At 49.0% G+C, this 121,896-nt stretch overlaps 4 protein-coding genes and 1 long non-coding RNA gene across 13 annotated transcripts; 3 read left to right on the top strand and 2 right to left on the bottom strand.

The window, feature by feature from the left end:
• Positions 1 to 2,373: 2,373 nt before the first annotated feature.
• EMC8 (ER membrane protein complex subunit 8) lies at positions 2,374 to 10,108 on the bottom strand. The gene is made up of 5 exons (XM_014874506.2): positions 9,829 to 10,108; positions 5,995 to 6,071; positions 4,510 to 4,579; positions 3,947 to 4,041; positions 2,374 to 3,210 (listed from the first exon to the last, which is right to left on the bottom strand). The coding sequence occupies exons 1-5, from the start codon at positions 10,024 to 10,026 to the stop codon at positions 3,051 to 3,053; spliced, it is 600 nt and encodes a 199-aa protein (XP_014729992.1). The 5' UTR covers positions 10,027 to 10,108; the 3' UTR covers positions 2,374 to 3,050.
• Positions 10,109 to 11,304: 1,196 nt separating this feature from the next.
• On the top strand, positions 11,305 to 15,579 carry COX4I1 (cytochrome c oxidase subunit 4I1). Of its 2 annotated transcripts, none has more exons than XM_014874507.2 (5): positions 11,305 to 11,382; positions 12,116 to 12,195; positions 12,973 to 13,140; positions 14,358 to 14,489; positions 15,313 to 15,579. In XM_014874507.2, the coding sequence occupies exons 2-5, from the start codon at positions 12,117 to 12,119 to the stop codon at positions 15,447 to 15,449; spliced, it is 516 nt and encodes a 171-aa protein (XP_014729993.1). In that variant the 5' UTR covers positions 11,305 to 11,382; position 12,116; the 3' UTR covers positions 15,450 to 15,579. The 2 variants fall into 2 exon arrangements, with proteins under 2 accessions (XP_014729993.1, XP_088028234.1); XM_088172108.1 differs by having other exon boundaries at positions 11,323 to 11,382; positions 12,103 to 12,195.
• A 1,110-nt stretch (positions 15,580 to 16,689) lies between these two features.
• On the top strand, positions 16,690 to 30,223 carry LOC106852019 (dual specificity protein phosphatase 22-A-like). 2 transcript variants are annotated; one of them, XM_014874414.2, is made up of 7 exons: positions 16,690 to 16,710; positions 18,033 to 18,066; positions 18,577 to 18,659; positions 21,695 to 21,744; positions 24,517 to 24,591; positions 25,214 to 25,385; positions 28,948 to 30,223. In XM_014874414.2, the coding sequence occupies exons 1-7, from the start codon at positions 16,690 to 16,692 to the stop codon at positions 29,134 to 29,136; spliced, it is 624 nt and encodes a 207-aa protein (XP_014729900.1). In that variant the 3' UTR covers positions 29,137 to 30,223. The 2 variants fall into 2 exon arrangements, with proteins under 2 accessions (XP_014729900.1, XP_088028233.1); XM_088172107.1 differs by lacking the exons at positions 16,690 to 16,710; positions 18,033 to 18,066; positions 18,577 to 18,659 and adding an exon at positions 19,057 to 19,199.
• A 2,643-nt stretch (positions 30,224 to 32,866) lies between these two features.
• On the top strand, positions 32,867 to 41,734 carry IRF8 (interferon regulatory factor 8). Of its 7 annotated transcripts, none has more exons than XM_088172101.1 (9): positions 32,867 to 32,980; positions 34,605 to 34,779; positions 35,822 to 36,050; positions 36,979 to 37,067; positions 37,486 to 37,597; positions 37,838 to 37,885; positions 38,585 to 38,971; positions 39,565 to 39,680; positions 40,581 to 41,734. In XM_088172101.1, the coding sequence occupies exons 2-9, from the start codon at positions 34,606 to 34,608 to the stop codon at positions 40,752 to 40,754; spliced, it is 1,329 nt and encodes a 442-aa protein (XP_088028227.1). In that variant the 5' UTR covers positions 32,867 to 32,980; position 34,605; the 3' UTR covers positions 40,755 to 41,734. The 7 variants fall into 7 exon arrangements, with proteins under 7 accessions (XP_088028227.1, XP_088028230.1, XP_088028226.1 ...); XM_088172104.1 differs by having other exon boundaries at positions 32,910 to 32,980; positions 34,396 to 34,779; positions 35,822 to 36,005; XM_088172100.1 differs by having other exon boundaries at positions 32,910 to 32,980; positions 34,396 to 34,779.
• Positions 41,735 to 52,646: 10,912 nt separating this feature from the next.
• LOC148222421 (uncharacterized) lies at positions 52,647 to 60,176 on the bottom strand. Its single transcript, XR_015806363.1, has 3 exons — positions 60,097 to 60,176; positions 58,411 to 58,502; positions 52,647 to 55,374 (listed from the first exon to the last, which is right to left on the bottom strand). It is a non-coding gene; the product is annotated as an uncharacterized LOC148222421 (long non-coding RNA).
• Between the last annotated feature and the right edge of the window lie 61,720 nt (positions 60,177 to 121,896).

Raw genomic sequence — 121,896 nt, 5'->3', positions numbered from 1 at the left:
AGATGGGGCCTGGCATTCCCTGGGAACGGGGACCACACTTGTGAGTGCCCCAGGAACAGCTGAGCAGGGATTCCATGGCTCCTGTCATCCATCTGCTTGTAGGGATGTTAGCCACAGTTCTGAAAAACTGAGTGGGGAAAAGAGAATCCCACAGGCTGGGAGAGCTGGGAGTGCTCACATGGGGAAGAGAAGGATCCAGGGAGAGCTCAGAGTCCCTTGCAGGGCCTAAAGGGGCTCCGGGAGAGCTGGAGAGGGACTGGGGACAACGGATGGACGGACAGGACACAGGAATGGCATCCCACTGCCAGAGGGCAGGATTGGATGGGATTTTGGGCAGGAATTGTTCCCTGTGAGGGAGGCCCTGGCACAGGGTGCCCAGAGAAGCTGTGGCTGCCCCTGGATCCCTGGGAGTGTCCAAGGCCAGGCTGGACACTGGGGCTTGGAGCACCCTGGGACAGTGGAAGGTGACCTTGGCCATGGCAGGGTGGAATGGGACGATTTTAAGATCCCTTCCCACTCAAACCAGGGATTCCTTTTTCCAAGTGCTTCAGGTCATGTGGATGAGGTAAAAAGTTGTGAGTTAAAACATCTGAGCAGGCAAATGCCAAATCTCCAAATTTTGGTGGATAGGGAGGAAAAAAGTTCATCCTGAAAGTAATTGGTTGCTAACAAACCAAAAAAGAGTAGGACACACATTCCCAGTGCTGCCTTCCCAGCTCTCACCAGGGCTCCAGCAAGAGATGCCTTCCCCAAGATTTCCTCCCTCTGAAGTTTTAAAAGGAATTACCTTGATTTCCTGCGCTGGATCAGTGGATCAAACAGCCAGGAAAGCAGCATTTGCTCCGGGCACATCAGCAGGAAAGGGGAACACAGCCATGCCCGAGCCCTGCAGCTTCCTCATTCTTTCAGGAGAGCCAGGCGGCTGCTGCCTGGATTTATGGAATTGCTGCTTTTGTCCAGCCTTCAATGCAAATAGGCCAGGGGAGATAAGATCTGCAGGTTTGTCCTCTTTGCTTAAAGCCAGCCTGGGCTTCTGCTGGTGGCAAAAAATCCTCATTTGAAAGCAAAGGGAAGATTAAAGAAAAGGGGAAGACAAAGCACTAAAAGCTGCTCCCCTGCCAGCACCGTGCCCAGGTTAGTCACAGGGAATATTCCAGCCGGTTACACTGAGGAGACAAACTCTGCCTCACAGGGGAAGCAGGATTAGCCTGAATTTGCATATTTATGATCAAAGCTTGATTAGCAGAAGCTATTACAAAGAACAAGAAACACATTTCCCATTTCCCGCGGCTCAGGAGACACAGCAGCTCCTTGTGACAACCCCACACGAGGAATCTGGCTGAGATAACGATCTGCCTCTGGAACAATGCCTTGGATTTCCCTGGTGTTTGTACAAAAGTCCTCTTCCTGCAGCCCGGGTGCTTTGCATTCTGCTCCCAGGGTATCTTTTCCTACAGATGTAGAGTGGAGCAGCCACTGGAATGTGTTATCTCGCTGCTTTTGGGAGCTAAATACATGTTTTCAGTCAACAAGTGAAAACATTTCCCTCTCCTGCAAGCCTGACTCAGCCTAGGGAAGGTTCTTGACTCGGTGCCAATCTCTTTGGTAATCACACCTCACCCATGCACAGCAGGGAGATAAAAACCAAAGTGTCCACAGCTTCCTCTCCTCCCTCCACCTCACCTCATGGCCCTGTGGAATCTCACCTGGAGGGAACTCCACAGCCTGGGGGCATCCAGGGTCTATTCCCTGCTGCAAGGAGGATTTTAGCCTTGCCCCATCCCTCTCCAAGACCAGGAGTAAAACTTGGGCTTATCGACCCAAAATTTTAAAGGTGCTGATATGTCCATTTTGAAATAAGCCCAGGTTGGATGGGGCTTGGAGCAACCTGCTCATGGGGAAGGTGTCCCTGCCCATGGAACGAGATGATCTTTAAGTCCCTTCTGACCCAAACTTTGCTGTGACTTTAACACTAAGATTGGAGACAGGCAGACAGACATTTTGTGAATATTTTGATCTTCCTTGTAACAACATTTCTGGGCAGGAAAAGAAGGAAATACGGAGGAATTGTTGCAGGCTGGGCTTGTGTTTAACTACAGCTGGGCAAACAACCACGAGGAGTGAGGCAACAAAGGCTTACAAAGAGCTCTTCTAGGCTGGTATAAAGCTGCATTGTCCAGGAAACTTCTCCTTGGAAATAAATATTAATGGGGAAGACAAGGCAAGCTGAACTAGGCTGTATCCAGGTTCCTTGATTCCATGGACTTGGATCATGTGGAAAATGAGATCTGCTGATTAACCCCCCCCAAAATGCACAAAATTAATAAAGTGTTTCACTACTGTAAACTCCAACTGCGGATTCAAGCTCAGCAGTGTGCTTCCAGTCCTTTTTATAAATCATTTACTTTGGGTTTAACACATTCAAGCAGTAACTGTGCTTTCCAAGCCCACAGAGAGCAGGAATCACCAGATTATTTGGGAATACTCCTTTAAAGGTCTGTCATGCTAAAGCACTGCAAAACAGGTGACACATGAGCATGGAACATCCTCAGCAGATTGCATTTTACTGTGCCAAGAGAGTTACAATTCCAACCCAGGCCAGAAGAAACCCTTCACCTCCCATTTGATCTATTTGCCCTTAAAATCTCTCATCTGAGGACAGGATTGATTTTTTTTTTTTTTTGGAAAGGTATTTCCAGAAATCGTTAAAAAGTAACCTCTCTAAAGATTAGAAAAGCTGAAGTCAAAACTTTGGAATAGGAACAGTGGGGGCCAAGCAGAAGCAGTTCTGGTTTCCAAGGAATAGCAACATTCACTACAAGTGGGATGGTGTCCACGAGGACAGCTGGCAGCTCTTCCAGGGAATGTCACCACCAACATTCCATGGCTTTAGGGACACAGCACCCTGCCACGGGACAGGCCACTCCTCTTTAATCAGTCAGCTTTCCACACAAGGTACTGAATATTAATTCTATTTACATTCAAAAATAGCATTTTTCTCTCTTCAGTACAGAGTGGGAATGCCCATGGATTAGTCAGGAGGATCTCTCCTAGCACAGGTGCAGCACAGCTTTGTTGATCTCTGGGTTTGTCCAGTCGTTGCGGATGTCATCCAGGTGATTATCAAAATCCACCAGTGTCTCGTAGGATTTGCTGTCCAGGAGGGATGCAGCGATTCGCTGGGCTTCAGTCCAATCTTCACAGAAGTCACTGGGATGGAAAAGAAGCAGGCATCAATTGGAATCATCACAAAAAAACTCTGGAAAATTAAGCCCTGCTGCAGTGTCCTCATACGGACGAGCTGGTTTTCCCTAAATCCCCTAAAACTCCCAGTTCACTTGTTGGATCCCACAAACCTGGGATTTTTGAGCTTTTTGTGCTTTCTGGCTCTGACCCCTTGGAGAACACTGCTTTTGACCTGAGGCCTTGGAGAAGGTTTCCAAATTTGAGTGATGGAGTTAAAATAATGGGTGTGTAGTTAAATAGAAGTGTGTGCTCTCAGAAGGGTTTTAAATTTTAAGTTTTTATAATATAGTAATAGGCATGGGACAAGATGGAGAATTTGGGGTGGTGTCTGCTTTTCAGTGTTCTTCCTTCTTCTTCATAATTTCAGGCAGTAATTTTTGGTTGGACAGTTAGTGCTGCACTAAGAGTCATGGAAGTTTGGTTATTGGGTCAAAAGCATAAATAATACAGGTGTTAGTTCTTATTGTACAGTTTAAGAGCCCTTGTAACCAGCTCGATTCAGCTCCATTTTGTTCACTTTCAGCTAGAAGTGTTGCAGAACTCTCTGTACTTTAAATAAGATTTCATAAACAACCAAGTCCAAACACAAGAAAATTAATTTCCTTCGTGTTTTTTAATCCTGACTCTGAGTGCAAACAGAAGAAACTTCAGACAAACCAGTAATGAAGTGGTGCAAACACCCCCTGTTCCTGTCACTCACACGTGTGGGTCCTTGCACCTCCACTTGTTCTCGTGCAGCTCGTACACGTGGATGGCAGGCTCCACACACTCCATGGTGAACTTGGTGTTGTCAACCTGGGGTAGAACACACAAACACCACCTCAGTCTTCTCCTCAGCATCCCAAGAGATGAAATAAACCTGAAATCAGTTTGTAAACACAGGGCGTTTTACACTCATCCACTGTTTTACCCTCAGACCGTCAAATTTAAGGTGCCAATGTCCTTTGTCACAGCAGTGAGGAGGCAAAGCCCTGTTTGTGACATTAAATATAAGAATTTAAGTTGCATGAGGAGGGCTGGAGCCAGAAATTGCTGCCTGAACATGTAGAGAAGGCCTCCAGTTCCTCTGAGGTGGCAGACAGCTCACCACTGTCTTTCTGTGAATTTACTTTGCAATTCACTGCTCGCTGCATCTCCTCCCTGGAGCATTTTGGAGGGGAAGAGAAACTGAATTCCTCATGAAAGGAGCCAGAGAACAGCATTTCCCTGGTCCACCAGCACGGTCAGAACACACAGGGGGGTGAGGGGAAGGAAGTTCTTTACCATGATGAGCGCAGTGTCCGTGAAACCCTCGGCAATCCGGGAGGCCACTTTCTCTGCAACCTGGTTTGGGCTGGAGCAGAAAGGAAAAGGAACTGAGTGATGGGAGGCACGAGTTTCAGCTGAAAGCAGCAGGAAATGAGCTCAGAGAGATGTGAGAGTGACTCTGGGTGCTTGCAAACAGGAACAAGATAAAGGAGCTGATGCCACAGCTGATAGAAGGCTCTACAGCAGAGAACTGGAGCTCAGCTGGGTTTGGGAGTGGCTTTGGAATGACATGGAATCAACATTTTGTGACCTCCTATCTTCTTCCCCCAGACCAAAGACTGCCCTGGCAGGCATTTAAAAAAGAATCTGAGTTTTGTCCCCAGTCTGCACTGAAAACTCGTCCAAAATCAGATAACCTTTGAAAACCTTTCCCACCTTTCAAAGGTGACAATCTCTGTGCAGTGCCACTTAATGTGGTGCCAATCACAATCTCTGTGTGGTGCCAGTTATCTTCAGAATTCAAACTGAAGCTCTAAAAAAACCAGGAAGCCTGTGATATTCTTTCAAACCTTAAAGAGAATAAACTGTAACTTCTCCTTAAAAATGTAGATTTATAAGGAAAGGACAAATGATTCTTTTATCCCTGCTAGATACCTTAGAAGTCATAAGAACTCCTTAAAAAACATAATTGAGTCTGAATATACATTAACAAATAACTGGAATCAGATCACCATGGAGTGGTTTGGGTTGGGAGAGACCTCTCATTCCATCCCCTTCCACTATCCCAGGTTGCCCCAAACCCCATGAAACCTTGGACACTTCCAGGAATGGGGTATAACATTTTAATAAGTTGCTGTTATTCTAATTAGTCCAAATCCTGGATTTATCCAATAGATAGAGGGAAAAACACAGAATCCACAGATCTAAAATTAAACTGTGGCTCCACAGGAAGGTTCCTCATTGTTTAGTGAGTAATCTGAGTCAGCCAGCAGGGAAAAAATATGACTAATCCTGAGGAAAAGAAATGATAAATAAGAGATATCACTGCCTGAGTGACATAATCTTCCATCTCTTTACCACGTAAAAAACTGCTTTGACAAAACTCAGTGATGATCGATTAAGAAATTTCAAAAGAATCACGTCACTCCTGACTTTCCATAAGATCCTGGGAGTCGCCAGACTTTCCAAGATCCATACTGCACGAGCAAACACTCTGCAGATTTTGGCTTTTTCCCTGACAACTGCAATTCAAGATGCTGGCACTCGTTCAAAGAGTGGCCTTTTATAGCAGGCACGGGAGGAGAGCGGGGATTCTGCAAAGCCTGGACTTTCTGCACCTGACCAAAGGCCACATCCCGCAGCCCCACGGAGACAATGTGGAAGCAGCTGACAGTTGTCAGAGTGAATCACACACGCCTGATTTATGGGGATGATTGCTGCTGGCAGAGTCCAAGGTACGAGCTAAAAGAGCAAACAGAAGGAAATATTGGCCCAACACACCTGGCATCTTTCACGCGTTCGTTCGCCTGGTAATATCCAGCTATCACGTAGCTGTTCTCCTTGCACCAGGAATCAATCTGGAAAAGCAATGGAAACAATAAATCCTAGGGGAAAAAAAAACCCTCCAGGATTTTTTCAATCCAAACTAACCCAGGAGGAAGGAAATCTCATGGTTGAACTGTAAATAAACTAGTGTTGTTCCATCTCTGCCACGGGGTTCTTGAAATAAATCTGAAAGAAATCTTGAAATGTTTCTGTCTTGGTCTGGGTGTGCTCACAGTTGGGTTGATTTAGCTGGGATGGAGAAATGCAACAGAGCATTTGGAGAATGATGGGAAGAATTAACCAAATGGAGCAAAAGAACAAGGAATTGTCTCAGTCAAAGCCTGGCCTAAATCCGAGTGACAGGACAATTAAACTCGGCCTGGAGAAGGTTTGGGTCTCACCCACCAAAGGCTGGGACAATTTTCTGTCAGTGCTCACCTGCCAAGGGACTTCAGAGAATGCTGCCCTCGTGGATGTGTGGCTGCCCTGTCCTTGCAGAAAGGTTTTATTTCTAATGTCACATTTCTAGAGGAAAAAGCAACCCTTTATAGGGCCCTCATTAGAAAAGAAAATTTTGAGGTGAAAGGTAAATGTGAGGCAGAAGTTTGTCCCATTTAGCAGCTTTTCAACTGAGATAAAACTGTTTTCTTTGAGAGCTCTTCCTGATTTAACATCTCTATGTAAATGCTTAAACTGATGTATTTTTGGCATATAATTTACACAATTTTTGATTTACACAAGTACAAAACTTAGGTCGTTTTGTTGGTTGCTGCTTTTTAATTGAATGAGTTTAAACACTGCTGTTCTTGCTGCTTTAAACTGGAGCTGAATTCCTCCTGCTGAGTGTGACTTTGAAAATATCTCTCTATCTATATATATGATATCTATATATATATATGATGTTTTTTATTAGAATTGAGGATATCAAGTCAGCAAAACACAAAGACAGAAGGGGAGGAAGCAGCTCGAATTTTCCTTTGCAGTCCCTAGAGAGCATGGCCTCAAAAAACCCTCCCCAGCTCTATTAAAAAGGACTCCAAAAATACATCTGGTGCTGACCTGTCTCATCCTGGGAGTCAAATCAATCTCATTTTCAGCAATAATTATTGTATTAGACTGCAGAACCAACCAAACAACACAGCCATGTGAATAATCCAAGGATGACATGGATTTAAGTGATTAAAAAAAAAAAAAAAAAGGCTGTGCAGCCCTGCAAGAGTTGTTGTTTCAAGTCTAAACTCATTTTGAGGGCTTAGGACTGGTTTTAATTGTTGTGGTTTGAAAGCTTGGCATTAGAGCCAGCAGCCCAGACAGTAAAATTAATAATAATAATTATTATTATAATTATAATTTTAAAAGCCCTTCCATCCATCTAAAAATTAAAAACCATTGTCCTAAATTAGTTTTTATTCTGTACCAAAAATTATCTGGAAAAGAAAGAAGAGAATGATTTTAAGTTCTCACTTTCCTAGCTGGTAATTAAAAATTTCTTCTGCATAAAGCAAAGGGAAAAAAATCTAATTTTGGAATGAAAGCTGTTTCCAGCTGTAATTTCCAAGCCCAGCACTGTCCCCACAGGTATCCTATAGCAATTAGCTCCTATTAGAAATATTAGAAATATTTTTAATATTAGAAATATTTTTAGTCATGTCCAGCCCTGACAAGGAAAAATCCAACTGGAAAACTCTGGAAGAAGGAGGAGGAGGAGAAGGAGAAGGAGAAGGAGGAGGAGGAAAAGGAAGAACAGGAGGAGGAGGAAAAAAAGGAGGAGGAGGAAGAGAAGGAGGAGGAGCTGAGCGCTGTTCCAGGAGAGGGAAGTGCTCCCTGGTTTCTCCTTTTTGGAGCCGTGGTTGTAAAACCACATCAATTAGCTGAGAAATTCAGAGGCTCGAGTGCAACTTAATTCACTTTTTCTTAATGACTGTGGCTTGGAAAAGGATTTCAAAGTGCAAATTAAACACGGGAGGTTCTGCTCCGCCCTCCGGAGCTCCGAATCTCGGGAAATCAGAGGATCCTGGAATATCCTGAGCTGGGAAGGGACCCTCAAGGATGATCAAAACAAGTCCTGGCCCTGCACAGACACCCCAAAATCCCTCCCTGTGCCTGGGAGCGCTGCTGGAAACCTTGGGAATGTGAACATTCCCTGGGGAATTCAGTGCCCGACCTCCCTCTGGAGGTGTTTGGGGTTTTTTGATTCCTTGTACCCCCTGAAAGGTTTAGCAGTCAAAGCCCAAAAGTTTGGAAGTCCCTCCTCTATTTCCAGATGAAATCTGGAGATTTTTTTGCTTCCATCATATTCTGGGATGGCTCAGGGCAGGGAAGAGGAGGTGAAACTTGTGGGGTTGGTTCTAAAAACCCTCCCATAGAGCCGCCCTCGACCAAGAATCAGCAATAATCGAACTTACAAAGACGCAGATCTCAATAAATTCGTTAGAATTGAAGCTGCTTTGCTGCAAAAGTTGAGTTTAAGCACCCTGATCTCCCTGATTTATTCTGGATCCACATGCCAGGTTGTACAGAAGATGTGGAATCAGCTCCTTCCAACCTTTTTCATGAGGAAATCCAATTTTCACCGCTGCTCTGACAGGAGTTATTGACACTTTTACCTTTGTTTAAACCCATAACAGCAGTAAAAAGCCCCAGGCTCTTGTAAAATTCTGTGTTATAGAGTGGCTGTGAACCACACAGAGCTATAGCAAACCCTAGTTATTGTGGGAAACAACAAGAGTTTCCAATCCTTACCTTTTTGTACCAAAAATTCTGTCATTGCTTTGGCTCCAGGATAATTTTCTTCCTACAGCTGTTGCAAGAAACTGGATTTATTTCCTAATAATCTCATCCTCATCCTACTGCAAGATCTTCACTCAAAAGCTGCATTGAAAACCTATAGTTTACGAAAATTCACTGCCACAAAGCCAGTGGAAAGACATTTAATCCTGATTTAATGAAAACATTCTGTGTTCTGCTACGCCTACACTGCTCTAGACAGATTTTAAATTATGAATTTTGTGTTTTTCATAGCAAAAGTAACTGGTCAGGGCTCAGGCTCAGCTCCTGTCCTGTGCCTCTGGCTGCATTTCATCATTTTCAGGCTTCACAAAGACGTCAATACTCCCATGGCATCATCTCAGCTGGAGGAAACTGGAATTTATTTATGAGTAACTGGAAGCTGCTTCCAAATAAAATCTTTATTGGGGTGAAAAAGACTGAGGGAAACATTAAAGACGAGTCTGGAGGAACCAGAAATTTGTTCTTTTTAATGATACCAAAAAGGGATGGATCTTCTTTAGCTCACAATCACATAATCATGGAACGGTTTGGGATGGAGGGGGCCTTAAAGTTCATCTCATTCCACTTTCCACCATCCCAGGGCCTGTCCAGCCTGGCCTTGGGCACTTCCAGGGATCCAGGGGCAGCCACAGCTTCTCTGGGAATCTGTGCCAGGGTCTCAGCACCCTCACAGGGAACAATTCCTGCCCAATATCCCATCTAAGGGCAGTGGAAGCCATTCCCTGTGTCGTTTCCCTCCATGCCTTGTCCCCAGTCCCTCTCCAGCTCTCCCGGAGCCCCTTTAGCCCCTGGAAAGGGCTCTGAGCTCTTCCTGGATCCTTCTCTTCCCCATGTGAGCACTCCCAGCTCTCCCAGCAGAGTTTTCCCAACCTTTGGAGCATCTCCACGGGCGCTCCACACCCTTCGCTCCCCGCAGGCCGTGCCAGCACCTCCCTCCACCCCCTCAAAACTCTGCCACGACCCCTCCCCATGTCCCACATCCCTACGGGAACACCTCACCAGGGTCAAGGCCACCTCCAGCATGGGGGCGAGCGCCAGCGTGCCGTGGAAGAGCGGGATGCAATCCACGAACAGCGCGGGCTGCGGCGGCCGCGGGGCGGGCGGGCGCTCGGCCACCAGCAGCCCGTTAACGGCGCAGTGCGGGTACTTGGCGCCGTGCAGAACCATCTTGCAGTAAGCCTGGGTTGTCAGCTTCATGGTGCCGCTGCCCGGCCCGGTGCGGCCCGGTCCCGCTGCCGGTCCCGGCCCGGTGCGGCCCCGCAGCCGCTTCACGCCGCTCCCCGCCCGCCGCCAAGCGCCGCCGGCTGTCGCCAAGCGCCGTCAAGCGCGGCCGCTTTTGCGACAGCGGTTTGAGGTGGATTTGGGGTGTGGGGAGGATGCAAAAAATGCGCGGAGGGTCTGAAAATTCCGCGGAGGATCCCAAAAAACCGTGGGATGAGGGGTGCAGGGTCAGGGGACTGAGCAGTGCGGGCTGGGTGCTGTGGGTGCCAGCGGTGCGGTGGAATCGGAATGGGAAAAACCTCTGGGATCATTGGGTAGGGATAAGATCTCGGAAAAGATCTCTGGGATCACCCAGCCCAACCTGTGGCCGATCACCTCCATGTCATCGTGAATCATGGAATGGTTTGGGTTGGAAAGGCCTTAAAGCCCATCCAGTTCCAGCCCTGACACTTCCAACCTTCCACCATCCCGTCTCCCAGCCCCATCCACCCTGGCCTTGGACAACGCCAGGGATGCGGCATCACAAATAATAAAGGAAAAAGGGTTTGTATATAAGAGGTAACACCCCAAATTACTTCAGTGATGCCTCAGCCACATTTATCCCTAGCTGTCACACTGATCTCTCCCTATCCAACGCCTGGAAGCTCTCGGTGCTTTTTCCGTCCTGGTATTTGGCTGGTTCTAGGCTCCAAACCTTGAACTCTGTGTCCACTTCTGGGCTCCTCACAGCAAGATCTTGAGAGGCTGGAGCGTGTCCAGGGAAGGGAATGGAGCTGGGAAGGGGCTGGAGAATCCTGAGGGAGCTGGGAAAGGGGCTCAGCCTGGAGAAAAGGAGGCTCAGGGGGAATTTCTGGCTCTGCACAACTCCCTGACAGGAGGGGACAGCCCCAGGTCAGGCTCTGCTCCCAGGGAACAGGGACAGGAGCAGAGGGAACGGCCTCAGGCTGGGCCAGGTGAGGCTCAGGATGGACATCAGCAGGAATTTCCCCATGGAAAGGGTGCTCAGGAATTGGAAGTGCTCAGGGAGGTTTGGAGTGCCCATCCCTGGAGGTGTCCCAGCAATTCCTGGATGTAGCAGTCAGTGCTCTGGACTGGTGACAAGGTGATGATCGATCACAGGTGGGACTCGCTGACCTTGGAACTCTTTTCCACCCTCAAACATCCCGGGATTTTGGAAATCCGGATAAACCTCCAGGGGAGTTCGCCCGCATCCCGTCAACCCCCGCGCGGGGCCGCTCCGGCCCGGCCCGCTCGTTGCCCCGCGCTCCCGGCGTGCCTGGCGCTTCCGGCCCGGCTCCTTCCGGTCCCGCCGCCGTAGAGGACGGTCGCCAGGTCGTGAGGCCGGGACGGGTCGGGGGGAGCCCGGCGGCGGGCTGGCAGCGGGCTGGGAGGGAGAACGGAGCCTCCCCGCCATCCCCATCCGCGCCCGGCATGGCGGGGCAGCGCGGGCTGGGGGCTTGCGGGGAGGGCGGTGAAGGGGGAGCGCTGCGACCCCTCCCGCGGGTTCCAGCTTGTACATGCGGGGCTATGTCCCCAGTGTCGCGACATGTCGGGCGGGACTGAGGTGACAGTCAGGGAGGGCAAGGTCAGGGGCAGATAGCGGCTCCTTGCGGGAGCTTGGGCGGCTCTGGGCTAAGATGGGGTCAGCGGAGGAGCTCGGATCCCGTGTGGGTGGGAATCCATTCCCTGGGACGTGCCCTTGCTGAGGGGTCGCTGCAGTGGCTGTGGGATGTGCTCGGGATGTGCTCGCTTGGGGCTCCTGGAATCTGCCCAGGAATGGTTTATTTTGGAATTACCGCATTCTAGAAGAGTGACTTAAATAATAGAATGTCCTTTGCTTCGGATGCAGGAGGCTCGAGTTAAAAACAGGGAGAGAAAAGCTCATCCAAGTCAGTTCAGTGGGAGAATATCCCAATAAATATCTTATTCAGCATGGAGTGATGTGCTGCCCTTTGGAGAAAGAGCAGCAAATCTTTAGACTGTATCTTTTTATATATATATATAAACTCGTGGAAAGTGTTCTTATTTCACCTTGGGCACTGACTGTTGCAGTCTGCCCCTGCAGGATGTTGGCTTCCAGAGTGTTCAGTCTGGTCGGGAGGAGATCCATCTCCACCTCCCTGTGCCTCAGGGCACACGGACACGGTGAGTCCCAGCTGCTGGGGAGGCAAGGAGGAAATAAAACAGGGCCTGGAGGGGAGGAACACAAAAAGCTGCTCTAGGTGGGGTGTGGGTGAGGGGAGGGTTGGGATGGAGGGAGCTTGGGGAGGTGGCAGGAATCACAATCATGGAATCATTCAGGTGGGAGAAGAACTCCAAGGTCACCAAGTCCAACCTGTACCAAATCCCCACCTTGTCCCCAGCCCAGAGCACTCAGTGCCACATCCAGGAATTGCTGGGACACCTCCAGGGATGGGCACTCCAAACCTCCCTGGGCACTTCCAATTCCTGAGCACCCTTTCCATGAGGAAATTCCTGCTGATGTCCACCCTGAGCCTCCCCTGGCCCAGCCTGAGGCCGTTCCCTCTGCTCCTGTCCCTGTTCCCTGGGAGCAGAGCCCGACCTGGGGCTGTCCCCTCCTGTCAGGGAGTTGTGCAGAGCCAGAAATTCCCCCTGAGCCTCCTTTTCTCCAGCTGAGCTCCCTCAACAGCCCCTGGATCCCTGGCAGTGTCCTAGGCCAGGCTGGACAAGGCTTGGAGTGCTGGGATAGTGGGAGCTGTCCCTGGGAACGGGATGAGCTTTAAGGTCTTTCCCAATCCATCCCAAACCGTTCTGTAATTCCATTTTTCTGCCATTAGAACAGGATTTATTCTGAAATCCTCACCCCCTGCATTCCTGCACTTTTGCACTGTCGGGTTTTGTGCTGTCAGCAGCCAGAGCTGTTTGTGCAGGCCCTTGACCAGTGTCCCTGTGTCCCCTCAGCTGGCGTGGTCAAGGCTGAGGATTACACCCTGCCAGCCTACGTGGACCGGCGGGACGTGCCCCTGCCCGAGGTGGCCTTTGTGAGGGACCTCTCTGCACAGCAGAAGGCGCTCAAGGAGAAGGAGAAGGCATCATGGAGCGCCCTGTCCGTGGATGAGAAAGTGGAATGTAGGTTTTGGGGGCTCTGAGGGACCTCCCAGGGTCCAGCAACAGCACGGTTTCCATGTTCAGTGGTGTGAAATGGGTTGGGTGGGAAGGGAAGATCATCTGTCCAACCTGGTCTTGGGCACTTCCAGGGATCCAGGAGCAGTCACAGCTTCTCTGAGCACCCTGTGCCAGGGTCTCCCCACCCTCACAGGGAACAATTCTTCCCAATATCCCATCTAAACCCACTCAGCTCAAAGCCATTCCCCTTGTCCTGTCACTCCAGCTTTTTGTTCCATGGCCATGCTTAGAACAGCTCTAAATCCTTTTTTTACCCAGTGTCTGTGAGCAGAGCTGATCCATGAAGGATTTTTCTTAATTATGATGGAGCTCCTTGTGTGCTCCATGATTTTTATTCCCAAGATCTTTGGTGTTGTTACAGAACATGAAGTGGCCCTGCTGTGGCTTCTGTTCTATATCTGAGGTCACATTCAGCCATTCCTTCCTCTTCCACAAACCAAATAATAATAATTAGATTTATTTCTTGATTCCCATCTGCTTTCAACAAGCCAGAAAAAAAAATCTGTTCAATACAACAACATACCATTGTTAGTCCAGCTGAGTGAAGCGAGCCCCAAACACAAACGTGGATTTGAATGTTAATAACCACTGACCTTGGCATGAACCAAATTCCAGCTAATGAAAGCTCCTCGTGGGTGTTTTGACTTGCAAATAAATGTGCCACATCTTTTCTAATTCCTCTTGTGATATGAAGGGAGAACCTGGTCTGGGGAAGGTTTAAAACTTTGTGGGGAGTTGCTCAGAAGTTCCTGAGCACTCCAGATTTTCTGTTGCTTTGGATTTTAAATTCCTGTGGATTTCAGTGTCAGCTGAGAAGCCTTTTGAGCTCAAAGCATTCCTGCTGGAATTATTTGTGCTAGGAATCTTTGGGGTCAATAACAACACTGGGAATTGGAGGGGAGGAAGGAGAACTCCCAGCTTTTCTTCTTTCAGGTCCATACCATAACTTGTGCCCAACTCTAGGATAATCTGTAAAATGGAGACTAAAATTGATGTGGAGGTGAAACAACTGATTGGCTTTGGTGTGTGCCAAACCTCATTTAACATCTATCCCCTTTTGGGCAGCCTCAGGCTTTGTTCACCTTCCTCTGCAGAGTTCTGGTCACCTGCAAATCCCAGGAAAAGTTAAAAGAGAGGATTTGATGCTTTTTTTCCCCCAGTATATCGCATGAAATTCAACGAGACCTACGCAGAGATGAACAAAGGGACAAACGAGTGGAAAACCGTCCTGGGGGGAGTTTTGTTCTTCCTTGGTTTCACTGGACTCATCCTTATCTGGCAGAAGCACTTCAGTAAGTAACTGTTCCGTGGAGAGTGGGATCAGGAGATGCCTGATGGGAATTCTGTGGGGTGGAGTGGTTTATGGAACAACCAGAACAGGGACTTCCAGCAGGAGCTGTCTGTCAGTCCCTGAAAACTCCATCGTGGACTTGTAGCTTGTGGGGATGTAGCAGAAATATTCAGGAAGCTGACTCACAGAAAGGGAGTGGAGCTTTGGGAGGACAGGAAATGGAAGGGAATGAGTGGTGAGATTCCTGATCCCAGAGCTTCCCCTCTTTCTGCTGCCTTGGTAGTGAACATTTGGGTTGCTGCCATGTTTGGCTGCATTCCCAGCTAAGGATCTGAGCTCCAGGGAGCCTCCAGCTGCCGAGAGGCAGAGCAGCAGTTAAAGGAGCTGCTCCCTGCCTTGAGGCTCCCAAAAATAGGAAAGCAGGAAGCTGTTATCTTGGTGATGAAGGAAACCACTGGAAAATCCATGTGGGAGTGTGGTCTGAGCTGGATGCTGCAGAAGCTGAAGGCAGGGAGTGGAGATTGGAACAGATCACAGAATCACAGGCTGATTTGGGTTGGAAGGGATCTTGAAGATTATCCCATTTCACCTCCATCCATGGACAGGGGCACTTCCCACTATCCCAGGTTTCTCCAAGCCCTGTCCAACCTGGCCTTGGACACTCCCAGGGATAGGGCAGCCACAGCTTCTCTGGGCAACCTGCTCCAATGGGATGACTTCAGGGGGGGTAAAAAACCCTTTTATTAGTGAACCTTAGCCCAAAATTCCCACCTTGCTGACGTGGCATGAGGACAGAATTGCATCATTGCCTTCCCATCCTGCAGTGTACGGCCCCATCCCTCACACCTTCTCCGATGAGTGGGTGTCAGCTCAGACCAAGAGGATGTTGGACATGAGGGTTAACCCCGTGGAGGGCATCTCAGCCCAGTGGGATTTTGACAAGAACGAATGGAAGAAATAAAGCAACTCAGTGGAAACCTGCTCTGCTTGAATATGAAATGATTCCATCACCTGTGTGTGACCTCGTTGCTTGTTGTACTGGAACACCCTCTCCACCTCCAGAAATGCTAATAAATGTCTGGTTAACTTGAGAGGTGCCTGTTGCTGGTGTCTGGATTGGTTTTTTGGGGTGGGACATAGGGTTCCTGAACAGGATTTGCTTCCTGGCTTAATATTTTCAGGGCTAAGAAAGCTGCTGCCAGATTCCTCCCTTCAGCTGAGCTGGTGTCTCCTGGACTCTGCAGGTGTTTGTTCCATGCCTAGAACAGCTCTAAATCCCTGTTTTTCCCAGTGTCTCTGTGAACAGAGCTGATCCATAAAGGACTTTTCTTAATTATGATGGAGCTCCTTGTGTGCCCACATGTGGACATCCATGGCTTTTATTCCCAAGATCTTTGGTCCCTCTGATCCTTGCCCCTCTGAAGATTAAACCAAGCTTGGTCTTAAGTTTACTGTTTTCCTGATGGGACAGGAAACCATCAGGAAACTTGATGTTGTGGTTTAGGAGCTGCCCTGGGGTCTCAGCCAATTGCTGGCCCCTCTTTCCCTTCCACTCAGAAATTTGGGAAGGTTTTTAAGATGAGGTAATTTGGTGGGAATTAAGCAATGAGCTCCCCTTCCTACACGTGAAAAATCCCTTAAGTGATAAATTTATCTCTGGGGTGCTGAGAGGGATAAGGGTGGCAATCCCAGGCTGCTGATGGCTGGAATTCTGCTTTTCCCTGCTCTTTGCACACTTCCTGGTGACACCGACCTGGGTGAGGGACATGGAGCTGCCAGGGGTTTGTTCCTGGAAAATTGGTGTTTTGGAGCAAATGCTGGAGTTCCAGTGCTGCTGGGATAAGGGAGTTGTTCCTCCCAGGACTGTCCTTCCCAAAAGGCTGTGGAACCCCAGGGAGGCCAGGAGAGAAACCTGAGCCTTGCTATGATCCCAGATCCTTATTTCATCCTCCCCTTCCTGGCACCAGCCACTCTCTGCTCCCTTTCCCTCCCGAGCAGCAGCAGGACCCTCCAGAACAGCCTGCAGGTGAGCTGAGTTTGCCAGGGCTCTGCTTGCTCCCCTCCTGGCAGATTTCCCTTCCTCCTGCTCTTGGAGGGGGTCAGATCTCACCACCCTCCCTGGGAATTTTGGGTGTTTGTTTGCAGGTAGCTTTGGAGACTGATCAACCATTCGAATCCTGATCCTGGGGAGAGAAAAATCCATGGGGAGTGGAATGAGCAAGGTACAGGGGGACAGTGGGATGGTGGCCAGCATGGCCTCTTCTTCTGGAGCTCATGGATGCACTTCCCAGGTCCCTAAAAACAACCATCTGCATTCCCCTTTCCCACACCCCTTTGGAATCCCAAGCACTTCAAGAGAATTAAGAAAACAAACAGGGATTTATTTAAATCCGAGGTTTAGCTCCGAGGTGAAGAGCTCAGTGTCTGCAGGTGTCAGAAAAGTGACAGCTGGCATTAAATGCTCATCCCTGGGGTGGTAAAATCTTGGCATTTTCATCCTCAGGGATAACAGGGGTTCCTGCACACCCCCTTTCCACCCTCGGGATGTGCCCCAGCAATGGGGGAAGTGTGATTTCAGTGCTGCTCTTTCCTCCAGGGCTGGAGGAGGGGATCAATTTCTGTTGGTGTCCTTAAATAACCACTTGGAATCTGAGTTCTCCAGTTTAAAATTAGACTCTGGGACAACAACAGAGAGATTAGATCAGGGCAAACTCCCTCTGCATGGCTCTGATGTGGTTTAACACCGAGGATTCACCCCCTGTGAACTCAGCCTGACAGGCAAAGTGACTTTTACAGCCCCACAGTGCCCCCAAACCCTTTTGGGGAGCCCAGGCTATTGTTGCCAAGGGCTGGATTGGTGCAGACACTTTTGTAGGATCCAGTTTTGGACTCCATAAGATGCAGGGCTCTGCATTCCCCTTCACAGTGTGTGCTGTGCTGAATCCAGGTGTTTGCACCCAGGAACAGGCTGGGGTTCAGCTGGATGTCACCCAGTGCTGTTGAATAGCCTAAAACTCCTCCAAGCAGGGCTCTTCTGCCAGATGGGCACCAGCAAGTCCAGCTGATAATCAGCTCTCTTTCTGTGCCTCTGGAAATGCTCTAGTGGGTCCTTACACCCCTTAAACACTCTGAGCTGTCCCTTTTCTCCTTCATAACCCTGCAGCAGCGAGTTGGAGACCGAATTTGCAGCCCTGACGTCTCTTAACTGCAATAAACATAAATCCTGCTATAAATAGTGTCCATCCATCCATCCCCAGCTGGTAGAGCCAACCTTTGAAACTCCAGAGGATCACATCCAAACTCCTCCCATTTCTGTGCTGAGTTTTTCTGAGCTCTGCTCTCCCGAGGGATTTGGGCTCAGCTTTTCCTGGTTGTTTATGAAGGTGATCCATGGATTTGGGTGCTTGGTTTGGCATGGACTGGGGAGTTGGGTGCCAGGTGTCCTGGTCCTGCTGGAGCCAGACCTGGAGCTCAGGCCCACCACATCAGGTGTACCTTGTTCCTCGTGCCATCTGAATTCCCTCTCCTTTTTGTCACCTCCCAGATTGTCACCGGCCTCTACCTCGGGAATATTCGTGGTAAGTGTTTTCCCTGCCCCTCCGTGGTGCTGTGGGATCCTTGGGCAGCTGGCAGGGTTGGAGGATTCCTCTCCTTGGCAGCTCCATATGCTCCCAATTGGGAATCTCAGCATCTTCTAGAGCTGTCCAAAATCCCCATCCCAATTGCCAGTGATCCCAGTCTAGCCCAGGTAAGGGATGTCCACTGGGAGCTGTGGTCAGCAGCCATGCTGGAACACCAGGAAATTCATGGCATATCTGGAAACCTCCTCAACAGCAAGGACACAACAGCCTTTTCTGAGTTATCAGGGTAATTTCTGATTTGGGGGATGGCTTTAGGAACCTGCTGAGTACTCAATGCATCCAAGAGAGATTTTGCTTGGAAGGAGGTGTCCTATCTCCTTCCCTGCACCCTGTGGGATGAGAGGCAGAGGGAAAGGCTGGAATGGGGTCGGGCTGGGGGGTGATGGGTGTCGGGGGACCAGTGGGTGCCAGCAGGGCATGTAATTCCCACTTGGCTCCCATTTCCAGACTCTGAGGATCATGAGAACCTGCTGAGGAAAGGGGTGACCCACATCCTGTCTGTCCACAACCATGCCAAACCTGTGCTGGAGGTGCGTGCCTGGGTGGGGGGCCTGGAGACCACCCAGGGCAGCAGGAGCTGGGAAGGGACACCCAGGAGCTTCTCCTGACCTGGGGAGAAGCCATGCTGGATTTACACCGAATTACCCCAATTTACACCGATTTGCACCAATTTACACTGACTTGCACCAATTTACACCAGGCAATGCTGCCCAAAGGGGCTCAGCCATGGATTTGGGGAGGGGGCAGCGGGGTGTTTGGGGCATCACTCGGTGGTTTTTGGGGGGCAGGCGCTGCGGGGCCGGTGCCCGGTGCTGCCGGGGGGTCCCCACGAGAGGGCGGCGGCGCCCCGCGAATGGAGCCCCGGCTGGGAGGGGACACAGCGGGACCCGCTGCCGGAGCTGGCACTGCCTGCTCGGTGTCCCCGCTTCTCCGGCCTCGCTGATCCCCGGAGCGCTGCGGGATCCTGCGTGGGGAAACTGAGGCAGGAGGGAGCTGGCCCCGGGATGATGGCAGAGTCGCTGGTGCACAAATCCTGCCCGGATGGTTCCAAGCGCCAGGAGCAGCTGCAGGTTCGGCTCCCGGGATGTGCGAGGAGTGAGGGGCATGGCCGTGGGGTGCTGGATACCTGATGGGAGCAGGGACACCTCCCACTGTCCCAGGGTGCCCCGAGCCCCAGTGTCCAGCCTGGCGTTGGAAATTTCCAGGAATCCAGGGGCAGCCACAGCTTCTCTGGGCAATATCCCATCCAATCTTCTCTTGCCAATATCCCGTCCATCCCTGCCCTCTGGCACTGGGAAGACATTCCCTATATCTTGTCCCTCCATCCCTTGTCCCCAGCCCCTCTCCAGCTCTCCTGGAGCCCCTTTAGGCTCTGGAAGGGGCTCTGAGCTCTCCCTGGATCCTTCTCCTCTCTAGCTCTCCCAGCCTGGCTCCAGAGCAGAGGGGCTCCAGCCTTTGGAGCATTTCCCTGGCTCCTCTGGACTCTCTCCACATCCTTCTTGTGCTGAGGGTCCTTCACCCCAATCTTGGGGTGCTGCAGAAAGGGAAGGGGACCACCAGGACCCCTCATCCTTTTTGAGGCCACCATGGGGAGGGAACCCCAACAAAAGCCCAGGAGAAGCCTTTCCCCTGCTGAGGCGTTGAGTAACGGGAATGGGACAGAGCCACAGGGAAGGACAAAGGGACAGAGCCACAGGGAAGGACAAACTGCTCGGGGCTGGGGTCGAGGCAGCAGCTGGGCTGGCGAGCACGGGGCTGGGCCAGGGGAGCAAAGCGCACGGAGCGCTCAAGTCAGGGAGCAAAGCACACGGAGCACTTACAACCGGGAGCAGAGCGTGTGGAGCGATTCCAACACGGAGCAAAGCGTGCAGAGCGCTTACAATGGGGAGCAAAGCGCACGGAGTGTTTCCAACACAGAGCAAAGCACACAGAGTGCTTCCAACAGGGAGCAAAGCACATGGAGCGCTTACAACGTGGAGTAAAGCACACGGAGAGCTTACAACAGGGAGCAGAGCGCATGGAGCATTTACAATGGAGAGCAGAATGTGCAGAGCGCTTCCAACAGGGAGCAAAGTGTACAGGGTGCCTACAATGGGGAGCAGAACACACATAGTGCTTCCAACATGGAGCAAAGCACATGGAGCGCTTCCAACATGGAGCAAAGCACACGGGGTGCTTACAACGGGGAGCAAAGCGCATGGAACGCTTACAAGGTGGAACAGAGCCCTTACAACTCGGAGCAAAGCACACGGAGCACTTCCAATGGGGACTGAAGCTCATGGAGCCCTTACAACATGTTGTAAAGCGCATGGAACGCTTACAATGGGGAGCAACGCACACAGAGAGCTTACAACAGGGAGCAGAGCGCATGGAGCACTTACAATGGAGAGCAGAATGTGCAGAGCGCTTCCAACAGGGAGCAAAACACACAGAGCACTTATGACATGGAGCAAAGCGCATGGAACGCTTACAACGTGGAACAGAGCCCTTACGACACGGAGCAAAGCTCACAGAGCATTTCCAATGGGGACTGGAGCTCATGGAGCCCTTACAACACGGAGCAAAGCCACGCAAAGGGGAAGTGGGAAGGCGCAGGGGGGGTTGAGCAATGTGTCAATCACGGCCCCCAGCCGTGACCGCAAACCCCGGCACCGCTCCCATGCGTGGCCCTGGGATGGGGACACCCGGCCCCATGGGGAGCCACGGGGTGAATCCGAGGCTGGGAGGTGTGGGTTGGGTTTTGGGGTGAGTTGAGGTCGTTTTGGCTTCTCCAGCGTGGATTTGATGGCCTGGTGGCTCTTGCCAGTGTGGGGAGATATTGGGATGGCAGCAGGCGTGGTGCCGTGGGTGAGGTGATGTGTGGAAAGCCTGCCCGTGCTCATCCTTCCAACATGGGGCATTCCAGCATGGAATTATCCCTGTTTCCATCCTGCCCTGCCCTTTCCTTCTTTAAATAATCCACTTTTTCCAGCCTCCTGGGCTGGAGGGTGGTCCAGGGGGTTGGGCTGCCTGAGCCAGGAGGGACCTGATGGAGATGGGGCAATCCCTGGAGCTCTGGCTGCAGGATGTCCCCCCCCCGTTTTGCTAAGAAAGGATTAAAAAATAAAACCCAACCCCCAGATAAAAAGGATCTAAATTTAGCTCTGAACAGGGAGGATCGAGGAAGCGATGTTTTAAGGAGAGGAAAGTAATCTGACCTAGGCCAGCAGGCAGCAGATGATTTATGGGGTATTAAAAGGATGAGGAGGAAATAACTCATTGATGAGAGTGGCTTTGTCAGTGCACATCTTCCTGGTGGAGTCTGGGGCTCCCTGGCTCTGTTTTGGAGGCTCCTGAATATTTCAGTTGTCCCCATAGCCTGTCCTGTCCTGTGGGATTGAGAGGAAATCGCCTGGGGTGGGATGGATGCACCCCTCCATTGCAGCGGGGCAAAGCCCAAAGTGGTTCTCAGCTTTCTGCTCCCCTTGAGATCAACCGAGAAAGGAAAAAAAAAAAAAAAAAGAGAAAAATGGAGGATTTTGTGATTCTTGGAGGTATTTCAAGACTATTTTATTTTGTATTGCAGGACATGACCTATCTGTGTATCTCGGCCTCAGATTCATCCAGTCAAAACCTGTAAGTGATTTCCCATCCTTTTTCCTGTTGGCAGCTGTTGGTCCATAAAAGCTCAGGTTCTGTGGGTTGAAGGTTCAGTCCACTCATTCTGTGAAATTTCACATAATCCCTGAGCTTCCCAGAAGCTGAAGTTCATTTTTTGTGTGCTAAATAACATTTTAGGGCTTAACATCTATTTTTAATGTGTATTTGCAGTCAAAAAATGTAATTCTTCATCAAGTTTCAGAATTATTCCATTGGGCAGGACTGAAAATTGGAGTGTTAGAAAGATGATTTGTGTTGGTCTTCCAGGCTTTTTTTTTTTTTTTTAAAAGAGAAATTTGTTAAAATACAAAATTTTTTCCCCATAAATTTATTAAAATACATTTTTTTTTCACCATATAAAACACAGATGCTCATAAGTCTTGGAATGCTGTTTTGGAGATGAAGCTGCTGAGGGGAGCTGGGAGGAATTCCCAGGATTTTGTGAGATACTGCTGCTTTGGGTGATGGGCACCTATAAATCATCCATTTGCACCAGCAAATTGGCAAATCCACGGGATTTTTCTCTCCAATCAAACCCTAAAAATGCATCAAAATCTAATTTCCATGGCCCTTCCTGTGGAGGTGCTGGTTTTTCCAGCATCCTTGGGAGCAGCCGTGCCCGGGGGTGGAATTCTGCTTGCTCATGCTCCCACTGAGCGGAAAGAGAAGCTTTACAAGAAAACCCTGCCTCAGCAAGAACTGGGATTTTTGGTTGCTATTTTTTTCCCTTTCGCTCATTTCTTTGCTTTTGTGGCGTGTTTACGAAAGGGGAAAAAAAAAAAAAAAGAGAGAGAGAGAGAGAAAAAAATAAGATAAGGCTGCCTGCAGGAAGGAAGAGTTATTCAAGAAACTATTTTCTGCTTGTCAGTTTATGCCTCGTATTTCACAATCCTGGTGAACTTTGTGTCCTGCTTGTGATTCGGGAGCTGAGTGGCTCTCAGCACTGCAATCCCACTCCCTGATCCCACGCTTTGAGGCTGGAAAAGCACAGGCAGAGCTTTCCCTCTGGGAAAAACACCCGTGGAGTGGGTGAGGATGGATGGGGGAACCAAATTCCTTCGGGATGGGTTGGGACAGGGATGCAGGCTGGAGGCACGAGCACCGTGTCTTTGCAAGCAAAGAACGTTCCTGCTGGTCCTGCCGAGGGGCTGGAGGGGAGCACTGGGATCTGCAGGGTTTGGAGCTGTGTGGGCAGCACCTGCGGGCCCTGGGGGATGTTTCTGCTCTGTGAATATCAACAGGACAAGCAGGGAAATTCCCTGGGACAAGATAAGGGCGGGGGAAATCCTCCCAAATGGTGATGCTCTGTTTGCTGGTGGATCCTTGGACTGACATCTCCTTCCAGGAATGAGAAGCTCAGCATTTTTAGCCTGATCACGACATCAGAGATTCCCTCACCTCTCCTCCTGCTGCTGCTCAGCAGAACCCCCTGCTATTCCTGAATAAATTCACCTTTCTCAGGCTCCTCAGAAGGTGCTGAGCCCAGCGCTCCCAGGGCAGGGTGAAGAACACCCTTTTCCATGGGTTAGCAAGGGATGGAGGAGATTTTGGAGAATTCCCCGAGAGAAGCCAGCTCCTTTGGCAAGGGACACAGTGGGAATAACTGTGGGAGGTCATGCCTTGGCTTCTGAGAAATCAGGAAGGCTGCGTGGGCTCACGCCCACCCCATCACGCGGAGCAGAGGAAGTCCGGGGCCGGAGCAGAGGTGCTGCCAAAGGGACCCTCTTCTCCTCCTGGAAAACCCAGGACTGGGTGGCCAGGGAGCCCACCAGCAGCACAAATTACCAGAAGCAGGTTTTCTGCCTCAAAACTGCCCCAGGGCTCAGCGTGGTTGAAGGGGGGGGTAGGGATGGGCAGGTTTGATTGGGAAGGAGAGGAATATCTGGCTCAGTGTGGGATCTCAGCAGCCCAACAGCTCCTGGAATCCCATCCAGGGGGATGTGTCTCACCAGAGCCTGCCATGAACACCCAGCTCTGTCCACTCAGTACGCGTGGAATCAGTTATCCTGTGTTCCAGGTTTCCATCAGGAAGCCCTGGCTCCCTGTTTTGCTGTGAAATGCCCTGGTTTAGGGAGCTGTGCTCCCTCTGCTTTGCCAGCAGCTCCTGGTTGTGCTTTTGGCAATGCAGCAGCAATCCATGGACATGCCTGTGCTGTGCACACCTCTCTGTGCCTTCCCGTGGTGGGGGCAAAATGTCTCCTCCTCCCTTTCCCTCTCTCCCTTTCCCTTCCTCTCTTTCCCTCCCTCCCTCCTTTTCCCTTTCTCCCTTTCTTCTTCCCTGCTGGCATCTCTCCATCTCTCCTCCCTTTCCCTCCCTCCTTTTCCCTTCTCCCTTTCCCTCCCTCCTTTCCCTTCCTCCCTTTCCTTTTCTCCCTTTCCTTTTCTCCCTTCCTTCTTCCCTGCTGGCATCTCTCCATCTTTCCCTAGGAGGGAGGCAGGTGTTTTTGCAGGATAACTGGGAGAGTTTGTGTCCCTTTCCCTGCAGGCTGTTCCCTTAGGGCTGAGCTGATTTGTCTGATGGCATCACCCTCACTCTTTGATCCCTCAGGAAGCAGAAAACCCGTGGGATGTCTCCCAGGTCATTTCCTTCACCTGGCACAGGAAGGATCTCTGCTCCCACACCACGCTGGTGGCCCCAGGGTGGTGGGAAACGCTTGGGAGTGACACTGCTGCTGTTTGCAGGGTGTCCTGGTGCCCTGCAGGGACAGCCAGCCCTTCCCTCCTCACCTGCTGCCTCTGTCCCTGCAGGCTGCAGCATTTCAAGGAGTGCATCCAGTTCATCCACGAGTGCCGGCTCGGAGGGGGAGGATGCCTGGTGCACTGGTGAGAGCTGCTGTGACCCCCTCACACCCCATCCGTCCTCTGGGAGCTGGGGATGGGCTCCCAAAAATTATCCTTGGTGTTGAACATCACTGGGGAGGGGCAGGAAGGCACAGAACAGCAAGGAGGGCCATGGGAAGGTCTTCACCTTTGGAGTCATCCTTATTTTTGGGAAGCTAAATAACAATTCTCACCTTTTGGTGATTTTCTGTCCTTCCCCATGTGAGAGCTCTTTGCCTCGGGTTGGAATGAGCAACCCTGGTCCAAGTAACAAGGAATTGATGCCAACCTTCCTCTGCAAAAACTGAATCAAAACTCATCTGAAAACCCCACGTTTCCAATATCCAGGTGCTCATTTAAGAGCAAGCTTTGCTTTTGGGATGGAGTGGGATGAAAGAAGGGGAAGAGAAGGAGGAACAATCATTTTGGGAAAGATTTCATCACTTTCAAGGAACATTCCCACGGATGGGTGGTCCTGACCACCTGAGCATCCAAAATGTGAGACAGGCTTGAGGATTAGGGTTAACCCCTCCCACCCCAGCGAGGGAATGGAGGGAATCTGCATCCTATGGGTGATTCCTGTGGGATTCTCCTCTCCCTGACGTGGCTCCTGGGGCCATCCCAGCCTGGCTGGGGTGTCCCGCAGCACCACCATCCTGGTGGCCTACCTGATGACAGTGACAGAGCTGGGCTGGGAGAGCTGCCTGGCTGCCACCAAGGCTGCACGCTCCTACGTCAGCCCCAACTTCGGATTCCAGCAGCAGCTGCAGGAATACGAGAGCACCCTGCTCCAGGAGGTGAGATCCCCTTGGATATATTTTAGAGGGGTTTTCAAGCAGGCAAAGCTCCTTTGCATGCAGCTGTTTGCCCCAGCTGGATTTTGGGGATGTCATTTATCATCTGGGGATTTGGGGGTTTGCTTGCAAAGACAAAAAAAAAGAAAATTTAAAAAATAAGAAGTGCCTCGATATTATGCGAGTGCACTTTAAAAAGCTCTTAAAACCCCCTGGACTTGAAAACCCTAAACTTGTTTTCTTGAGTGCACTTGTTTTCTTGAGTTGGGACACAGCATGAGGGATGGGAGAGCAGTTTGTCCCTTGGGAACCTCGGGAAGGAGCTGGGCCAATTCCCAGAAATGCAGCACGGAGAGGGAGGAAGGCTCTGGTGAGGAGTTTGGGGATGTCTGGGCACGCTGGGATCTGCCAGGGCTCCCTCTGCCAGCGAGTCCCCTGCTCTCAGAGGCAGGTGACAGGCAGGAGCAAGTGTGGGTGCAGAAATCTCCTGTTTCCTCCCCAGAACGAGGTGGAGCAGCAGGTTTTGGGAGAGCAGAAGCTCAGGCTGGATAAGTTCCCATCCCGTGCAGGGGAGGGAGGATGGAGCAGAGCCGAGCTGGATTCCAGCAGCTGGGAGAGCACTTAGTGCCGAGATCAGAGCTGCACTTTTGACCTGGAAAGCCTTCGAAAGCAGAGGGAAAGGCCTTGAAAGGCAAAGGGAAAGACCTGAAAAAGCAAAGGAAAAGGCTTTTAAAATCACAGCTCCCACCTGGCTCTCCAGCTGCCTCCAGCCTCCCACTCTGGATTGTGCTCCTTCACCCATCCCTGGGGTTCCAAACTTCCCGTGGGACACAGACACCTCTGCAAGGAAAGGGTAACCCTGGCCAAGATGTGAACAAGGGATGTCACAGCTCATGTCACCCCTAAGCTCGGTGCCATCCCTGGAGCCCCCCACCCACTGCAGCCATGGAGCAGTGGCCCCGTGGCAAGCAGGACCCTGTGGCCCCTCTGGCCCTGCAGAGCTCTTGGAGGGGATTCCTCTCCTCTTGGAGGGAGCAGGGACAGCACGTGACACTGGCCCAAAGGCCAGCCCCAAGTTCCCTTCCCTGGGTGCTGTCACATGAGGGATGTGGCTCTGCCCCATTATCACTAGCTTGCAGAAACGCAAGGAGGAGGGTGGAAAATGCTCCAAGAGGTTACAAAACACCCTCAGTGCTGGAGATTCCCTGTGGGGCTTCCCCTGGCTGGGCCAGCTCTCCCCAGCCTTTCCCAGGCTCTGGCCACAGCCCAGCACAGCCCCTGGTGTGGGGTTTGTTGTGCCTTCCCTCCATCCCAGTTATTCCTCCTGCTCCCAAAATCCAGACTGGGCTCAATGGACACCACAATTTTCTCCCTTTCCCTTTGAAGCCGCTTTTCCATCACCTCACAGTTTTGCCAGTGGCTTTGCAACCCTTTCCCTGAAACACCCAAGGCACAGCCAAGTGTGGAGGTGCTTGGTTGTGTTTTCCTGTCCATGGGATTTAGCAAGAGCTGCCTTTTCCTTGAAACTCCCACTCGTGTTCCCTGTGATGTCAGCACTGGGCAGGGAATGGCCCTCGTGGGTGGAAAGCCTCAATCCTTGGTGGTTAAAACCTGTGAGGAACAGCTTGGACTTTCTGGGGACCTCCTGGGGTTGTGGTGCCTCAGTTTCCTTCATCTCAGGGAGCTCAGATGGGAGGAAGGAATGGGGAAGATGCTCCAGGCTCACTGCTGGAGCGTGCAGCTGTGGTTTCAAGCTGGCAAATGGGGTTTCTCAGGGCTGGAGGGATAAAGAAGGAAGGAAGGAACCAAGAGCAGCAGCAGGATGGTGGGTAAGGTTAGAAAAGGAAGTCAGTGGGCATAGACAGGACAGTGTGGATGTGATAGAGGGCACAGATGGGCATTCTGGTGACAGACCTGTCCCCTGTGGTGCTGGCACACCATGGCCACGCTGCGTTTTCCCCCTGCTGCCATCCCAGATGGGCTGTGTGCTCCTGGCCTGGGAGAGAGGAGGAAGAGGAGGGCACTGGTTTGGGGGTCAGCACTGGAGGAAATGGGCTGGAACCACTTCTTGCTCTGGCTCTAAGAGGAAATGTCTGGCAGCTTCCCCCATCTCCCACCCTCTCCTTCCCTCCTCCCTGGATGGTGGGAGCCAGCTCTCAGCCTGGGTGGTGGGTGCTGAGCCTTGGTGGGTGCCAGGCAGTGCTTCCCATGGAGCTTCATCCCTCTGGATGGTTTGCATGTTCCCTCCATGAGACCCTGCCATGGATTTAGCCCAAATCCTATCCCAAACCCTTTGGGTCTCACTTCCCAGGTTTTTTTTTTTTTTTTTTTAGCAAGGAATGACACTCCCTGAACAGGGATCTCCCTGCTTGCTGGTGGCATTGTGTAACAGCCCTGGCGAGTCCTGCTGTGGGAGAGTGGATTTGGGAAATCCAGACATTCCCAGTGGAAATCCCCCCTGCCCCAGCTGATTTTCCCTGGCTGCAGGAGAGGGGGATACCACCAGGGTCAGTCTAAAACTTTTTTCCCTTGCAGCTCGTCCAGTGCTGGCAGGATGTGCTGAGCTGCCAATCCTGCTGTTTTGCATCCCAAACTTTTACTGGGAACTCAGTGGCTCCTGCCCATTCAGGAGGCCAAATCCTCAGTGAGAGCACCTCACTCTGGAGGTGCCAAGGCCGGGCAGTTCATGGGAGCTGCTTCTCTCTCCCCCTGGATCCCCTGGCTGCATCCTATCCCTGTCCAGGGCTCCAAACCATTTTCACCCCCAAGTGCCCTCCATCCTTTCCTCGAGGTGTTTGATGTTGCTGGCTCTGCTCCTACCACTCATCCCAGTAATTCCTTGCTGGAGTAGCTGGTTCCCAGCTCCTCAGGGAGTTCTGGCTGTTCCCTGTGAGCCCTGGGCAGCCGGGATGGTGAATCCTGGCAGAGCTGCCCTTTCCTGCCCACATTCCTGGGCGCTGCAATTTGGGAGTGGCTGTTTCCTCATCCCAGCAGTAACGGGAACAGTTTCTCTGGATCATCCCTTGCTCCCGGGCCTCAGCCTGATGCCAGCTGGCCCCTGGCCACCAGGATGCTCCTGCCTCCGGAATAATGGGGATAAGTGGGAGGAGAGGTTCCCCACAGCCTCCCAGTGGTGAGAGAGGTGCTCTGACTACAAACCCCACCTTGCACGGACCAACTCGGCCTTGCTACCTGTGGGGAAAAAATAAACACTTTGGGAAGTATTCCTCACGGGAATTCAGGCACATGAGGAGCAGCAGCAGCTTCTTGGCAAGGAGAAATAAATAAAGGTGTTGTCCCTGCTGCAGCCAGGGACTGTGGGGAGTGCTGGGATGGGGGAACCACTGCATCTGTGGTGTGCTGAGTGTGAGCTCCTGTGGGATTGGGACTTTCCTGCATGCTGGATGTGCCTGGGGATCCCCCAGCCTTGCTGGGGATGCAGCAAGAATTGCTTTGCTCGCTGCTTTCCACCAGAGCTGTTGCATCCCTGCTCTCTCTCTCTCTCTTTGGGGTTTCTCAGTTTTTCAGGTCACCCTGACAACCTTTTCTGGCTTTTTCCTGGCAGTACCGTGCCTGGATCCGCCGGGATTACGGCAGGAACCCCTTCCAGGACCAGGAGGAGCTGCTGCACTTGCTGGGCCAGCAGCAGCTGGGGAGCAGGGATTGCTCCTGGCTCCGCTCCCCTGCTCCCACCTTCCCTCCTCCCTGCCACGCAGGTGGCACCGGTGGTGGCAGCAGATGGATGAACAGATAAGCAGCCAGGCTGTTCCCAGGCAGGCCCTGGGGCTTGGAAAACTCAGTTTTCCCTTTGCCAAGCACCTCCAGGGATTCATGTCTAGGGCAGAAATCTGCCAGCACCAGGGTTGGAGTGGGGGGACAGGACTCACAGACCCCTCTGTCAGCTGCCAGCTCCAGTGAATGGGTGACAGCATCCTGCTCTGTCCCATTCCCCCATTCCCAAAGGATTACAGCCACTTTTCCACCCTCAGAGCAGCAGCCAGCCCCGTCCCTCTCTCCTCATGACAATATCTGGGCTGGCAGGGCACACACAAAAGCTGATGCAGACCTTGGAAAAGCAAGGTGGGATGAGATGGAGAGAGGCCACCTTGTCCTCTGCTTCCCTGAGGAAGGAGGGGGTGAATCCTGGGATGTGGGGGTGCTGCTGAGCCTCGGCTGGCACCCAGTGGGATGGGGAGAGGGGCTGGAGGTGTTCTGGGGCTGCCCCTCGCTGTGCATGGAGTTTCCCAGTGCAGCCTGTCCTTGGCAGGTGAATATCTGGCATTTTCCTTATCCCAAGCCCAGGGAGGGGGAAAATCCAGCAGTGCCATCCATCCTGTCCCACTGCCTCCATCCCTGGAGCCAGAGTGGGTTTGGGTTTTTCCTGAGCCCCATCTGAATGTCCCTGCTTGCCAAAGAAGCCAAAAGCTTGGTTGGATTCACTCAACTCATGGACCAATTTAACTCTGTCTCTCTCCAAAAGCTTTTTTAATACCTAAAACCCGTGGCCATGTCCAGTTTTTCATCCCAAACTTGGATTGTGCTTTTCCAGAGCGTTCTTTGGCAGGAATCCCCCTCATCTGCCTTACAAGGAGGGTCCTATCCCATGGATTCAGCCCTTCTGCATGGAAGCCTTCAACCCTTCCGTGCCATCTCGGCCTTTTACTATAAATACCTTGTTTGTCCACTCAAAAATGTCTGTTCTGCAATTCTTTCTAAGAAGAAAGGGATTAAAAACACTTCTAGGAATTCTCTTGATGAAGATTTCTGGGTACTCATCGTGTGACAGCACCAGGGGTGACTCGCTCAGCTTCTAATAAAGAAGAGAGTGATTAAAATCACAAGGGTGCCTGGACTTGATTTGTGGTGTTCCTGATGGGAATACAGAGATGGACTGAAATGAGTGCCCTGCTTCCCATTTTCTTGATGACAACCACCAGCAAAACAAAAAGTTTTAAATATTCAGTGTTTAGCCATGATGTATAGAATTCCAGGGCAGAAAAAGTGCAGTTTTTTCCCATTTTTTTAGATGGAGAAAAGGGTCCCTGTGGCTGTTGTTCCACATGGAGTTAATGGGAAAGCAATTAATGAGATCGAGGCTGTTGATGGAGTGGGCTGAGCAAACGGGATCAATATTGGATTTAAAGCCTCTCTTTTCATTTTAGGAAGCAGAAAAATGGAACTTGCACGCAGGAAGAGAAAAGAGAAGAAAGTGGGAGTTAATAGGAAGTCATTGGAGATGGGTGATAAGCAGAGATTAGATTTGCAGGAGGTGTGATAACCTCCACAGCCCCGCCCCTCCCGGCCATCCAGGGCTTCAAACATTCCCCAGGGAACCACAGCACCAAAGCAAAACCCGAGAAAACCCCCAGCTTTGGGGAATCACAGGGAATGCTCCCCCGGAGCAGCAGCACCCTCCATGCCTGACATCACAGTGCTCAAAAAGCTCCTCCTAACCCAAATCTCCCTGGATTTGAGGGCTATCCCGGGTGGATATATCTATTTTTCCACTCTGGTCTCCACCAGTGGGACCTGAGGTGGCTTTAGGAATTCTGGGGCCTGGGAGGCAAACCCTGAACAGGTAAACTGGGCTGATTTGCACTTTTTTGGACATTGCCAAGAGCACCTCATGCTTGGCTGCTTGGTTCTGCTGTTCCACATCAGCCTTCCCGAAATTCTGGTGCCTCTGGCACAGGGAAAACGGCTCTGCTGAAGCATGGCTGAGCTTCCCCAGGGTGCTGCTAACACGGGAAAATTGTTCCCCAAACATTCCTGGTGTTCTTATCTTCCCTTCCCAGGAGTAAACAGGACCGTGGGGCATCTCCCAGCCTATTTCAAACCTGAAACCCCATTTTAGTGGGTTTAATTTTTATCCTCCCCACAGGGATCCTCTTCGCCCCAGGGAATTTGGATTTACCTTTCCAGGCTGTAGAGCCAAAATGAAGCTGGGAATGATAAAGTCACCTCACTCCATTGCAGTGAATCTCCAGGTCTTTGGTCTCCAGAGGGGATGGAGAGTTTGGTTTTGTGCAGACCCTTTAAAATATCACAATTTCCAGAATTTTAACAAAATAAAGAGTTTTTGACAGGAGGGTCTCTGTCTAGCAGGAGGAGGTAATGATGCAAAGCCCCTGCAAAGCTTAAAATTGTGTTTTTGGTCAAAAAAGAGAATAAATCCTCCTGGCTGTATCTGATTGCAGGAGGTGTTTTTGGCTCACCCCAAATCTCCTGGGGGGGATCCAATGAGGATCAGTGGGGTGTTTAAAAACAAGGACCATTCCAGCCATTCTTTATTAGAAATGACAGGCAAGGTTGTGCACCTCAGAGCGTTATTTTTATTAAACCATCTGTGCAGCTCCATACATTTCCCATTTCTCTGTATTACCCACGTGGGAGTAATTATGGTTTTCTTCCAAGAAATGTGTGTGTAATCTGGTAATCCCAAAAAAAAACCCCTCTGAAGTCAGGCTGCAGATGGTCCTTTATGCTCTGGTGGCCCTGGCTGGGTTTGGCTGGTCTGGGGTACAGTCAGGACACCAAATGTGGACTGGGAACAGTGGGAGTTGCTGGGGCAGGAGAGAGGGAATGATCCAGGGCTGGGGTTGATCCAGAAAGGAGCTGGGAACTGCCCGGAAAGCGACTAAACTGGGACTGGAGATTAACTAATCTGGGACTGGGGAAAGTGGCCTGAGCTGGGACTGGGGACACTGGCCTGAGACTGGGAATGGACTGAGCTGGGACTGGGGACTCTGGCCTGAGACTGGGAATGGACTGAGCTGGGACTGGGAACACTGGCCTGAGACTGGGAAGGCTGATTTGGGATTGGGGATAGAATGACCTGGGTCTGGAGAGTGACCAGTCTCAGACTGGGGAAACTGATCTGGAATTGGGGAAACTGACCTGGGACTGGGGAAACTGATCTGGGACTGGGAAGACTGGGATGGGACTGGATTGATCTGGAACTGAGGAGACTGGTCTGCAACTGGGAAGGTTTATTTGGGAATATACTGACCATGGGCTGAGGATGGATTGATCTGGGACTGGGAATATTGGTCTGAGACTGGGAATGGATTGAGCTGGGACTGGGGACACTAGTCTGAGACTGGGAAGGCAGATTTGGGATTGGGGATTGAATGACCTGGGACTGGAGAGTGACCAGTCTGGCCTGGGCAGATTGCTCGGGTACTGGGGAAATTGGGTTAGAACCGGGAATGGATTCATTTGGGACTGGGAACGACGGGACCGCAACGGCCCGGGGCAGACCCGGGACAGACCCGGGACAGGGGCGAGTTAACCACGCCCCCCTCCCGCCCAGGCCCCGCCCCTCCCGGTCAGCTGATTTCGGGGAAAACCGTGCTTTAAGAGAAACTGCGGCTCGCGCCCCGCCGGGACGCCTCTCATTGGTCGGCTCCGCACGGCCCCGCCTCCTCATTGGGTAGGGCGGGAGAGGGGAGGAGCCGCTGATGGGTGAAGCGGGGAGGGGCGTGGCGGTGGGCGTGGCATCATAATCGCGCTGGCATAAAAGATGAGCGCGGAGAAATCGCGGGCGCGGCACCGGGAGCGCGGACACGGAGTCTGTACCGGGACCGGCCGGGAAACAGGTACCGGCACCGGCATCCCCCGTGGGAGGGCAGGGACCGGCTGGGGGACAGATAGTGACACCGGCATCCCCCGTGGGAGGGCAGGGACCGGCTGGGGGACAGATGGTGACACCGGCATCCCCCGTAGGAGGGCAGGGACCGGCTGGGGGACAGATAGTGACACCGGCATCCCCTGTAGGAGGGCAGGGACCGGCTGGGGAACAGGTACCGGCATCTCTCGTGGGTGGGCAGGCATCGGCTGGGGGACAGATACCGGCATCCCCCGTGGGATGGACAGGGACCTGCGGCAGCATAGCGTCCTGTACCGGGCATCCTCTGTGAGAGCACAGCGGGAAGGCACCGGCACCGAGCGGCGGAAAGGCAGGGGCAGGTCCCGAGCCCTACCCCGATTATCCGCACGGCTGCGGAGAAGGGCAGGGAGTTTGCGGGATCGCACGGATGTGGGAAGTCCCCATTGCGGTCCCCTGCGCAGGGACCGAGCCCGCTGCGGGTCGCAGTGATGGGAAGAAGCTTTCTAGAAAACGGGGTAATTTAGGAGTGTCCCATTTCTGCGGGATTTCCCAGGTTCTTTCCTTTTGGCATCACTCAGGCTGGGTGCTGGAGCCCCCAGAGAGGCTCCGTGTGCCCCCACTCCTCCTGGATGTCCTCTGGGGCATCCAGAGCTGTGCCCTCCGTGATGTTCTGGCTGGTGGTGTTGGTGCTCATCATCTCTAAAAAACTGAGTAGCCAGGGCCATCTCTGTATCCTGCTGGGCAGTGGAAAAGGGATGGAATTTGGTGGTGGGAGCCCATGGCAAAACAGGGACCATTGGTTCTCAGGCTGTGCTGGCAGCATCCTTGTTTTCTCCCCAAAAATCTTCCAATGGGGCAGTAAATACGAACGAGAGAGAGGCAGTCCAGTAAAATGTAGAGCCCAAAATGCCTGGAAAGTTGATTTAGGAGCTGCTGATCATTTCTGCCAGGCCACCAGCTCCTGTCATGCCGTGGAGGTGACAGGGAGGGTTGAGCCTGGCACTTTGCTTCCAGCAGTTGTGTGTTCCTTGTCCCTGTGAGGATTTGGGATGCAGTTTGGAGCTGGCATCTGCTCCCCAAATAGTGCCTGGTGAGAGGAGCTGCTGCCCCCTCCGGGACAAATCCTTGTGCCAAGACCAGCCAGGGACAGCTCTGGCACCCCAGGATGGCCTGCCCAATGTCACTTGCTCAGGTGACAGCACAGCTGGGGGCTTTAATCCCCATCCATCTGCTTCCTCTGTGATTTATCCCACGGCAAAATAGGAATAAGCAGAGCACTGAGTCAGCTGCTTCTGGCAGCGGAACTTTGGTAGAGCTGGAGGAAGAATTTGTAGTAACTCAGAAGGAAATTGTCTCATTTTTGTTTTTTTTTTTTTTTTTTTTTTTTCATTTTAAAATAAGCAGGGGTGGGGCGAGGATATTTGAATCCTAGAATTACAGAACCGATCCCATAAAGGTTTAGGTTGGAAGGGACCTTCAAGATCATCCCATTCCACGGGCATGCAGGGTTACCAAAAGCTGCAGGTGGTGGCACCGCCAGCTGAGCACGGGGCAGAGCAGCCCAATCCCTGCAAACGGGAGAGCTGACGGGGCTGGTCCCCGTGTCCCTGCAGGATGTGTGACCGGAACGGCGGCCGGCGGCTGCGGCAGTGGCTGATCGAGCAAATCGACAGCGAGCTCTACCCGGGGCTCATCTGGGAGAACGAGCACAAATCCATGTTCCGCATCCCCTGGAAGCACGCCGGGAAGCAGGACTACAACCAGGAGGTGGATGCTTCTATTTTCAAGGTAGGGACAGGTGGTTGATGCCTTTTCTTGCTGCTCTGTGGTGCTGGTTTTGTGCCTTGGTGGGACATGGCCAGGCTGTCTCTTTTTTTTTTTTACATCTTTAACCCTTGCCGTTGCTCTCCGAGGCTTTTTGTTTGGGATAATTTATTCCCTTTTGTCAAAAGTTAGGACCGGTTTTAGGTTTGTTTTCAGCGTGTTTGACATAAGAAGCAGCTTTTTACCTGCTCTAAACTTCTCATCAGCTTCTCTTGATAAAATACTGGATTTATATTTTAAAAAAACCTAAAAAGACTTTGCAGATGGGAAAGAAGGGTTTCACTTAAAGGGGGGTTTCCAGTTTTGGAAAAAAAATGGGAAAATTCCATCCTGAAGTAAAAAGGTCAGGTCTTCCCCAGGAATTCCCTTCCCTCTGACTCCACTTCCAAGCATTTGTACTGGTGAAGAGTTTAATTTCAGCAACAACTGAGTTATGGGGATAGCCTTGAACTCAGCCCTCTGAAAATATAGAAATATCTATAAAAGAAATCGGTATATATATATTTAAAAGATATGTAGTATTTTTCATTCTTTCTTCAGTGCTAAAATATGTTTTCCTACTAAAAGCACAAATTATGTTCTGATCTTAGAGAAACCAGTTAATGTATTTATTAATTTATTAGTCAGGAGCTGGAAAATGAGGTTTCTTTTGATTTTTAATTGAGCAGCAATTCCTTGACCTGACCCGTAGGTGCAGAAGTGAACCCACACGTGATTTTTGACCTCTGCTTTTTGAAAAACCTGAGTTTTAAAAGACTTTCCTGCATTTCTGAGGCAGGTAGTGCTGCTCTGCACCCCAAACCCCCCCCCAGGTGTGGTGGCTGTGCAGGTGGCCGCAGTCTAGGAGCGAAACAGCAAATCCCCAAGAGATGCTTGAGAGGGTGCAAGATGCAAAATGCTCTCTGCAACCTCAGCTCTTCCTCCCTGGGAGGCTTTGTAGAGCTCACAGAGAGGATTTTCTTAGGGTTTGGGTTTTTTTTGTTTTTTTTTTCATTCTTTGCTTTAGGCCTGGGCTGTTTTCAAAGGCAAGTTCAAGGAAGGTGACAAAGCAGAGCCGGCCACGTGGAAGACGCGGCTTCGCTGCGCCCTGAACAAGAGCCCTGACTTTGAGGAGGTGACAGACAGGTCCCAGCTGGACATCTCCGAGCCCTACAAAGTTTATAGGATCGTGCCAGAGGAGGAGCAGAAGTGTGAGTTCCCCAGGACAGGACTGAGCCCTGCTCTGGCTCCATCCTGTGAGCACAGCCCTGCACCTGAGCTGGGCTTGCTGGCCAGCCCCTGCTCTGTGCTTGTCCTGCTTTGCAGGTGTCCCCTTGGGGTGACAGGGAGGGGAGGAGAAAGGCCAGGCTTGGTTTTTTTTTAACCCCTTAAATCCCTAGGAAATAGGGGACAGCTGCAGCCTTGTGGAAGCTCCCATCCCCTAAGGATGCTGTAGGGGCAAATTCCACCTTCCCTGCCTGGGGGAGGGACATGAGCCTCAACGTTTTTTTTCCTCCCAACCCCTGCCCTGTGAGGATGGTAGGGAGCTGCAATAAATCCCTTTTCTTGCTGGAGGAGCAATAATTTTGCAGAGAGCTGCTCTGATGTCTGGCGTGACTCAGATCACGCTAACTATAACTCAGTTTGTGGTTAGGGGAGCCTGTGTGCTTTGTCCTTTTTTTTTTTTTAAGTTAAAAACTTGCAAAAAAAGAATGATTTTGCAGTCAGGAAATCTGCCTTTAGCATCTCTGTCCCCTCCAGCCTGTTCACACAGGGACTGGGCTGCCTCTATGCAAATGGCACTGCAGGTTCCCACCAGCAGCACCACTGCACTGGGGTGACTGGTGGAAAAAGGAGAAGCAGCAGCCCCAGCCCCAGTCTCTGGGGTGCTCAAAAAAAACCCTAAACCCTCTCCTTTGCTCCAACTCTCTCTGTCACCAGCCAGGCTTTTGATTTTTCTTGCTGCTGGCCCTTGTGCAGGGGGGAAATGAGCTGTAAAATGATTTTTGGCCCCAAAAAGCAGCTCTGGAGGGGCTGTGAGCCTGTCCAAGGTGCTGTTACATGTGTCTGCTGTGGTTCCTGGTTTCATAACTTTCACTGAGTGAGAGGTTTCTAAAACCCTTCAAGATGAGCTGTGCTTGGCAAGTGTGGGTGTTCTCACTGTGCCCTCACCTCTCCTTCCAGGCAAGGCAGGGATTGCCAACGGGAGCAGCCTGAATGATGTCACGGAGATGGACTGCAGCTCCTCTGCCATCGATGACCTCATCAAAGAGGTGAGGCCTCACCTTGGCTGCAGGTGGACTGCTTGGCTCAAGCTGCCTGCCAAAGCAGTGCCTTCCCCAAAATTCCATCTGCAAAGCTGCAGTGTTGCATTTGCAGCTCATGCAGCTGAGCCAGCACCAGGACACGGTTCTGATGTTGGCTCCTGCTTTCCTTGTGCATCCAGCTGGGAGGGACCTTCACTGGGGATGGAGTCTGTCACAGCTGTGTCCCTCCTTGCCCTTCTCACACCTGGCTGCTTCCCCTCAGTAGCTCCTGAGGGTTTTATTCAAATGTCCAACCAATGCCAGACTTGATCTTTCCCACCCCCAAAAATTGGTTGGCATTGCCATTTGGACCTTCCCTGAGTGTTTCAAGTGCTTTTCTGGAGGCATCAAACCTGCTCTGATCCTGGTGTCTGCTGTCCCACAGCCCTCCTGTGTGGATGAATACCTGGGAATCATCAAGAGGAGCCCCTCACCCCCCCAGGAGAACTGTAGGAACCCCCCAATACCCGACTGGTGGGTGCAGCAGCCCAGTCCTGGTAAGTAGCCAGCAGCTTGTGTGGTATTTGGGAGGTTTTTTGGGGAAGGAAACAGGGGAACAGTTATTTTATCTTCCTTCTTAAGACTGTTTGAAGTTCTCATTAGGAAATCCAGTTGGGAGCTTTTGCTGGCATGTCCTATGTTGGAGCTGGGAAACTTGGGACAGATAATGGGGGGAGCTGGGGATTGGGATTTGGGAGCTGGGAATGCAGGCTCAGCTTGGCTTTCTGTGCCCACAGCACTACCCCTGATGAATGGATACTCCAGCTATGAGCAGTATCACTCAGGTAAGGCATCTCACCTGGCCAGCAGGTGCCCCTCTCTGTTTGTGGTGGCAGGAGGTGGCTCTGACTCTGTCCCCCACCTTGAGGGAGGCTTTGCTTTGGGTTTAGGAGGTGCTGCACGCTCCTGATTATCCACATTTCCATGCTGGGATGAATCCTAGATGGTGGCATGGGGGCAGAGAGCAGCTGCTTGGGATGCTGGGATCAGCCAGCCTTTGGAATGGGGAGATCTGCCCATGGCATGGGGGGAGTGTGGAGCAAAGGCAGGAGGAAGAGCTTCAATATTTTTCATGGCCATAAACCAAACCACCAGAAGTTCCACCTCAACATGAGGAAAAACTTCCCATGGAGGGTGTCAGAGCTTTGGAACAGCTGCCCAGGGTGTTGTGGGATTTCCCTCTCTGGAGACATTCCAACCCCACCTGGATTTGTTCCTGTGTCACCTGCTCCAGGTGACCTGCCTGGGCAGGGGGCTTAGTCTGGGTGATCTCTAGAGGTCCCTTCCAACCCCAACCATTCCATGATCCAGTAATACTGGGAGCTCTCACTTGCTGGTCAGCCCTGGACCAGGCTGGGGGAGATGTCCCTCTACCAAAAGAGAAATTTCCTGGCAAATTTCACTGCCAGGACATTTGGGATTTGGGCACGGCAGTGAGGAACAGGTTTACCCTTACCTGACGAGACACATCCATCACCCCCCAGGCTATTCCCAGATGGTGATCAGCTTCTACTACAGCGGGAGGCTGGTGGGCCACGTCAGCACCTCGTGTTCTGAGGGCTGCAGGATCTCCCTGGGCCAGCCCTCGGGCCATGGGGAGAAGCTCTACGCCCCCGATGCCCTGGAGCACGTCCGGTTCCCCTCGGCCGACGCCATCCAGAACGATCGCCAGAAGCAGATCACCAGGAAGCTCTTTGGCCACCTGGAGAAGGGTGTCCTCCTGCACAGCAACAAGCAGGGCATCTTCATCAAGAGGCTGTGCCAGGGCAGGGTCTTCTGGAGTGGCAACACCATGGCCTACAAGGACAGGCCCAACAAATTGGACCGGGAGGATGTGGTGAAGATTTTTGACACCAATTTGTTCTTCCGAGGTTTGTAGGAGCCTCTTGATTTTTTTATTTTTTTTTTTTTAGGTGTTAGGGCTTCTGCTCTTTCCTGTGGGAAATAAATCTCTGTGTTGGTTGATTTAAGATCAGCCAGCAGATGTGGGGATCAAACCTGGATGGCAGCAGTTTGGAGTTGGGAAACCTTCAGGAGGGTGGAGGAGGGGATGGAATAACAGGGATAACAGGGATAGTCCCCATGGCTCTGGCTAGAAACAACCTGGAACAGCTGAGGCAATTCTGGGATCCCAAAGCCTTGGACAGTGCACAAAGGGTTTCTGGAGCTGGAACCCAGTGTGAGGCTCCCTTGGGCCCTGTGGTGGGGTTGAAAAGGTGGAGCCCTTTTTCCTTGCATTGCTTAGAATCCATCACTGCTGGGTTCCCAAGTGCTCTGGGTGAGCAGGTGACACTACCAGACCTGGGAAGGAATAATCTGATGTTTTGGGTCACGTGGCAAATTCCAAAGTTGGAGGCTTTGCTTGAACCCACAGCTTCCTTGCGGGGCGTTTGATCCCAGGGATGTGTAACAAAGGCTGGCACCTTCTGGAGGGCAAATTCCAAGTTTTCCTCTGTCCTTGCAGAACTGCAGCAGTTCTACAACAACCAGGGCCGTTTCCCAGACAGCAGAGTCATGCTGTGCTTCGGCGAGGAGTTCCCAGATGCGGTGCCACTGAGGTGTAAACTCATCCTTGTCCAGGTATGGGGGGCTGGGAGCAAAAGGGACCCAGACAAGGTGGGAATTCTGCCAGCAGAGCTCCATCCCCTGGAGCATTTGGGTGCCTGGATTGGGGGTGGAAGTGTGGTGCTTTCCCACAGCCTCCTGAGAGGTGCTTGGGCTGCTCATTGTCAAATTCCTGGAGCTGGGTTTCCAAATGAAACTCCCTCATTAGTTTCGTGAACTGTAGAGAAATCTTTCCTTTTCCTCCTGATCCTGCATTGGCACTGAGACTTCTGCCTTTTCCTGTGGGAAATGGGGAAGTAAATCCCCATTTAGGGATTTAAGATCAGTCAGTGATGTGGTCAGCAGCTGTGATTGGCGGCAGTGGGGTTGGGAAACCTGAGGAGGGTGAAGAAGGAGATGGGAGGATGTGGGGTCAGTCCTCACGGCTCTGCTCAGAAACTTCTCCTTGGAGAAGCTGCAGCAGTTCTAGGATTGAAAAAGCTCAGGACAGGGAGTTTCCGGAGCCTCTTGGGCCACCCAGGCTGTGGCAGCAGGGACATGACAGGGAGGGCCCAGGGGGAGGGTGTGGCATCCCCTCTTGAGCAAGCAGAGATCTGTGAGGATTTTACAAGATCAGAGACTGGTCCTGTGCCTCCTGCACGACTTCTGACCTTGTCACCTCTTGATGTCTTGAGTGTCAGCCCCAGTGGATCCCTCTGGGTGTGCTGGCACATTCCCCAGCCTGTCCTTGCACCTCAGTATCCCTGGGGCTGCTCCTTTATTCCTGGAGGTGCTTGTGGAGTCAGACGTGCTGTCCTGGCAGGACCTGGCCACCACCTGTGCTCTGCTGTGTGTCCCCCATCCCCATGGGATGGAGCAGCAGGAGGTGCCCAATTTCTCACTCAATTCCTGACCTTTTTTTTTCCTTTGTCCCAGGTGGAGCAGCTGTACGTGAGGCAGGTGGTGGATGAGGCAGGGAAGAGCTGCAGCTCCAGCCCCATGCTGCCCATGGCTGAGGAGCCCCAGCACGAGCAGGGCTATCGGATCTTCCAGGACATCTGCACCACGACACGGCCGCTCTTCCGAGAGAGCCAGCAGATTGCAGTCTGAGCCCTGCTAGTCTGGGCTTAGCCAGACCCAGACTAGTCCCATGAATGCCTAAAAATCCCTTCTTTTTCCATTTTTTTTTTTTTTTAAATTTTTTTTTTGTTTGGTTTGGTTTTGTTTGTTCTTTGCTGTTTCCAGTGCAGAGTGTAAATCCAGTGGTTGGATGCTCAGGGTTTGTCCTCTAAACAATTTATGATAAAAGTGACTTTTCTAGTGCCAGGGCTGTCTATAGCTCATGGCTGGGGGACAAAGGAGCATCCAAGCCGTGCAGGAAGGTCAGGGCTGGCTTTGCTTTGTGTTGCCTTTGTTAATGGCCAGTCAAGCAGAACCAAAAATCAACAGCTGTAACCACCTGCCCCAACAATCTGCAACTCAGACCTTGCTGAGAGCAGCAATTTGATAAGAGGTGACTCTTGGAAAAGCCTTAGAATGCTCAAATTTAGGAAATTGTATCCAGGAATCAGCTTTCCCCCTTCAAAGAACCCTGCTGATGGAAGGCAGGGTGTGCCTCCCAAAGAGAACTCCCGAAATTCCTCTTTATTTTTGCTGTGAGATTTATGTGTTTCTCTTTCATGCCAAAGTGGATTGAAATTTGCAAACCAATGCAGAGATTCTATATGTAAATACTGAACATGAAAACTTAGGAATCTTAATTTTTCCTGACCAGAGCCAGAGTTTATATAAATATATAGAATTTTAATTTTTCAAGATTGCAGCACAGTGTGAATAGCTTGGCTTCACCCTCCCAAACACACGTGTGGGGCTCTCCCAAGCGTGTCCAGGCAGCGTCATCCATGTGTAAATCCTCATTTTCACAGCCTCTGTGTGTGCCCCCAGCTCTGGGGAGCTGCTGGTGCCTCCCAAAGCAGGACTGCACATGTGTGCGTGCCACCAAAGCTGCCTATTTATTGTATTACCTGAGGTTTATTAATTTTTGGGGTAAATTTTTATATCTGCCTGCAATTAAAGTGCTATGTTTTGTATTTCTCTTGCAATGTGGTTTTTTTGGGTGGAATGGGTGGGGTCTCAGAGCTTATAGGGGGAGTCTGGGACCTCTGACTTGCCCCTAATTTGGTTTTACCTGTGGTGGGGTCTGTGGTAAGCCTCTGTCACCTCCTTCCTCTTCCAGAACTTCCTGGATTCATCTCCAGGCAGGAAAGAAATGAGTCAAAAATGCTGCAATGCAATGGAGGGAGGGAAATGGGGTCGCTTGGAGAGCCCTCATTCCAGGGAGGAGGAAGATGTGTCCCTGCTCATCTGCCACAGCCCTGAGCTGGGTGTGGTGCTGGGGTGGGGGCAGTTTTTTATGGTTGTGTCCAAAACCTTCCTCTTTTCCTTTTCCTGTGGGAAATGGGAACGTTTCCCTACTGTCCTCTGGTGGTGTAATCCCAGCTGAGAGCCAGGTGCCTCCCTCATTCCTTGCTACCCCTTCAGGAGGTGGGGAATTGGAAAGAAAAACCTCGTGGATTGAGAACAGTTTGATATTTGGGAGAAATTCTTTGCTTTGGGAAGAAATTCTTCCCTGGGAAGGAGGTGAGGCCCTGGCAGGGGCTGCCCAGAGAAGCTGTGGCTGCCCCATCCCTGGAAATAATCAAGGCAAGGTTTGATGGTGCTTGGAGCAATCTGGGATAGTGGAAGGTGTCCTTGCCTGTTGCAGGAGGTGGAATGAGATGAACTTTAAGGTCCTTTTCACAGCAAACCATTCAGGGATTCCAATTATAAAAATATAAAGTATAGCAATTGTAATGGAAAGGAAAGAGAAATAAAAGGAAAGGGAAGCAAAGGATGCACAATACAATTGCTCATCCCTACTGAGAAGAAAATGAACTTTATCCCAGCAGAAACCAGGACCCTTCTCCAGGGTCTGGTCTAAGGGGGATGCCCTGAGATGAAGGAACCAGCTTGAACTTTGTGATCAAACATGAGGATTAAGGGAATTCCTCCATCCTTGCCCCTACCCTGCTGCTGGGCTGCTCCTGGTCCTGCCTGTGCCCTTGTGCCCATCCTCTGCAGGCATTGCAGCACTTGGATTTGGTGCTTGTGAGAAGAGCTGGCTGCACAGCAAGACTTTTTAGGATTCATCAGGATCCTAAAGGCAAAGGAAACCCCAGCTCCTGTGGGATGCTGTGCCACTGAGGTGGGCATGGCACCTGTAGGTGCAGTGTGAGCACTGCTCAGCCTTTCTCTGCTTTAATCCTGCTTCTTTAATCCAGATTTTTTAAATCCAGCCCTCACCGCCCACCCAGAGGGTGAGGAAGCCCCAGCTCCTGTGGGGTCTGGCAGGGTGGAGGTGGGAGTGAGGTACCCACTGTGGGCTGTGCTGGAGCAGCACGTGGAGCACACGATGGAGCCTGGGACACCAGAAACCCCACTCGTGGTTTGCCCAGATGTGCAGGGCCAGGTCCTTCCTCAGAAACCAACACCTTGTGCTTGCCTGGAGCCACCTGCTCCCACCCAGGGCTCTTTCAATTTCCACCCCAGACCGCGGAAGAGCCGTGGGGAGCTGAGGTGCCTTTTATTGCTCTGGTTATTTTTAGGGTTGTCAGCCTGTCTCAGAGCCCAGAGCTCTCTCTGGGACCTTCACCAGCACCACGGCTTCCATCCCAGAGAAATTCCAAGAGGGAATACCTGGCAGGTGAGGAGGGACTGGGAAGGAGCCAGTGGGATGCAAGAAGGATAATGGGGTGGGTGGGTGATTGTGGGCAGGGGTCCCCTTTTAGCTCAGGGAGGGCTTGCAGAAGTGCTGGGTTTAGGTTTAACGCCTGGATTAGGTTTGGGTTTAGGATTTCCCATCCTGCAATCCATCACGAGGAAGCCTCCAAGGCTGATGTCCCAGATTTCAAGGTCAGTTCATTGATTTCACACAGGGGTGCTCTGGCCCCAGAGTCACCGTGGCTTTTGTGAAATTCCAGAAGGAGCTCCTGCACATCTCTCACTTTCCCTGCAAGCCAGGCAGGGATGGCACTGCCATCCCCATCTGGGATGCTGGTGGGGTCTGGAAGCACCCCAATCCAGTGCCTGCATCCCTGGCACCCATCCCTGCATCCCTGGCACCCATCCCTGCACCTTGGGCAGCTCCAGGAGCTGCTGGTGCAGCTGTGCCCTGTCTTGGTGGTTTGGGGTGACTGGTGACTCAAATACTTTCGTTGGTTTCTGTTCATTTGGGTTCCTCTCTGTCACCTCCCTGAAGTGAAACCTCAGTGCCAGTGTCAGCTCCTCTCTGTCAGTGGCTTGTCTGCTGGCAAGTCCCAAAGGTGGCCCAAGTTTTTGGCTGAGGACCCTGTCCCCAAACCCTGGGGGTGATTTATCCCCTGCATGCCCTCCATTGAATGATCCTCCTGGTGTAGCAGGACAGTGGAGCATCAATGAGAAGCCCAGACCACCCTCCCCAAAATTCTTGCTGTTTTTTTCGGTGGTTTCCCACACTTGGAATCAGAGCTTGATGTCAAGACATCTCCTTGCTTCCCAGGAAGGCCTGTGGGAATGGGAAGGGAATTTCTGGGAGTTGCCAAGGCTGATCTCCTGCCTTCAGGAGCAGAAGATTCCACATGGGAAGGAGAGTGGAGCTTGGTTTCCATGAAGGAAACCTTAACTTGCAGGACATACAGGGCTCCCTCAAGAATATTTGGGAAGGAGCCATGTGCTTACCAAATCTTCCTGACATCTGTCACAGAAAAGTGGACCAGGGCAGGAAATTTGGGGGAATTTTCTAAAATTTTCCAACCTAAAGACATCTGTTCCATGGTGGACACAGGAACATTTTGATTTCTGGGTGCTGCTAAAGATGTGATCAACACTGCAGCCCTTTGATGCTTTGTTCAGTGACTCAGGGATGTAATTTGGATTCAAAGCCAACCTTTCTCCTGGGATTTGTGGCTGGAAGGCAATTGGACCTCTGGGAAACATTTTCCTTGAGAGAAAATGAGCTGGGTTATATCCTAGGTTGTATTAATTTTGTTCATCACATGTTTCTGGAGTTTCCCAGGACATTCCCCTCACCATATGCCAAAACCACCACTGAAGGTGGCTTCAGGAGGAGCATTCAATGTCCATGAGGACAACAAGCATCTACCCTCATATGCCTTAAAACCCAGTGTGAGGAATTACTTAGTGCCAAATCTGTGTGAAGAACAAGTTTGATGGGCTGGGGAGGAGGAAGGTGAGGTTTGTCCCAGCTAAACCCCGAGATTTACCCCAACCCAAGCTGGAGAAAGAGGAAAAGCTCTGCAGGCAGCTCCATCCAGCGCTCTGCAACCACAAATGAGTGGCAGGTCCCAGCTCACAGTTGAACTGCTCGGGAATCTCAGACCCACCAGCTCCAGCTGCTTCCTCCATCCTGCCCCTGCTTGGCACCGGCCCCCCCAGGCGCCTCTCGAGGCGTTAGAAAACAAACAGTCACTTTTTATTTCTAGACACCGGCCTCTCCAACTGGTTTGATTGCTCAATGCCCCCCGTTTCAGCACAGCAGCCTGTCCAGCGTGTTGTAATATGGGAGCAGCCCCCTCCACGTGGGCTCTCTGCTCCTTGGGAAGGCAGGAAAGCTGCATGGAGGCTCCTACCTCCTTTCCCAAAGGGATTGATACCCCCTTGGGTGGTTTTATGGCCAAGGATGATGATTTGTGATGGAAATCTGGCAGGAAAACCCATCCAGAATTGACTTTGGTGGATCTCGAGAGCCTTGCCTCATTTTGTGACTGTTTTTTTTGGTGTGACACTTTTCAATTGTCTTTTGGTTTGGGTGGATAGTGGGACTTGGTTCAAGGGCCAAACCATGAGGTCAGACCTGTGGAGGCAACAGCAGGATCAGCCAAAGGCACCTCCTCAGCTCTGAGCATCTCAGCTCCACCAGAAGGAGGAAGAGGAGGTGCTGGGAAGAGCTGAGGGTGAGGATCCTGAGGCTGCAGGGTTTCCTCAAGCTGGGCAAGGTCTCATGCAGAGGAGAGGAGATCCCAAACACAAGAAAAAGTGACAGCCACTTAATTTTCAGAATCAACTTTTGACAGATGGCCTCTCCCTCTGCAGGTCTGTGCCTGAACACCAGACACCAGGCTGCTCAAAACAGGCTCCACCCAAGCCACAGCAGCAAAGATAACACAGGGATGAGGAGAAACACGGCAATATTTGTTCAGAACTTTGGGTTTGTTATGAGACCAAGTCTGAAACCAAGTCCAGGCTGAAATCCCCTCCCTTCCCCCTCAGTTTGCATGTGCTTAGGGGCTGTGTCCTGCTCTGACATGTTTTTATTGCAGGTGATTTGTTTGCAGTAATGAAACACCCGGATGCACCGAGGAGCCATAAAAGCCAGTCAGAGCTTTTTGTGTAGGTCTGGATGTCCCAGAGCCACCAGGTAACCTGGGCTCTGCTGCTCTTCCTTGGTCTCAGCCCTAAAATGGAAATGGGAAGAAGCAAAAGGGCATTTTTAGGCCATTGCACAAGGAGGACTTTGCAATGTGATGGTTAAAAAAGCACTCCAAGCTGGAGAAATATTCCTTTTCCTTCTTTTTCACCCCAATGTGTGAATGGAATTGAGTGCTCAAAAGAGTTGCTCCAGCTCTTGCTGAGAGAATAATTCACATGGGTTATGTAAAACCTCCTTGTTCTGTGCTGGGTGTTTTTCAGAGAAATGCAAATCATAGAAACATAGAAGGATTTGGGTTGGAAGGGACCTTAAAGCTCAGCTCATCCCATCCTCTCCCTAGAGGGTGGAATAACTTCCACTGGACCAGGCTGCTCAAAACCCCAAAAGAATAACAAGATTTTTAGTCTTTGGAGCAATTAATTCCAATAATATTAATTTCCAGCATCCCATGGTTCCTGCTTTTTCATTTGTTGGGCTTCAGAGGGAGGACTGAGGGATGTGGAAGCAACAGTGGTTTGAAACAAGTGATTCCCTGCCTGTGCCTTTCTGTTCTGTATTTGAGAAGTAACCACTTCTCCCTGAGAGAAACCTGGCTCTTGGACAGGTCTGCAGGGTGCAAAAGGCAGGTTGGTCTTCCCAGGGATCATGGCTAGAAAACAGCAAGAGGGATCATTTTGGGGAATGTTTTTTACACCTCTGCCCCAGAAATACAGCGTGGTTTTGTTTTGGAGGAGGAGAGTCTGGACGACTCTTTTGTAAAAAATATAAAATATTTTAAATTTGCTGATTTGCTCTGCTGCTTCAACCTGAGTTTTCTCTGTTTGCTCCTAAATGCTCATGTCCAATGTGATCTCCAGCCCCTCCTCGGGCGGATGGTGAGGTCTGAAGGAGACTTGATCCAAGGAAAGATGGGAAGAACCTCTCAGCTCTGTCTTCAGGTGGAGAAAGGAAGGGACCACCTGCATGCATTTAAGGCAAGGAAGGGAAAATCAGCAGGAAATGTTCACTGGTGGTGTCAGCAGCAAGGGCAGGGAGAGCCTGGAGGAAGGAGGGTGGTGGTGGGGAAGGTGGGGAAGGTGGTCTGTGGTGTTCACCACCGAGCAGGAGATGGAGAATGTGGGGGAAAGTGAGAGATGGTGATGGTTGGAGGGAGGTTCATTGCTGCTGCAGCTCAGGAAGTCGACAGAGAAGGGTGAACATCTGCCAAAGATCACAACATCATCCAACAATCCCTGGGAGATGGGATCCCCTGGGAGGGGAAGGAGCAAGCGTGGCTGAGCTGAACCCCAAAAGCAGCAGCTGAGGGAATCCTGGACCATGGGTTGTGGCTGCAGCATGGAGGGACAGAGCCCCCAGCACAGCCCCCCTCCCTTTTAATGCCCTTAACCTGCTCATGGCTGTGGGGACCAACCCCTAAGGAGTGACAGCCAAGAGCTGGATTATGCAGGGATGGGCAGGACACAGCACCAGCCTCTCCTGGGAGAGGAGGAGTCCCCTGGGTTCCTCCTGAGGAGCATCTCTGGTGCATGGTGTCTGCTCAATTCCTCTTTCCTGCCCACAGCCACTGGCAGTGCTGGGTCTCCTTTTGTGGGGCTGAGATCAGGCAGGAGAACAGCACCAGGCTGCATGGTGGGGAAACATCCCCCCTGTGCCCACCCTGTGTGCCTCTGCCCTCGGGGTGGATGTGGGAAACTCTCGGTCTCGACAAGAGTCTGGAAATTCTGGGGTAATTTTAACCTTGCTGTGGGTTGTGAGAAACTGAGGGGTTTTTACAGCTTTGCTGGGCTGGGCACTCAAAGTCATGAGGTGCAACTCCCCCAGGAGAAACATCGAGTCCCAGCTGGAGCAGGGCAGGATTGGTGTGAGCCCTCAGGATTGTGATCCCCTGAAATTTCCCATCTTCTCAGGCTGAGGGCTGTGCCCTCTGATGAAATATTGAGCAGTGATGGCTCACTTGGTTTTCGAGGAGGGCTATGGTTTGGAGTGTTTAGAAAAATCACAACCTCTTAATTTTCCCCCCATCAGATTTTCTAGGTGAAGCTTCTTGCTGCAAGGATGAGTCATGAAGCCAAGAGATGTCATTGCAGGAGGGTTTTGAGTACCAGGGAGGATTTTGTGTCACAGGCAGGTGTCTGGCCAGGCTGCTTGGCCAGCACCCGTCCCATCTGGATGTCCTTTGGGCCACCTGGTTTGGACTAGATGACCTTTAATAATCCCTTCCATCCCAAATTATTTTACCTGGCCTGGAACTCTTTCTGCTGTGAGTTTGATACTGCAGAGGTCTCAGTTTGAAAGCAAAACCTGGCCTTGGTTTAGCCTCGTTGAGAAATTATTCCGTATTTCTGGTAAAGTGACATCACCTTTCCGAGCTGCTGCCGGAAAAGGGGTCACTGTGTCATTTCTGGTCCTCTCTCCTAATTTTGGTTCTTCACTGAATCCCAGAAGCAACCCCAGGTGCAGAAAAATCTTTGCCTGTCCACGAAGGCTCGTTTCCCAAAGGGTGAATACGCTGGGGCTGGTTCTCTCCTTGCCCCACGAGGAATTTGTTCATCTCCAAACAACCTGGAGCTGTTCAGGAGGAGCTGATTCATCAGAACCCAGTCCTTGGGACATCCTGCTCCTTATCATCCCCGCAGGGCTATGGGCAGAGGTGAGGCTGGAAAGGAGCCCGGTGAATTTAATAATTCACTCTTGATTTGTGTCACCGATGGACGCTGAGGTGCTGCCAGAGATGGGATCTGATTTCAGGGCAGGGCCAGATCTGAAAATAGGAGGATGGGAATGAATGGTAACGTTTGTTTTCCCTTTTATTGGCGTGCTGTAAAGGTTCACCACCAGCCTGAGCTGTCAGTTGGGCATGGTGTGGTAACCCTGGAGTTCCAGGAATTGTGCCTGAGGTGGCCCATGGACCTGTGACCCCAATCAGAGCTGACTTTAGCACACCTCTGTTTTTTCTTGAGATAAGAATTAGTGGTGAGTTGATCATCTCTCTCCTGTTCCTTACTTTTCTGCCGTCTTAGCTATTTTATTTGGGTTTTTTTTAGTCACAAGTGGCAGAGTCAGAGCTGCTGTCCTGTGCATTCAATCAGATTTTCTCAGGCTGGATTTGGGGCAGAGCCAATTCTCCCCAAAACCAGCGTCTTTCCATCACATGCTTCAGCCTCGGAGTCTGCAGGTGTGATCATCTCATCTGGTTCTGGGGTAGCTCCACTGCCTACAAAAGGCAAGAGCTTAAGCTTTGAAAATTCACAGAGCTGCAAAAAAAGTTCCCCAGCTCCTTTCCCCCAACACCAAGAGCTGCTCTCAGTTTTGTACAGGCGAAACCTGGAGTTTCACTGAAACGAGCTGAAAAAAGTCCTCCCCGTCCTGTAACTCCTCTCCTTTTCCAGACATTTATTGTGTGCTTGTGTTACAGCCTCTTGCTGAATCTGGAATTTAAGAAGAATTCTCTCTTGAGACCAAAATTTTAAAAGGAAGTAGAAAAAAAATATTAAACCTAAATGAGCTGCAGTGCACAAAACCCATGTGCGGAGAAAAACAAAAATTCACTAAATAAATATTTATTTTATTCTACTGAAGCTTCCTGAATAGTCAAGGAGGACTTTTCCTGCTGGGATGAGCCAGGATGAGATCCATTCCCTGTGACAAACAAGCCTTGAGTTTGAACTTTGGCCTCTGCTGAGAATTAATTCATTTACAGTGCTCTGCTCTTATGAGATCTCATCTCCTGGGTTTCCCACCGTGGGACGCTGAGCTCGGGGGTGCCCCTGCTTTTAGAATCAGAATTTCCTTGCAGAAATTCTGTCAGAAAAAGTGATGAGTGCCGGAGTGGGTGCAGGAGGGACCTCGGGGCTCATTTACATCTTGGCGGGTGAGAAGTGGGGCGTGAGCTGCTTTCCTGTCAGCACCGGGCTTGGCCCTAAAACCCGCTGTTGGTTTTGTGTCTCTCAGGGCTGGAACAAGATCTTGAAGAGGGAAAAGCCCTGAGAGCTGTCAAACCTCTTTTCCTTGTGGGTGGATTCGCTGGTGTCCCGTAATGGGGTTGAGCTCTGTCACCTCTATTCATGGTGACCTCATTAAACATCTGGACTTGATGATCTTAGAGATCTTTTCTGACCTAAATGACTTCATTGTCGTATTTTCTCCTCCCAGGAGGTTTGCTCCATTTTTGGAAGTGTTGGATGGGGCTTGGAGCAAACAGAATTCTCCAAGAAAAATTCCCCAAGGTATTTTGTCCAAGTGTTCATCTTTGGACCTGAAGGAAATAAAAGTGCTTTGTGGAGGGGAGGTGGTGCTCCAGCCATGCTGGGACATGGATTCCCTTGGTCTGACCCTGAATGCTACAGAATCCCATGTTCCTGAAGCTCCAGCTTGAGCTGGGGGACATTCATGTGGAAAGGGACACGTTTAATAGAGTCCTTAATGAAGGAGCTCTTTTTGGCATCCCAAACTTTCCTTAACCAATAAATGCTGTGTCAGACAAGCTGCAGGACTGGGGAGGGGGGTTTATTCTCTCATATATTGAGCATGCCAGGGAATGAGAGAAATCTATTTTTCCTGCTTTATTTCCTTTTTCCTGGTGTTGTTGATGGACTCTTTGTCCTTTTTTTTTTTTTTAATTCCCCCCACTGTTTTTGGTGCAGGAGGTTGCAGGGTGGAAAGGGACATTAATCCTTGGACTCCCTGTATCTACACCGAGGCGGAAGACAAAACTGAGCATCCCTTTAGGGCAAAAGGGTATTTTGTAGGAATAAACAACAAAAAGGGAGAGCAAACCAGGTCAGAGATGAATCCAGGCCTCAGGGGGGTGGTTTGCAAAAGAGCTGGAAATCTCACAAGGCCGAGTCGCGCCTCATGAGATTTCTGATACTTCCCACTTCTGGCTGGGCCAGAAATACCACAAGAACAACGCTGCATCATCATTCTCAGCCCTGGCTCTGCTCTTCCCACACTCCCAGCAGGGATCAGCCTCCCAAACCTCCTCCAGGATCCGCTGGCTGCGGCACCGCCGCGCGGCGCCGACGGCATCCGCCTTTTCCTTTCAGCCCCGTGTGTCGAGCAGGGAGATATTTTTGGTCGAGAAATCAAGTGACTCATTTTGTGGATCCCAAGAACTATTTTGGGCCGGGGCGTGCGCCTCCGCCGCCGCTCTCCCCTGTCGATGCTGCCCCGGGGCATCTTCATCCGAGCGAAGGGATGCTGCACCCTCAGCCTCCAGATCCAGCTGGATCACAGAGCCTGGAGGCTGCCAGGGATGTTGTGCAATCCCACTGTTCACATTTCAGCTCGGTCCTTACCCTTTTCCGCCCTCCAGCCGGGTTTGTTGTGCAGAGGAAGCTTCTAAGGAGCCCCGACAAACAGACAGGAAACCGAGTCTTTCACTGCGCGGACACATTGTCTGCCCGGGGCTAAATTTGAACATTAAAAGACCTTATTTATTTCTTTTATTTATAAATCCTGAGCCTTGTGCTTTGAAGACATGCCCCGGTTGGGAAGGGTGCAGGAGAGGGTGAGGGGAAGGGCAGCCAGCATGGTGTGAACCAGAGTTCATCTCTGGTGTGTGGAGTGGGATCAGGGCAGGCTTGGATGCTCCATGCCATGACCTGGAGTGATGTCCAGGTGGAAATGGTGGGTCCTGAATGGGACAGCTCTGGGTGACCAGTTTTGGGGTGGAGACTCCGCTCAGGAGCTCGTGGGCCTCCCCTGTGTGGATGATGGTGAAGGTGGGGCTGGGATCCAACCTACATTGCCTGGCTGAGGCTGAAATCCTGGGTGGCTCCGTGTCCCCATGGAGGTTGGGTGATGAGGGATTAAAATCCAGGATTGGATTCCTGGAAGTGTTTAAAGCCAGGTTGGACAGGGCTTGGAGCCATCTTGGGTAGTGGAAGCTGTTCCTGCCTGTGGCAGGGGTTGGAATGAGGTGATCTTTAGGGTCCCTCCCAATCCAAACCATTCCAAGACTCCATGATCAGCAAGGTCAGGTGGCCACTCCATGTCCCCACCAGGAGTCACCACCACTGGCCTTGGCCACCACCTCTGGAGAAGCTGCTCATGTCCCCAACAGCATCAGAGCTGCCTCCCACCAGCCCATGGGCTCCTGGTCCCACCAGTCCCCAGGGACCCTGCTGAGACCATCAGAGAAACCAGAGGCTCCCTTGGAGATGTTTTGTTTTTATTATTTTCCATGTACCAGTGGGTATTTCCAGGCAAAGGTAGTGTGGGAGAGGCAGGCAGATCTCGGTCACCGCAGCCGACTTTAAAAAGTGAAAACACGAAGTCGAAAGCTGCCAAACCTGCAGCAACTTCCCAAATCCCACCTGAAATTTAGCAAAAGGCACAAGGAAAGTAAAAGTTCCAGCATTGCTTTTTTGGGGGTGGTGTTTTTTTGGTGGTTTTTTTTTTTGTTTTTTTTTTTTTGTTTTTTTTTTTTTTTTTGTTTTGTTTTGTTTTGTTTTTTTTAATGTTGTTGTTCTTGGAGAAACATCACCCTTTATTCTGAGAAAAGGGAAGCGCTGGGACCGTGGCTTTTGGGGAGTTGTGAATCTGCCCCTCAGGAGAGCAAAATTGGGGTCAACTCCAGCACCCAAGGTTGCACCAGGGCAATGCAACAGTGATGCTGAGCCAGGAGCTGCAGGAGGAGATACAGGGGTGGCACAGAAGAGGAGAAACCTCTTATCCTCCCTCTCTGCCCCGTTAGCAGCAGATGGGTTTGGGCACCGAGCTGCTCCATCTCTCCCCTCCTGCTGGTGAGGTCGGGCTCAGCTGCACCAAAACCCACCCTGGTCACAGCCACCCTTTTCTTTATTTAACCCTCCCCGACCCCAGAATTGAGGAGCTACTTCCACATTTGCTGCTGGCCACGGCCAAAAAGCCCTTGGAGCCGTTTCTGCTCCTCCTGCCCGGCCTGTCTCGCTCACAGATGCTCAAACCACACTTTCCTTTGCCCAGCCTGGCCCATCACAGATGGACACAGCTAAAAATACCCCAAAATAACGCCTGGCCACAGGAGTCCTGCAAGGGTCTCCCAGCCACAGCAGCTGGGGAGAGGACAGGCTAAAAATAGGGGTGTGGTGCAAGTTTCTGAAGATCCCAAAGCATGAGGTGAAACTCAGTCTGGGTTAACTGAAAAGCTGAGGGTATCTTTGGGGTTATTTCTGCTTGGGGGGGGATCAGCAGGTGAAATGGGGGAGCCCTCTTGGGCTTGGGTTTAGTGGGATCTCCCCATCACCCGTGTTTGCTTTGTGGGGTCACCACCCTCGCAGGGAGCTGGGGCTCAAAGGTGCTAAAGCTGTGCTGTACCCACGGATTTCAGTTTTTTTGGGAGAAATCTGCAGATTTAGCATCATACAGAGGGTCCAGCCCATCATCCCAGTGTAGCTGCACACTCCAGCTGAGCCCCATCCTGCCCAAGAGGAGCCCAAACCCTCCATCCTCACACAAGGCCAGCAGCTGCAGCATGAAAAATCTCTCTCTGATATTTCCACCCGTGACCCACTGAGCTGAGGACACGCCTGGGATTGTGTCTGGTTCTATTTGGGACCCCTCTATTCCCCACCAAGCCCAGGGGAATCCATCCCATCCTCGTCCCCCCCACCTTGCACAACCCCCCGGGTCCTTCTCCTTCCTCAGCCTGGGTGAAATCAGAGCTGTTATTTCAAAGAGGAGCTTGTGATTTATCGCTGTAATCTCAACCACAAGTTGAGCTGGCAGGAGTTAGGGGAGCCACGAGGAATAAAAGAGAGGTTGGCCATTCATTTCAGCATCCTCTGTGCTCTTGAGGCTTTTATTTCTTCAGTACAGCAGCAGGGAAATACGAGTTTCTCACAGAAAGAGGAGAAAATGAAAAGGAAAAAAAAAATTACCCGGGATTTGTGGCAAAGTAGCTCAAAATGGGGCTGTTCCTTTGCATTCTGGTTTGTAAAAAATCAGCTTTTTTGAGCTTTAAAACCTGAGATCATTGCAGCAACCAGAGGAACCAGCCCTGCCTGGTGAAGGGGGACATCCTGGGATGGTGCTGCTGGTCCAAGGGCAGAGCTGAGTGAGGCTTTCTCCTTAATTTTCCCATTTTTCCCCCTTCTCCATAAGTCACTTTTACAGCTCCCAGCAGCCAGCCTGGCAAGCACAGCTTTGCAGGGATGTTAATGAGTCTTTAAATCAAAGGTTCGTGGTGGCCAAAGCAAACCTGGTGTCTCCTTCCAGAAAGGGGCTGCACAGAGAAATCCCAAACCCTGCCTACCTGGGAAGGAACAGCATTTTCATCTCGGTTATTTCATTTTTTCCTAATTTATATCTGGTTTTACACTTGATTTAAGGCTTTCAATCCTATTTCCCTCACTTTTGAATGGACCTGGAAGCTGATTTTTTTGCTAAATATCAGTGAGATGCACATCATCTTATGAAATTTCAAACCCTGGAGTGTCACTACACCTGCCAAATTTCCCAATTTTCTCAACACTTGAGATCTTTGCATCCAATATTCCAAGCTCCCAGTGTGCTCAGGAGAAATCCATCAATTTTTTATGCCTTTCCCTTGTTTTACAGAAGAAAAAGCTGTTTTTTCCAGGCTGGCTGCAGACTGTGGGGGAGTCAGATAGATTTTAACCCACTCTGAGGAAATGACAAAGCATTAACTCCCCTGCAAGGCACTGAAATAGTTTTCATTAAAGCCAATCTTTGCAAGGAGTTGTATTCCAAGCCCCAAAAAAAAAAAAAAAAAAAAAGAGAGAGAAAGAAAAAGAAAAAAAACATTTGCTCTTTCTTGGCCTTTCTGCTTTGCTAATCCATTTTGACATTTATTAGTAATTATTTATTTCCTTCCCTGTTGGCTGTTCATGGTGCAATTTTTCAACCAAATAGGCATTACTCAATAATAACCCCTGCAGAAAGGCAATTAGGAAACGTGAAGGGCATGGTCACAGAGATTGTGTGGCTTTTCCCAGCCCCAAAATCTCATTTTTTGGCCCAAAATGGAGCTGGAGATGCTGCTCAGGGCAGCAGGCTCTGGGATTGGAGCATCACAACCTCATCCCATCCTCATCCAGGGGTTTGTCCCTGCTCTTTGCAGCTTTTGCAAAGAGCCACGAGCTGCAAAGCCCAGATTTAGGAAGGCCCCACTTTCGTTGTCTCCTGGGTAATAATCTTAATTCTTCCCTTTGGGTTTGGGTGATGAGGAAGGGCTGTAAAAAAAAACAGGATTCTTGTTCCTTAATGAAAATGCTGGGTGCCCAAAGACGAGTTCCCATGAAGCCGCAAGGTAGAGCAAAACTGAAAAGAAAATTAAAAAAATATTTCAAAAAAACGGCTCAACCTTTGGGTGCAGCATCTCAGGAGCGTTTCCCCATTCCACCCCTTTGTGGGGACAGCTCAGGGCAGCTCACCCACCCTCCAAAATCCCCCCTGAGCCACGGCTTTCTCAAGAAAAAGCTCCTTGCATGCGAGAAGCCACAGTGGGACGAAAAAAAACAAACCAGATTTGAGTCGAAATCATGGAGCTTACAAGGAAATAAAGAATTTTTCTGGCTGTGCCTTGCACTGATCACCCCTTGATCTTCCTGGGGGTGCTGAGGGGAGTCAGGGCATGGTGCTGGCAGCTCCCTGATGCCACCCAGCTGGGGATGAGTGACAAAATCCCCCCTGGCACCGCCGGGTGCTGGCAGGAACCACGCTAGAGAGGGGTGAGAGCACAGCGGGCTCTGCTCGAAGGTGGGGACAGCCCAGTCCTGGTTCTGCTTGGCTGGAGCTGCCACCCAAAATAATCAAACCTCACCCCAGCGTTTCTGCTGCTGAGGGAAACTTCATTTTCATTTTCCGACCGCTCTCCTGGCCGGGAGGCAGGCGAGGGCTGGGGAGGGTGGGGGGTGTTTGGCACCAAGTGCCACTGAAATGCCACTTGGGGTGGCTCTGGGGTGGCTTTGGGCCAGGGAGGGTGGCCTGAGAGTGAGGTGGGGAGGGGATACAGAACAGCACTGGGAGTGGGATCATAAATAGTTTTGGGACGGAAGGGATTTTAAATCTCATTTTGTTCCACCCCTACCATGGCCAGGGACGCTTTCCACTGTCCCAGGGTGATCCAAGCTCTGTCCAGCCTGGCCTTGGACACTTCCAGGGATCCAGGGACAGCCGCAGCTTCTCTGGGCATCCTGTGCCTCCCCACCCTCCCAGGGAACAATTCCTTGCAATATCCCAGCCCTGCCCCTCAGTGTGAAGCCATTCCCCCTTTCCTGTCACTGCAGCTCTTGCCCAAAGTCTCTCTCCATCTTCCCTGTGGGTTCCCTTCAGGTCACAATTAAATCACCCTGAATCTTCTCTTTTCCAGGGTGAGCAATCCCATTTCTCCCTCTTTTCCTCACTGCTCCATCCCTCTGATCTCCCTGGTGCCTCTGGACTCGCCCCTGCAGGCTGGGTGGAACATTGTGCTGTGGGATCACAGATCCATTGGGAAGCTGTCCTTGCCCATTTCCAACCTGAACCATTCCATAAATTACACACTACCCCCCCTCCAGGCTGTGATAATTGTTAAATCATCCCCCCTCTAATCCATAAACCCTCCACAGACACCAACCACTCCTCCAGACAAGATTAATCTCACCAACAACAAATCCAGAGGGTTTTCCCCTCTGTTTTTATGGATCATCAAGGCTTATGGACAACCCCTCGTGCATTCCTTGATGTCTGCCATGAATCCCAAATTCCCTGGAGTCGTGCACTTCCCCTCCCTCCACGTATATTGAATATTTCCTCGGTGCTTCCAGGGGCTAAAAACATCTCTCCGTGTAGATTCCTTGACATTCCACCCCCAAAGCAACCCCCTGGATCATTGAAAGTGGGAATGTTTGTACTGAGGGTTTTATAGGGAGCCTAGGAATTATTTTGCTGCTAACAAACTTTGCTCACGCCTTAACAAAATGTAAATATCCCAATTCCAGTGTTGCTAAAAAGCAGAGCTGAGATCACGGGGACTTGTTCAGGATGTTGATTTGGTTTTTAGCTGCTTATTCTTGGTATTTGCTTGGAAAAAGATGCGGTTTTCTGTTTGTAATAAATAGAACAGCATGAAAAACATGAATTCTAAGCAAATCTCAGAAATTAGGAGCTTTAAATCCTTCTGGATTTCCCCCTTCATGGGGGAAAAGATCTCGCTAGAAATAACAAGCACAGCCTGGGAAGTGAACAGTGGGAATATTCTGTCTGAACGGGAAGAATCCACAGCCATGGAGAACCATCAGTCAGTGTTAATTAGGGCTGATTGACTGAGAACAGTCTGACCCGAGCCTGGCAGAGCGGCTGGGAGCCTGTGTTGAGTCACTGGGAAAACCACAGGGCTGTTGTCAGAAGGAAAAAAAAATAAGAAAAATTGCAAATACACGAGCAGGTGCGATTTTCCATGGTTCTGAGTGATGGAGGAACCTGGAATTGGGCATCAACCCCAATTCCTGGAAATGCCCAATTAAATGTATTTGTTTTGGTTTAGGGTAAATTTGTGAGAAATTTTTTAAAGTTTTTTTTGTTTTGTTTTTGTTTTTTTTTTTTTAGGAAGTAAATTTGTTTTTGTTTTTTAATTGGTTTGGGAAGAAAGTTTTTTAGAGAGAAAGTGGAAAAAATTTCTGCTCTGCAGATCCCTTTTGCACGCTCAGAGGGTGATGGGGAATCCTGTCCTGGGAGATCCCATGTCTCTGCCAGGGATGTGCATCCCAGGAATGTGGCTCCAAGTCCTCAAAAGGTGGGAAAGAGGGAATGGAAAAATCCTGGCTGGATCCAGCCCTGCCTTAGAGAGCTCTTCTTCCCAGAAAAAGCTTTAGGGCTGTGGAAAATAATTTCTCCAAATCCTCACTGCTCTTTCACCACTGGAAGGTCCTGCAAAAACCAGATGGGCAATGTGAGAATCCCTTATTTCATCAGGGGTTAACAGGACCAGAGGGAAAGCACAGGTGATTGTTCACCCTTTTAGGATGAGTAACTGAAGGAAAATGTGGGGAAAGCAGAGAAAATCCCAGCGAGGGAAGGTTCTGGAGCTTTCCCTGTGGGAAGCAGCTCCCCAGGGCCTTTGGGATGAGCTTCCTGCAGCTCAGAGGATGGAAAGGGGCTCATTGGAGATGCAATCCCACTGGGAACCATCTGCCTGCCCCTCCCTCCAAACCCTGAAATGTCTGATTTAAATTTTTTTTTTTTTTCGCATGGTTTGGGGCTGGTTTGGCTCAGTCTCTCCTCCCTGCACACCTTGATCCCCTTGCCCCACGTGTTCCAGCCATAAATGTAACGGCACGGTCAGAGTCTCACCATTAATGTTCATCCTGTTCTTACCTAATAACCAAAGCTGCTCTTTTGAGTCGCCGACCGCTCCCTCCAGCAGGAATTGTGCTGTCAATCGATCCAGTTAGTGCAGGAAGTAGTCACTGGAATGGAAAATTTCAAATATTCAGTGGGATGGGCTGGTTGGCACCTGCTGGTTTGCAGGCATGGATTTGGGTGGGATGCTCCACTGCCAAGTGTCTGCTCTGCTCTTTGGGTTTTTTTCCCCCTAGGAAAATAGATTTTTGTGCTAAAATCCACTCGGTGTTCCTGGGAGCTGGCGGGAGGCAAAGGGAATGGGATTCACCGCTGGCCACCAGCACTGGAAACCTTGGAAAAGATCCCTGAGTGCCCATCCAAACCCAGCAGCTGCAAATGGAGCTCTGGGGGGAATTTCTGCTCCGGAGCCATCCCAAGGAACTGCTTCATTGGCTGCTTAATCACCTGTTAATCACCTGTTAATCACCTGTTTCACAGCAAAGTTCTTAAAAAACCCCAGAGCTCTGTTCTTCCTCTGGGTTTTAAAGCTCTCCCTGTCTGCCTGGTTCCCTGGGAGCAGGGACATGGCTTTGGAAAATGCTCTCAACAACCTGAAGTGATTCCTGGGGTTGTGCTGTGCAGAGCTAAAGCTCGCTGGTCCCTGTGGGTCCCTTTGAACTCAGTTTATTCCACGAATTTATTCGCTTCTGCTCCCAGTTTGGTGTCCCCTGCAGCCACCCTGCAATCCCTGGGACCAAGAGGACTGACTTTTGGCCCAGGTGTGCATCAAAGCAGGGCTGCTGCTCAGCTTCTTGGCTGAGCCTTCAAGCAAACCCGATCCCACAAATAAATCACGGTTTATTGCACCCAAACAACCGGGAATTTGAACCCAGCCACGACACAACAGATAAAATCTGAAAGATATCCAGCAATGTGAGGGAAAGTTTTTCCTTTAACCATGACTCTGCCAAGCGTGTTCAGGGGATGCTCCCCAAAACCAAAATCCCTTCTCTCTGCTTGGGCACAGCTTTTTGGGGTGCTGGAAGCCCGAGTTTCTCCCTGGCACAGCTGCCAAGGTAGAGGTGGGAGAGGAACAGACAGAGCTTCACATTTAGGAAGTTACAGCGAGTTCCCTAAAGGGATGAACTGAGGGTGAGGAGATGGTGAAGAGGAAAAACAGGTGGCTGTGGAGCCACAGGGACCTCTGTCCCCGGTGTCCCCAGCGTCCCCAGCACGGGCAGGCACCAGGAGCTCCCAGCCACGGGCTCGGCTGCGCCCAGGTCACCCCGAGCCACATGATCTGCGAGGTCGGAGCAGCGACAACAACAGGAACAATCTGTGGGAGAGGAACTTAGGGATGAACCCAACTTCTCTAAAGTATAAAAAGAGCCTGGGGGGGGCCACCAAAGGCTTTGCACGTCCTCCCTCCTCCCCCCCCCCTCCCCTCCCCTCCCCACCGCCGGCTCTGCCGCCTCCGAGCGCTGACGGTTGGGAGCCGGCGCTGGCCTGGGGTTGTGCAACCCCAGTTTTGAGCTCTTGGCATCGCCTCCACTGCCCTCCCAGGAAAGGAAACACAGCCCCAGCCAGCCATGAAGGGCCTTTGCAAAGGCTCAAACAGCTCTGCTTGGCCTCTGCCTGCTGGGTGGCTTCACCAGGGTGGTGATGCCCCAGAAACGTTGAGCAAACCTGGTGGTGGTGCCATAGAAGGGGTGAGCAAACCTGGTGGTGGTGCCCCAGAAAGGTTGAGCAAACCTGCAGAAAAGCAGAAAAACACATCAAACCCTGCTGAAGAGCAGAAGGGGTGGGAATTGTGAGGAGTGGCTGTGTTTCCTGTCGAAGGATGCTCATGCAGCTCAAAAAATTCCATTCAAAGTCAAACAGACTTCCAGCATCTCGTATGCACAGCTACACCATGGGGAGTGAGAGTTTTTTGGGTTCTATTCCAATCAATTTTTCCTTTTTCCTTTGATTTATTGGTGTTTCCACTTGCTGGCCCAAACCAGTGGGGGAAAGATTTGTCCCTGGTGCACCATGGCTTTCACAGCAGCTCGCTCTCTCTGCAGGCACCCTGAAAATAATAACCCATTTGAAAACTTATTTTTGGCTCGGGGAAACACTATTTCTGCCTGAAACCTTCCAAAGAACAGAAAAACCCCACAGAAGATGAAGGCAAAACTGGTGAGGTGGCCACACTCCAGACCAGGCACATGCCACAAAATGCCAGTGTCCAAGGCAGACCTGGTGGCACTTCCAGGAGATGGGGCAGATGCTGGGATGTCATCAGGCATATCTACAGATGTTTGTGATTTTTTTACCATGGGTTATGAGCTAAAAAAAGTGCCACTCCACGTTAAAAAAACCTGTTTCAGGTGTCCTTTGACCCCCCAGGATGTGATAGAAGCCCTGCACGGTGTGACATTTTCTCCTCATCTAAAGGAAAATGTTTTGCTGATTGGAGAGAGGGGAATAAGAGAGGAGAAAATGAGATCCTAAATTCCAGCTACTTGTGGTAGCTGGAAAATTGGCCTTTAGTGTTAAAGCAAACTGATGGGATCAGAAGGAGAGAACTCAAAACGTGATGAGATTTTAAAACTGTAGCTCACTTAAATGAACGAGGGGCTGAGATTCCAGGAATTTTGGTTTTATTTAACTTATAGGAAAGGAGGAAGAAACAGATGGAGCTGCTACTCCTGAACTAAAAATACTGTTTAGAGAAGGACATCTGCAATGCAGCTTTGAATGTCAAGGTCCTCAGTGTTTGGGTTGTTCTCCTTCAAATGTCACCTCCTGATGTTTGGAGAGGTAGAGGCTGGAAATGCAGAGATTGCAGCCATTCCCTTCTTCCCTCAGAAATACTTTTTCACTTGGAAGTTTTGCAATGAAATGGAGAGGAAATCACATTTTCAACCTGTGGTGCAGGGCTGGGGATGCCCCTGCCCTGTCTGTCCCACTTTGGGATCCCTGAGTGCTGGATTTGGACTGGTCCCAGCTGCTGGAGGCTGTTTGGGGACGTGAGACTCACCAAGAGATCTGACAAGTCATTCATAAAACTTCTGGGAGAGTATTTCTGACAGCCAAGCAAATTCTGCCCCTCCCAGCATGGAATAAGTGACCTTTGTCCTGGCTTTTATTTTCACTTTCGAGCTCTTGCCTGCTGAGGTTAAGCTGTTTATTAAGTGTGGCAGAATTAAAGAGGCAGCATTAATCACCTCTGATATTTTATCTTGCTGGCCACTATCTCACTATTCTTTTGCCAAGGTCAGGAATTGCGCAAAAAAAAAAAAAATCAAGATGTCCCAGAGTGCCACAAGTCAGCCCCGAGAGAACCCAGAAAATTTGGCTTAAAAGGCACAATCTTTGCCAAAAATACCCGTTTGTGTCTTGTCCCTCCATTTAGGGAGCCTGGGCAGTTCTTGTTTCTCAAAAAAAGGAAGAGTGATATTCTCATGTAATGACAGGACACTGTGAGCTGGAGATTTACAGTGAAAAAAAAAAAAAGTATCGTACAACTCATCCTAAAAGGGTGAATAATCACCTGTGCTTCCCTCTGGTCCTGTTAACCACTGCTGCAATAAGGGACTCTCACTTTTCTTCTTGTATATGCTTTGGTTTATAGGCTTATATCAATGTGGGGCAAAGAGTGAGCAAATCAGGCCATAAACTCCATCAGCTCCGGTGTCTTATTTAACCCCTGCTTATTTAATCCCTGATTATTTAACTCCTGGAGTTGCATGTGCTATCTTTTATCGAGGCTCAGGGGAATATTGCCTCTCCTGTGCTCTGATAGCAGCAACCCCCTAATCTGGAGTTAAATATTAATGAGCTGTGACAGTGCTGGATTCCCAGAAATCTGCTGAGTTATGGTCATCCCTAGGGATGAATAATGAGGACGATCTGAAATATCTCCAGGACAGAGTGGGTCAAGGCTGTGGGGGAAGACTCCCGTGGGTGTCAGCAGTCCCTGCTGTGGCTGAGATCTCTCTTGGCCCATGCCAAGGCTTCATCAGGCCCTTGCTTCAGTCTTGTGGTCCAGCAGCTGCTTCCCTGCAGATGTTGAAAGGAAAAGAGGAGAGAGGAGGGGGCCAGGCTGGGTTTCTGAAAGCTCTTTCAGAGCTGCTTTTGTTGCTCTTAATGGCAGAGCACACTCAGTGAAGCTCTTCAGATGGTGGCTTCAGCCTGAACTCCCTGCTCTAATTACCTTTGCCAAGTGCAAGTGCTGCCCTTTGGGGGGGTTTGATTTCCCATCTATTCCTTTCATCTAATGGTTCCTTGTGCTCGGGGTCCAAGCCATGAAAACAGCTCTTAATCTACCTCCTGCCTCCCACCAATTATTTAATACCTGGGTTTTATTCCTTCTCATTTGTCTTTCTAACTACCCTAATTTCTCCGGTTTCCCTCATCAGCGTTTTCCCAAGCTCTTTATTGTTTTCTGATTGCTGTAATTCTGCAATATCTTTTGGCACTAAAGCCCGGCTCCCCAGAGGAATGGGCTCATGAATTTATACAGTGACATTACCCAGGCTTTGCAGACGAGTCTTGGGGCTGATTTGGCTGCCCAGAAATTCTCCTTCTGTTCCTGCCTCTCCTCTCGCTGCATCCCTTTAACGAGCAGGAATTGGCAAAGCAGGAGCTGCACTCTTGGTATGAAGAGCCATGAAAGTGTGAGACAAGAATTTTGGAGATTAAAAGCAGATTAAATATTTGGCCTCCTCTACCCTTCCCCACTCTCCGTGCCCATGACTCGGCAGAGCATTTCACTCTTCATTTGTCAAGGCAAGAGTTTCAGCCTGGGAGGAAATTTTCCCCATGGTATTAATTTCTTCTACTTCTTGCAACTGAAGCACATTTGAGAATTTGTTCCTGAAACTTCCCATGTTCTAATTTTACATGATGGGACTGTCAGAAGCAGCACATGAGAGAAATGAGATTTGCTCTGCAGCTCTGGGGTGCCTGTGCTGCCCTAGAAGGGCTGTTGAAACTCAAAGCTGCTCCCCTCCTCATTAATACCAAATTTCCTGCCTTGGTTACAGAGTTTTTAAGTGACAAAAACTCAGCCTGGGCCCAGCACGACTTCCATTAAATCCTCTTTAAGCAATGCCACCTTTTTTTCTTTCCTTCTTGGCAGATGAATCCACCTTCTAACCAAATACTCAAATGCACTCATGCCAGGAGAGGAGATTTAAATATGATCAGTATGAGGAAATACATTGGGGTGCTGGGAATAAACACGTTCCAGGGAGTAGATCTGTTTATCTTGCAGGGCTGCCCCAGATTAAGGATTGGCTCAGCCAGGAGGCAAATGTTGCTCTAAGGGTGTTTTGCCTCTTCCAGTAATTTGTTTCTTTTTCTGTCTGAGAATGGAATTAAGAGAGACACAAACTATGACGAGGGACTGTGCTTGTGAAATGCTCTGCATTTTTTGAAGGGCAGGAGGAGGCAGCTGCATGGTGAGTTCTGGTGGGTGGATGGGGATCTGGTGGAGTTGCCTGGTCAGAGACAAGGATTTGGGTCCCTGATCCTCCACGACTCCTTCTGGTAGCTCATCCTGCTTGAAAAGAGCAAATAATTGCAAATCCTGTCAGAATCCAGCGCTCCTAAAGGCCTGCAGGGAGGCTCAGGGACAGGGTGTGAAAGTGGTTTCCTCTCTGGCTCATTGGTTATTGGCCTCCTCCCGAGTGCAGGATGAGATGAGCAGAGGCTGATGAGTAATCACTTGGTTGGGAACCAGGAAGAGCTCAGAAAACACCTGAGAATCCAAACACCTCTGATTCTGGGAAGGTTTGGGTTGGCACTTGGCAGTGGGGTTTGACCTCTTCTGAATTTGCAGACAAATCTCAGGTCAGGGTTTGATCATGAATCCATCCAGGTGGGCCTGAGGTGTTGCATGCCAACATTTGAGGCTGAGGGCTGGAAATGCCACCAAAGTGTGAAAATCAATGTCTGTCAGTTCCCATGACCGTGGCTGGGAGGAGGAAATCTCTTTCCTCATTGAATCAAACTCTCTCCATTAGATTTCTCCTCCCATACCAGTTGGACAACAAGAACAACAAGGACACAACTCTGGGCCAAACCTTGAAAATCTCCCCAGAACCACACCCAGTCCCAGTCATGGTGCCCAGTGCTGCTTTCCAGGCCCCAATTAGTGGGTGCTCATTAGCAGGGCTGGTTGGGAGGGCTGACACCGCACCCTCAGAGCTCTCCGTCTCTCACCACCTCAGATGGCTGTTGGGACTCTGTATTTTTGAGCCCAAAATTGTCATCACCTTCTGCCCACTGGGGTTTTTTCCTCTTTTCTGGCCCTATGGTGGCCTGGCAGGAGCAGGTCACGGGACAACCTGTCATGTGGAACCAACCGTCCGCATCTTGGCGTGGTCCGTACCTGCCTTTTTTTATCTTTGGAGAGACCAGATCATGACCATAAAAGGGAAGAACGGAATTTTGGGCCAGGAGCCCTGCTCCGATTGGCTGGGTGCCGATTCGCGACGGTTTCGGGGGAAATAACCAGATGGGAGTCATTTTTGGGCCTGAGAATAAAAACAATACAACAAAACCATGTGGTTCACCATTGAAACCAAGACAGGACTTTCGGTGCTGGTGCCTCCCGTTGTTCTTGGTTCCACCTGCATGAAACTGCAGGAGGGCCCTCACTTCCACATGGGTACAGCCACACACAGCTCCTGGTTCCCATCAAACCTCTCTGCACACACCACCAGCTGATGCCAATTTAGATAACATCTCCTGCAGCTTAATGGGAAGGACCTGCTGGTCAGGCTGGTTGAGAAAAAGAATTGTACCCACCTCCTGTGAAGCCATCTCTGCAGCCACGACCAGCTGATGTTACCTGAGGTAACATCTGGAGATGGAACTGGAGGCCCAGTTGGCCGGTCTGTCATCTTCTGGGCTGGGAGAGCCCGAGCACCAGTTTGTTGTGGTTGTGTATCTGCAGATCCATGTCTGAAAATCCAGCAGGACAAAGTCCCTTCGTGCCTGAACATGTCTTCCACTCAGCCCTTGTTAGATCATTTGTATGGTTTTAAAACCAGGGCTTTATTCTCTCGAGATGCTGTCCTAAAACGTGCCACTAGCACTGAGTCACAACACCGTGTAAATATGATTAAAAGGAAGGTTTCCTGGAAACTTTGGCAGCCATGCTTTGGGAGCAGATGTTGGTGACCAGCAAAATTCTTGTAAGCCATGGAAATATTTTTCTATTTCATACTTAGCATGAGAAATGTGAAAGCAGATTTAAGGCATTTGTATCCAAGAGCACGGGGAGTGGAGGTGTTTGCCTCACCCCTTCTGAGAATGCCACTCCCATGCAAATCCTTCATTCGGTGCCTTCATCCATTAAGAACAAGATGGTTTTATGGTTAATGTTGTTCTTGGAGTTGGAAACAGGCTCTGGTCACTGAGGTGATGGCAAACACGTGCTGTGCTCGTGTGTGTGCTCAGGGTGGCAGTGGGGCCACCTGTGACCAGGAGAGCTGAACCCAACCCGAGGAGCGAGGCAGCCTGGCTGCCATGCTGGGGGAATGTGCTTTAACCACCTCCCAGAAGAAGTGAGCCTGGCAGCCTGTGGTTCCTTCCCTAAACTGAGAGGGCTCTTGGTGCCTCCTCACTGCCTGCTCCAGGCACCATCGAGTCCATTATTGGCTCCTTTGGCGAGTCCATCCAAGCCCACAGACATGCAGGTGACTGCACAGATGTCTCACCATGCTCTGTTCATCCCTGTCTTCAACTTTCCTTCCCATTCCTCCTCCTTCCAGTCTTCCCTTCTCCCCATTTTGGATAAGCACCAGCAAGTCTGGAGTGGTCCAGCACCACTACCCCACCTCTCCCTCTCCCATCGTGCCCCTTCCTCTGCCCCAGCCCCAGGTACCTTGAGCTGTCCCGTGGCAGCAGTTCCTTGGTTCTCCTCACTCCACCACCCTCTGCAATTTCTCTGCCTGCTCCACTGCCCTATTTCTTCAGTGCTGACCACAGTGGTGGCTCCCAGGACCTATCGCAGCATCACAACCATGGTGCTTGGCCCCACAAAACCAGAGGGGAACCACAGCCTCTTACTCATTGGCACCCGAGTGATGCTGCCCCATCACCTCCTTCCCACTGGGCAGTGGTTTGGGGATAGGGGGAAGAGGTGGCTGTGAGTGTCTGCTCTGAGGTGTCCTCCATGGCCACCAACCCAACATCTTGGGGCTTTCCAAACCCAGTCTTGGTTGCACAATCCCAGGTCGGGTTGAGGCATCTCTGAGAAGCAGGGATAAATAAAGGTGGTGGTTGCAGGCTTGCTGTCAATGTGGTTCAAGGGAGAAGGTGGTGGTTGAAGGTTTGTTGTCAGTGTGGTTCAGGGATGGAGATGGTGCATAAATGTTTATTGTTGATGTGGTTCAGGGATGAAGGTGATGGTTGCAGGTTTATTGTTGATGTGGTTCAGGGATGGAGGTGATGGTTGCAGGTTTGCTGTGGTTCAGGGATGGAGTTGGTGGTTGCAGGTTTGCTGTGGTTCAGGGATGAAGGTGATGGTTGCAGTTTTGTTGTGGTTCAGGGATGAAGGTGATGGTTGCAGTTTTGTTGTGGTTCAGGGATGGAGTTGGTGGTTGCAGGTTTGCTGTGGTTCAGGGATGAAGGTGATGGTTGCAGGTTTGCTGTGGTTCAGGGATGAAGGTGATGGTTGCAGGTTTGCTGTGGTTCAGGGATGGAGGTGATGGTTGCAGGTTCATTGTCAGTGTGGCTCAGGGGAGCACAGGTGGTGAGGCAGCTCTGGAAGCTGCCATGGAGACCTGGGCAGAGCCAGCCCAAGGAATGGTCTCTGTGGTGGTTTGCCTCTTGCTGAACTAGGCTTGAATCACCAGAGCTTGGGTCTAAACTGGGTTGCTCTGCAGGAAAAGTGACAAAACTTGCTGAAGTACAGCTGAAGCTCCCTGGGTGTTTCAGATATTCCCTAATCCTCAGGATTCCTCCCTGGGTCGGAGCTGTGCCCATGTCCCACTGCACTGGCAGTGAACAGAGGCCAGGGGACACACAGCAATTCACCCAGGGCTGCAAGGGGAGCCTGGGCAGGAGCTCAGTGAACCAGCCCAGCTCCCACCCCAAGCAGGCTCCAGACTCCCAGACCACAGATTTCCTTCCCAGTGCTTCAGTCCTAGCCCCAAGCCAGCCTGCAGAGAGCGAGGAGGAATTGCACAAACGCCTTGGCTGCATTTCAGAGCAGCCTCCTGAGTATTGCCTGAGTGTCCCCGAGATGCAAGGGACACCCAACCCTGCCAGAAACAGCCAGGGAGAGCAAAGCAGGAGTTTTAAGGATAATTCAGATAACAAGGAGCATATTTTCCTACAGGATGAAGGCATAGATGAGGCTCATGGTCTAGAGGGAGGTGTCCCTGCCTGTGGCACAGATTTGGGACTGGATGGTGTTTAAAGTCCCTTCCAACCCCATCCCACGCCTCTGTGACACCGTGCCACCCCACAGCCCCTGCAGACAGCCCATAAAACCCAGCAAGACGCAGCAGGGCGAACAACAACAGGCAAATGAGCATTGGAAAGGAAAAAAAAAAAAAAAAGCATAATTATGTTAAAAAAAAAAAGCGCTTTAACTACACGACAGCTTGGTTGAACCCCTGTTCCTGTATTTGCTTAGCTGAGGGCTATCTTTACAAGTCCTCGCTGCCAGATGTTCCCATATTTGCATGTGGGGCGAAGGGGAGGGATGCTCGGCGTGTCCCGGCGCTGCAGCCGGATGGCGATTGCCACCCAGTGGCTGCCTCTGCCTTCCCAGCTCCCCAAAAAATCGCTTCTCCAAGCGCAGAAAAGCCGTGGCTTGTCCCTTCATCAGAGACCCTGAAACCCGCGGGCACTGCTTTCCCAGCCAAGGGGATTTGGATGCCCAGGAGGGACACAAAACTGATTTTTTTTTTTTTTTAATTTTTTGCAAACCTTGCTGATGCACTTTGGGTCATATCCTGACAGGGGCTGGCAGGTCCCATCCTCAGGGAAGGTCCCAGCAGGGACTTGGGGGAATTATTCTCACATCTCCAAGGCCCCCTTTTCATAAAACCACAGAATTTTAGGGTTGAAAGGAAGATTAATCTCTGGAGATTAAAACTCCAACCTCCTTTGTCCCCCTGGGCTTATTCCTCAGGTCGGCTCATACCAAACAATAAATCTGGGCATAATTTCTAAATCTGTGGCTGCTGCACGATTTTGTCACAGAGAACACGGTCAGAGACATCCCAGCCACCAGGAACTGGGCTTTGATGGTTTTCCAGCTGCTCCCTCCCACCTTGGGGCTCATTTTTCGCCCTCAAGAATTTTCTGCCTGGAATGGAAACAGCAAAGTCCCCTCAGCAAACGCAGCTCTCTGCTGTGGCTCTCCTAGGGATTTTTTTTGAAAGGTGTATTTTGTATTTCTGCGTTGTTACCTACAGAAATCCTAGTCAATTAATAGAATTATTAACAACAGCACTAGCCCTACTCCTAAAACAGCTTTTAAAATCCCATTTCCATTACTTACTCAGCAACCAACACTCACCTTTATACAGACACCTCTCCCCCACACCTATTTAACCACAGACCCTTCAAATCCAGCACAGTGCACCTTGCTGTGGTTAATGAGGCTAATTAGGAGCAGAGGAAAGGAAATGTTCTTGCTGCAGCATTATCATTTATTTTTTTCCCTGACGCTTCAGTGGCTGGGGAAGCTCACGTACCTTGGAAAGCTGGAACCTACAAGGGTTGTAGGTGTTTGCTGAGCCAGCTGCTTGCTCTTTTATGCTGCCAGGGCATCAAAATTCCCAGGGTTTCGTTTGGGATGTGCTCTGCATCCCTTGGAAATGCTTGGAGCCCGGGGGGAGCCTTATCACAGTTAATGGCCGCTGGCAGATTTTCTTTAGGACTTGCAATGGAGTGTAAATTCCCTGATCCTGGAGCTGGAGGGAGATAACTGGGAGTCCAGAAATCCTTCTGCTGGAGTGGTGCCTGCTCCTGGGCAGCTGGAGAGGGGATTGCTGCTCCCCTTGCCCAGCATGGGGGTGTGGGGGTCCCCTCTGCTCTGCTCTCTTCCCTTCCTTGGGGGATTTCTGCCTGGAAAAGCAGGAATCTGTAAGGAGAGAAGTGTCTGTGTGAGCTGAGAAATAAATTTTGGGGCAGCTGATGGAGGGGAGTGTTGGGATGAGCTCCTTTCCCTTCTCCATCCCACAGGGAATGGGGTGTTGCTGCTTGGGGACACTCTTGGGGTGCTGCTTCTCTGTGTCCTCCTCCCTCAGCAAAGCAAACTTGGCCAAATGAACGGGGCTGGGAATTTGGGAGGACCCAGCTGCTCCATGGGGGCTGGTGTTGGGTGTCCAGAGCCAGAAAATTCACTTCTGCTCAAATCCCCTGATCTGAGGTGCAATTCTGGCAAGGCTCTGGATTAAAAAGAAATAATTTTCTCAATCCACCTCTCAAGGCACAGGGTTTAACTTAAAACTCTGCTCAGCTGCCTGCTTGCAGGAATCACTTGGTGCTTTCCAAGGCAAAAATCCCAGTTCTGGTTATTCCAGCACTAATCCCAGTCCTGGTTTTTTTGAGCTGTTGGCTCTGAAGCTGTTTGGGCACCCCGAGGCACCAGTGCAGCAGCATTTCCTCCACAAAACCTCGTGTCCTGCAGCACAGCTGACCCCCCCTCCTGCACAAAATCACCCGTGGGAACTGCTTGACCACTGCTAAACTTTCTCCCAGTGCAAAACTCCTTCCCTGTTGCTCAGCATTTAATTTACACTCGGTTCATCTGCAAAAAATAAAATAAAATAAAATAAAAAAAAAAAAAAAAGATTTGCAGCCTCCAAACCATTTCCTCTTTCTGTGGGATGCGCTGCTGAGCTGGGGACAAACACAGCCTGTGTGGGTTTGACAAAATCTGACCGTGCACCCCCTCTGGGCTGGGTTTAGTGGGGCTAAAATCAGCTTTTTTTTTTTGTGATATAACAGCCTGGGCTGCTGTACATTCTGCTGTGTTGAAAGGCAGAGCAGCACTGGGAAAGGTAAAAGCTGTGCTGGCTGCACCACTGGAAATATCTGCCCCAGGCAGATATTGGATAAAATTGGATAAAAGGAGGAGGATTATTCCGAGAGAGTGGAAAAACTCTGGTGTGTATTTCCCAGAGCAGTGGTGGTTGCTCCATCCCTAAAAACATTCAAGGTCAGGTTGTACAGGGCTTTGAGCAGCCTGAACTGGTTGAAAATTTCCCTATTAATTGCAGGAATGTTGGATTAGATGAGCTTCAAAGGTGCCTTCCTTAGGGAAGCTGCTCTGGGAGGGATTTTGCACAAGTCTCAGCTGGAGGAGCTGAGCAGCAGAAATGTCCCCCCGAGTGCTAATGAGAAAGCAGAAACTCTGCTTTTTCCCCTAAATCAGCCTAGAAAAGGCACTCTGGAGTTTCAAAATCGAACCTTTTGTTAGACTTCCTTAAAAATTTAACTTATTCCTTCCCTGGGCTCTTTCTTTCCCTAAGGCGAGAGGGGAAGTGCAACCATCTACCCCTATTGATTTTTAAATATCTCTTTTTCTTCAGAAATACTCAGGATTCAGCTGCAAAGCTCAATGCTTAAGAAAAAGGCTTTTGCATCAAGTCTCTGTGACTTTTTATTCTTTATCCCTCTGAGTATCATCTAATCATTAAATGTGTAACAAGTTGTCCGGTCTGGCAAATGATTTTCTGATTATCTTAGCACAGAAATTATGTTGTGTTTTTAAAAATGCTCCTTGTTCTTGAAAACCTGGTGAGAATGGTCACATTTATATTTTATTTTTCGGATCCTGTATATCCATCCATATATATTTTATGCCTCAACATAATACCTGTGTATCTATGAATAAAACATTTTATAAAGCTCTTCAAACTTTAATGTCCCAGCTAAACCCCATCCCAAATCAAACCCATTTGTTGAAGGAATTGAGGCAAACCCCTCAATTTTCTGCTTTTCTACGCATTTTGCCTTCTTTAAAAGGCCATTTCCCAGCTGCTCAATAACTCTTGTTTCCTTCAGGAAGTCCTGGTGCAAAGGGAAGATGGATTTATCAATCCTATTCCTCCATTCCTACTTGCTCTGGCTGGCAATTAGCAAATTTACTACTTGGTAACAGATTTATCATTTTATAATAATAATATAATTTTAATTTTATAATTTTATAATAAATTTAGGGGAACTGCTATTTTCTGTGGTGGTCTAAACCACCTGTGAACAATGCTTGGCCTGACCTGGGTTCCAAGGCACTTTAATTCCTCCTTTAATCCACACGGAACTGATTCCCTGGGATTTTTCTCAGCACAATAAGGAAGGGAAGGAAACGAGTTTAGATGGAGACAGGACTCTGCCAAACCCGGATTCATTCAAACCTGGAGCTCTGCACAGACAAACATCCCTGGGTGAGTGGTGCTGGCACATCCCAGCTTTTGAGGATGTGAGGGATGAAGGATTTGAGGGAGATTTAGGGATGCAGGGGCAACCCAGCTCCCCAAATTAGCAGCAGACAAGCCCAGCTCTCCATGAGAGACAATCCCGGAGAGGTTCCTGTTCCTTAGGCAGGAGAAGGAGAAGGAGAAGGAGAAGGAGAAGGAGAAGGAGAAGGAGAAGGAGAAGGAGAAGGAGAAGGAGAAGGAGAAGGAGAAGGAGAAGGAGAAGGAGAAGGAGAAGGAGAAGGAGAAGGAGAAGGAGAAGGAGCACAGCCCTCTCTCCAAGGCTGCCTGGGTCCCTCTCCAGGCGGCTGGGAGAGCTCGGGCTGCCCGCAGAGCTCCTCAGGCGGCTTCTCTTGGCCACTGCCTCCCTCTAGTGAGAGCCAGAGCCACCCGCACGCCGGGCCGGGAGCTGGGAGCGTGTTTGGAGGATGCTGCGAGGGGGTGGGAGAGCTCTCGGTGTTCTTCAGCAGGTTCCAAGGGTGCTGTGCACATTTTGGGTGCTGGTTTGAACGCACCGAGGGCGCTGTGCACATTTTGGGCGCTCTCCATCACGTTCCAAGGGCGCTGTGCACATTTTGGGTGCTGTGGATGTCTGTGGCGCTGCACTGCACACATCCAGCTGCTGGCAGCGAGCCTCAGGTGCGAGTCCTGGATCCGGCACCGGCTCTGAGCGCTTTGCCTGCAGAATCCTGGAATGGTTTGGGTTGGAAAGATCCTTGAGGACCATCTCATTCCACCCCCTCACACCACCGAGTGCTTGATTAAGTAGAGTGATTTCACGCCTTGCGGTGCTGCCTGGGGACAGCGGTGATGTCCGAGGCAGGAGGCTGGAATGACACAAACAATTCCCCATCCAGCACGGGATGTGCCAGCACGCAGATGAGCGGGCAGCTGTGAACCAGCAGCCTGAATTTATCCCGAACTTGGCGCTTTCGCTGTGTTTTTAATCCAATCCCAGAGCCCCCAGGCAGGATTTGTTGTGCTGCCGGATTTTTCCTTTGCCAGCCAGGGTAGGATTTCATCAAACGAGCTGGATAATTTCCCCACATCCTCAGGGGCTCGCCGGCAGCTCAGCTCCTCCGGGCTGCCCTTAGCAACCAGCGCAGCAAAATCCCACACCAAAGGATGCTTCCCACGGGCAGGGCACGGGCAGCACCTGAGCGTGTCCCACTCCTGCTCTCTGCCCTCTCCTTTGGCACAGCCGAGCCTCTGCTCCTGGCACAGCCGCAGCCGCTGATTCCAAAGGATTTGGATGCCATCCTAAATGGGCAGCAGCTCCTGCTGGGGGGGATGTGCGAGAGAAATGCAGGGCAGCGAGCTACGAGCATCATCAGCTCCTCCAACCTGACCTCAAGGTTCTTGACCCGGCTGGGTGGAAGGAAAAATATTTATTGTCCCAGCAGCAAGGAGCAGGATTTTTTTTTTTTCCAGCTAGAGGAGCTCAGCGAGGTTTGTTGGAGGGAAAAGGGGGAAAAAAAAGAGCAGCAATTCCCTCTCTCATCTTTACAAAAAAAAAAAAAAAGGGTTAATTCCCTTCCCACACCACCAGCGACCCGGGGTGCCGTGGATCCGGGTCGGGGTCAGAGCTGCTGGAGGCAGAACTTCCAGCTGGGGAACACATGGAAGCAGGAGCAGGCAGAGGGGTCATCTCCAAGTCTTTCTGCCCCAGCAGCTGAAGGGGTTTCCAAAGGAAAATGTTCTTTTCAGGTTTATGGCAGGGATGAGCCTGGCAGCTGGAGAGGAACCCCGGGTGAGGGAGCAGCCACGGGCAAGAAACGCGGGAGCAGCAGCAGGGGCTGATCACACTCAGAAGATGAGCAGGGTTTATTGCATGGAAGGCAAAGAAGAAATGAGCTGAGTGTGCTGGAAAAAATAGGGCTGGAGGGAAGTGCAGGGCAGTAACAGTGCAGGAATATGTAATTTCAGCAAAAAAGTCAATATTGTGGGCCAAACCCTGAGCACAGTTTTGCTGTTTTCTGGATTTTGAAATATATTTCTACCCATCCCTCCAGATTTGGGCTTGTTTATGTTGTGCTTCTGCCCTATATTGATAAAGGTTGAATATTGATGCTTTGGGGTTATCAGTTAAGCAGAAGAGCTCCCAGGCACTGGAGCCAAATCGATTTTCCTTAAGGACACCTGCTCGGAATTCACCAGCACAGGCACCTCTGTCTCTGCTGGGCCTGATGTGATTTCTGCGTGTGCACCCCAAAAAGCTGTTAATAACAAATCCACATCCCAGGGGTGGCTTTCCCTTCCCAACCCATCCCTCCCTTCTCACCTCCCCGGCCTCGAGGTGGGATCAAGCAGAACTTCGATTTCAAAGTTTGGTTTTTTCCCCCCCCCTCCTTTTCCCCCCACCTCTCTTTTTCTCCTTGTTTTACTTCTCCTGCCAAACTTCCCTCCTTGAAGATCCATATCTGCCCCCACCCCGGTCTTTTATATGGCACCTATCACCCTGCTACCTAGGTGTGGATGAGGGCAGGCACAGCTGTGCTGCAGCTCCCTAAATCCCCTGGGATTCCTGAGGTCTGGAAAGGCGACAGCCACAGCTCCCCTGGATGCCATATAACAGCAAGGGGGCTGTTTCCACCAAAGGGTCCCTGCCGCAAATCCAGCAGCTGGGGGCTTTGATTCAGATAGGGATCTGCACAGGGCTGGCCTGCAGTGAAGGGGGAGGAATGGGATTTATGGCTCTGGTTTTCCCCCCGCTGGCGTCAGAAGGAATGGCACTGGATGTTTTTGGGATCTAAACGCCGGCATGGGGAGATGCGGGCTTCTCCTGGGAAATCTGGGCTGGTTTTTCTTTCTTCTTCTCTCCGAGAAAATGCCTGGTGGTCTTTGAGCCTGGTCTAGATCGAGAGCTGAGAATGGCTGTGGCCTGTTTTGTTGGGAATCAGGGATAGTTTGGGAAAAAGGAATGGAAGAAAATGTGTAAAAGGAGAATTTGAGTTTTTAATACTTCTCCATCCTTCCTTCCCTGCCCTGGGACTGGACAGACTTGTGCCTGAGTGCTTGAACTTTTCTATTTGCTGCAGGGGTAAAATGAGGGAAAATAGGGAGAATTTGAGCATTTTCCAGGAAAAGCAGCACTGTACCACGCAGGGGTACAAATATTTGCACGCTGGGCAGTAACTGCAACTCCTGAGTGATTAAAGGATCGGGGAGTCTCCCTGTGCCAAAGCTGCCTGGAGCTGGATTTTTGGGATGTGCATCCAAAACTGCACCTCCAGCACAGGAAATATCTGCATCCATCCTAAGGCAGGTCCCTCTGGGTGCATTTTGAGCTGCTCCATCCTTCCCACTGGAAGCAAAATGAGGCAAATCCATGACCAACCTTACAGAGGGGGGTGTCACCCCAAAATTTCTGGTGGCACCTCCAGGTGTGGGGGATGCTGCTCATCCCGGCTGTGCAGCCATTCCCAACCAGCCTGCCCTGTCAGTGCATTAATTACAGGAATCTAATGGGAAATGTAAACAGGAAAGCTCCGGGGGGAGATAAGGGGTGGGAGGCAGGGGCTGACAAGCTCCCTCTGCTGCGAGGAATGGACTTCAGAGCAAAGTTGACTTCCCAGCCCGCGGCTGGCGGCCGCTCAAAGGTGTTAATTAGGGTGGGAGATAACCACTGGGACACTGTCCCCAGCTGTTCCCCTTTTTTGGGAGCAATCACATTCCTGGGGCTTGAAGTTCAGCGGCAGAGACCCAAAGCTGGTGCATTAAGGGGGATGGGGATGCCGTGCAAGAGAGTGGGAATGGCTTCAAACCCCGTTTAGATGGGATATTGGGTAGGAATTCTTCCCTGGGAGGGTGGGGAGGCTCAGAGAATGTTGCCCAGAGAAGCTGCGGCTGCCCCTGGATCCCTGGAAGTGTCCAAGGCCAGGTTGGAGCACCCTGGGATAGTGGAAGGTGTCCCTGCCCACGGCATGGGATAGACCTGGATGAGTCTGAAGGTCCCCTCCAATCCAAACCCTCCTATAATTCCACAGTTTTCATCCACTTCAAGTGAACTGACGAAATCAGGGGGTAGGAGTGCATTTTCCTTGTCTTTGTGGCATTTTTGGTGTCCCCCCAGCTCAGGTTTGTGGTTTAACCAGTGGCCCAGCACTGGTGACACTGCTCTGAGCAGAAGAAATCCCCTCCCCAGGGCTGTCCCACATCCTCCTCCTCCTCCCCACCAGGCTGTGTCAAGAACCTCTCCCTTTCTGGGGAGTGAGAGTTAAAAGCAGAGAAGAAATTGGAAATTTATTCAAGAAATTGGTTGGAAATGGCTTGTGCAGGGACTGGGGGAACTGAGTCTCGTTCAGAGGCAAAATCCCCTTCCCTGGGGTCTGGGAATGCCCCTGGAATCTCACAGACATCCTTGTCCCATCCTCCCTGAGAACCAAGTAAGTGCCATGACTGGAGTAAATTGGAATTTAGTGACCTTGTTGGAAGAATTTTTTTGCTCAAACCAAGATATATTTAATTTTTTTTTTTTTTTTAGATTTTTATTCTCAGCCATTTTCCTTTGCAGGCAGGTTTCGCTTCTCTTTCTGAGCCTCTCTTTGTGTTTTCCTTTGCAAAAGGAGGAAAAAAAAAAAATCCCTCAGTGCTCTGGGCAAACCATTTTCTTCTTGCTGCCCCCTGCCATGAGCCTGACTACACTGCAGAAATCCTGCTCATCTCTTATCAAAGCTTGAATTGAATTCATTCTATGGATTTTAAAGGTGTTGGATGTGGTGGGAATCTCCTGCTCTCCCCGCCTTTTGAGGAAATTCTCTCCTGTTGCTTTGCCTTCCTCTGAATTTATCTCTGTGTCATTGAGAGCATAACTCTGATCCTCTTGGAACTCTAAAGGAAAAAGTGCAAACCCAGCTATTAAAAACCCTCTTTTCCAACGCTGCTCCATTTAAAATCCATCTGGAACAAAAAAAGGAATGATTGTGCCAGCACTGTGATCCCTGAGCCATCACCCCAAAGTCCTGCTGGCCATGGAGCTCTGCCTTGTTCTCCCCGTTATCCCTGGTTCCCGTTTTCCCTGTTGTCCCTGTTTTCCCTGTTTCCCCTGATTTTCCTGATTTCCGTGTCCTCCATTTCCCGTTTCCCCTGTTTCCCGATTTCCCAGTTTCCCCGATTTCCCTGTTCTCTCTGTTTCCCCTGTTTTCTCTTTTTTCTGTTTCCCATTTCCTTGATTTCCCTGTTTCCTATTTTCTCTTTCCCGTTTTCCCTCTTTTCCCTGTTTCCCCTGTTTTCTTTGTTTCCTCGTTTCTCCTGTTTTCTCTGTTTTCCCTCTTTTCCCTGTTTCTCCTCTTTCCCCTGATTTCCCTGTTTTCCCTGTTTTCCCTCTTTTCTGTTTCCCCTGTTTTCCCTGTTTCCCGCTCTCCCTGTTTCCTGATTTCCCTGTTCTCCCTGTTCTCCCTGTTTTCCCTGTTTCTCCTCTTTCCTCTGTTCTCCCTGCTTCCCGTTTCTCGTTTCCCGTTTCTCCCGTTTTCCATGTTTCCCCTGTTTCCCATTTCCCTTTTCCTCTATTTCCCCTGTTTCCCCTGTTTTCCCCTGTTTCCCCTGTTTACTGTTTCCCCTGTTTCCCATTTCCCCTTTCCCCTATTTCCCCTGTTTTATCTCTTTCCCGTTTTCTCTATTTCCCCTGTTCCCCCTGTTTTCTCTGTTCTCCCAGTTTTCCCTGTTTCCCCTCTTTCCCTTCCTTTCCAACCACAGAAAAGCGCTGCAATCCCCGGCCTGTCCTGGCACACGACATTCCCAGAAGGTGAATTTGTGAATGCTTGGCTGCTCATGATGTGCCTCGGGGCCTTCATTTTCGGGATTTTTTTCCAGGCCAGCTGAGGGAGGAAGTTTGCAGGATGTTATCAGCATCCTGTTGCTGTGACCTGCTGAGCAATAGCATGGAAATGTCTCCCCTTCACCACACCCCGGTGGCAACCTTTTGGCTCCTGTCTGCTGGCCGTGTTCTGCAAGATTAATGTGTTTTTCCACACATCCATAGCTAAAAGGCATGGATTTTTAGTTTTGCTTGGTTGTTTTTTTGTTGTTTTCTTTTTTTTTTTTTTTTTTTTTTTCCTCATATCCAGGCGTTTCTGGCAGTGTTTATAAAGTGTGTGAATCACTTTTGGCACGGTGGAGTCACCTCACTAGAGGGGGCATCCAAAATATGGTCAAGGTGGAGAAAGATTTTGGCTTTTGGGCGAGAGAGTCATTGGTTGGAGAGCACTGACAAAAAAAAAATAACCAAACAAAAAAAAACCCAAAAACCCCCCAAAACAAAACAAAACAAACCTCCAAAACAAAACAAAACAAAATTAAAAACCAAAAAAATCAAACCAAACCAAAGCAAAAAAAACCTAAAATCCGCTCCAAAATCAATAAAAGGGAATAAAATTAAGAATTATGTCACCTTCATGAGGATAAATGTTTGATTTTTAGCTCATGGTGGGGGTTTCCCCCAGGGCAGTCAATAATGAAAGTCTTGGGTGCTCCATGTGCTGTGTTGTCACCACCAGCCATGATGTTGGCCATTATCCATGTAATTCAATGATTCCTGTCACTGGAATTAGCCAGGCAGAGCAGCTTTCCTTCTCAGGAAATGCCTTCCAATCAAATCCTTCTCAGGAAGTGCCTTCCTTTCACCAAATTTTATCAAGAGGAGAATGTAAAAGAGACCGACTTGAGCCTTCTCCTTTTGTATCAAAGTTCATTTAATTCCATAATTCTTTAATATCAGCATAATATTTCAGTTGCCCTGGAAGAAAACATCCCAGTGGTTCCAAATATATCTACTTAGGCATTCTTGTTCCAAGGGGAAGAAAGAAGGGAAAGTGAAGTGTGAAAACAAAACTCCCAAACTCCTCTCAGAAGTTTTTTTTTGCTTTTCCCACCTCTTCCCATTGCTGTCCTTGCAGCATCATCAGCAAAGGATTTGAGCCATAAGCTTGGTTCTCCTCCAGGAGCATCCCTTGGGAATGTCCAGCCCCCAGGTTTGTTTGGACAGCCAGGGCTTGGAAAGGTGAGAGGAATTCCTTGTGTCCAGGTTTGGCTCCACCTTCTCTCATCTGGTACCCAGTTTGAGTGGGGTTTAGTGGATGGCTGATCCATTAAATCCATTAATCAGATGCCACTGTCCTGGTTCATCCCTAATGAGATCCTCAGGGGACCAGCCAAGCCCTCCAAGGAGAGATGGTCCTCAAGGCTCTGTGTTAAATTCGGATTTAGGTTTTTTACCCTCTTTGTGTGCTCAGGGTGAGCTCATGGGACTGGGCTGAGCTCTGCATCAAGGACTGAAAGTTCTGCTGGGGTGAAGGCCAAGGAGAACAACTGGAGCTGCCCTGGAATAGCCAACATCAGCTTTTATCTTCCCAAGGATTCCTGGTGCCTCTCCAGCTGCGTGCCCTGAGCTTGTGACATTGTTTGTCCACAGCCTTTCCTATTTCCAGCACAACAAGCTGGTGTTTGTTAAAGAGAAAAAGCTGCCTCCAGCAGGAATAATTCTGATTTAAGGTCCTGGTCCTTTTATAGGGCTCTTCAGGGAAAAGATAATTCTGACCCCATTTCTATCCAGCCACCAATTTTTGCTCAGCTCGATGCAAATCCTTGTCTGGAGCTGCCAAGTAACGTCACCTCTGTCCCTTTGCCCCCAGTGCCTGGGGGACAGTAAATCTGTAGGCAAACATTAGGCCTTCCTGTAAAGCCTGGCATTGCTGGGAGAAAATCAAAAGCTGGAGGGTTTTTATTATCTCTCTCCTTATTGTCTTTCTTTTTTTTTTTTTTTTTTATTGCCTTTTGGAGTCACCCTGGAGAGCAATCTCCATCCCACAGCGTGGCCCTGCCAGATTTCCTCTGCTGTCACTGTGACCTAAGGAACAGAGGCCAAGCCTTCCTCTGCTCCAAGTATTAACAAACCCAGCTCCCCAAACTCCAGGGATCCCTTTTTCTGTATGTTCCAAAGCTCCCGTGGGACTCCTAGGGCTTCCCCCCCCCCCCCAAAAAAAAACCCCCCATCGCCCCAAACTTGGCGTTTTGGAGTGGAAAGGCTGCGGGTTCCTTGGGAAGTCTGAAATCCCCTGGGAATTCCTGACTGCCAGGGCGGTCTGCACGGGGGAGAGGCTCGGAATCTGGCAGCAACCCGGAGAGATGCTTCTTGCAGGGAAAATATGTGCTCTGCTCACTCATTAAGCACTTATCTCCTGCTCCTGCTCGGAAGGAGGCTGGGGTTGGAGTGGAGGAGGCACAGGACACAACCAGGAGGGGAATTGCAACAGGCACAGATCCTTTAGGAGAAGCTCGAGGTGGGACACGGCTGCTGAGGTCAGGCTGAGGTTGTAGGGACTCCTTGCACGCCCTTATCGCTCCAAAGTATGCAGCCCACCTCTGCTTTCCTGGGAAATCTGGAGGTGAATAAAAATTGTGCTGCGGGATATGTGCCACTATCAACTCCTCAGCTGGGTCTGGCTTCTTTCCCTCAGTCACAGAATCATGGAATTGTTTGGGTTGGAAGAGATCTTAAAGCTGATCTAGCTCCCAATATCCCTATTCCTCAATATCCCATCTAACCCTGACCCAGTGTCAGTGGGAAGCCATTCCCCCTTGTCCTGTCTCTTTAGGTCTTTTTCCAAAGTCTCTCTCCAGCAATTTTGGAGCCTCTTTAAGCACTGGAAGGGGCTCCAAGGTCTCCTCAGTGCCTTTTCTTCTTCAAGCTGAACAATCCAAATCCTCTCATCCCTGCATTATTCCAGCATCTCTGAAATCAGTGGGATTTTCCAGTAAAAAGTCACATTCCATGGTGCTTTGGAAACTGCTGGGCATCAGAAGGGACAGTGAGAACTGCAAGGATACATCCATAATAAAACTTCCCAAGGTCTGACTTGGATGAACCGTTTGGATTTTCCCCTTGGCAACCAAAGAAATTGCTTAAGGGAAAAAAGTCATTGCAATTTCCTCCCAATTTTTGCTTGTTCCAGGAAAAGAGGGGATTTTTCAGTCCAAGAGGAAGGGAGGGTCACCTGCCATCCACAGGTCAGGACCTGGCAAAGGATTCCAAGCCTGGAGAAATGTGTTCCTGACCAGCCCATGTTTCCATAACTGGATTCCCAGTGGGAGATGAGCATTCAGGCTCTGACCTTTCTCTCCTGACAGCGATTAAAGTCCATCTTCCTGCCCTACTTTATCTTCCCAGAGTGGCAACAACTCTGATACCAATTAATTAGTTAATTGCACACTTCCACACCTCCTTTGGTGGTCAGCTTGGCCCAAAAATGAGCTTGGCTTTGCCAGGATATTTTATTGAGAAACTTTTCCTGGCCAAAATACATTTTACTGGATTTTCTTTCTCTGATTGCTTTGAGGCACGAGGCATTGGATGAGCTTCCCCAAAACCTGGAAAAAAATCCTATTAAAATGGGAATACTCTGCTGAACTATTCAGACAACCTGTTTCTTACCCCTTCCTGTGGATGCTGGGTTTGATGGGCTGTTTCCAGCAGGGTGCAGCCACCGAGGAGCTGTTTTTCCTTGGATTTACCTTTCTGCTGGAATGCAGCAATCCTCTGTTCCCACACCAACGCTGCATTTGCAGCACGGTCAGACCTGTGAGCTCATCCTGGCTCATCCCAGTGCTCCACGCTGCAGCTGGGCTGCTCTGCTCTCCTTTTATGTCACACAGCATTCCCATCATAATTCCAAGGTCAACAACTCAGTGACTCACTGCGGGTCAAACAGGGGATTTCCAGAAGCAAAAGCTGCAACATGAATATTTCTTTTTGCTTTGATTTTTTTTTTTTTTTTATATTAGTCTTTCCCCTCCTCTGTGTGTGAACCTGCTGGAAACTGGCTGGTCTGACTCTGCACATCCTGAGATCATTCCAGCTTCCTTCTGATCCTTCTGGGAAAGGTTAGAGGAGGTCTAGGCTCCTCATGGATGCACTGGGGGTCTTCCTGCACTTTGATGAGGGAAATGGGTGCAGAAAAATCACAAAATCATGGAATGTTTTGGGTTGGAAGGGACCTTAAAGCTCATCCAATTCCATGGGCAGGGACACCTCCCAATATCCCAGGTTGCTCCAAGCCCTGTCCAGCCTGGCCTTGGACACTTCCAGGGATCCAGGGGCAGCCACAGCTGCTCTGGGAATCTGTGTCAGATCCTCCATCCTTACAGGGAAGGATTCCTTCCCAAAATCTAATTTAAATGGAGCCTAAACCCCCCAAAATATATATTTTAAAAATATTTTAAGATGAGTCTTGACGTTGGGTGTTGGAGGGAAACAGCAAGTGAAGTGTCTACTGAAATATCCATGTGTTGATCCAGTCTGGGATCAGCAGGGCAGGACTCTGGTGGAAAACCAAAGGGATTCCCAGTTAAACCTGGTCCATGCTGGCCCTGGCTCTTCCCTCAGGAAGTATCTAAGCCAGGGTTTCATGTGCTGTCAGGAGTGGTCATATCTTATTTTTATTTGCCTTTGCACATCTCCTCCCAAACCTAGAAATGTCTAGGGGGAAAAAAAAAAACCAATCCTGATTTTTTTCCCTAAACCCAAACATCTCAATACCCGCCTTGAATTCCCAAAGTGCAACATCACACCCTGGCTGCAGAGAACCTTTCCCATCACCCTGGGGGCTGGAGCAGAGTCAGCACTTGGAAAATTCTGCAGGAGGGGGGGGGGGATTATTCCCTGGGCTGACCAGTGCCCCCTCGGACACTGCAGAGAGCTGACAGAGCAGAGAGGGGACAGGAAAACAACGAACAACATCCAGCATTCAGCTGTGGCATTTGCTGCTTGCGTGCAGCCACAGGCAGGAACTGCTTCCTCTGTTTCCAGGCTTTTAGGGAAAGGGGAGCTCCATGGAGTTGCTAAATTGGATTTAAGGGGAAAAAAAAAAATTGCTGCGAACAACAGAATGTTTGGCTATTTTTTTTTCTTTCCCTTTTTTTTTTTTGGAAGACAAAAACACAAAACCTTGGAGTGATTTACATGGGAAAGGGGAGCCGGAAACAATTTTAGAGGCTGTTTTCCAAAATTGATGAATAACAGAAGATACAATGGATAAAGCAAATGGCCCAAATTTCCTGCTCTTTTAAGCTGCTGAATAGATACTGAAAACAAGGGTGCCCTGTTTTTCTCCTTATGGAGAGGGATTTTTCCAGGGTTATTTTGGTTCTGGAGGCAGGAGCAAGGTGGGTGCTGGGGGGTCCCCAGGATGGTGGATGCTCAGAGAAGCAGGATGCTTGGGAATTCCAGAGGTGGGAAAAACAGCATGGGCCAGAAGAATCATTTTGAATCATTTCTGGCTAATAATGCTGCAGGCATGAATCATGAAGAGGGGTCTGAAACTTCCTTTTGGATTTAAAAAAATGATTTCTCATTCCATTTCTCCTTTGCCTGAGGTGTTTTTCTCCAAAGCCAAACACTTTTCCCTCCTAAGTCTTGCCCCTCACCCACGGCATGAGGACACACATTTGGCTCCAACAGAACCCAAGCTGGAAACTTTTATTTTCTTTGCAAAAGCCTTCGACGTTTCCAGAGAATATTCTTGTTTTGCTTTGGGAGAAAAGTCTTGGATGAGATCCCTGCAAAGCTCTTCCTCTGCTTAGCCAAGATCCAGGAGCTCCAGCCCTTTTCTGGGACACCACAAAGGATGTCCATGTGTTTAATCTCTTATCTGTGGGATAAAAATCCAGGGGAACTTCCAGTGAAGCCTCTTGGCTGTGTCCTCTTTCCACCCCAAGTGAACAAAATCATGGTGCAGTGAAGGGATTTTGGTTAAATGGACAAACAGCACCTTTGTTTTGGTGGCTTTGCAATCAAACTGGGTTTAGCTGGGGTGGAAAGGGCTGAGGTTCAAGGGCATGGTGGAAACCAGGAGTTACCTGGTGAGTTTCCACTCTGGAGACCTGGAGATGTTTTCTCCAGCCTGTCCAAACTGGTGCATGGACATCACTGCAAAATCTGCCCTGGATTTTGGATCTGGCTAAGAGATTTCCATTGACTGTGTGGGGAAATATTTCCTCTGAGAGGCTTTTTCTGCTTGCAAAGCAATTTTATGTTGGAAACCTGAGGAACACCTTGGAAACTGCTGGCCAGTGACTTCCGTGGGTGCATCTTCCCATGGCTGTGTCTGCTGGATCCTGCAGTGTCCTGTGAAACAAGGATCCCCCAGATTCCTTTAGGTTTTGAGATAATGAATCTCTTATCCCTGTTTTTTTTCCTCCCCTTTCTCCGACATCTCTTCCTCCCCAAAATCTGGGAACTCCACCAGGCAGTTGCACCCAATTAATCAATAAATAAAAGTAACCACAGACAGCAAACTGAGCTGTTAATTGCACTCAAAATCTTGTTTTTCACTGCTGGGTCAAGTGATCACCCCTCCCCAAACCCTGCTGTTCTGCAGGCTCCTGGCTTGGACAGAACACACATGAAATAATGCAAAGCCACAATCCCAAAAATCCCTTTCTTGGGCTGTTTCCCATGTTAACCCAAGCCCAATAAACCACGTCGTGTATTTATGGCCTCTGTGAGCAAATTGTCATTCAAAGGCCACTTGGAGCCTTCAAAGCCCAGTGAATTATTGTGCATGTGATACACACCTCTTCCTTAGCAGCACATTCAGATGTCAGGGCTCTGAGGAGCACCTTCCTCCCTCAGGCTCATTCAGGCCTCAGAGGAAAAGGGATTCAAACCACTCTGGTATTTTTAACTGATTCTTTCCCACTGGTGGGGGCACACTCAGAAGTTTTGCTGAGCCATCACCCCTGTGGGTCATCTGGTCAGTGACTGCACATGAATTGAAGGAAGGTCTTGGATGCTGAGCCTCTGGAAAGACACAGGGAAGTTTTTTTGATGGTGTAAAGTCAGTGAGAACTCCCAAGTCCCTGCACAGAATCATGGAATGGCTTGGGCTGGAATGGGCCTTAAAGATCACATTGTTCCAAAAGCTCAAGCAGGGATCAAACCTTGATTATCTCCAGGGCTTCCCACAAGACATCCACTGGTGGTGAGGTGAAATAAGGAGAGGTGTGAACAAGAGCTCAGTGCTTGGGGGAAGGAGAGCATTCTGTCCTGAGACAGAAATGAATCCTCCCCAGGAAATTCCCTCTGGATGAGTGATGAGAGCAGTGAAGGTGTGAAGAAAATCTGTGGTGAGGCAGCCACTCAAAACAAAGCACAAAACCACCCAGCCCCACTGAGATTTTGGGGTCTTTGTGACAGCTTCAGTCCCAGTGCTTGCAACTCTGTGTGATCCTGAAATCCACACTGCCCCACATCAGCACTGCTCACTGCTGAAGAGGGTCAGGCTGGAGATCAGAAGGAATTCCTTCCCAGAAAAAGGGATGAAACATTGGAATGGATTGCTCAGGGAGGTGGTGGAGCCTCCATCCTTGGAGGTGCCCAATAAATGACTGGATGTGGCACTCAGTGCTCTGGTGACAAGCTGGGGATGGGTCACAGGTTGGACTTGATGATTTTGGTTCTTTTTTCCAACCTCAATGATCCTGGAATTCCTTGATTCTAAGTGAGCTGGGTCCTGTCCATGCAGATGCTTTTCCCCTTGGCAGGGCTGACATAGCTTGCACTGAGAGATAATTATTGATGAGGATTTTAGCTCTGCAGCAAATCTTATTATCCCAGGAAAAACCGGTCTCTATTTTACCCTGAACTTTTCAGGGTGTGCAGAAGCCCGGTGTGTGGGATTGCCACCCAAACCCCCAATTCCTGATTTACCACGAGCCATGTCAGGAAGTGAACTCAAGCCTGAGAGATGGAAAAAGCCGCCTCAGATCTGGGATTTACGAGGAGCAGTGATGTCAGGGTGAATTCCTTGTGTTCTACAAGCCCCCAGGGAGGATGTCCACGACATGGGGCTGACGTGGACACACTGTCCTGAGCCATGAGGGGCTAAGGACTAATTATAGACTAATTAATGTCATTTGCAGAGCTCAGTGTGGGCTGTACACCCAGAGAAGTCTTTGTTCCACGGGCTGCTGAGCAGATGGGGACCAGTCCTGGCCCCACGCTCAGGATGCCCAGGAATTTCATGTGTGCCAAGGACAAAGGCTGGCAGGGGATGAAAGGACTCCAGGACTCATTTACTGCACACATGACGTTGGTGAGGATGGAGGCTGCTGTCATCAGATGGGGTGGACACAATGGACACAACCCTTTGGATTAATGGACACAACCCTCTGGATTAATGGACACAACCCTCTGCATTACTCTTCCAGCCCTGGCTGGGATGCAGCTTTTGGGAGAGAGATGGATTTCCCACATTTACCTGCGGTGGGCTTTGAATATTCCTGGGATCTTCCATGGATGGTGAACATTTTGGTCACCTGCGGGGAGTTCCTATGAGGGGTTGCTGGTGATCAGACCACCAGGATGATGCTGAGGATCTGGTGGGAAGGGGAGGGGGGAAGGTGAGGAGGCAGCTGGCTGAGGAAGCCCCTCTGTAAGCATTTTCCTGCCCTGGGATGACCAGCGTACATCCTGAGCAGAGGGCACCGCATTGTGCACCCTGTGCTCTGCCCATCCTGCCAGGAACAATGAGCAGGCTCTGGAAAACAAGGAAAGGCATTCTCAGGGTTGTGGGAGAGAAAAGCAGGGGGCTCTGGGGGAGATGACGCAGGAGGAGCAGCGATGTGCCTTGGCTGTGTAAGGTCAGACAGCCTGAACATCCCAAATTTGTCAACTGGCTTGGTCCAGGCAACTGGGGAGGCAAGAAATCAAGGCCATGGCTTGAAATTTATCTCCAAACCACGTCTCAGGGGCTGTTTAAAGCTTTCCCCACTGCTCTGTGAGATGCTGCTTGGGAGTGAGTGAGTGTTGGGTAGCTGGTGGCATCTCCTCATTGTTCCCTGTGGAATGTGGGGGCCAGGTAAAGAGGTGGGTGCCCAACCCCAGGGCTGAAGAGAGAGGTGGCAGCTGTGCCAAGCTTCTCTCCTAACTGAATCCTCCCTCCTGCCTGGCCTTTCTGCTCCTCAAATTCCCTTTTCGTCCCTCCACCTCTCTGGATTCAAATGGGTTTTGTGCCGCTGCTCTGACAGAAGTTGTATTTTCCATCAGTAGAAGTTCTTTGAAGCAGGAAGAATTTTGGGATCTTTCAGGAGCACAGGAGAGTCCTGTGAGGTTCACAGGCCATGCAAGTGAAGGCTGAGGCACCTCATGGACTTTTTCCAAGCAAGGAACTTTTTTCCACCAGAGTGGTTTGGTTTTCAAATTTTCAAGCAGCTGGGTCTGCATTTACTGCAGTAACAAACCCACACCTGGCTGCAAACTGTAGAACTATAATCCAAGAGAAGATGGAAATGCAAGAGGTTTGGATTCTTCCCCAAAACCGAGTGAGGACAGCATTTTACCTGTCAATATACCCAGATTATTCCTATGATCCAATTTTTTCTATCCCAGTCCAGCCCTGCCATATGACAGACCTGTGTCAGGATGGATGGAGTTGGAGATGAAAAATCCCTTTAGCTGGAAAATCCCAGCATCCATGGCCTCGACAGAGGGAGCTTGTCCTCTGTGCTTCAGTGATCCCTAAATCCCAACAGGGCTGACAGGGACAATTTGCAAGGACAGCAGCAAATTTTGCTGCTATTGCCAATTATTCTTCAGAGCTGGTGCTGGCATTCCCAGCTTCTGGCAATTCCCCAGCAGCCTGAAGGTTTAATGTCTTCCTTGGCTGCTTGTGGGAGGGTTTGATTAATCTGGGATGGGATTTCCATGAGGTTCTGGCTGTGCTTGCTCCGTGTGCTGCAAACCCTCCGTGTATCTGTGAGATTTTGGGGGGGAATTTTCATTTAGGGCTTCTTTTTCCCCTTGAAAATCCGAGCTGTTCCAGGCAGCAAAAGGATTTGGGGGTTCATTTTCATGTGCAGATGTGAAATTCAGAGCAGCTGAGGGCTGCACTCTCAGCTTTCCACGTTGGTCTCCTGAGCTTGGAGAGGATGATGCTACAAACCATGAATGTGGTTTGAATGAGAATCACAGAATCATGGAATGGTTTGGATTGGAAGGGACCTTAAAGCTCATCCAGTTCCACGGGCAGGGACACCTCCCACTATCCCAGGGTGTTCCAAGTCTCATCCAACCTGGCTTTGGACACTTCCAGGGATGGGGCAAACACAGCTCCTCTGGGCAAGTTATTATTAATTAACATCAGGATTGCTCCCAACCTGCCCAGCACAAAATCTGTGAGAGTTTGGGCTCTGCTGGGAGACAGGTCCTGCTTAGCAGGATGTTTTCCAGACTTGGTTAAAGTGATTTCCAAGTGCACAGGCTGTTTCTGCTGGCAAGAACAGCCTTTTCTGGAGCACAGAGCCGATGATGTGAAATCAATTTGCCATGGATGGGTTTAAAGCTGACATTGGCTTCGTTTCCAGGCATCTGCACATTGCTATCATTTGTTAATGGTGTCACAAATGTTGTTTTCCCCTTCCCTTGTCACAGCTCCTCTGAATTACAAGAACTCCTCTAATTTCTGAGCAATCCCCTCTCTCCCAGGCCCTGCCACCCCGGAGAGCAGCAGGAGCACCTCCCCTGTGCAATTTCCCTTTCCCTCTTAACCTTGACCTGGAATATGCTGAAAGCTGTTACTGGGAGCTACCTTGATCAGAAATGACGTTAGAAAAACTTGCACAACCAGACCACAGCAAAAACCCCAGCAAGATAAAAATTCCCAGAGCCAACAATTTGGAGTTAGGGACATGCTCTGCCTTGGGATATGGGCTTGACTGCTTCAAGGTAGCAGTGATTAAGTTTTGTTTGCTTTCTTTCAGAGGGGCTGTGCTTTGTAAAAGGAGGAGAAGCCTTGCCCAGAGTCCTCGGGTCCTTCAGGGACTGGGGTTTGTGGTTTTCAGGTCACACCTAAAACTCTGCTGGGGTGGAACGAGCTCCCAACAGTTCAGCTTTGTGGACTGAGGCTTGAAAGGAACCTGAATACAAGGCTGAGCACCAGTTCTTGAGCAAAATTTGAGCAGGATCTGGGTACCACGATTTGACAAAATTCTTTAAATGTAGAATTCTTATTATCTCTGGGAATTCTTTGCTGAAGCCTTTTCCAGGCTGGGTGGTAAATCCACAGACATATTCGTGGGAGATCCTTGACCCAGAAAGTTGTGATGAACATCTGATGATTTGAATCTTTCTCCTCCTCAGCCAAGGGGCATTTGTGTATATTGAATTATCTAAGAGTTAACTTTAGAAAGACCAGAGCCTGGAAATTGAAACAGCTTTAATGGGCTCTCCTTGAAGCTTTTATTTACTGCAAGCTCGAGCAGAGAAATCAAGATCCAAAGTTGTTCCTCCTGCAGGCAGTGGAAATAATCTCTTTATTGCAGTGAGACTCAACCCTTAACTTGTGTCCAACCTGAACTCCTCCAGTCTGCACGCGCTGGCAGGGAATGAACTGCTCTCAGTTTCTGCTCTTGGAGCCCTGGAATTCTTTTTGATCCTGGAGATAAGGAAAAAGGCTTCTAAGCAGATGCGTCATGCCTGCTTAATTTTCCATTAGAAGAAGAGAAGAGATTTAACTCTCTCCTATCAGAGTGTGTGTGTGGAAAAGCTCGGCTTTCCTGATGCCAAAATCCATCCTGTTAGTGGAGATACTGGGGAGACCTTGGAATATCCATCCCTGCAAACATCATTAGTTGTGGAAAAGCCATTCATTAGTAACAGGCAATCTGTCCTTCTCTCCTCTCTTCTGAAGAATAGGCAGTGCTATCTAAATAAGCTGTTTCCTGAGAAGTTACTCAAAGTTACTGCTGGAGCTCCAGGCCAACTCTCCTCCCCCAGGAGTCAGACAGAAACAAAGCTTTTGGAGAGGGAAAAGCTGCCCTTTATTCCAGCAGTCGGTGCCATTCCTCTGAGGTTCCTCCTTTCTCCTCAGCCTCCTCAATGTGCTCCCTGCTTGTTTTATCACCTCCTGTCATTTGCCAAACCATTTCCATGTCTGCACACGAGCTGCAGGAGCCCTCTGTGCTCTGGGTTTGTCCAAAATCCCCCCTGACATCCCACCCCCACCCTTTACAGATTCCCTTTGCTGGCTTCCCACAATTTCCTGCTTTCCTTGTCTTCCTCCATCCTCATCTTCCATAAAACCCCTGACTTCCCCAGGCAAGAGATCACAACCAGGCACCTTCTCACAGGGCTTTGCTCTGGAGCATCCTGGAACCAGGGGCCTGATAGTGGAGAGGGAGAATCGGGAACAGCATCTCCAAATGCCTGAGTGGCAGCAGTGCTATGGAAAAATCTTCCCCACTTCTCTTCCTGACAAGGAGGGAGAACTTTGTGGAATTTGCTCCAGTGGGCTGGTGGAAACCTGCTCTGGTGGGGTTGGAGGGTGCAGTTGGAGGAAGGAGAGTCTTTTTCAGGGAGTTGTGCCCTCTGCTCTGTGTTACCAGCACTTAATTCCACCTTCTCCATTAGAAACCCTCCCTTGCCTGCCACAGTCGCCTTGGGGAGGTGTTTGGGACAACACGTCAAAGCAGGAAAGACTCTCAGGGGAGAGGGCAGCTGTGGGGACACGAATGGATGTCCCTGTGCTGCCTTGCAGGCCAGCCCCACACCAGGCTTTTAATTTTTTAGATTTATGAATTATCTCTCTTTAAAAATGGACAATTATGGTGGTCTCTGCACGGTCCATTCCAACGGGAGCAAGTTGTGGTTTTCCCTTAATCTGATCTCAGCATCTCCAGCCTCCAGTCGCTGTCACATCTCCAGCCTCATTCCACTGGGAGATTTGGGCTGTCACAGTGACATTCTCTGCTTTGGCTGGGTGACATTTCTGCACGGTCAGGTTTTCTAGGAATACAGAAAAACTCCGTTTTTACTCTCTGGTGAGAGAAATGATGGGAAATAACGGTGCTTGGAGCAATGCACGGTGTGCAACATCTATCCCACATTTACCAGGAGGTTTCCAACAGATCCAAGACCCAAATCCAAGCCGAGGAGGAATAAAATGTATTAGGCCCACCCTTGGAGCACCAAGCGAAGAGGATTTAGTGTGTATAATAAACTGCCTGCGGATCATTTATCACAGCCCCGCTCTGATTGCCTGGGGGTGATGATGGACACCAGAAGTTGGAAAAACCTAACGACGTGTGGGGAACGGAGCGCAGGTGTCCGTGCGGGAAGCGGCAGGAAATCAACCTGACAGCCTCAGGGAAGCGCCTGGGCTGGAATCTGCACAGACCCCCGGCTCGTCCCCCTCCTGCCTCTCCCCCACTTCGCTTTCCTGGCAGGAGGGTTTTGCTGAAAGGCTTCTTTCTTCCTTCCCTGCGTGGACGATCCCACCTCTTCAGACAGCCCGTGTTTTCCTTTTTGGAAAAGGGAACAGCTGGGGCAGATCTCTGCCGCTCCCAGCAGCGCTGGCTGCAGCTGAGCCTCCCCCTGCTCGCCCTGCACCTTGCTCCTGGGTGGGAGACAGCAGGAGAGCTTGCAAGGAACCTGACATTCCTCCCCAAATCTCCACCACCTCGGGGTCACACACATTCCCGTGGGGACAGCCCCCTCCGAGGGGCTCGAGGGAGGAGATTCCAGCAGAGCCCCCGTTCCCTGGCTCCTCGGGCCATCCCTGAACATCTCCGTTATTGGAGAGCCCCTGACCTCCCCTGACAGGTTTCCCCATTGTCTGCCTGACCTCACCATTATAAAGCATTTCCTACTATTTAGCCTGATGTTTTTCTTTCTTAATTTTAGGCCATTAGTGCTTGTTCTTCCCAAATTTACTACTGAAAATGACTCTGCCTCCTCCCTTCCTCTGGCTTGACGGATGGCTACGGAGTGACCCTCCAGGATTTATATCCCCAGTGGCGAGCAGGACTCCTCTCGTCTCTTAATCCCCTCAAGGCCATAGAAAAATAAAGTTGTTGTCTTTAAATCCGAATCTCTTACAAGCTCTGCCTGAAAGCAGCGACGTTCCCCACCTCACTGGAGTTCAGCAGTATTTGCTTTCACAGCTCTGTCCCACAAAGTCCACAAATGAACTTTCCAAGAGGTTTCACTTTTCGTCAGGGTTTTTCATCAGTTTTCATTTGCCTCCTCTCTTTTCTATTATCTTATTTCGAAAATTTTATTTTATACATATGATAGAAAGGCCATTCACTTCCTAATCAGTCGGAGGGGAAAAATTTGTCTTACTCTTCTTTGCTTTAAACCTAAATGAATAATTCCTTTTGGGGTTTGTTTCTTGAGCAAAATAAAATTGAAAAATAGTTTCAAAGAATGAAAAATAATCTCCCATAAAAGGAAACAGTTTGATGAGCAGAACACTGATTTTGTTGTTTCTTTGTCTTTATGGATTGTTAATAATTTTAACTCTGGCTGTAAAGTTTTAGAGGAACTCACAGATAATATAAAATTATCATTCAGTGTGAGAGCTCATAGAGTAAGTGCTCTTCTCTTCCACTGGTATGAAAGATAAAGTGAATGTGAGTGAAAACTTCCAGGACAAAAATTTCAAAATCATGCTCAATTGCAGCTGAAATTCCCTGAAAAATAATTTATCCTGGACGCACATGGGAATTCCCATTTAGAAGTGTGGCAGTTGGTATCTCCTTTATTGGTGACCAAGGAAGGTTGTGACCCAGCTGGAGATGTTATGTTTGGGGTTATCTGAACAAAAAAATATCCTGGGTGTCTGCTGGGATGGGAAAACTGATCTCCCATTCTTCTTCCAGGCCTGTAAGTCTGGCGTAGGAACTGTGGAAAACTTGTCAATATGAAAAGATGGGATTAAACACACGGAAAATGAACTTGAACGTGATTTTGGGGTGTTTGCTTTGGAGCCCTGCCCTGGGAGCTGCTCCTGCAGAGCGGGCAGGGCCGCCGGACACCGCGGCTGAGTGGCTGCTTCCTCCACGGGCTCCCTCCTGCTCCCAGGCTTTATTTCTGGGATCTTTCAGCCATTCCCCTCCAAGGAGCATTTCCTCCCCGCTTTCCCTTGAGAGGAGCAGGACGGGAGCAGCTCCAGAGGTGGGTTTTTCAAACAGAGCCAGAAACCTCCTTGGGAGGTTGGAAATCAGGACGCCGGCTCCGGCCACCAAACCCGGAGCTGCTGCCAATTTGCGATGTTTTCCCTTAAAAGTCAAAGATTTAATGGAAAGAGAGGTCAGGCTTTGACCTGAGCACTGAGCAGGGTGACAGAGATGGCTCCTTCATGTCCTCTCCAGGGGTTTGTTAGTCTAAAGTTTAGTCCCCACGTCAGATGATGCATTTTCCAGGGAAGTTAATGGATTCGCTTGCACCGCCACGGAGTGGTTGGCGGGGGTTGAGGGCGACTCTTTCGTGAGAGACAAATGACTTCCTCTGGACAAGCAGCTCTGCTTTAACTTGGAAAATGATGGATGAGTCCCAAGGAAAGGCTTTGCACAGGCAAATGAACATGCAAACCTCGCGTTGTCAGAAATCCAAAGAGACAACAACAAATCCCAAGCGCCGGGAGAGAGCGGATGGGGATCGGTCTGTAGAGGGAGACTTTGGGCCAGACAAAACCACGTCACCGCCACCAAACGGGACAGGGAGCCCCCACACAAGAGCTCCAGGAGCCTCCACATGAGTGGGGTTGTGGGTTTGTCTCCAGGAGGTCCCAGCTCCCGTTAAATCCAAGCCTTCCCTTGGCACACGGATCTGCAGCCGTACCCTTCCGCCCCTCCCACGCTATTGTTTGGGTTTTCCTTGGGCCACCATGCTTTGCCAAATGTTTCCCTCGTGTTTTCTTCTGTGCTTACCTTTGCCAATGACGAATTTTATTCTTTTTTTTAAATTTTTAAATACGTAAATGTAAATACTTGGCAAGTGCTGGGCACCACAGCTGCATCAGAGTTCCTGTTCCTCAAGGCGCTCGTGCATTTCACTGCTCCATCTGGAACCTCAAATCCAGAATCCCTGGAATCCCAATCCAGATCCCACTGCTCCGGATGTGGATGGAAGAGATGGAGCAAAGAGCTACAAATAAAGCCCCAAAAGTCCCCTATGGGGGAATGCAAAGGTGAAAAGTGACTTTCACTTCCTCTCTTCCCTATTTTTTACCACCACAGTGCCCCACAAATTTTCAAAGCAATTCAGAGCCACAGATAAAAATACAGAGGAAAATAAACTGAATTTTAGACAACCTGTTTGCCTGCTGCCCTTAGAAATCTTTGCACACAAGACAAGAAATAAGCAGATTGATTTCTGAGTATTTCCTTTCCTGCAGAGTTGCTAAGTGGGAATGACCTGAAGACCTGCTGGAGTATGACCTTGGGGGAAAACATCCTGGAGAGAGGAAGGTGTAGGGATGATGAGCTGGAAGAAAGACAGATTGTGGCCACTGGTGACTCCCATCCAGTTGAGGCTGGAGAAACAGCACTGAAACAAAGGATTTGCTCGATCCTGGATAATTCTGTTGCTTGCATAAAGCTCCATTTGCATTGAAGGGCAAAATCCTAACTTGGAATGTCACAGAGTGAGCGGGAGGAGCCGGTGCCCAGAGGGAAGGAGCACATTCCATCATCGTGGGCATGGCCAACACTGCCAGGGGCAATCCCTGCATTGGATCCCTCATTCCCTGCATCCTCCATCTCCTCCACAGCCCCTGATACAAGCTGGGATGTTTATAGAGCTCAGTACAACAATTCCCACAGTGGCTGGATGATCCATGAAGATGGAACTCGCCTGGCTGGCTCTTCTTGGATACTGGAAAACCTCCACAGCTCAGGCCCTGTTGTCAGTGAGGAAGTTCCTTATTATTCCACTGCCAAGGATCCAGTTATCCAACCTATTTATGCCAAGAGTTTGATCTATACCTGCAGTGGCAGAGGGGGATAAAGAAATATGTCACCTTTTGTGACTGAATTGAACCTCATTTAATTCTTTTAATTAAAACCTCTCACCTGCCTGCTTCAAGCACAGAAATGCCCTTTCAATCCCCAAATAAATTCCTGCTATTATTGATTGCAGGCAGGATGGCTGAGACTGGGAGTTATTTTCTTGTGCAACTGTTCAGTCTTTGCGAGGGAAAAGCAAAAGGCAGTGCTGGAGCTGCAGACGTGATTTATAGATATTAAACATTTTACAGCAATTTTTTATCACTTTCATTCCTCTCTGTTCCTCCTTCAGATGTTGGAATAATAAGGGTGGAGAGGGACGGGGAGACAGCAGACTTTAAACTGTCATAGCTCGGGGAGAATGATGGATCTCTGTGGGCTTGGGCAAACCCGATTTTTTGGAAAGCTTTGCCTGTGCTCCCTTTTAAAAGGAGGGCGGCACCTTATCTCCCTCCTGCCAATCTGCCAGCTGTGCATCCCTGCTCGGAGCGGCAAGCCCTGAGCACTCCTGCTGGGCGTTATCTGCACTCCAGGGATGGCAGATCCAGCTGGATCCCTATGGAAACCCTCCCGGCGCCCTGCCAGGACCACCCTGGCACCCTCCACCCCAAACCCACCTCCCCAAAAAATGCCGAGCATCCCTCCAGCAACACCCCCCCCCCCCCCCCCCCCAGAGCCACCTGCGCCTCGGCCAGACTTCTCCCAAACACATTTCTCTTTAAAAGCCCAGATTAGCCTAAAATTCTGCTGGAGATAAAGCCCTGCTCCTTATCAGCGAGCGCATCCAGCCCCCACGCACTCTCGGCGCTCCGCAGGCTCCGGCCGTGGCCATTCCCCCCGGAGCGGGGCTGTTTTCCCAGCACAGCACCGAATCCATCATTCCTGGGCTTTCCTGGAGCAGGGCGATAAATCCCGCCCAGCCGAGGGGAAGGTGAGACCCGAATTCTTCTCCACCACGCACTCCCTGGGGAATGCACGTCCAACACCTCCTCTTTTTCCAGGCACCGTTCCTCTTTCTCAAGGAATTCCTTGAGAATCATTTGATTCTGAGCATTATTTGATTTTTTCCCCCCCAGCGTTTCTCTTTCTCAAGGGATTCCTGATGTTCCTTGGCCATAATTTAATTTTTTCCCCATTTCCCACCCCTTTTTGTTTCATGTCTATTATTTTTCCAAGTGCTTCTCTCCCATCTCCTGTTAAGCTGGGCAAACAGGAGAGGGGATGGAGCTGAATCTCACATGGACGACAGATGAAAATATTCCATGGGATTTAGATACAGACTCCCAGAGCTATTAAAGAAAGGAACTAATAACATAAATTAAAGGAATGAACGAATGAATAACTTTAAAAAGGCGTTATTCAAGATGCTTTGGCAAATGGGAGAAGCTGGAGTGGCAACCAGGAGACAGTGATGGCTTTGGCTTGGAAAAATTAAATTCACTTTGAGCTGATAGAAAGAGAAAGATATTTAGAAATATAAATAGAAAGATATTTAAAATCAAGGCTGTTTTTCAAATCTTACAATGGTGAAATCTAGCCTGGACTGGGACTGGCATACAAATGTGAAATATATAAAATAAGATATATGCATTTTGTGGCTGGGAAATGTGGGTGTCCCCAAAATTCTGGATACATGCAAGGCTTAAAAAGCAGAGAAAATTCTTTCCTACATGGGGTTTAAATGTAAAATTTTGCCCGGGTGGTCATTTCTAGCTGCTCACGTGCCCCCCTGATTCCACATCTTTATCAATAAAGCCCCGTGTGAGATATCAGCCCCAGCTGAGCTCTGGCAGGGTTATCAGAGGACAGACAGTAGTTCCTTCAGCCAGAACAGCCAAGGTCTCAGGGTTAAAAGCCAAGGGTCAGCACAGCCACTGCCCCCTGTGGCATGGATTAAATCAAAAATTATCTCTGAGTGGCATTGCTGCAGAGCAGCCCAGAGCATCCATCTGGGAGCTCAGCTCCGGGCATAAATCACCTCTCCTGGGCTGGGCTTGGGCTTTCAGGTCTGCCTTGCCTCTTCCAGCACTGCTCCTCAGTGTTGGTGGTGTAAATCCAGAGTAGAAAATCCAAGTGAGGTACATTGAGTTAGGGGGAAACGGATTTTTTTTTCTGTTTGGGTTTTTTTATGGTTATTGCTGGCTGCAGCTGGAAGTGTGGCTTAAAAACTGCTGAAAAGTTTAGCTCAGCTCCATGAAAATCAATTTCAGCCTCTGCCATCCCCAGTGTTTTGCTGATCATTCCCAAATTCACAGCTTTTCCCTTTCAATCAATGCATTAATCATGGAAGAGAGAGAAGGAAGAACTAAAGAGCCATAGATTTATTTAGGTTGGCATTGGAGTTGCCAAAATCCCAGCACTGCCAAGTCCACCCATAAACCATGACCCTCAAAGGAAGCACCACCTACCAAGGCATAATGCTGAATTTAATTTCAATTATTTCTCCAGCTTTGTTTATTTATTTAAAAAAAAATATATGGACAGAACCACACTTCTCAGACCACTTTTGACTCCAAAATTCCACTTGTTCACAACTGTTTTAATGATGAAATTACAGCTGAGAATGGATTTTATTTAACTTCTGTCTGAATTCCTGGCACTGTAGGATCCAGCTCAAGAAAAATTCATCAACTGTCACATAATTTTGTTCTACGCCTGCAAGAAGCAAGCTGGGCTTAAATTTGTTTCCAGTTAACTGCAACGAGCAGGAATAAAAGTCCAAGCAGCTGGAATCGTGTCTGTGGGATGCAAGGAAGCATTTCAAGGCTATTTCCCAAAAACTCCAGCTGGTGGCAGCAGCAATTTCTTTTCCGTCAAAAGTTAAACAGAAAACTAAAAAGAGAGGAAAAAAAATATCCCTAGAAAGGATAACTACAAGCAGCGTTGTGGAAATCTCAGGTGTGCTGACCGAAAATGAGATTAAATTTTTTTTTTTTTTGCTTTCTTAAAATGGGAAAAAAAAAAATCCTATCCCTGCTGCATTTAAAGCAAGAGCAGAGGGAGCTGATGACAGAGAGCCCTGGGATGGACGTGTCTGGGACAGAGGTGTGCTGAAAGGGCTCTTGAAAGCCTCCTCGGAGCTATCAGGTGCCAGCAGGGATGGAATGACCCCTGAGGGAAGCAGATTTCCACGGGAACTCCCATCTTCCCTCCCTGGGACAATCCAAACCATTCTGTGGGAAGAGCTGGGGGTTTTAGGGTCACTGTGACATAGAGAAATGCGAGACCCACGCTTGGCTTCCCAGATTCACAAAGGGCAGTGGCCACAGAGCAGGATTTGGAAACAAAAATTCCTCCCCAGGAGGACGAGGCAGCCCTGGCACCCCTGGGATGTCCAGAAACCACGTGGATGTGACATCTTGGAGGTGACATTTTGGCTTTGATCCACACCCCCTCAGATGTTCCTGCTAACCAAAATCCCTGAATTTATAATCCCCTCAAATCCACCCTCTCTCTTCCCTTTTTCCTCCGTCTCACCTGCAGAGTCTCATCCTCCTTGCATCTCCACTTCCATAAATTCCACGATTGAGTCTTCTCCTCATCCTCCAGCTACACCTCCACCACCAAATAACACCCTGGCATGTTTTCCTAGGCAGCCAGGATGTCTGGGAAAGGACTTATTCCTGGTGGCTTTCCTCTAATCTTTGCATCCCTTTGGGAATATCTCGATGGAAAAGAAACTCTGCTTTACCATTGGCACCGTTTCACTCCCAGAGGAGGTTGGAGGGAATTTTGGAGCTCTCCAAACATGCAGGCACAATCACGGCTTCTGTGATTGAGTCGTTTCTCTCTAAATAAGTAAATTAACTCTAATACCCTTATTTGCTATCAACCTTATAAAACCTAATAAAAGCCAGATGTCTCTTCCTTAACCTGATGTGCCATAGATGGATTATTTTTTCCAGACTTTATGAAAGTGATTTTGCTCTCTCTCTGTGCTCCCTCTGGTGAATTCACTGCAGGATCTGATGGGAAGAAATTTGGAAATGGATGAAAAGTAGAAAATCTGTTTTTTTAATGGATTCAGGTCCAACTTTTCTCTCTCTAGGTCTTGTTCTGTGCGTGGGTGGCTTCGAGCCTGGGACAGTCACTCTGAACTCAGGGAAATGGTAAATTATTGAGTGATTTCAGCCCAAAAGTGTATAAAAGATGCTTAATAAGAGTTGTCACACCAAGAACCTCCTCAACAGCCTGGTTTCATCACAGAAGTCATCCAGGACTGGAGTCACAGCGAGCATTTGGTGTCTGGTGCCCTTGGATGGATTTCAGTGATAGTTTGGTTTGGCAAGATGGGAACCAAACACAGGAAAAAATTGCAATTCTGTCATTTTCTGTGATTTCCTTTTTATTTTAGGTGAGTTCAGCTGAATCACAAGACACTTGCTGGGATGAAGCTGCACTAAAGACCACGCTGTGCTTTGTTTTCAGTCCCTTGGTGCTCAAATGCAGCTGCCAATTTCCCTTCAGCTCCCTGAAAACGAGCACGGGATCCCTGTTCCACGCTAAACTATTCAAATCCTGAAACCTATACCTGCTTACCTCACAGGCCCACCATAATTAGGCACAGGGAAAGCCTGGAAAAACTGTAATCACGCTTCAAACCATGCCTTGGGGTTGGGTTTCCTGCACCAAGGCTGGGGCTGGCAGGGCAGGAGGGATGGGCAGGCACAGGGGATGACAAAGCCACATCCATGGATCTCTCCTGGCTTGAGAGGAGCTGGGAAAAAAAAAAATCTCATTTTTTTTTAAATTTACTTTCCTTCAAACTAGCTGAGAAATGACAGGACCCTGTTCTGCACCCCCTCCGAGCTACAGGACTTGTTCATGGAGTTGTTTTAGCTCCCGGTTGAACTAAATATTGTTTTTACACCCACAGCTTTTCCCCCAGCTGGGCTGATAACACGATCGTGGTGTTTGTGTGAGGTTTCTGGGGAAGCAATTTGGGGTTTTGTGTCATTTGCTGAGAGTCAGGCTGGTTCCTCATCCAAAATCATAATTTTGGTTGAAGGACACATTCCACAGAGCTCAAGGAATCTTCATTCAGTTCTTGTCTCCAAGAACTCATGCACAGACTGCTCCTGCTTTGGGGTCAGCCAGTTCATTCTCCAAATGGAACAGAGCAAAGTCACCAGGGCTTAGAATTCTCATTTATCCAGGATTACATAGCATGGATGTGCCTGGAATATGGGCAAGTCACTCTTTCATGTGGCAAATTTTAGCAATGTTGAGATGGCAGAAGGCCCCATTGAACCAAATTGGTTTTGTCTTAATTTAATCTGATAAAATCAAACAGCAAGGTGTCCTGGAAAGAATTCAAAGAACCATGCCCAGCTTTGCTCAGCCAACACTCTAAGATAACCCAAATTTCAGAACCACAACAAATTTTAGAACATAAATTCCCTTCCTCCTCCATCCTTTTGCTCCAAGAACACTCCCGAGGCTGCTGGTTGAGTTTCACCCTCCTGATTTGTACAAATGTCAGGTTTAGGAGTGTGTCAGGTGGCATTAGGGTAGGGCCCTTTGCCCACCTGATTTTCCTGCTGATTTCCCTAATTGCAGACATGGAATGCCTTTCCACTAAGCCAGCCTTTGAAATTAGATTTTGGGATTTTCCTGCTGATTTCCTGCTGATTTTCCTGCTGATTTCCCTAACTCCACACATGGAATGCCTCTCCAGCAAGCCAACCTTTGAAATTAGATTTTGGGATTTTCCAACTGATTTCCCTGATTCCAGACATGGAATGCCTTTCCACCAAGCTAGCTTTTGAAATTCGATTTTGGGATTTTCCTGCTGATTTCCTACTGATTTTCCTGCTGGTTTGCCTGCTGATTTCCCTAATTCCAGACATGGAATGACTCTCCACCAAGCCTTTGAAATTAGTTTTTGGGATGCTCCTTTTCTTCAAGGGAAGGGGAGTGAAAAGAGAGAGGAGCTGGGATATCCTGGACATTTTTCCAGTCTTTGGCTCTTATCTTGAAACAGAGAAAGGAAATGTAGGAACAAACTGCATTTATGGTCTTGGTGTTAAACAAGTAATTTATGCAAACTGTTGGGCTGGAATTATGGGCTGGAATTCAGCAAATTTCCTTGCAATCCCAGAGTCTGTCAATCTTTTGTCCACGTGATTTTCCTGCTGATTTCCCTAATTCCAGATTTGAACGCCTCTCCGGCAAGCCAACCTTTGAAAAATCGGCGAAAAAAACCAGGGAAAAACCTCTGTGCCCGAATTAGAGGCATCTCCGTGGGATTACAGAGGAATTAAAGGCTAAATCTGGCGAGCAAAGGGAGACACCAAAATCCTGCTGAGCAAAACTGTGCCGGATGTCGAAGCAATTTGTCCCAAAATCCCGGCACGAGGATGCCCAACGCACAATTAGCGGGAACGGGCTGTTTGAAGGAGCCTTTCCACTTTCACGTGCTCCTTCCTCCCTGCAACCACGGGAAGCTCTGGCTGTGCCCGTGGCTTTTAAACACAACATTTATTATCCCTCAGGCTGGACCAGGGGGATCCCGGGATGGGCAGCTCGGAGCTCTGCCGGCATCTGGTTCTCATGTTCAATCTCAGCTCTTCCACCGGGGGCTCGAGTGACAACAGAACAATGCTCGCCCTGCAGACTGACTAATTAGGCTGCATCTGGAGCTAATTAAGCGTGGAGTCGCAGCGAGGGGAGCACTCCCCTTATCAAACCAGCAGCAGGGGAGAGACAGGAGAAAAATCGCTGCTGATACGGCTCGGTTTGGCCATGGAAGCAATTTAAACGAGGCAATGGAAAATCAGGGTTTTGTCCCAGAAATGGGAGTGGGATCGGTCCCGGGATGATGAACCTGGGCTGGTTTTTTGTTTTATGGAGAGGGGGAAAGGTGGGAGCTGGAGATATTTCAAATACTTAATTAAGATTGTCTTTGAGCTCTTGCTTCTGTGTGTAATGTATGGGCATGAAGATGCCTCTTCAGCATGAATGTCATTTAATATTTTAGTTTCTGATACTCCGTGGCATTTGTAATTAAATAAACTGACCTTTGCTAGGTGAAATACACTCTGATCTCTCTTTTCTTTCAAACTATGAAAAGGAATTTCTATTGTTAGATATTCTAATCTTACTTTTGTTTGCTCAGAACTGGGAGAAATATGGTTTCCATCGCTTTATCAGCCACTAATTAGGACGAGGCTGCACATTTTTTAATAGCTGGACAGTTTTATTTTTTCAGTGAATGAATTCTTGTGGAGGTCCAGAAAATCCAGGGTACAAGGAGTCACAGGAGTTTAAACATGAAGTAGCAGAGTTTATTTTTGATGCCTCTATTTTTCATCATAACACTTGCAATGCCAATAAACGGAGAGAAATCCTCCAAACTCCCCAGATAAATTTGTCATGGCTTGGTTCAGAACAGTAAATTATTTTTAGATCCGTTTTAATTCCTCTTTTCTGACCTGGAAATTTTTTATGTCCAGGATAAAAATAATTTAGCTGCAGGTTCTCGTCAAAAAGAGGTTTTTTGATAGTTTTTTTTTCTCTTTTTGCTGTTTTTTATCTAGAAAAGAACTGCCTGGGATCATCCAGTTTCATCCATGGATCCATCCAATTCTCACCAGGGATGTGGGAATTCCTTAGGGCTTGTTGCTCTTTCCCACCTGCACCATTTAAATCCATTCTGGTGAGATGAGATCTGGGTTTCTGCCAAAGCTTTTTTGGGATTTAGAGCTCTTTGTGCCTCCTCCAAATTATCCTCCCCATGCTGGGAGTGTCCATCTCTGAACATTCTGCCTACCACGCTGAGGGAAAAGTCCTAAAGCCAGAGAAATCCCCCCAAAATTGGTGATTTTTTCATCTTACATTTAACATATTGTACATCAAACTTATTCATATTTGGGGTTTTGATCCCACCAGTGGCATCAAGCTCCAGAAGTCCCAACATTGGGATTGATTTCCAGGTGTTTTCTTCCCTTCATACAATCCTGGAATTGTTGAGGTTGGAAAATTCCTCTGACATTATGGAGTCCAAGCCTTAACCTGGCAGTTCCAAAGCCACCATGGAACCTTTCCCATGGGATTTGGAGCAGTTTAATGTCCAGCTCCAGCCTGGGATGAGGAGGGAAAAAAAATATTCACTGAGATGCTCTGGATCCCTGTGAAATTATCTAATCTTTCCTGAATTTTGAGGTTTTGGGATGTTCTTTTTCTTTGAGAGAGCAGGGGAGTGAAAGGAGAGAGGAGCTGGGATATCCTGGATGTTTTTCCAGTCTTTGACTCTTATCTTGGATTTGTGGTCTTGGGGTTTAGCAAGCAGGTTGTTGTTCCCTAAGTGGGGAACATGGGCTGGAATTCAGTCCCAGCAAATTTCCTCCCAATCCCAAAGTCTGTCAATCTCCAGATTTCAGGATTCTGGTGCAATTTGCCATAATAAACTCTGGATTTTCCTGAACACAGACCTCAAGGATCAGACGGTTCCATTTCTAGGCAAATGTGTGTGTGTGTGTGGGAGTGAAAGGTCACCTCAGGCTTATCTCTAAATAAACCCAGGAAACTCCAAATCAGCTCCTTTTTTTCTTTTCTTTTTTTTTTTTTTTTTTTTTTTTTTAATCCCATGCAGGCTGGCAATGGGCAAAGCAGCCTGGACAGCTCTTTTTTTAATATCCAAATATTCCCCACTGAAGCATGACCTCAAATATTAGCTTTCCACCTAGCAAGACTAGACAGGAGCAGGGCAAAGGCACGTCTGTTCCTTCGCCCTGATGCAGGAAAAACTATTTAGATCTGCTTTTTTTTTTTTTTTAATTATTATTTTTTTTTCAGCCCCTCCTGGGCGTGTTTACTTTCTTTGGGGCTCATGAATGGCGGCTTCAGAACCCCCCTCATTGTGATTTTCCCCGAGTCCCTCCAACATCCCTTTCTCTCCGTGCTTTTTCAAAAAGAGCCTTTTTTTTTTTGCCCTCCCTCCCCCGTGTTCCTGCGTGTTGTGATTTCACTGAGGCTTCCAATGGTCTTCAACAGTTCATTTATGCTGGGAGCCTTCTATAAACTGTACAGCCATGGTCTCCTTGCCTGGCCACCCACCGACCCAGCCTGTCTAAACAGCATCTGTCTCCATCCCAGACACATCCAGCCAGCTCGAAATGGATTGAATCCAGCTTTTTTTTCCCCCCTTTTCTCCCCCCCCACCCCCCCCTCTTTGTGCCCTCCTGCAAAGCCAGGGTGGGAGTCAAGGAGGGGGCACTGGGGTGGGCTTGGGGTGCTCCTGGTGCACCCTTGGGTTTGTTTGGGGAGCCCTGCAGGAGCTCCATCCCTCAAGTCCCACCAAATCTCCCCATGGGGAGCAGATGCATTATTAGTGACGGGAGCCTATTTAACCTTAATCCCGAATGCATTATCCAGGGAGTTTGACTTGGCTTTTTGACTTAAGGTATTGGAGGTTATTACCTCTGGAATGCAGGCGTTGCTCTGAAGGATCTCTCCATTTGGGGAGAGGGCAGCGATGGATGGGCTTTTCCTTGCTCAGGCAATTTGGACACATTTTTGAAAGATTAAGTCAGATCAGCACTTGAAAGGCTCAGTTACCTCTTGAGTGTGACAGCACAAAACCCATTCCCCTTCCCAAGAGCCTCGTTCAGCTCGGTGAAAAAAAAACTGAAAAAATTAAGAGAGGGGTTAATTTTGCTTGGCAGCTTGGAGAGATTTGTGTTTGCTAAACCACTGCTTTCCTCCTATTTACCCTGCAACATTGTCCAAAAAAATTCCTGCCTGGAGAAAGAAACTGCCCTCTGTGGTCACTAGGTGTTTCCATAAGGTTTATCCACATCCATGTCAACACTTTGGATACAGCAAAAAGCAGATTTCCAGGGGCTTGTCTGGCTTTCAGGCCTGGGAAGGTGTCACCTCTCTTAATTAGGGGAGCTGCCATTACAGGTAGAGGTGTTTTAGGGAGAAAAGGTCGTGGTTCTGAGCAGTCAAGAGCTGGGCTCAAAAATAAGAATTGAATTTGTAACTGAATATGGGAAACAGTTGTAAAATTCCGGGTTTAAATCTGTTGGAATGATCAGCCTGCCCTGGGTTCAACAGAGCAGGGATATTGTATTTGATGAACATGTCTTAGATAAGCTTTGATTTTCTTTAATTTTAGCTTTTGGGACAAAAAGTGACCTTGTAAATGTTTGCTTTTTGCCAGGTCCATCTGAAATCAAGCAAACGTGCTGTTTGCTTCATTTACAACCTATTTGAGCTAAGAAAGCAAAACAATACAAAAATAAAGCTGAAATGGGAGCAATTGCCACAAAGCTAAAATACTGTTTTTTAATAAAGCAGGAAAATAACACATAAATTAAGGAAACTTAAAAAAAAAAGATAAAACCAGAAAGAAGTACATGATGAAGGGGATGGGAGGGATCAAGTTTTCACTTTGGAGGGTAGGATTAGATTGGATATAAGGAGGAAATTCTTCCCTGTGAGGGTGGGGAGGCACAGGGTGCCCAGAGAAGCTGTGGCTGCTCCATCCCTGGACGTGTCCAAAGCCAGATTGGAAAGGTTTGGAATGAGATGAGCTTTAAGATCCCTTCCAACCCAAACTATTCCATGATTCCATGATCTCTGGGACAGAAGGATGTGCCCTCAACAAGAGCCTGGGTTTGGAGCTGTCAGCTGAGCCAGTCCAGCAGCTCCAAAGAGCTGCTGATCCTCTGCACAATTACAACACAGCCTGTTGACATTCTTGTATTTTGACATTCCCTGATTTATTTCCAATTTCAGGTGCCTAAAGAGATGCATGTTTTGCTCTCCAGCCTTGTTTCAGCACTGTTCTGAAGCGAGGCCTGGCTTCAGGAATAAAAGAAGAAGGGGATGTGCTTCCCTGTGCTGACGGCACTTCATTGTTCTCGTGCCTCCTCCAAGCCCAATTCAGATTAGATTCACTATCAGTCATGATTATGGAAAAGAAGTGATAAAACGTGGCTTGGAAAAAAAAAAAAATCATGTTTGGACAAGAATTTGCTGACATATTGTGGAGTGATAACATGATAGTGAAAATAGCCAGATCCTGCCTGGCCTGGCGTCTGGAATCAGTAAAAAGAGGCAGGCAGGAATATTGCAGGCTGACTTCTGTTCCCTTTCCAGCACAAAATCGGCACCTTTTAGGATTTTTTTAGAATCCTATCGATAGGATTTGCATTGAAAACTTGCTATTATTCCTGGATCCTGGCTCCAGCCATGATTGCATTGCAATCATTTCTCACTGGAGTCCTGAGGGAGTTTCTGGTGGTAGAAAAGGAGGAATGGCCAGTTGGGTTTGCCAATCCCGACTGGAGCATCCACAGCCAATGCTGCAGGAATGGTGTTGAGTGTGGAGAAAGAGAGCAGGATGACCCAAAAAACCTGAGAAAATGGCGTGGTTTTAATTGGGATTTAATCTGTGTTAAGTCCTAGGAATTCTGCTGCTGGTGGTGGGAGGAGATGCTGCTTCACCCCCTCCTGGGTTGCCACATCTTCTGACTTCCAGGGAAATGGGGTGGACAACTTTCACTTCTGAACCCAGCTACCCAAACAACTTTATCATCACCAAGTCCCACAAATCAGGTAAAAATCGGTGTCTGGGGTGAAAAATAACACAGCTGGGAATGCTGCAGAGCCTGGCCGTGGTCAATCTCATCAGGCTGATGGCTGGACACCATGATTCCATAATTCTGATCTCCTAAAACCACGTTTCCCCATCAAGAAAAAACTCCTCCTTGAAGTTCTTTCCCCTTGGTTATATTTCACACACAAAGGGAATATCAGGAAAGACCTGGACTCTTCCATGGTAATTCCCAGGCTCTCAGCCACAATCTGGTATTGAATGAGAATTTGCATTTAGAATAAGGAAAAGGTGATGAAGGAGCACAGAAACCAAGAGATGGTTTTAATAATGGCAGTGTGGAAAGGCAGTGAATGCACCAGATGGGCTGGAGATCTGTTTTTCACTTGCTGAAAGTCTCCATTGTGTTTGGACCAAGTGTCCCTGGATCTATCCTAACCACAAAAATGATTCATCAGGTCCCCTGCCCCTTCTGCCAACACTGAGATCTGTAGAGTATTGGATCTCTTCAGTAAAAAGCTTTCAAACTCTGATTTTGAGTAGCTGGATATGCTTTGCCATAAAAGAGGGATTTTCTTTTGCTTAATTCCACCCCATCCCTCTTCATTTCATGCCTTTGTGCACCTCAGCAATCACTGCTGCTCCACAGGACGCTGCTTCTCCACACCTTGAACAACCTTTGCTTTGTAACATCTTATTTGAGTCAAAACCAGAGATACCTCACCATTCCAAAAGAGGAGAAGAGAGGGAACAGCTCCTAGAGAGTGGGTGCACTGTGGGTTTTCCATAAAATGCTATTTCTGTCGTTTTATGGCTGAGTGTGTCTAAAAGAGGATTCTTTTTGCAGAAGGTGAAAATGCCATGAAACGCCTGGGATCCTCTTGCATCTGGAGGAATGTCCATGTTGCAAGAGACCTCTGTAAATATTTATACCTGATGACTTTGCAGCTGGCTATTAAGTGCCCTGGTCGTTCCTGTAATGCTGCTCTCAAATGGAGATCTGGCATTTAAAGGATGCAGCACAAATTGTTCCCTTGGCCTTCTCTTTTGGTCAGAGAATTTACTCAGGGCTGGTGATATCACTGGGGAAACATCCTCTCACCCCTTCTTTCCGTGCATGCACAACGAGCAGAGATCTCCCTGGTGGAAAACGGGGGGAAAAGTGAGGAAAAAAAAAAAAAAGGAAAAGAAAATAAATGGTCAGGGGACCTCTCTGGGGTCACCTCCCCATGGTGGGGTGTTGATGGCACCTCGTGTGGGTGCTGCAGCCCCAGCTGCTCTTCCCTGGGTTGGATGGTGGCCAAGCCACGGCACAGAGTGACCTTGGAGTGCTGGTGACTCAATTTTGCCAGGGATCTGCTCCTGACAAAGCCTTTCCTGCCAGCTTGGGTCGGGGGTGGTGTTAACCCCTTGCTGGTTGGGAGTGGGGATGGTTCCAGGTGGGTTGTTACAGCTCAGGGGTGCTCAGGTGAGGGCATGGCAGCCCAAAGCTGCTCCAGTGCAGTTTGGGATTACTGGGAGAAGAAATATCTGCTGCTCCAACAGGGATTTTTTGGGATCTGTTACTCCAGGGCTGGAGAGAAAACAGAAATCAGCCAAATCCTCGTATTATCCATCCTCACTACAAATTGAATTCGACCCCAGGCATGTGAAAACACCACTTTATCATCACCACAGCCAGTGCCAGTGTCAAGGAGACCTTTGTGGCCTCTCGTTTTACGTAATTTAATAGTTCAGCTGCACCTTTGGCTGGACTAAAATCAATCCTGAGTTTGCATTGGGCAGCCAGGAGGATTTCAGAGAGGGGACAGAAACCATTAAGAAACCAAACAAACCACAAAGTGCCTCGTTCTGACTTTCTTCTGAAAGGAGCCGCTTTCAAACGTCTCCTTTTGAAAAGTTGTCTCATCGTTGGGCTAATTTGGAGCTAATGAAAAATAAATCGGCCCCCTCGGGGCCTGCCAGGAGAATCCTGTGTTTCATTCTGCTGGAAATGAAGCAAATAAAACCAAATTAATCTTGAAAAGCTGAAATACTGGCACGGAGTCTGCGTTTCTGACGGGGTTTTGGAGGCTGAGGGAGCAGGTGATTCTCGCTCTGCAGAGTTGTGCCTGGAGAAAAACCACCCAGTGCTGCTTTGAATTTATTTGATCCCTCAGGAAAGGGATCAGGCAGCATTCAAAGCTGCCACACTGCCTTTGTTTGGCCAGGTTGCTCCTTCAAATTGTTTGGATGAATAATTTGGGTGATCTTCTCCTCTCCCTGTGCCCAATCTCTACAAATCCCTACATCACAGCCCTGTAACTAAATCCTTTGTAGCCTTATGACCAGTTATGAAAGTCACTGGAATAATTTTTCCCAAGAATGAATTCCAGGAGTCCCTTCTTTCCCCCTTCCCTGCATTTAGGTTCAGTGACTACCTGCTTTCCAGATTATTATTTTTCTTCCTAATTTTAAATATTTTTTGGGTGTTGACACTGCCATAAGCCAAGCTTTAAGGGGATCCCTTGGGTGGGCTGGGCTGCAGGATGGGCTTAGGCTGTGGTTCATGGCTTTAGGATCCTTGTGGGTTTATCTTTAGGACCTTTCAACTTGGAAAGGAAAAAAAAAATTATATAAAACCTCACAGCTCGGATTTTAAACAGAGAGGATGTGCTGTGCTTGGTGTAAGTAGAATATTTACAGTTCTAAGGCAGGATGATAGATGCCCCTTAAAATAATAAATAAAGGTTGAGTGTTGGGAATAAGATTCATAAGGATAAAACTAATAATGGAATAGTCTTTATTGAGGAAAATGAAGCTGGGACACAAACCCAAAATAAATTTACTGTTTACTGAAACATTGTGGAGTGGTTTAGATATGGTTAAAAAATCATTTTAATCGTCTATGCTGAAGGTTTGGGTCAGTGGGGCTGTTCCAGGTCTCGTAGAAAACTTAAACTCAGCTCTAATAGCCACAGGGAGGTCCAGCAAGGCCGAGGAAATCCCAGATTCCTGCAAAACCCAGCGATTTTGGGAATGGGAGTGCATGAACTGACCTGGAATTGCTTGGTCTGAAATCACATCTCCGGACATGCCTTAAAACGTGTCCTGGTTCAGACTGGAGCAGGCAGCACACGAGGGGCTGCAAGGGGCAGGGAGGGGCAGGCACGGATTGCTCAGGTTTCCCAGCCTGCTCCCAGGCTCATCACATCCCCAAATCCTCACTGCTGAGCCACGAGCAGCTCCCAATTCACAGCTCAGGTTTGTAGCAGCTCCAGGCACTGGAAAAAGCAATTCCCCCTCTCTTTGGGAGGTGTGAAACTGCCACGAGAATTTATGTTCAAATGCAGTGAAGGATATGGAAAATAAAGTGTATTGGCTTTGGATGTTTTCAGAAAAGGGGAAATAAAATTGGAGTTGTCTCCAAAGATGATGTAGGTTATTGATTGTGGAATCTCTGTGCCAGGAAGAAAAGTGAAAAAGCTGCTAAAAGAAGCTAAAAAGCTGCTAAAGAAGATAATAATGTAGAAATCAATCCAAGGGCTGGCATTGATCCATGCAGGGGTGCAGCAGTTCTGGAGGAAAAAGTTCTTTTTGTTTCTAGAACAGTGTTATTCTGGAGGAAAAGGGAAACCTCAATGTTTCCCATGGGTTAATCCTGGTTTAAGTAACTGTCTGGCTCCACAAAAATTTGGAGTATTCCTGGTGTTGGAGAGTTCCTGATGCTGTTCCCACAGAGGATACTTATAAACCAACCAGCCTTGGTTCACTGCTGGGTGTTGCCTGTCTTTAACAGGTGAGATTAATATTTTATAAGCATTTCATTTTTAAATGTGAAATTTATGTTTTTTAAACTGGCAGGACTGGGGCAGGAGCTGTGATCCAGCCCTTACCTTGGGATCCAGGATGCTCTCAGCAGCAGATGGGATGGAAATGCTGGAAAAGGAACCATAGGGAATGACACTGAGGGAGTAGGGATGTGGATTAGGGAAGGCCAAGGACAGCCCCAGCCCCACTTCTGACCACTTGGAGGTTGTATTTGAAGCACCCTGGAATTTTACACAGCTCCAGGTTTCATCTGCATGCAAGGAAAATTTCAATTTTTTTTTGGTGGGGTGTATTTATAGGTGTGGATACGACTGTGGGAATTCTTCCCTGGGAGGGTGGTGAGGTACTGGAAGAGTTTTCCCAGAGAAGTTGTGGCTGTTTCATCCCTGGAGGTGTCCAGGGCCAGGTTGGGTGGAACCCTTGAGCACCCTGGGATAGTGGAAGGTGTCCCTGCCCATGATCTTTACAGTCCCTTCCAACCCAAACCATTCCATGATTCTCTGGTTCAATTCTTGGACCACTGTCCAAGGTGTCCTACCCCCATTTCCACAGATGACTCCTTTCCTAGATCTGGATCAGGTTCAAGTGCTTCAGCAAGAGTTTATTTCACTTCAGAGACACATTTAATATTCAGGACAATTTGGCTTTAGTGTTGGAGCTGGGCACTGCAGGGCAGGAAAGCACCTCCAGCAGCAGGGCTGAATCCAACCCCATGTCCTAAAGTCCACTTAAAGTGTTTGTAGACCCCCAACACCTCCTTTGAAGAGACAAAAGGCTGATTTTTGCCCTGACTGCACAATGCAAATTAGCACAACGTGTTCTGATGAGAGAGAGAGAGAGAGACACAACCTTCCTTCTCTGAGCTTACATTGCACAGCCCCACCACTAAAAGCACGGCCTGAGCCATCAAGCAACTGTGAGAAATCCCTTTTGGAAAGTGTGTTTGCTCTCCAGGATGCCTGGAAAGGCTTATGAGCAGTGAGAGACTCAACCTGGTGACCGCAGCTGCCTCCCAGCCCAAGTTTGGAGAGGATGGGCTCAGGTATGGCCAGCAGCAGCAGCAGCAGCAGCAGCAGCACAGGCATGTCCTGCACCCCTGCTCTCAGAGAACAGCCAAGAAACTGAGGCCTGGATGCATCAGAAAAGCTCTGGGCTGTCAGATGAGTGCAGAATAAAGCCAGGCTTGCAGCAGCAGGACAGATGGACACAGAGCAGGTTTCCCTTGGCTTGCAGAGGATGTGCTGGCAGCACAATGCCCTGTACAGACCTGCCGTGCTGGGGCAAAACAACAGTGACATTTGGGACATGAAGAGACGACTTAAAATAGCTTGCCTGGGGTTTTTTTTCTCCCCTCCTGTGGCATAGATATTCTCCTCTTGCCCTTTTGATATTGTCCCATTGTTTTTCCCAGATTTCTGTTTGAATGTCTTCCTACAAACTTTCTCAAAATCCTCTTTGCCCAAAGCGGTGCTGGAGACATCACCAGCTCTTGGACTTTTCTTGTGGAATCCATCATTTATGGCTGAGGGGGCTCAATGGGTAGGAATTCCTTGCTGTGAGGGTGGGCAGGCCCTGGCACAGGGTGCTCAGAGAAGCTGTGGCTGCTCCTGGATCCCTGGAAGTGCCCAAGGCCAGGCTGGATGGGGCTTGGAGCACCCTTGGACAGTGGAGGGTGTCCCTGCCCCTGGATGGCCAAATCATTCTGAGATTCCATGAATTGGAGAATTTCCTGTCCCCTGTTATTTTTTATCATCATGGTTTCTGCTATAGAAGATTCCTTGAATGTCAAAGTTTGTACCAGCAGCTAAAGAACAAAAAAAGAGTTGCAAAGACTTTCTGGGGTGACAAGAAACTGCTGGACCCAGGAGGAAGTAGGGAATTAAAAGAAGTAGGGAATTAAAAGAACTGCAAATATTGCAAATATTTTGGGAGCTGCAAGGCTAAGAATACTCCTAAAACTTCTCCTCCTGAAGTCCTAAAGGATTCTGTCCCCCAAGTGATGGGGGCACAGAGCTAAACCCCAGGCCATGGGTGCTTGATGTAATTATTATTTACTGTTATATTTTGCAACCGAATAAAGTAAAAAAATCTGAAAGCTTTATCACTTGCTGGAACCATTTCCTCCCTTTAAACCTTTGAGCAATAGAGATAAAAAGTGAGTGTTAGTTGTGGTGCTGGGGGAAAGAATGCAATATTCTGTGTGGTACTGTCTGGAAGAGCCCCTCTGCTCTGGCCTTGCTTTCTCCCCTTCAGCCCCAGGCAGGGAGACACAAACTCATCTATTTAAGAAGTGAAGGCCACTCACTTTTAACTTCAAATCCTATTTCTTGCCTTTCTCTTTTGGCTTGGACATATTTCTATTCAATTGCAAGAGCAACCAACGTTTGGCATGACCAAATCTGTGCTAAACGTGGAAGCACATCTGAAAAAATAGGATGGGCATGAAGCTGCAGCTTTTCCAGGGGGTCTGGTCCAGTGGAAATTGTAAACTTGGGCTGAACATTTCCCCTCTGCCCCTGGAGTGCTAAGACTCCTCTTCCTCTGGTGGGGCAGTTAAACTGGGGACCCTGGGAGAGAAGATAAAAGCAGCTCTGTCTTTTGGGAGGCCAAAGATGCACAGCCAGCATCCCTGTGAGGACGTGGGGATTAGGGGAATACGTCGAATTTCCAAATTTAGAGCAGAGGACTCGCTTCCCATAAACAAAGGCTGCTTTTTAAAACGAGATGGTAGGGAGATAATGCACCAAAAAAAAAAAAAAAAAAAAAAAGGGAAAAACTTTGCCTTTGTGACTAAATTCTGTTATTTTGCAGCCAACCTTCAAATGGGCTGTTGGTGCAAGTGAACAAACGCTTCCTGTCTGTGTGTCCTCATGGGTGGTCGCGTTTTAAAATGAAATATCCAGGCTGACAAATGCCTTTACAAAGGCCAGATTATAAACTGTAAACCTACTGTCAGCTGGGCAGGGAAAAAAAATCCAAATGCCTCTTATACCATTTAAAGATTTAGTTTGGCTTCAACACTAAAGCACTTCATCTTGAAGGAGAAAGGAGCTTAGAGTTTATAAATTGTTGTTTGGGCTCTAGTAAGCTCTGGATAAGGGAATCTCTCTGCTAGGAAACAAATGACCTTCCCAAAATTTAGGGAGCTCTGGGTATTGTTACGAAGACAAAATGCCTTGGAAAAATGTCCCTGGAATACAAAGGGATTTGAGACAGCTCTGTTACTCTTAACATACAGTTCATACAGCTGCTGGGGCAAATCCTGCAGCTCCACTCTCTAAAAAAGGGTGGAAAAATGGTAAACATATCAGGGTAATAAAATAAAAGCTGTTTAGATTGTCCCCCCTGTCTAAATCTGCTCTAGACTCGCTCTTGCACAGAACTCAGGCTGGATATCCATATTATTTGGGCAAAAAGCTCACAAAATTTCCTATATTCTCCTCAGTCTTGATTGTAAAGGGAAGTTTTGTGGCAAACACAGTCATTGGTGACAACGTGGTTGCCACACTCAGCAATTTGAATCCGAAGTGGAGGAACAAAGAAACTCCAGGAGAAGCTGTGGGCATTGCACAGGGAATCAGGGAATTTCACATCCATCAAGTGAAATCCTGCAGCTCCTTTGTGCATTCCTGCTCAGTGGCAGCGTTTCCAATCCACCCTGAGCCAGGAATTGCACTGCAAAGCTCTGGTCCTCTGCTCTCCAAATGCCATCCATGGTCTCCCTTCCTTCCACGGATTTTGAATTGGCCATAGGATTCACAGGCAGAAAATTGTACTTGCTCTGCAAATCCTTGCTGTGTGCCTCTTGCTGGGCTTGGTTTTTTGGGTTTTTTTTTGGTTGTTTTTTTTTTTTTTTGCCAGGAATGTTGCAGGTCATGCTGCCCTTGCTGGAGGCAAGCAGAAATGTTGGTGGAAATCATGAGATGCAGGAAAGTTTAGGGATGTGCGTGTTGAGTTGGGTGGGAAACAGAAAGGAAAACCCCACTTCCATGGGTTTTAATGTTTCATTTTCCCCCCAGTCATCTCGTGGCAATCAGCACTACCCAAGGCATCACTTCTCATTCCTTCCCCTGGGAGTTTTTATTACTGGTGTCATACTGATGAGCACAACTCTGACACTCTTTCCTTGGGAAAACACCACCTCATTGTTTGAGATATCTGCTCTAAATCCTAGAAACCACATTTTTCTTGTGCCTTTCTCTTTTTAGGAGGCTGAAAATCCTGCAGAGCATCAAGCCAATTATTTGAGATGGCTCTTGGCAGGTTCCAAAGGGTGTGAGGTAGAAACATGTTCAATTTCCTAAGCGTGTTCAATTTTCTAAGCCTGTTCAATTTTCTAAGCCTGTTCAATTTCCATGCCAGAGGCTAAAGTTTGTCAGCACCAAATTCCACGGGACCTTTGGAAAAGATGACTATTGCAGTGCCCATCAGATTGTTTTAGGGTTTGAATGTGATTCCTGCTGGGACACAGGCCCTCAGCTGTCCCTCCTCTCCTACCCAGAGACCCGATGACAGTTGTGCAGCTGCATCCAAAGCTTTTGTCCAAAAGGAGCACAAAGGAAATTGCTGGAAAATCTTCAGAGCGGATCTCCCTCCGCCCACGGAGTGGTGGGAATAAACATCACAACTTCAGATCTTGGTGAATGCAGATAAATTGAGGCTGAGCTGATAAGTTAATGACACACCAAAAGCAGATTGCTTCAGGGAATGAAGGGATAAGTGGGCAATGAGCAGAGTCCTGGAATCCTGACAAATCCTGGAATGCTTTGACGTTGTGTCCCCTCCATGCCAGGAGGGAGCTCCTGCAGTCCTGTGCAGTGGGAATCTGGCTCTCAGCATCCAGAGCAATCCTCTTTTTTAGGCTTCTTCACCCAGGCATGTCCAAAAGGATCCAGTTCTCCTGGAATGATTTCTCCGGGATGTGCCCTGCCCCGTCCAGCCACACTGCTGGGTCTTTTCCCTTGACTCCCCTTAGCTCATGACTTCACTCTTGCTGTCCCAGGAGATCCCACATCCTCGTGTTCCCTCAGAAAATGGACCAGAGTGAATGAAGAAAGTGGAAAAATATCTTTAAGAAAATATTTTGCAAATTATTTCTGCCCTGTCTTTCTCCATGGTGCTCCAGGAGATTGATGTGTGCTTGCAAATCCTCTCTGGGCTATCTCAGAGGTATTTTCCAACCTCAACAATTCCATAATACTATGACTCTATGCTTTTAACATATTAAAGAGAGCATGATAATAAAAATAAATAGTCAAAATGTCTTGAAGACCAAATTTGTTCCTACACAGACCACGGCAGAATTTGTGCTTCCCTTTGGAAATTATAATAAAGATTTCCTAGCTGAATGACAGGACCTCTGACCTGAGCCTGAGCTGTGAAATCCTGCTTGATCTTCCTTGTATTCCTGCTGGAATTCCAGCTCTGTAGGGAAGGATCTCCTCAGAACTTTTCCTTGTACACTGCTGCTGACAAACCAGAGCTGCAAGGTCCTTTTTAATGGAAAGAGTTAGAAAAGTTGTGTTAAATTCCAACAACACTTTCCTGGAACAATCGGTGTGTGTTTGGATTGGGTGAGGTCCCAACAGTGGGGACAAGCACAGTGATTTTAATGGCCATCTACTGATTTAGGGACACTGTGAGGTGTCATCTCTTTCCTTTCCCTTTGTCAGACCCAAGTGATCCCGTTCAGGACAGGATGGAGTCGCTGAGGTTGATTATTTTCCTGCTGCACCCTGGATTTGAGGCAGTCATGGATGTAAATATAAGGTTGCTGCTATTTTGAGGTCCAGCTCTGCAGCTGGTGGTGTCCTGAGCCACCCAGTCCTCCTAGGAGCAGCCAGAATCTCCCACCGACTTCCAAGGACTCCACAGAGCTGGAGGCAGATCCTTTGCTGGTGGAAAATAAATCCAGCAGCAACATGCACCAGCTGAGGATTCCCAGCATTTCTCCAAGCCCTCCAGAAAGAATCTGCAGGAAGAAAACCAATAAAAGAATGAATCCTCCTCTCCAAAACATTCCTCCAACTGCCCCCATGGCTTTATCTGTTTTCTTTCTGCTGTTCTCCCCCCCCCCCCCCCCCCCCCCCCAGTTTTTTTTCTTTACAATCTCTTGCTGCCACAACAAAGCTCTGTAAGATGAATCCAGGCTGAGACATGGAAATATTTCACATTTCACAGCAGTTCCCTCAAAATCCTGGTTTTCTGCAGCCTGCTTGGGATTCCTGGACAAGGCATAGAGCTGAGGAGAGCATGGTGGCTTCCTCCAGCCTCCTGTCAGCCTGGAGAGGGGTGGGGGCATTAAGCCAGACTTTTAATTTAGTCCCTTTTTCAGAGGAGTGGAACTCTTGAGAGCACCCAGCTGACAGGCCAGCGTTTGTTTTTCTCTTCCCCAAGGCAGCCTGGAAGGGAAGATGTCAGTGCTGGGAGCAGGTTGGTGGGGAGGAACAGGAGGAAACCCCTGATTTATCCGGAGGAGCCAGGGCTTGATCCCGCCCGCCTGGGAGAGCTTGGCAGTTCACAGGATCAGGCCGCCGAGTAAATGGGGAATTCATCCAGAGATATCTAGGAAATACAGAGAATGAGCTGCCAACTCGACTCCGAAAGCCAACAGTTCACTAATTTTAATCAACAGCTGGATATTTTTATAGGGAGTGAAGGGATGGAGGGGTATTATGACAGAACAAGGGAGGTGGGATTAGACTAATCTAGCCCAGGCCAAGTGGGCTCTTCCTGCTCAGCCATGTGGAGTGTCATGACTGTGTGATTTAGACTACTGCACACTCACCCACACTGATAAGGAGGACAATTATGGGGAATACACAGCTCTTTGTGCAGCCTCAGCCTCGCTGCTGATGTCAGCTGGGGATCGTCTCCAGCTCCGAATCACAGAGGTCTCCGTCCCAGGGACACAGCTGTGGCAGGGAGTTACTGCAGGAAAGGATCCTGGAGTTTCCATGGAGGTCACCTTTGCCCTGTCCCTTTCAAAACTTCAAAGGGACCCTTCTGGTGAGCGCTGTCACAACCTGGTGGGTGGCAATGTCATTATTCACTCGTGTGGAGAAGGTTCCTGTCTGCTGGGACTCCGTTGGGTCCCTCAAGGGCAGTTTCTCCGGTGTTAATTGTCGTGTTTCCCTGTGACTTCTGGTTCTCTCCATGTCCTTCCTCACCTTCCGCTGACTCACTCCCAGCCCAGCCTCGTGCCAGAGCGGCGCTGCCCAAATGTGACCCAGGGAAAAGGGAAAACCTTGCAGGGCCACCTCCCCTAGCCCCCATCAATCCACTGCTCCTCCTAGTAGGAAGCATGGGAATAACTATTCCTAGCCAGATTTTTTTCCTTTTTTTTTTTTTTTTTTTTTTTAATTTTGTTTTTAATTTTTTTCTTTTTGGAATAAGCCCCTGATTGGCGCAGAGCAGCTTTTGTTGTTGTTTATTTGTGTAGCTTTTCATCTTAACGAGGATGTACGGAAACAATTACCACATGCTTCATTCACAAGATCAACTCAAGCTTTTCCTGTCTGTGCCATGATTGGATGTAGCCACTCAAAATTGTTCAGCTTTGCACAAATCATGCTTTTGACTCAGTTTTTTTTTTAACATTTATTGTACAATGAGGATGAATTTTTTTCCCCCGCTACTAAATCAAGTTTGGGCTTTGCACCAGGTGACTGGAAATGTCGCACAGTTTCTCCCTTTTGGCAGTGGAAAGTCCAAAGGCTTTAAGAAAATGCACATTTTTCAGGAGGGCAGAGAGAGGTCACGATGCACTGACTAATTCAAGATTTCCTCTGCTGGTTTCCATAACAAAGAATCATTTTTTTTTCTTTATTTAGCTGCACTCACTGGTAGGTTTTCATTTGCATCAAAGCTTTGTTCTGCTCTCATTTGGGCTGCCTCCAGAGACCAAACAACATCACAGGCTACTCCTGGCATGTCCTCCAAAGAAATGGGCCAAATTCTGAGCTGCAAGTTGGCTCCCACATCTAAACTCTTGCCATAAAGATCCTGCTCAGGGTAAGAAAGGTTTGTGGCAGTCAAGAGAGATTTCCATGGAGTTTTAAAGCTAAAACCAGTTGGATTTGGTGCCATTCAGGTGGATGGGGCAGCCATGCCATTTTTAAGTTGATAACAACTCCTGCTCTAAGATCATCTGCCTTGTTATTCAGAAACTAGTGGGAATTTCCCCTCCTTGGGTGACATCCTTCCATACACACATCCCTTACCCCAGCCCGATTTCATATTCCTATTATTCTTTGTGGAATTTCAATCCTAATAACTCAGGAAATGGGTCTTCAAACTCACGTCCGAAAACCGTGGCTGGCTTTCCTGCGTGAAATCCTGGCACGGCCCGCGCTGTGGAAATTTGGCAGGCGTTGGCTTTCCAGAGGCTGTTTGCCCTTTTCCTGTCCCTGCCGAGAGCTGCCCCAGCACAGCAGGGTGATAAGGAGTTGAAAAATTGTGTTTTGCCTGGGAGATCTGCTAGGATTTGACAGCTGACTTCCCTGGAGATGCTGGTTTGGGCTGGGTGTGCTCCAGCTGGGGTCACGGGAGTTTGGGTGGGATTTTCTAAGAGATCCAGGATTCAGGCATGGCACCCAAGAGTGAGTTCTTGGTGCCTTTCAATGGTAAATAAGGTGACCTGGCTGGGGTGTGAAGGGTGTAAGAAAAAGGAGTTGCATTAGAGAAGATAATGGGGAAAGAAAATTGCTAGACAAAAAGAAAGTAAAAAATGAGGGTTTAAATTTAACTGCAGAGGAGATGAGATATTGAGTGAGAGAAGCCGATATTAAAAATAAAAAACAAACTGAAATGGCAAATCCAGAACTGGAATGAAGTTTCTGCTCCAAGGACTCAACGTATTTTGCTGGAGAACTTTCTGTGCAAAATTCATCAACGAATCCCACACTGGGGACAGAGCCACGACCTTTCCCACTGCTGTGACCACCAGGTTATTCCCTGCTTGCTGGGACTCCCATGGAAACCCTTCCGAGTCTCTGCTGACCAATCCTGCCTTTTTTGGGGGATCCAACCGTCCACATGGTCATTCCTCCCCAGCACCTGGGAGTCTCTTCCCAAACTGGTGATTTCTGAACATGCAATGGGAAGTGAGAAATCCCATTTCCAACTTGGAGATCTCCATCCCATCCTCACCTCAGCAGAACCGTGGCTGAGGAACTGCTCCCTGCCCCAAACCATGTCCTTGCTTGGTGATCCCTGGCTGCATTTGGGTTTATCTGATGCATGGGGACATCTGTTTATCATACATTGCACGTCTGCTGAGCAACTTTTTTCCTCATCCCAAGGCCCGATTAAAGATTCCGATTAATGGAACTCGCTGGAAGGTCCCGTAAGGCAGCTCTTAAATCAATGTCATGTAAACTTTGCTGGGTTAATCCTGCACATCTGAATCCAGCTAAAACCCAACACTGCGAGGTCAGCCTGTACAAATTGATGGATTTTTATTCCTTTAACCTCAGAAGTGTTGCTGGGAGGGGAAGAGCAGCAAGAGCTGCTTCTTCCAATTGCTTCTTTTTCCTGCACAAGGAAAGACAGATATTTTCCCTTTTCATATGTGCATATATATAATATATTCATATGTATCCATAAGACATATATTTTTAAAAATGAGAGGTATTTAAATCAGTAAAACACTACTGCTCCTTTTCATGTTTATCTTGTTGTTCATTTTTCTTGTTCATTGATTTGATAAGGGAGTAAAGAATTCTGGCATTGTAAATCAGGAAGTTAATGAGGAATATCCCTCCTGCCTTTTGAATTTATTTAGTTCTAAAAAACAATTATATCTCATCCCAGAGCATTTTGTGGCTCATGAATGTTGCAAGAGTAAATTAGCATGAACTTGCAGAAAAAATGCTGTGCAATTTATGGACTTTTCTTTTCTTGTCTTCCAGTGGAAGATTTTTTGCAGCGTCTCTGTGAGTCAGGAGTAACCATCTCCTATCAAAGCTCTTTAGGGCCTTTACACTATCATCAATACATATAAACAGAGGATAAGGGAGCTAATTCCTTGTGGATAACTTTCTGCAGGGAAATGCAGCCTGTGCAACAGCTTGTGGCACAAGAGCAGCTTTATCAGCTTTAAACCAAGGAGTGCATTTTATTTATGGAATTCAGCTCTGCAGGCATTCCTGGTTTGTTGTTGGAGGATGTTTTGTATTTCTCATATCCCATTACATGGTTTTGTTCGAGCAGAAATGTTGGGTAATTGTAAAGACCTGCTGGAGGCACTTTGGTTCTTGGCTTGGTGTCCTGTGGTTTTATTTTCTCTCCTTAAACCTGAGAACTTCCCTGGAATAATAATAATAATAATTACGTTAATTTATACTAATTGGATCATTTTCCCTGAGCTTTATCCTTATTTTTTTTTAATTTTTTCTTCTCTTTTAAATCTTTCTTCTATGGTTTAATACCAAAAGTTAAAGCTAGCAGAGATGTTTCAGGGAATTCTTCACCCTAAAAAAGCAACGCTGCCTTTGTGCCACTTTGCATCTCCAAAGCCAATGGAAAGCAGAAATTTGGGTCTTGTTCCTTGTTTGAGGGCCAATCCCACCATGCCAGGATTTTAGCTGGAGCTCCTTCTGCTGGTGGGATGATCTCTTTGCACAGAAAAATTCCCCTGCAAAGCCACACAATATCCCTCTCTCTTTTTTAACCCTTTTCTCTTTACGTGTCCTTCTTCCCAACAAAGGAATGACAGTAATAAAAGTAAATATTAAATATTAAGTATTAAACAAGGAATTAAGATTGCCATGAGTCCATCACTTGTTTTCCCAGTGAGGAGGATTTGAGTTCTGTGGCTCACTCCAAAGCCAGATGAATTTTTAATGGATTTTTTATCAGCTTCAATGATTTTGGTATTGATCCAAACACTCCTCATGAAAATGTTGGAGTCCAGAACTGTGGGAATTCATATTCCAAGTTTCTTGCTCATTATTCCAGAGTCACCTTTCTCTCTGCTTGACTTTTGTTGGATGATCAATCCTTCTCCTACCAGATACCTCTGTCAGTGACTTCAGCTTGGGCAAGGCTTGGAAAATACAAATTCCTGGCAGCCTAATTCTTTACTCTATCTGCCTAGTTAGGCTTAAGGATATGGACATTCCTGGACATCTCAGGCACCAGAGATGTCTGTGAGAAGACAAATCCATGTCAGACACCACCCAGCTGCCAGCAGAGCTATAAACTTGTGATTGGGTTGATAATTTTCTGTATTAAACAGCCAAACCCCAGTCTCCCAGCTGGAGAATCCCAGCAGCAGCTCTTCCCTCCCAGCTACCTTTGGCTGTGGTTGTCCTGTGGAAATTTAATTTCTGAAAAACCATTGTGGGATTTCACTGGGCTGCTGGATTCCCAAAACAATATTTAAGTCATAAGAGACTGAATATGTCAAATATCCCAGAACTGTGAAATGAACTTTTCTGAAGCTGAGCTGGTAGGATCCTAACAGATGCATGGGAATAAAGTTTATGCAAAAATGAGAGGTGTTCTGCAATCACAGATTTTTGCTTTGAGATCTGTGAATATTTCTAATCAAGGAATTTTTCCTTTTCCTTTTCCTTTTCCTTTTCCTTTTCCTTTTCCTTTTCCTTTTCCTTTTCCTTTTCCTTTTCCTTTTCCTTTTCCTTTTCCTTTTCCTTTTCCTTTTCCTCTTCACCTTCCTCTTCCTCTTCTCTTCTGCTGTACTCACTAAAATCCAAGAGTGACCAGAAAAAATTATTTTGCAACTTAAAAGTCCAAACTCCTCCAAACCTTAGGTATTTTAGAGTGAAATTAAAGAATTACAGTAAAGTGAGGCTAAAACACAGAGTAATCTCCCAACACACCAGGAGTGTCTCCATGAGGCCACAGTTCCAGTGAGGCTGGATCTGAGTGTACTGAAGGGATTTCTTGTTTTCCAGGAATAAAAGGAGATGC

This window comes from Sturnus vulgaris, chromosome 12 (genome assembly GCF_052056855.1).
Source record: "Sturnus vulgaris isolate bStuVul1 chromosome 12, bStuVul1.hap1, whole genome shotgun sequence".
In the NCBI taxonomy this organism is placed as follows: Eukaryota; Metazoa; Chordata; class Aves; order Passeriformes; family Sturnidae; genus Sturnus; species Sturnus vulgaris.
This window is presented reverse-complemented; position numbering and strand designations above follow the sequence as displayed.

Coding starts and splice junctions, on each gene's coding strand:
- EMC8 (XM_014874506.2), bottom strand. CDS start 10,026: ATGAAGCTGACAACCCAGGCTTACTGCAAGATGGTTCTGCACGGCGCC. Junction 4,580..5,994: donor GAACGCGTGAAAGATGCCAG/GTGTGTTGGGCC, acceptor TTTCTGCTCCAG/CCCAAACCAGGTTGCAGAGA. Junction 4,042..4,509: donor CGGACACTGCGCTCATCATG/GTAAAGAACTTC, acceptor GTTCTACCCCAG/GTTGACAACACCAAGTTCAC.
- COX4I1 (XM_014874507.2), top strand. CDS start 12,117: ATGTTGGCTTCCAGAGTGTTCAGTCTGGTCGGGAGGAGATCCATCTCC. Junction 13,141..14,357: donor CGTGGATGAGAAAGTGGAAT/GTAGGTTTTGGG, acceptor TTTTTCCCCCAG/TATATCGCATGAAATTCAAC. Junction 14,490..15,312: donor TATCTGGCAGAAGCACTTCA/GTAAGTAACTGT, acceptor CCCATCCTGCAG/TGTACGGCCCCATCCCTCAC.
- LOC106852019 (XM_014874414.2), top strand. CDS start 16,690: ATGGGGAGTGGAATGAGCAAG. Junction 16,711..18,032: donor TGGGGAGTGGAATGAGCAAG/GTACAGGGGGAC, acceptor GTCACCTCCCAG/ATTGTCACCGGCCTCTACCT. Junction 18,067..18,576: donor CTACCTCGGGAATATTCGTG/GTAAGTGTTTTC, acceptor TCCCATTTCCAG/ACTCTGAGGATCATGAGAAC.
- IRF8 (XM_088172101.1), top strand. CDS start 34,606: ATGTGTGACCGGAACGGCGGCCGGCGGCTGCGGCAGTGGCTGATCGAG. Junction 34,780..35,821: donor TGGATGCTTCTATTTTCAAG/GTAGGGACAGGT, acceptor TCTTTGCTTTAG/GCCTGGGCTGTTTTCAAAGG. Junction 38,972..39,564: donor CACCAATTTGTTCTTCCGAG/GTTTGTAGGAGC, acceptor CTGTCCTTGCAG/AACTGCAGCAGTTCTACAAC.